This window comes from Apodemus sylvaticus, chromosome X, assembly GCF_947179515.1.
Source record: "Apodemus sylvaticus chromosome X, mApoSyl1.1, whole genome shotgun sequence".
NCBI classification, from domain to species: Eukaryota; Metazoa; Chordata; class Mammalia; order Rodentia; family Muridae; genus Apodemus; species Apodemus sylvaticus.
Genome location: NC_067495.1, coordinates 71,720,168 through 71,864,346, shown reverse-complemented (window position 1 = coordinate 71,864,346; position 144,179 = coordinate 71,720,168). Strand labels below are relative to the sequence as shown.

The following is a 144,179-nucleotide window of genomic DNA, read 5'->3' as shown; positions in this document are numbered from 1 at the left end:
AAAACTGTATGGTATTGGTACAGTGACAGGCAGGTAGATCAATGGAATGGAATTGAAGACCCAGAAATGAACCCACACACCTATGGTCACTTGATCTTCAACAAAGGAGTTAAAACCATCCAGTGGGGGAAAAAAGACAGAGTTTTCAACAAATGGTGCTGGTTAAACGTGAGGTCAGCGTGCAGAAAAATGCAAATCAATCCATTATTATCTACTTGTACTAAGCTCAACCCCAAATAGATCACAGACCTCCACATAAAACCAGAGACTCTGAAACTCATAGAAAAGAATCTGGAGAAGACCCATGAGCACATGGGCACAGGGGAAAATTTCCTGAACAGACCATCAATAGCTTATGCTCTAAGATCAAGAATTGACATATGGGACCTCATAAAATTACAAAGTTTCTGTAAGGCAAAGGACACAGTCAAAAGTACAAAACAGCAACCAAAAACTTGGGAAAAGATCTTCACCAACCCTACACCCGACAGAGGGCTAATATCCAATATGGACAAAGAACTCAAGAAGTTAGACTCCAGAGAGACAATATTTTTAAATAATCCTATTTAAAAAATGGGGAAAAGAGCTAAACAAATAATTTTCACCTGAGGAATATCGAATGGCTGAGAAGCACCTAAAAAAATGTTCAACATCATTAATCATTAGGGAAATGCAAATCAAAACAACCCTGAGATTTCACCTCACATCAGTCAGAATGGCTAAGATTAAAAACTCAGGAGACAGCAGGTGCTGGCAAAGATGTGGAGAAAGAGAAACACTCCTCCACTGCTGGTGGGATTGCAAGCTGGCACAACCACTCTGGAAATCAGTCTGCCTCAGAAAACTGGGCGTGACACTTCCGGAGGACCCCACTATACCACTCATGGGCATATACCCAGAGGATTCCCCAGCATGTAATAAGGACACATGCTCCATTATGTTCATAGCAGCCTTATTTATAATAGCCAGAAGCTGGAAAGAACCCAGAAGTCCCTCAGTGGAGGAATGGATACAGAAAATGTGGTATATTTACACAATAGAATACTACTCAACAATTAAAAACAACGAATTCATGAAATTCTTAGGCAAATGGTTGGAACTGGAAAATATCATCCTCAGTGAGGTAACCTAATCACAAAAGAACACACATGGAATACAGTCACTGATAAGTGGATATTAGCTCAGAAGCTCTGAATACCTAAGACACAATTCACATATCAAATGATTCCTAAGAAGAAGGAAGGAGAGGGCCCTGGTCCTGGAAAGGCTTGATGCAGCAATGTAGGGGATTACCAGGCCAGAGAAGTTGGAGGGGGTTGATTGGGGAGCTGGCAGAGGGAAGGGGGCTTATGGGACTTATGGTTAGGGGGGAACTGAGAAAGGGGAAATCATTTGAAGTGTAAATGAAGACTATAGAAAATAAAATAAACAGAATTTATACTTTCACCATTCCTATTCCAAATAATACTTGAAGTCTTCTAGCAATAAGACAAGAAAAACAAAGGTAACATAAATCTTAAAGGAAATGATCAAAAGATCCTTATCTGCAGTTTATAGAATTGTTTTCATAGGGAACCCTACAGAAAACAAGCAAACATTTAGAACTGATAAACGTTTTCATCAAAGTCATAGGTACAGAATTAGTCTACAAAGTCTTCCCGTGTATCAATAACAAGGTTGCCACAAAAATATGAAATAATCTTGGAATAATCCTAACCATGGAAATGAAAAACTTCTATAATGGGAATTTGAAAACAATCAAGAAAGAAATTGAAGAGGATACTGGAAAATGGGAAAAAAATCCAACATTTATGGATTGGAAGAATTGACATTGTAAAAATAGCTGTCCTATCTAATGCAATCTACAGATTCAACACAATCTCAACCAAATGTCAGGACCTTTCTTCTCATAAATACCAAAAGATCTTAAAATCTATGTAGAAGCACACAAAAGACTTGGATATCCAAATTAATAGTATTAGTATAGTTATAACAATAATACTTGAAGGTATCATCATCCCAGGTTTTACATTATATTAGGAAGGCATACTCAAAAAAAACAGTATGATACCATCATAAAACAGACATGTAGATATGTGGGACAGAGTTCAAGATCCAGTTCAGCTGTAGATGCATGCAGTTACAGTCACCTGACTTTTGAAAAACACAAACATGTCAAAAAACATTCAATGGAGAAAAAGATCAAAAACATTCAATAGAGAAAAAGGCAACCTCTTTAATAAACAATGGTAGAAAAACTAGATAAGTACACAGAATTGGATGAAACTAGATTATTATCTTTCAGTTTGTGTAAATAATTAACTCCAAATAGAGCAAAGACCTTAATATAAGACCTAAAACTCAGAAACTGTTCAGTTAAAAAGAGGAACACCGCTTCATGACATAAGCATAAATAAGGACTTTCTAATCAGGATAGGACTCTGTTCACTCAGGAATTAAGGTTAATAATTGACAAGTGGTGTCATGAAATTTAAAGAGTTTTTGTAAAGCAAAGTATGTTGTCAGTTGAGTGAGGAGGAGGCCTTGGGAAATGGCAGAACATCTTTGCCAGCTATATACTCTGATTTAAAATATATACACATTGCAGAGTAGCTAAATTGAAGTTATTAACATAAGTTTAATCTCATGCAATTTTTTGTGCTAGAAACACATTTTGCTTCTACTCTCCTGACTATTCTTTAGAATACAATATATTATTAAATGATAAAGATAGTTACTTTGGCACCAATTTAATTTAAAATTCTGTCTATTCAAAAAAAGAAATAAAAGAATAGCCATTTAAATATAAAGAGTAGTTATGTCTAGACAATATTCTAAACATTTTTTTTCATTTTTATTCTATTCATTCTTGGCTAATCCTTTCAGGAAAAAAAGACTTGCATCCCCACCCCAGGTAACAGTACAACTTGTTCTCCTTATCTACTCCTTTTTCTTGGGGAATCGCTTTTCTAGATTTTAGTTCATGGACCAACTCCAGGTACAGTCCAAGTGCTATTGTACTTCACAGGATTGACAACCAAGTAAGACTGATTTGAGAAGCTTTTGGTAGTTAATTGATAGCAGCTCTTAGAGAAAGAGTTCGTTTTCTTTCTCTCTCTTTTTTATGCACCTTCTTTTCTTTTGTTTTTTTGAAAGAGCATTGCCCCCTGTTAAGTTGACCCACTCCAGGAGAAGGCCATATCTAAAAAATATCTTTCTATCACGAAATGAATTGATCGGTGACAAAAAAAGGAGATGCAAAATTGAGTGGCGACAGAAGGGAAGCATGGGCCTAGAAAGCGTTGAGAAAGGTGATGGATATAATCAAAATATGTCATAGGAAACTCCCAAAGCATTCATAAAGATTAAACTTGGAGGCTGGAGAGATGGATCTGCTATTTTAAGCACTTGATATTCTTGCCGAAGACCTAAGTTTGATCACCGGCACACATATGATAGCTCACAGCCATGCATAAGTCCAGTTCCAGGGGATCTCAATTCTCTTCTGACATTTGTGGATACCATCACTCAATGGTACACAGAAATACATGTCAGAAAAATATACACATAAAAATAAATGTACCTTTTTAAAATTAAAATGTAAAAGAAATTTCTAAAGTATGAGAAATATTTTGTTAATCTTAATGTATTTTGTACATCCTATTTATTAGGCTAATAAAAAATGGTTACAATTAATTTTAAAGTCTAAATATAAAACAAGAGCTCAAACTTTAACCATGTAAGATGCAAGCTTACAGCATTTAACTATAGATTTCTGATTCTTAAACTGGACAATACTGTCACCTTGTGGCAGAGACTGGCTATGGAAGCTTTTGTTTAAGCACACTCAAAACTGTTTTTCACCTGATTGTTTATCCCTAACAGAGGGTTTTTGAATGACTGAAAGATATCATTCAATATTTATAAGGTGGCATAAATTGCACTAAGTAACCTTGTGTGAGAGCATCTGTCTATGTCCCTTTCAATTGCATTCAGTTGCATAGAGGAGGGAGATAAGTAAAATGTCTTCAAATTATGTAAACACTTATGATCCAATAAACTGTCAACTACTTCTCTAACCAAATTGCATTTTTAATCTTACCCATAAATTTATCAACTAGAAACATCATATAATTCGCCTAACAAGGAAAATCCATGTCATTTCTGTATAAAATAAGTTGCATAAATGTTTTCAATTTGTAAAACAAACAACAAAACCACTTATAACATTCCGGTAATTTTAAGAAAAAATAACTAAGCTAACTGGATATCTCTTATTTTATTTGCACTTTTAATGGTGTGATGTATGTCAAGTTCTTTAATATTTCTGAATCTTAACTTTGTTACGCTAACAATGCATATACTAATATTGGCTACATATTGCATTGTGATAACATAGTGAAGCTGTGCCAGGAAGCACAAGAAACATGTTTCATTTGAATTCTTATTTATAATTTTTTTGTAATCTCTTTTTTTCTCTTTTTTTATTCGATATATTTTTATTTACATTTCAAATGGTTTCCCCTTTTCTAGCCCCCCCACTCCCGAAAGTCCTGTAAGCCCCCTTCCCTCCCCCTGTCCTCCCCCCCCACCCCTTCCCACGTCCCTGTTCTGGTTTTGCCGAATACTGTTTCACTGAGTCTTTCCAGAACCAGGGGCCACTCCTCCTTTCTTCTTGTACCTCATTTGATGTGTGGATTATGTTTTGGGTATTCCAGTATTCTAGGTTAATATCCACTTATTAGTGAGTGCATACCATGATTCACCTTTTGAGTCAGGGTTACCTCACTTAGTATGATGTTCTCTAGCTCCATCCATTTGCCTAAGAATTTCATGAATTCATTGTTTCTAATGGCTGAATAGTACTCCATTGTGTAGATATACCACATGTTTTGCATCCACTCTTCTGTTGAGGGATACCTGGGTTCTTTCCAGCATCTGGAAATTATAAATAGGGCTGCTATGAACATAGTAGAGTATGTATCCTTATTACATGGTGGGGAATCCTCTGGGTATATGTCCAGGAGTGGTATAGCAGGATCTTCTGGAAGTGAGGTGCCCAGTTTTCAGAGGAACCTCCAGACTGCTTTCCAGAGTGGTTGTACCAATTTGCAACCCCACCAGCAGTGGAGGAGTGTTCCTCTTTCTCCACATCCTCTCCAACACCTGTTCTTGTCATACAGATCTTTCACATGTTTGGTAAGAGTCACCCCAAGATACTTTATACTGTTTGTGGCTATTGTGAAGGGGGTCATTTCCCTAATTTCTTTCTCAGCCTGCTTATCCTTTGAGTATAGGAAGGCCACTGATTTGCTTGAGTTGATTTTATAACCTGCCACTTACCTGAAGTTGTTTATCAGCTGTAGGAGTTCTCTAGTGTTTTTTGGGTCACTTAGGTAAACTATCATGTCATCTGCAAATAATGATAGTTTGACTTCTTCCTTTCCAATTTGTATCCCTTTGACCTCCTTATGTTGTCGAATTGCCCGAGCTAGTACCTCAAGTACAATATTGAAAAGATAAGGAGAAAGGGGGCAGCCCTGTCTAGTCCCTGATTTTAGTGGGATTGCTTCAAGTTTCTCTCCATTTGGTTTGATGCTGGCTACCGGTTTGATGTATATTGCATTTCCTATGTTTAGGTATGGGCCTTGAATTCCTGTTCTTGCCAAGACTTTAAGCATGAAAGGATGCTGAATTTTGTCAAATGCTTTTTCAGCATCCAATGAAATGACCATGTGGATTTTTTCTTTGAGTTTCTTTATGTAGTGGATTGCATTGATGGATTTCCGTATATTGAACGAACCCTGCATTCCCGGGATAAAGCCTACTTGATCATGGTGGCTGATCATTTTGATGTGTTCTTGGATTCGGTTGGCAAGAATTGTATTGAGTATTTTTGCATCGATGTTCATAAGGGAAATTGGTCTGAAGTTCTCTTTCTTTGTTGGATCTTTGTGTGGTTTTGGTATCAGCGTAATTGTGGCTTCGTAGAAGGAATTGGGTAGTGTTCCTTCTGTTTCTATTTTGTGGAATAGTTTGAAGAGTATTGGTGTTAACTCTTCTTTGAAAGTCTGATAGAATTCTGCACTGAAACCATCTGGTCCTGTGCTTTTTTTTTGGTTGGAAGACTTTCTATGACTCCTTCTATTACTTTAGGCGTTATGGGACTGTTTAGATGATCTATTTGGTCCTGATTTAATTTTGGTATTTGGTATCTGTCAAGGAAATTGTCCATTTCCTCCAGATTCTCCAGTTGTGTTGAGTACAGGCTCTTGTAGTAGGATCTGATGATTTTTTGGATTTCCTCAGTTTCCGTTGTTATATCTCCCTTTTCATTTCTAAGTTTGTTAATTTGGATACTTTCTCTGTGCCCTTTGGTCAGTCTGGCTAAGGGTTTATCTATCTTGTTGATTTTCTCAAAGAACCAGCTCCTGGTTTTGTTGATTCTTTGTATGGTTCTCTTTGTTTCTACTTGATTGATTTCAACCCTGAGTTTGATGATTTCCTGCCTTCTACTCCTCCTGGGTGAAATAGCTTCCTTTTGTTCCAGGGCTTTCAGGTGTGTCATTAAGCTGGTAGTGTATGCTCTCTCCATTTTCTTTTTGGAGGCACTCAGGACTATGAGTTTTCCTCTTAGCACTGCTGTCATTTTTTCCCATAGATTTGGGTATGTTGTGTCTTCATTTTCATTGTGTTCTAAAAAGTCTTTAATTTCTTTCTTTATTTCTGCCTTGACCAAGGTGTCATTGAGTAGAGTATTGTTCAGCCTCCACATGTATGTGGGCTTTCTGTTGTTTTTGTTGCATTGAAGACCACTCTTACTCTTCTCCATAATGATCTGATAGGAGGCATGGGATTAGTTCGATCTTCTTATATTTGTTGAGGTCTGTCTTGTGACCAATTATATGGTCAATTTTGGAGAAGGTACCATGAGGTGCTGAGAAAAAGGTATATTCTTTTGTTTTAGGATAGAATGTTTTATATATATATATATATATATATATATATATATATATATATATATATATATATATATATATATATGTTAAATCTAATTGGTCCAAAGCTTCAATTAGTTTCATTGTGTCCCTGTTTAGTTTATATTTTCCTGATCGGTCCATTGAGGAAAGTGCAGTGTTGAAGTCACCCACAATTATTGTGTTAGTTGCAATGTGTGCTTTGAGCTTTAATAAAGTTTCTTTTATGAAAGAGGGTGCCCTTGCATTTGGAGCATAGATGTTCAGGATTGAGAGTTCTTCTTGTTGTATTTTTCCTTTGATCAGCAAAAAGTGTCCCTCAGAGTCTCTTTTGATGACTTTGGGTTAAAAATCAACTTTATCTGATATTAAAATGGCTACTCCAGCTTGTTTCCTGAGACCATTTGCTTGTAAAATTGTCTTCCAGCCTTTTACTCTAAGGTAGTGTTTGTCTTTGACCCTGAGGTGTGTTTCCTGTAAGCAGCAAAATGTAGGGTCCTGTTTACGTATCCAGTCAGTTAGTCTGTGTCTTTTTATTGGGGCATTGAGTCCATTGATGTTAAGAGATATTAAGGAACAGTGATTATTACTTCCTGTCATTTTTGATGTTGTTTTTTAAATTTGATTGGTTAACTTCATTTGGGTTTGATGAAAGGTTACTATCTTGCTTTTTCCAGGGTGAAGTTACCCTCCTTGTATTGGTGTTGTCCTCCTATTATCCTTTGTAGGGCTGGGTTTGTGGATAGATATTGGGTAAACTTGGTTTTGTCATGGAATATCTTAGTTTCTCCATCTTGGTGATTGAGAGTTTTGCTAGATATAGTAGTTTTGGCTGGCATTTGTGTTCTCTTAGAGTCTGCATGAGATCTGCCCAGGATCTTCTAGCCTTCATAGTCTCAGGTGAAAAGTCTGCTGTGATTCTGATAGGTCTTCCTTTATATGTTACTTGGCCTTTTTCTCTTACTGCCTTTAATATTCTTTCTTCCTTTAGTGCATTTGGTGTTTTGATTATTATGTGATGAGAAGTATTTCTGTTCTGGTCCAGTCTGTTTGGAGTTCTGTAGGCTTCTTGTATATTCATGGGCATCTCTCTCTTTAGGTTAGGGAAGTTTTCTTCCATAATTTTATTGAAGATATTTGCTGGCCCTTTAAGTTGTAAATCTTCCCTCTCATCTATGCCTATAATCCTTAGGTTTGGTCTTCTCATTGTGTCCTGGATTTCCTGGATATTTTGGGTTACAAGCTTTTTGCATTTTGCATTTTCTTTAACTGTTGAGTCCATGGTTTCTATGGTATCTTCAGCATCTGAGATTCTTTCTTCTATCTCTTGTATTCTGTTGTTGATATTTGCATCTCTGTCCCCTGATTTCTTCCCAAGGCTTTCTATCTCCAAAGTTGTCTCCCTTTGAGTTTTCTTAGTTGTTTCTACTTCTGATTTTAGATCCTGGATGGTTTTTCTTAGCTCCTTCACTTGGTTGTTTGTGCTTTCCTGTAATTCTTTAAGAGATTTTTGTGTTTCCTCTTTCATGACCTCAGCCTGTTGACCAAAGTTCTCCTGTATTTCTTTAAGTGTTTTTTGTGTTTCCTCATTATTGGCTTTTGTATTCTCCTGGATTTCTTTCAATGATTTTTTTGTTTCCCTTGTAAGGGCTTCTAACTTTTGATCCATTTTCTCCTGAATTTATTTAAGTATGTCCTTCATGTGTTCCTGTACCAGCATCATGACCAGTGATTTTAAATCCAAATCTTGTTTTACTGGTGTGATGGTGTATCCAGGACATGCTGGTAAAGGAGAATTGGGTTCAGATGTTGCCATATTGCCTTGATTTCTGTTAGTGACATTCCTGCGTTTGCCTTTTGCCATCTAGTTCTCACTGGTGTTAGTTGGTCTTGTCAATGCTGGACTCACCACTGCAAGCTGCCCCTTCCCAGGTGGCCTCTGGTGCACAGCTTACCTCCTGCACTGCCTGGAAAAATATGGAACGCTTCACGAATTTGCGTGTCATCCTTGTGCAGGGGCCATGCTAATCTTCTCTGTATCGTTCCAATTTTAGTATATGTGCTGCCAAAGCGAGCACTCTTATTTATATTTTAAAGATAGGAATTTACAAAGTAGATGGAGAACACTAATGTACTTATATCTAATGTGTGTTGGGCTTCACATGGCTCTGTACTGTGACTTGACTAACTTCCCAGACTACCAGCAGATGCTTAATGATGACTGGACTTTTAGTTTTATTTGAACTTTCCCATTATTAAAATGAGCCTTGACCCCTAGCCTCATTGTAACATATACTAGTCTTGTAAAAAGCAGTTAATATTCCGAAGTTTTAGATTATGAAGAACATAAAAACAGTACATCTAACAAATGCTTGCTATAATGATTGATATAATGCACATATAATTTTTAGCACAGTGTGAGGCTTAAAATTATGTGAAGTAAATTTCTGTGGTATATGAAAAAATAAGTCCCATCTATAATGGAATTAATACCTGTTATATAATAAGCATGGTTGAAGTAGTAATCCAGTGTACTATGTGATAATAGAGAGACTACTGTGGAGATTTACGGTGATAGGACATGTTTGGCCTCACAGATATTAATATTAAGAATGGACATTGTACATGAATAGGGAAAGTGTGATTGCAAAGAACCTGTAAAAAGGAATAAAATCAGACCTATGCTTGATTTCATCTTTTTCACAGCTTCCATGAGCCCTAATAGCGGTTACCAAATCCCTTGGTAAATTTCCTCAGAATCAAAGATAAAAGGAGCACTTTAGGGATCAGAAAATATAAAGTGGTTCCTACTAAGTATATCATAAAAGAAATCAAATATTAGCTGTGATAATTTGAATGAGAAAGGCCCACATAGGCTCAGAAATGAATGTTTTGTTTTGCAGCCTGTGAACTATTTTGGAATGATTAGAAGGTATCATGGTTTGAATAGGTATGGCTTCCCATAGACTTGTGTGTTTGAATGCTTAGCCCATAGTATAATTAGTAGATGTGGCCTTGTTAGAGTAGGTATGGTCTTGTTGAAGGAAGTGTGCCACTGTGGGGGCAGACTTAAGGCCCTATGCTCAAGCTATGACACAATATCCTGCTGCCTACAAATCAATATGTAGAACTCTTTCTTCCAGCACTATGTCCACCTGCATGCCACCATGTTTCTTGCCATGATAATAATGGACTAAAACTCTAAAACTCTAAGCCAGCCCCAATTAAATGTTTTCCTTTAAAAGAGTTTCCTTGGCATGGTGTGTTTTCATAGCAATAGAAACCCTAAATAAGACAGAAGGTGTGGCTTTGTTGTTGGAGGTGTGTTACTGAGGGTAGACTTTGAGGTTTCAAAAGTTCATGCTAGCTAGGCCCAGTCTCTGACTCTATCTCTAACCTGCAGATATGATGAAAGATCTCAGGCACCATTCCAGCACCATGTTTACTTGCCTGCTGCTGTGCTTCCCACCATAATGGTCATGGGCTCATCCTCTGAAACTGTAAATGAACCCCCAATTTTATTTATACTTTATTTTATAAGTTGTCTAGTCAAGTTGTTAAGAGTCATGGTATCACTTTATAACCACAGAAAAGTATCTAAGACATTGCCTGAAGTTATCATTATTTTTAAAGTGATGGTTATTTTCTGCATTTAAGATCTGATTATCTAATTAGGGCAAGCCTTTAAAGTGTTCTAGTTTTTTATGTGAAAAACACACAAAAGAAATATGAAATAAATTATTCACTTGGAAAAGTTAGCCAATTGGGACAAATGTCTTTGAACTAATTAGTAAACTCAAGAGGAACACTCAGGGTTATAAGCTTTGAGAACCTTCCTAGCGTTTTTGTCTCTTTTTCTCTGTTTGTTTCTTTCTTCTTTCTTTCTTGTTTAAGTAAATTTATTTATTTATTTATTTATTTATTTATTTATTTATTTATGTTTTATGTATGTATGTATGTATGTATGTATGTATGTATGTATGTATTTATTTATTTCCCAATTGCTGTTTCCACTCCTGGTCCACCACGTAAAGAATCCCTTTCCTTTCCCTTCTCCCAATGTGAGAGGGTAGAGCACCCCACCCATTCTCCTACCTTGGTACATTAAGTCTCTGGCAGATTTCTTTCATGTGTGCATGTGTTTTAAGAAGCTTCTAAAATATAAGGTTTTCATATGATCTCTAAAATGGCCCTTGGTGGGCTGGAGAGATGGCTCAGTGGTTAAGAGCAATGACTGTTCTTCCAGAGGTACTGAGTTCAATTCCTAGCAACCACATGGTGGCTCACAACCATCTGTAATGGGATCTGATGCCCTCTTCTGGTGTGTCTGAAAGTGTACTCAGATACATAAATAAATCTTTAAGGAAAAAAATGGCCCTTAGTGCTAAGTACCCTCTCCCATATCTCCTCCCTTACCTCCTTTCTATCCCTCTCCCTATGTAATCCTGTTCCTATCTCCCTTCTGTTTGTCTATAATTACATATTTGATTCCCCTTCTGTGGATGTTCCTCCACTCTTCACTAGTCCTATATTCTATGCTTATCCTCTGTGATTATATGGATTTTAGTATGCCTGTTTGTGTGTGCTGAGGTCCCTGGGTAGGGCCTTGTAGATGGTGAGGGAGGCTTCCATACCACTCTAATAGCACAAGTGCCCATGTGCACTGGCACATTGCATGACACAAGATAAGAGGATCCTAGCAAGCTAGTGAGCCTCAAATTGGGCCTGGAACAGGGTGGTGACTGCTTTCTCTGCCTTTACAGAAGCCCACTGACAGCCTGGCACCATCCCATAATGACTATGGGATGGTGAGTTATCTGAGAACTCATGTCAATACCCCATTGATCCAAAGGCTTTATAAAAATACCAGCTACTGCTCAATACATTAGATCTTCACCTTGATGATGATCTCCAGAGTCTATTTCCCAGATTGGTGACTCCACCTACTTCATCCCCTCCTAGATCCTGGTTTCTATGCCTACTGAAGGCTTAAAAGCTGGCTTCCATATATAAGAGATTAACTACCATATTTGTCTTTCTGGGTCTGGGGTCCCTCATTCAGGAATATATATATATATATATATATATATATATATATATATATATATATATATATATACCAGTTTTTCCGCAAATTTCATGTTTTAACAGGTGAATATTATTCTATTATGTGAGTGCCCCACAGTTTCCTTATTAAATCATTTGTTATTGGACATCTAAGATATTTTCAATTTTCATCTATTATGTAGAAAGCAACAATAAGCATGGATGAGCCAGTGCCTGTGTAGTAGGAAATACATGTCCTTTGAGTTCATGCTGAACATGGTATAGCTGGATCTTGAGGTAGATCTATTTTCAGCTTCCCAACGAACCACCACACAGATTTGTATAGTGGATGAGTGTTTCTCTTACCCCATATCCTTGCCAGGATGAGGTGTCATTTGCTTTACTGATCTTTGTCATACTTATTGGTATAAGATAAAAATCTCAAAGTAGCTTTAATTTCCATTTCCTTAATTACTAAGTATGTTTAACGCTTTGTTAAATGTTTCTCATCTACTTGTGTTTCCTTTCTTGAGAATTCCATTTAGCTTTTTATCCAATTCCTAAATTGCGTTGTTTTCTTGATGTTCAGGGGTTTTTTTTGTTTGTTTTTTTGTTTGTTTTTTTTGTTTTTTGTTTTTTTTTTTAGTTCTCTTTATATATCATCCCTCTCTCAGTTGTGTAGTTGGGAACATTTTTTTCTTATTTTGTAGCCTTCTGCTTTGGTGTCCTTTGTTATAATGCAGCTTTTCAGTTTCATGAGGTTCCTGTTATTAATTGATGTTCTTTAGTGCCTGTGCTATCAGTAATCTGTTCTGAAAGTCTATTCCTGTGTCAATGAGTTCAAGGCTATTCCCCACTTTCTCTTTTATCAGATTCAGGGTATCTGGTCTTATGTTCAGGTCCTTGATAGAGTTAAAATTGAGTTTGTGCAGGGCGATAGGTATGGTTCTATGTGGATTCTTCTACATGCAGCCATCAAGTTTGATCAGCATCATTTGTTGGGGATCCTATCTTTATTTCCGGTCTATAATTTTGGATTTTTCATCAAAAATCAGGTATCCATAGGTGTGTAGACTAATATCTGGGTCTGCATTCAATTTCATTGATCAATGTGTCCATTTTTATGCCGATACCTTACTTCTTTTATTGCTATAGCTCTGTAGTATAATTAGAGATTGGGGATTGTTGAGGAATTTTAATCCAGAAACATTGCTACTCTGGCTGGAGTACAGACACACCCTTAGTACAGATACTTAATCCCAAACAGTGTTGAAGCAAAGTTATTTCATAGAAGGAAGCATCCATTCTTGAAAGTGACTTCTGAGCCGTAAAGTAATGATTCAGATAAAAAATTGACAAAATTAGTCAGAGATAGGATATGCCCAATTCTCATGAGACAGACCAGAAAAAGTCTTGTCTACTTAAGAGCAGGCAGAGAGAGAGAAGGCAGCTTTACTGGGAGAGTTTAACACACAGGTTGCAAAGAGAACAATCTAAACACAAGTGAAGATTGAATGAGATCATGAATGAGGAGGAGCCAAAAGATTAGAACAGACTACTAGAGTTAGTTTGAGTACAAGAAGAACAATTCAGTAAGAAGCTAGAGAAGCCAAATTGAATCAGTTCATTTGGAGAGGAGTTTGAGCCAGAACAGCTGAGTCAAACTAGCCAGCCAGAGTTCAGAAATAGCTAAAAAAATAAAAAGATGAGCTTATTCAGCAGTAAGGCTCCATCAAGACAATGATTACATCAGGCAAATAAAAGTACTTTTACAGGAGATGGTGACCCCTCCAGCAGACTCAGGATCATTTTTGCTATCCTGTTTTGGTGGATAGGTGTTTTCATATGAAGACTAAAATTGCACTCTTATGTTCTGTGAAGAATAGTGTTGGGAGTTTGATAGGTATTGCATTTCATCTGCATATTGCATTTTGTAGGATGACATGTACACAGTTCTAATACTACCAACCCATGAATCTGAGAGATCTTTCCATCCTCTGATTCTTTCATTCCTCAATGTCTTTTTTTATTCAGTGTGTTCTTTATTTACATTTCAAGTGATTTTCCCTTTCCTGGATTCCCCACTCCCCAAAAGTCCCATATGCTGGAGAATCCTCTGGGTATATGCCCAGGAGTGGTATAGCAGGGTCCTCCAGAAGTGTCATGCCCAGTTTTCTGAGGAACCGCCAGACTGATTTCCAGAGTGGTTGCACCATCTTACAACTCCACCAGCAGTGGAGGAGTGTTCCTCTTTCTCCACATCCTCGCCAACATCTGCTGTCTCCTGAATTATTGATCTTAGCCATTCTGACTGGTGTGAGGTGATATCTCAGGGTTGTTTTGATTTGCATTTCCCTGATGATTAAGGATGTTGAACATTTCTTTTTTCATTTTAATATTTTTATTTTCTATATTCTTTGTTTACATTCCAAATGATTTCACCTTTCCTGGATCCCCCCTCCCCATATGTCCCATAAACCTTCTTCTCTCCACCCATTCTCCAATCACCTCCCTCCTTTTTCTCTGTCCATATATTCCCTTCCAATGCTAGATCAATCCTTTCCAGGATCAGGACCCTCTCCATACTTCTTCATGGGAGTCATTTGTTATGCAATTTGTGCCTTGGGAATTCAGGGCTTCTGGGCTAATTAATATCCACTTATCAGAGATTGCATTCCATGTGTATCCTTTTGTGATTGGGTTACCTCAATTAGGATGATATTTTCCAGATCAAACTATTTGCCTAAAAATTTTGTGAATTCATTGTTTCTAATAGCTGAGTAGTATTCCATTGTGTAAACATACCACGTATCCATTCCTCCTTTGAGGGATACCTGGGTTCTTCCCAGCTTCTGGCTATTATAAATAAGGCTGCTATGAACATAGTGAAACATGTATCCTTATTACATGCTGGGGAATCCTCTGGGTATATGCCCAGGAGTGGTATAGTAGGGTCCTCTGGAAGTGTCATGTCCAGTTTTCTGAGGAACCACCAGACTGATTTCCAAAGTGGTTGTACTTTAGGTGCTTCTCAGCCATTCGATATTCCTCAGGTGAAAATTCTTTGTTTACTTCTGTACCCCATTTTTAAGGGGGATATTTGGTTCTCTGGGGTCTAACTTCTTGAGTTCTTTGTATTTATTGAATATTAGCCCTCTGTCAGATGTAGTGTTGGTAAAGATCTTTTCCCAATTTGTTGGTTGCTGTTTTGTCCTTTTGACAATATCCTTTGCCTTACAGAAACTTTGTAGTTTTATGAGGTCCCAATTGTCAATTCTTGATCTTAGAGAATAAGCTATTGGTGTTCTGTTGAGGAAAATTTCCCATGTGCCCATGTCCTCAAGGGTCTTCCCCAGTTTCTTTTCTGTTAGTTTCAGTGTGTCTGGGTTTTTTTGTGGAGATTCTTGATCCACCTGGAGTTGAGCTCAGTACAAGGAGATAAGAATGGATCAATTTGCACTCTTTTACATGCTAACCTCCAGTAGAACCAGCACCAGTTGTTGAAAAGGCTATCTTTTTTCCACTGGATGGTTGTAGCTCCTTTATCAAAAATCAAGTGACCGTAATTCTGTGGGTTCATTTCCGGATCTTCAATTCTATTCCATTGATCTACTTGCCTGTCACTGTACCAATACCATACAATTTTTAACACAATGGCTCTGCAGTACTTGAGCTTGAGGTCTGGGATACTGATTCCCCCAGTTCTTTTACTGTTGAGAACAGTTTTAGCTATTCTGGGTTTTTTTGTTATTCCAGATGAATTTGAGAATTGCTCTAAGTCTATGAAGAATTGAGTTGGGATTTTGATGGGGATTGCATTGAATCTGTAGCTTGCTTTTGGCAAGATGGCCATTTTTTTTTCCTATATTAATCCTGCCAATCCAAGAGCATGGAAGATTTTTCCATCTTCTGAGGTCTTCTTTGATTTCTTTCATCAAAGACTTGAAGTTCTTTTCATACAGATCTTTCACTTGTTTGGTTAGAGTCACACCAAGATGCTTTATATTGTTTGTGGCTATTGTAAAGGGTGTCATTTCCCTAATTGCTTTCTTAGTCTGTTTATCCTTTGAGTATAGGAAGGCTTGAGTTAATTTTAAATTGAGCCTCTTTGCTGAAGTTGTTTATCAGCTGTGGGAGTTCTCTGGTGGAGTTTTTTTTGGGTCGCTTAAGTATACTATCATATCATCTGCAAATAGTGATAGTTTGATTTCTTCCGTTCCAATTTGTATCCCTTTGACTTCGTTATGTTGTCTAATTGTTCTAGCTAGAACTTCGAGTGCCATATTGAATAAATATGGAGAGAGAGAGAAAGAGCAGCCTTGTCTAGTCTCTGATTTTAGTGGGGTTGCTTCAAGTTTCTCTCCATTTAGTTTGATGTTGGCTACTGGTTTGCTGTATATTGCTTTTACTATGTTTAGGTATGGGCTTTGAATTCCTGTTCTTTCCAAGACCTTTATCATAAAAGGATGCTAAATTTTATCAAATGTTTTTTCAGCATCTAATGAAAGGACCATGTGGTTTTTTTCTTTGAGTTTGTTTATGTAGTGGATTACTTTCATGGATTTCCGTATATTGAACCACCCCTGCATCCCTGGGATAAAGCCTACTTGATCATGGTGGATGATCGTTTTGATGTGTTCTTGGATTAGGTTGGCAAGAATTTTATTGATTATTTTTGCATCGATATTCATAAGGGAAATTGGTCTAAGGTTCTCTTTTTCTGTTGGATCTTTGTGTGGTTTTGGTATCAGCGAAATTGTGGCTTCAAAGAATGAGTTGGGTAATGGTCCTTCTGTTTCTATTTTATGGAATAGTTTGAAAAGTATTGGCATCAGGTCTCCTTTGAATGTCTGATAGAATTCTGCACTAAAGCCATCTGGTCCTGTGCTTTTTTTGGTTGGGAGACTGTCAATGCCCACTTCTATTTCTTTAGTGGTTATGGGACCATTTAGAAAATCTATCTGATCCTGATTAAACTTTGGTAGTTGGTATCTGTCTAGGAAATTGTCTGTTTCATCCAGATGTGTTGAGTATAGGCTTTTGTAGTAGGATATGATAATTCTTTGGATTTCCTCAGTTTCTGCTGTTATTTCACTCTTCTCATTTCTGATTTTGTTAATTTGCGTACTGTCTCTGTGCCCTCTGGTTAGTCTGGCTAAAGGTTTATCCATCATGTTGATTTTCTCAAAGAAACAGCTCCTACTTTTGTTGGTTCTTGGTATAGTTCTTTTTGTTTCAAATCAACTTGGTTGATTTCAGCCCTGAGTTTCATGATTTCCTGCCTTCTACTCGTCTTGGGTGTATTAGCTTCTTTTTGTTCTAAAGCTTTCAGGTGTTCTGTTAAACTGCTAGTATATGCTCTCTCCAGATTCTTTTTGTAGGCACTCAGAGCTATGAGTTTCCCTCTTAGCACTGCTTTCATTGTGTCCCATAAATTTGGGTATGTTGTGCCTTCATTTCCATTAAATTCTAAAAAGTCTTTGATTCCTTTCCTTATTTCTTCCTTGACAAAGTTATCGTTGAGTAGAGAATTGTTCAGCTTCCTTGTATATGTGGGCTTTTGTTGTTTTTGTTGCTATTGAAGTCCACCCTTATTCCATAATCTAATTGGAGGCATGGAATTAGTTCGATCATCTTATATCTGTTGAGGTCTGTTTTGGGTCCAATTATATGGTCAATTTTGGAGAAGTACCTCAGTACCATGAGGTGCTGAGAAGAAGGTATATTCTTTTGATTTAGGATGAAATGTTCTATAGATATCTATCAAGTCCATTTGGTCCAAAACTTCGTTAGTTTTACTGTGACTATGTTTAGTTTGTGTTTCCCTGATCTGTCCATTGAAGAGAGTGGGGTGTTTAAGTCCTCCACAATTATTGTGTGGGGGTGCGATGTTTGCTTTAAGCTTTAGTAATGTTTCCTTTATGAATGTAGGTGTCCTTGTATTTGGGGCATAGATGTTCAAAATTGAGAATTCTTCCTGGTAGATTTTTCCTTTGATGAGTATAAAGTGGACTTCTGTATCTTTTTTAATGACATTTGGTTGAAAGTCTATTTTATCTGATATTAAAATGGCTACTCCAGCTTGTTTCCTGGGACCATTTGTTTGGTCCCAGGAACTGTTTTCGGCCTTTTACTCTTAGGCAGTGTTTGTCTTTGACACTGAGATGCATTTCCTGTATGAAGCAAAATGTTGGGTCTTGTTTACAAATCCAGTTTGCTAGTTTAAGTCTTTTTGTTGGGGAATTAAGTCCATTGATGTTAATAGATATTAAGGAACAGTGATTGCTGCTTCCTGCTCTTTTTGATGTAATTTTTATGTTTGTGTGGTTATCTTCTTTTGTGTTTGTTTCTTGCTTTTTCTCGTATGTAGTTTCCCTCCCTTTGTTGGTGTTTTCCATTCATTATCCTTTGAAGGGCTGGATTTGTGGAAAGAAACTGTGTAAATTTGTTTTTGTCAGGAAAAACCTTGGTTTCTCCATTTATGGTAATTGAGAGATTTGCTGGATATAGCAGTTTGGGTTAGCATTTGTGTTCCCTTAGAGTCTGCATGATATCTGCCCAGGCTCTTCTGGCTTTCATAGTCTCTCGTGAGAAGTCTGGTGAAATTCTGATAGGTCTACCTTTATATGTTACTTGACCTTTTCCCCTTACTGCTATTAATATTCTTTGTTTAGTACATTTGGTGTTTTAATGATTATGTGATGGGATGAATTTCTTTTCTGGTCACATCTATTTGGAGTTCTGTAGGCTTCTTGTATGTTCATCGGCATCTCTTTCTTTAGGTTAGGGAAGTTTTCTTCTATAATTTTGTTGAAGACATTTACTGGCCATTTAAGTTGGTAATCTTCAGTCTCCTTTACACATATAATCCTTAGGTTTGGTCTTCTCATTTTGTCCTGAATTTCCTGGATGTTTTGGGTCAGGAGCTTTTCGAATTTTTCATTTTCTTTGACTGTTTTATCAATGCTTTCTATGGTATCTTCTCCATCTGAGATTCTCTCTTCTATCTCTTGTATTCTGTTGTTGATGCTTGGATCCATGGCTCCTGATTGCTTTCCTAGGTTTTCTATGTCCCGAGTTGTATCCCTTTGTGATTTCTTTATTGATTCTACCTCCTTCTTTAGATCCTGGATGGCTTTGTTTAATTCCTTCACCTGTTTTGTTGTGTTTTCCCTTAGTTCTTCAAGGGCTTCTCCCTGTTTACTTGTGTTCTCCTGTATTTCTTTAAGGGAGTTATTTATGTCCTTCTTGAAGCCTTCCATGATGCCCTCCATCAGCCTCATGACCTGTGATTTTAAATCCAAATCTTGCTTTCCTGGTGTGTTGGGGTATCCAGGACTTGCTGTTGTGGGAGAATCAGGTTTGGATGGTGCCATATTGCTTTAATTTCTGTTAGCAACGTTCCCACATTTGCCTTTTGCCATCTGGTTATCTCTGGTGTTAGTTGGGCCTGCTGTCACTGGCTGGAGCTTGCCCCTCCTGTGTGTGTGTCTGCAGGTCTATCTCAGCAACCCTGGGTGAGCTGCTTTCCCCTGGCACAAATTGCAGTGGTGCTGCAGAGTTCCTGGGTGCAGGTGGAGCCCTGGTGCAGCGTGCCCCAAATGATCCTCTACTCTGGTGAAATCTGCCTACCAATCTGTTGCACAGTCACAGAAGCAAAGATGGCAGCGGAGACCCACTCTCTTGTAGTTGTATTTGGGTATGTACCTCTGTGGCCCAGATCAGCTCTGGATGCGGGCTGTGCTGACTGTTTCCTCCTCACTGGCTGCTGGGTTTATAGCTGGATTCCTGCACTGCTTGGAAATGGTGCTGTGTGGTCAAGGGTGATCCTGTTCTGGAGGCAGAAACAGTAAGGCTCTTGCCAAAGGCCTCTGAACTGGATCTTCTGCTGTGCATGGCCAGTCTCACCTGTGCAGGCTGCCTCTTCCTCACTGGCTACTGGGTGTATCCTTTCCTAAATGTCTTAAAGGTCGTTTTTGACATTATTATTATACAAGGCTCATATTTGCTTGGAAAGGGTTATTGCAAGATATTTTTGAGGTTACTGCAAAAAGTATTGTTTCCCTGATTTCATTCTCAGTATGTTTGTCATTTGTATATAGAAAGGGTACTCCGTTTTTTAGTGTTAAGTTTGTACCTTGCTATGTTACTGAAAATGTTTATTTGCTGTAGAAGTTTTCTGATAGAGTTTTGAGGGTCTTCTATGTAGAAAATCCTATTATCTGAAAATCAAAATACTTTGACTTTTTTCTTTCCAATTTGCAGCCTCTTGATCTCATTTAGTTTTCATATTGCTCTAGCCAATACAATTAATTACTCTGTTGAATAAATATGGAGAGAGTGGTCAGCTTTGTCTTGCTCCTGATTTTAGTAGAATTTTTTTGTGTTTTTCCCCATTTAATTTGATGTTGGCTATAGGCTTGCTATAAAATGCCTTTATTGTGTTTAGGAATGTCCCTTGTATCCCTGATCTATCCAGAACTTTTTTTCATGAAAGGATGTTGGATTTTGTCAAAGACATTTTCTGCATCTAATGAGATGATCATGTAGTTCTTGTCCTTTAATGTGTGTATGTGGCATATTAAAATTATTGATTTACATATATTGAACCATCCTTTATCTCTGTGACAAAGCCCACTTGATCATGGTAGATGATATTTCTGATGTGTTTTCAGATTTGTTTGGCAAGTATTTTATTGAGAAATTTTGCATCTACATCCATAAGAGAAATTGGTCTGTAATTTTTTTCATCTTTTGGGTCTCTGTGAATTTGATATTACAGTAACTGTAGCCTCATAAAAAATTAGACAATGTTTCTTCTTTTTCTATTTTGTGGAATAATTTGAGTTTTGATGGCACTAATTTTTCTTTGACAATTTGGTCTAATTCTGAACTGAACCTATGAGGCCCTAAGCTGATTTTTGTTGGGAGATTTTGAATTACTATTTCTGTTTTACTCGGAATCATATGTCTCAGTTACTTATCTTATCTTGACTTAACTGGGGTAAGTCATGTATTTCAAGAAATTTCCCCATTTGTTTTAGGTTTTCTGTCTTGATAGAATACAGATGGTTAAAATATGTCCTATTTATTGTCTGGATTTCCTTGGTTATAAAGGGACTAAGCTCAAGCTAAGCTGACTCCATGACAGGCTACAACTTAGTAATTCAGGAGAGTAGGCTTAAGTTGTTCTTTCCTAGAAATGAGAACCCAGATCCAGGAATTTGTGGTCTTCCAACCATGGCCTCAGGCTGCCTCTGAGGATGTGTTGTCATCTGGCCTGGAGCAAAAATAGGTAGCTAGAATGAACAAACAACCAGCCTGAAAAATCCTCAGAGCCCTAACCAATGAAAAGAAAATCAGTCAGATCCCTAGAGATAAAGTTAACCAATCAAGGTAAAGGGGACATATCCCTCTCTTCCCTGGTATTCTCCTGACAGTAAAAGCTGGGCCTGCAACTCCACTAGGTGTCTCCATTCCTCAATGGAAAGATCCCTGCATACAGAAAATTCTGCAGAATAGATGCTCTTTGCTTTTGCATACTATTCTATTCTGAGGTATTATTGTTTGGTGATTCTGAAATCCTTACATGCTTGGATTTATCCAGGATTTGATGGAAACTCCCTACTCAAATAGTTGAGCTTTTGGGGGAAATTTCTCTCCCCACTTATTTTTCTGAGTACCCCATCTGTGTCTTTATCTGTATCTGTTCTCAGTCAGGACACCAAGAGGGGCAATGCAGATGCATATTTTGTTACTAGGCCAGGAACTATGGGCCATGCCCCTGAATTCCTACCAGAATCCTGAGAACCCAACCATTCTCATTTGATTTTTAAACCAGTTGTAAGTCTCCTTTTCTCTCACAGATCAAGAGGGAGAACACAGTCTGCTGTTATGGTTGGTTGTATGTATTCTGTGCCTTCTGTTCTGCACAATATTTCTCCTTCATCTATTAGGTATGTTTTAAGATCAGCCAGATGCAGTCTACTCCTTTATGTCATTTTTAGGACTGTTGTAGAGCCTTGAAAGTCTCAGGTTTTGTTGTTGTCCCAGCAAACTAATTACCTTCTGCAAGAATGAGAAGGACCAGCAGTCTCAATTAATCTGGACCCCCAAGATCTCTCAAACACTGGACCACCAAACAGGCAGCACACACCAGCTGATGTGAGGTCCCTAGCACACAAACCATAGAGGACTGCAGGGTCTGTGTTCATTCAGAGATGAGGCACCTAACCCTCAAGAGACTGGAGGAGGCCCCAGGGAGTTTAGAGGTCAGGTGGGGTGGGGGCTGGGGACATCCACTTGGAGACAGGAGAGGGGAGGAGGTATGGGATGTGGAACAGTCAGAGGGTGGACAGGGTTTGGCAGGGTAGGGAATAAAATATGAAACGTATAAAAATAATTTTAAAAAGACAAATGGCCCATTTTTGATATGGGCTGGCCCCAAGTGGGACTTCTAGTCTCACCACTGTCTACTTGCTTAAACACATTGCATATGGGACCAAGTACCCCCAGGAAGCCAGTAGACATGCAGAAGCCAGTAGATCAGATATATGACTGATATGTCATATATCACCACATATCAGTGGTTGTTAGAGAGACTCCCTACTTGAATGAGGCCCTTTTTACTTCTGCTCATGTTGTCCCTGTTCTCCCTCCTGTCTGCCCTTGTCGTTCAGGTTTGCACCTGTGGCATAATGCATATCTGCCTCCTCCTGAATCTCATAGTCTTCCTGTGTCCCAGGAGGTATGCCCTAACCAGGGATACTAGTGAGACCCTGCCCTAATACCCACACCAGCTGGGATCCCCCACAGAACCCAACAAAATTAGGATATATCCTGCCCTTCCTGAGCCCCATCACCCTGACAGTCTGTATCTCCACATGCTCCTGTGGCAGAGCAGGGTGCCTTCCCCCACCCCTGAACACTGATACCCCACAGCCGGATTATCTTTCAGGATGTCTGCCCTAACCCGGACCAGCAATGACTGCCTCCTAGGAGGCTGGCTCTAACTCAAGTCACACAGTTCTATCTGCCTCCAAAGAGGCCTATTTTAATCCAAGACACCCAGGCCACTTAACACCAGAGATAACCAGATGGTGGAAGGCAAGCAGAAGGATATAAGCAACAGAAGCCAATGTAATTTGGCATCATTAGAATCCAGTTCTACCACAATAAGCCCTGGATACCCAACACACATGAAAAGCAAGATTCTGACCAAAAATCCCATCTCATGAAAATGATAGAGGCCATTCATTTTAATATCAGATAAAATTGACTTTCAACCCAAAGTCATCAAAAGAGACTCTGAGGGACACTTCTTGCTGGTCAAAGGAAAAATACAACAAGAAGAACTCTCAATCCTGAACATCTATGCTCCAAATGCAAGGGCACCCTCTTTCATAAAAGAAACTTTATTAAAACTCAAAGCACACATTGCACCTAACACAATAATTGTGGGTGACTTCAACACTGCACTTTCCTCAATGGACCGATCAGGAAAACAGAAACTAAACAAGGACACAATGAAACTAATTGAAGCTTTGGACCAATTAGATTTAACTGATATATATAGAACATTCTATCCTAAAACAAAAGAATATACCTTTTTTTCAGCACCTCATGGTACCTTCTCCAAAATCGACCATATAATTGGTCACAAGACAGACCTCAACAAATATAAGAAGATAGAACTAATCCCATGCCTCCTATCTGATCACTATGGAATAAAAGTGGTCTTCAATAGCAACAGAAACAACAGAAAACCCACATACACGTGGAAATTGAACAATACTCTACTCAATGATACCTTGGTCAAGGAAGAAATAAAGAAAGAAATTAAAGACTTTTTAGAACACAATGAAAATGAAAACACAACATACCCAAATCTATGGGACACAATGAAAGCAGTGCTAAGAGGAAAACTCATAGCCCTGAGTGCCTCCAAAAAGAAAATGGAGAGAGCATACATTACCAACTTAATGACACACCTGAAAGCCCTAGAACAAAAAGAAGCTATTTCACCCAGGAGGAGTAGAAGGCAGGAAATCATCAAACTCAGGGCCGAAATCAATCAAGTAGAAACAAAGAGAACCATACAAAAAATCAACAAAACCAGGAGCTGGTTCTTTGAGAAAATCAACAAGATAGATAAACCCTTAACCAGACTGACCAAAGGGCACAGAGAAAGTATCCAAATTAACAAACTTAGAAATGAAAAGGGAGACATAACAACGGAAACTGAGGAAATCCAAAAAATCATCAGATCCTACTACAAGAGCCTGTACTCAACACAACTGGAGAATCTGGAGGAAATGGACAATTTCCTTGACAGATACCAAATACCAAAATTAAATCAGGACCAACTAGACCATCTGAACAGTCCCATAAAGCCTAAAGAAATAGAAGGAGTCATAGAAAGTCTTCCAACCAAAAAAAGCACAGGACCAGATGGTTTCAGTGCAGAATTCTACCAGACCTTCAAAGAAGAGTTAACACCAATACTCTTCAAACTATTCCACAAAATAGAAACAGAAGGAACACTACCCAATTCCTTCTACGAAGCCACAATTACGCTGATACCAAAGCCACACAAAGATCCAACAAAGAAAGAGAACTTCAGACCAATTTCCCTTATGAACATCGATGCAAAAATACTCAATAAAATTCTTGCCAACCGAATCCAAGAACACATCAAAACGATCATCCACCATGATCAAGTAGGCTTTATCCCGGGAATGCAGGGTTGGTTCAATATACGGAAATCCATCAATACAATCCACTACATAAACAAACTCAAAGAACAAAACCACATGGTCATTTCATTGGATGCTGAAAAAGCATTTGACAAAATTCAGCATCCTTTCATGCTTAAAGTCTTGGAGAGAACAGGAATTCAAGGCCCATACCTAAACATAGTAAAAGCAATATACAGCAAACCGGTAGCCAGCATCAAACTAAACGGAGAGAAACTTGAAGCAATCCCACTGAAATCAGGGACCAGACAAGGCTGCCCCCTTTCTCCTTATCTTTTCAATATTGTACTTGAGGTACTAGCTCGGGCAATTCGACAACATAAGGAGGTCAAAGGGATACAAATTGGAAAGGAGGAAGTCAAACTATCATTATTTGCAGACGACATGATCGTCTACCTAAGTGACCCAAAGAACTCCACTAGAGAGCTCCTACAGCTGATAAACAACTTCAGCAAAGTGGCAGGTTATAAAATCAACTCAAGCAAATCAGTGGCCTTCCTATACTCAAAGGATAAGCAGGCTGAGAAAGAAATTAGGGAAATGACCCCCTTCACAATAGCCACAAACAGTATAAAGTATCTTGGGGTGACTCTTACCAAACATGTGAAAGATCTGTATGACAAGAACTTCAAGACTCTGAAGAAGGAAATGGAAGAAGACCTCAAAAAATGGGAAAACCTCCCATGCTCATGGATCGGTAGAATCAATATAGTTAAAATGGCCATTTTGCCTAAAGCACTATACAGATTCAATGCAATACCCAACAAAATCCCAACTCAATTCTTCACAGAGTTAGAAAGAGCAATTATCAAATTCATCTGGAATAACAAAAAACCCAGGATAGCTAAAACTATTCTCAGCAACAAAAGAAAATCTGGGGGAATCAGTATCCCTGACCTGAAGCAATACTACAGAGCAATAGTGTTAAAAACTGCATGGTATTGGTACAGTGACAGGCAGGAGGATCAATGGAACAGGATTGAAGATCCAGAAATGAACCCACACACCTATGGCCACTTGATCCTCGACAAAGAGGCTGAAAACATCCAATGGAAAAAAGATAGCCTTTTCAACAAATGGTGCTGGTTCAACTGGAGGTCAGCATGCAGAAGAATGCGAATTGATCCATCCTTGTCTCCTTGTACTAAGCTCAAATCCAAATGGATCAAGGACCTCCACATAAAGCCAGACACTCTGAAGCTAATAGAAAAGAAACTGGGGAAGACTCTTGAGGACATCGGTACAGGGAGAAAGTTTCTGAACAGAACACCAATAGCGTATGCTCTAAGAGCAAGAATTGACAAATGGGACCTCATAAGGTTACAGAGTTTCTGTAAGGCAAAGGACACCATCAAGAGGACAGATCGGCAACCAACAAATTGGGAAAAGATCTTCACCAATCCTACATCAGATAGAGGGCTAATATCCAATATATATAAAGAACTCAAGAAGTTAGACTCCAGAAAACCGAACAACCCTATTAAAAAATGGGGTACAGAGTTAAACAAAGAATTCTCACCTGAAGAACTTCGGATGGCGGAGAAGCATCTTAAAAAATGCTCAACTTCATTAGTCATTAGGGAAATGCAAATCAAAACAACCCTAAGATTTCATCTTACACCAGTCAGAATGGCTAAGATTAAAAATTCAGGAGACAGCAGGTGTTGGAGAGGGTGCAGAGAAAGAGGAACACTCCTCCACTGCTGGTGGGGTTGCAAATTGGTACAACCACTCTGGAAAGCAGTCTGGCGGTTCCTCCGAAAACTGGGCACCTCACTTCCAGAAGATCCTGCTATACCACTCCTGGGCATATACCCAGAGGATTCCCTACCATGTAATAAGGATACATGCTCTACTATGTTCATAGCAGCCCTATTTATAATTGCCAGATGCTGGAAAGAACCCAGGTATCCCTCAACAGAAGAGTGGATACAAAAAATGTGGTATATCTACACAATGGAGTACTATTCAGCCATTAGAAACAATGAATTCATGAAATTCTTAGGCAAATGGATGGAGCTAGAGAACATCATACTAAGTGAGGTAACCCAGGCTCAAAAGGTGAATCATGGTATGCACTCACTAATAAGTGGTTATTAACCTAGAAAACTGGAATACCCAAAACATAATCCACACATCAAATGAGATACAAGAAGAAAGCAGGAGTGGTCCCTGGTTCTGGAAAGACTCAGTGAAACAGTATTTGGCAAAACCAGAACGGGGAACTGGGAAGGGGTGGGAGGGAGGACAGGGGAAGAGAAGGGGGCTTACGGGACTTTCGGGGAGTGGGGGGGGGCTAGAAAAGGGGAAATCATTTGAAATGTAAATAAATTATATCAAATAAAAAAAGAATGAAAAAAAATAAATAAATAAAAAAAGAAAAAAGAAAATGATAGAGGCCTTTAAGGAGGATATAAAAAAAACATCCTTAAAGAAATACAGGAAGTCAGTCAGAGCCTTTAAAGAGAAAACAAATAAATCCCTTAATCAAATAGGTGATGGAATTGAACAATGGTCCAAGACTTAAAAATGGAAATAGAAAATTAAATAAATCACAAATAGCACAATCCTGGGAATGGAAAACCTATGAAAGAGAACAGGAACTACAGATGCAAACATCATCAACAGAACACAAGAGATGGAAAAGATAATCTCTGGCATAGAAGATACTGACACATTGGTCAAAGAAAATGCAAAGTGTATAAAGTTCCTAACACAACATATCCAGGAAATTTGGGATAGATATCGATAGAACATGTTATCCCCAAACAAAAGACTATACCTCCTTCTCAGCACCTCATGGGATTTTTCTCCAAAACTGACCATAAATAGGACACAAAACGAGCCTCAACAGATGCAAAAAGATTGAAATAATACCATGTATTCTATCAGGTCACCACGGACTAAAGCTGGATGTCAATAACAACAAAAACAACAGAAAGTGCACATAAACATGTAAACTGAACAACTCTCTGCTCAATGAAAACTGTGTCAGGGAAGAAATAAGAAAGACTCTAAAGACTTAATGGAATTAGATTAAAATGAAGGTACGACATACCCAAACTTATGAGACACAACAAAATCAGTATTAATAGGAAAATTAATATTGCTAAGTATCTTCATAAAGAAATTGGTGAGTCTCTAAATGGCTTTTCCTTCTGTTACTGCTCCACATTTTGTCTCTGTATCTCCTCCCATGGGTATTTTGTTCCCCCTTCTGAGAAGGACCAAAGTATCCACCCTTTGGTCTTCTTCTTGAGTTTCATGTGGTCTGTGAATTGTATTTTTGGGTATTCTGAGCTTCTGGGCTAATATCTACTTATCAGTGAGTGCATACCATGTGTGTTCTTTTGTGATTGGGTTACCTCACGTAGGATGGCATTGTCCAGTTCCAACAACTTGCCTAAGAATTTCATGAATTCATTATTTTAATAGCTGACCAGTATTCTATTGTGTAAATACACCACATTTTCTGTATCCATTCTTCTGTTGAGGGACATCTGAGTTATTTCTAGCCTCTGGCTATCATAAATAAGGCTTCTATGAACATAGTGGAGCATGTGTCCTTATTACATGTTCTAGCATTTTCTGGGTATATGCCCAGGAGTGGTATAGCTGGGTCCTCAGGTAGTACTATGTCTGATTTTCTGAGGAACTGCCAAACTGATTTCCTGAGTGGTTTTACCAGATTGCAATCCCACCAGCAATGGAGGAGTGTCCCTCTTTTTCCACATCCTTGCCAGAGTCTGTTGTCCCCTGAATTTTTTACCTTAGCCATTCTGACCAGTGTGAGGTGGAATCTCAGGGTTGTTTTGATTTGCATTTCCCTGATGACTAAGGATGTTGCCCCACCTGGAGATCCATCCCACATACAGTTACTAAACCCAGACACTATTGTGGATGCCAACAAGTGCTAGCTGGCAGGAGCCTGATATAGCTGTCTCCTGAGAGGCTCTGCCAATGCCTGAAAAATACAGAAGTTGATGCTCACAGCCAACAAATGGACTGAGCATAGGGTCCCCAATGGAGGATCTAGAGCAAGTACCCAAGGAGGTGAAGGGGTTTGCAGTCCCATAGGAAGAACAACAATATGAACCAACCAGTACCCCTAGAGCTCCTAGGGAACAACCAAAGAGTACACATTGAGGAACCTATGGCTCCAGCTACATATGTAGCAGAGGATGGGCTTTTCAGACATCAGTGAGCGGAGACCCCTTGGTCCTGTGAAAACTCGATGCCCCAGTGTAGGGAAATGCCAGGACAAGAAAGTGGGATTGGGTGGGTTGGTGAGCAGAGGAAGGCTGGATGGATAGGGGGTTTTCAGAGGGGAAACAAGGAAAGTGGATAACATTTGAAATGTAAATGACATGAAGCAAATATCTAATAAAAATGAAAAAAAAGAAATTGCTGAGATCCTACAATAGTGACTTAACAGCACACCTGAGAGCTCAAGAACCAAAAGAACACACACACACACACACACACACACACACACACACACAAAGAGAATGACATAAAATAGTCCAAATCAGGGCTGAAATTAACCAAGTAGAAACAAAGATAACAATGGAAAGAATCAGCAAAACCAAGATTTGGTTCTTTGAGAAAATCAACAAAATAGTTTAACTCTTAGCCAAACTAAATAATGGCACAGAGACAGTATACAAGTTAACAAAATCAGAAATGAAAAGAGAGACATAACAATAGCAACTGAGGAAATTTTTAAAAATATCATATCTTACTACAAACGACTTTACTCAACAAAACTGAAAAATCTAGATGAAATGGATGATTTTCTAGACAGATACCATGGCCCAAAGTTAAATAGGATGCAGTAAACTATAAAAACAGTTCCATAATGCCTAAAAAAAATGGGAGAACTCATTCATACCTCCCAAACAAACAAACAAACAAACAAACAAAAAGCAAGCTCAGGGCCAGATGGCTTTAACACAGAATTCTGCCTGACCTTCAAAGAAGACCTAATACTAACACTCTCTATTTCATTAAATAGAAACATAAGGAATACTACCTGATTTATTCTGTGAATCCACAATTACTATGATACCTAAACCACACAAAGACCCAACAAAGAAAGAGAACTTCAGACCAATTCCACTTATGAATATCAATGCAAAAATACTCAATAGAATTCTCTCACAAACTGAATCCAAGAATGCATAAAAATACCAACATTTACCATGATCAAGTAGGCTTCATCATAGGGATTCAGGGCTTGTTCAATGTACAAAAATCCATCAATGTAATCCATTATATAAAAAAAATAACAAAGGAAAAAGTTACATGGTCATCTCATTAAATGCTGAAATAGCCTTTGATAAAAACCAAGACCCCACTTCATATTAAAAGTCTTGGAAAGATCAGGAATTCATGGCACATACCTAAAAATAATAAAGGCAATATACAGCAAACATCAAGTTAATGGAGAGAAACTTGAAGCAATCATACTAAAACCAAGGGGACAAAGCAAGGATGTCCACTCTCTTCCTATCTATTCAATACTGTACTTGAAGTTCTAGCTAGAAAAATTAGACAATAAAAGGAGATCAAAGGAATACAAATTGGAAAGGAAGAAGTCAAGTATCACTATTTGTGAATGACATGATGTATACATAAGCAATCCGCAAAATTCTACCAGAGAATTCCTACAGCTGATAACTTCAGCAAAGTGCTTAAATATAAAATTAACTCAAACAAATAATCATCCTCCCTTTATACAAATGATAAACTGAGAAAGAAATTAGGGAAACAAAACCATTCACAATAGCCACAAATAACATAAAATATCTTGGTGTAACTCTAACCAAGTAAATGAAAGATCTGTATGAGAAGACCTTCAAGTCCCTGAAGAAATAAACTGAAGAAGACCTCAGAAGATGGAAAGATTTCCCATGCTCATGGATTGGTAGGATTAAAATAGTGAAACTTATCTTACCAAAATAAATCTACAGATTCAAGGAAATTGCCACCAAAATTCCAACTCAATTCTTTACTGGTATCGAAGAGAAAGTCTCAAACTCATGTAGAAAAACAACCCAGGATAGCCACTACAATTCTCAATAATAAAAGAATTTCTGGGGGAATCACCATTCCTGACCTCAATCTGCACTACAGAGCAAGAGTGATAACAACTACATGATATTGGTAAAGAGACAGGTCTACCAATGGAATATAATCTAAGACCCAGAAATAAACCCACACACTTATGGACACTTGATCTTTGACAAGGAAGCTAAAATCATACAATGAAAAAACAAAAGCATCTTCAACAACTGGTGCTAGGTTCAGTTAATTTCACTGATAATACTGAAATAGAAGAGAAAATGGGAAAGAGCCTCAAACACATGGGTATAGGGGAGAATTTCCTGAACAGAAAGAACACTAATGGCTCAGGCTCTAAGATCAACAATTGACAATTAATATCTCATAAAACAGAAAAGCTTCTGTAAGTCAAAGGACACTTTCCATAGGACAAAATTGCATTCTACAGATTTTGAAAAAAGTCTTCATTAACTCAAGATCTGATAGAGGGCTAATATCCAAAATATATAGAGAACTCTGGACTTCAAAGAATTTAGACTAAAAAAAAAAAATCAAATAACTCAATTGAAAATGGGGTACAGAGTTAAACAGATAATTCTCAATGGAGGAATGTCGAATGGCTGAGAAGCACTTTAAAAAAGTGGGAGTCTAGAAAAGGGGAAATCATTTGAAATGTAAATAAAAAATATATCGAATAAAAAAATAAATAAAAAAGAAAAGAAATGTTCAACATCCTTAGTCATCAGGGAAATGCAACTCAAAATGACTTTGAGATTCTACCTTACACCAGTCAGAATGGCTAATATCAAAAAATCAGGTGCCAGCAGATGCTGATGAGGATGTGAAGAGGAACACTCCTCTACTACTGGTGGGATTGCAAGCAGGTACAACCACTTTGGAAATCAATTCTGGCAGTTCCTTAGAAAATTGGAACTAGTCCCTAAGGGGAATGGCAACCCCTTAGGTCCTACCTGAAGACCCAGGTATACCAGTCTTAGACATGTACCCAAAAGATGCCTCACCATACCTCAAGGACATGTGCTGCTCCGTGTTCATAGCAGCCTTATTTCTAATAGTCAGACACTGGAAATAACCAAGATATTTCTCCACCTAAGAATGGATACCAAAAATATGGTTATTTACAAAATGGAATACTACTCAGCTTTTAAAAATGGAAAAATAATGAATTTTGCAGGCAAATTAGTGGAACTAGAAAATATCCTGAGTGTGGTAATGCAGACCTAAAAAGACATGGATTCATCTCACTGATAAGTGGATATTAACTAAAAAGTACAGAGTACCCATGATACACCCCATAGACTGCAAGAAATTTGACAAGAAAGAAGGCCCCAAATGAGGATGCTTCAATCCCACTTAGAAGGGAAAACAAAATAATATTGGGAGGCAGTGGGAGGGAGAGACCTAGGTGGGAGAGGGGAGAGGTAAAGTAGGACAGGATCATGTATGGAGGGAGACAAGAGAGGCTTCCAGGACTCAGTGGGGGTGACCTTAGCCAAAATGCTCAACAATAAGGAGATTGAACCTAAAGAGAACACCATCCCTAGTGGAGGGATGGTGTCACCAACCTAACTTCAATTTATTTGACCCAGAAAATGTTCCTGACTAAAAAAAAATCCAGGGGCAAACGTGGAGCAGAGATGGAAGGAAAGAATGTCCAGTTACTGGCCCAACTTGGGATTCATTGCATGGGTATGCACCAAACCCTGGACACTACTACTGATGCTATGTTATGCTTTCAGATAGGAAACTAGCATGGCTGTTCTCTGAAAGCCTTGACAAGCAGATGATTGCAATAGATGCAGATACTTACAGTCAAGCATTGGACTGAGTTCAAGGACCCCTATCGAAGAGTTCAGAGAATTCAAGGAGCCAAGAGAATGACAACCCCTTAGAAAGACCAACAGTCAACTAACCCAGAGACAAAACCACCAACCAAAGAGCATACATGGGCTGGTCTGAGGCCCCTGGCACATATGTATCAGAAGACTGCCTGGTCTGGCCTCAGTAGGAGAGGATGAGCCTAATTCTGTAGAGACGATGCCCCAGGGCAAGGGGTTTCCTAGGCATGGAGTACCTTCTAAGAGGAGAAGGGGATGTGGAATGGGGTGAAGAACTCTGGGAGCAAGGAGCAGGGACAGAATGAGGCAACATTTGGGATGTAATTAAATAAGATAATTATAAATATTGAGAATTATCAATGAGCAGTGTTTGTTGATACCTATTTTTTTGTTGTTATGCTCTGGGTTTTTTCCCTTTCTTTTGATTTATTGGTCTAGATGAGTTTATGTTATCTTGGTGACATTAACCTTTTCAATTTAAGATTGAAGTCTTTCTTCTAGTGTCTTCTGGATTAGTAGATAGATATTTTTTTAAATTTGGTTCTATCAACATTTTATCTCTTTTTCTGTCTACTGTGATTGATAGTTTTGTTGGGCATACTATTCTGAGCTGGCATATGTGGTCTCTTAGATTTTATAAAACATCTATCCAGGTCCTTATGGCTTTAAGAGTCTCCATTGAGAAGTTGAGTGTTATTCGTGGCCTTTATATGTTACTGTGTCTTCTTCCCTTGTACTTTCTAATTTTTGTTCTATACAGATAATGATTTGATTACTATGTGCTGTGAGAAATTTTATTTTCTGGTCCAGTCTATTTGGTGTTTTCTTTATGTCTTATATCTTGATGAATACTTCCTTTTGGAGGGTTAGGAAATATTGCTTCTATGGTTCTGTTAAAAAATATTTTCTGTGACCTTGGTTTCTTCTATGTCCTATCTTCCTATTATTTGTAGATTTGGTCTTTTCATAGTGTCTCAGCTTTTCTGGATGTTTTGTGTCTGGATATTTTTATACTCATCATTTTCTTTGACATAGGTATATATTTCTTCTACTTTCTTCAATATCTGAGATTGTCTCTTTCATGTTTTTTACTCTGTTGGTTAGGCTCACTTCAGGATTTTGTTTGACTTCTTAATTTTTTTCATTTACACTTTTATCTCTGTTTGGGTTTTACTTAATGATTTTATTTCTGTTTTTATGTCTTGAACTGTTTCTTCATTTCATTCTACTGATTATGCTTTCAGAGACTATGAGAAGACCAAATCTATTAATCAATTATTAAATGATTCATTCATATCTCTTTAAGGTCATTGAATATATTCATAATTGATATTTTGCTGTCCATGTCTTGTGTTTTAGCTAAATAACATTTATTTGGGTCTATTGTAGTAGGGTAACTGTGTTCTTGAGACATATCATCTTGGCTGTTAATGTTCAGTTTTATCCTCATGTCTAGGCATCTGGAGTTAAGATGATTGAGATGATTCTAGGTGTGGATATCTTTATTATCTTTGTTCTGTGGGTGCTACATTCCATAGTTTCTTTTGCTCTCTCTCTCTAAATCTTAGGAAAGTGTGGTGTCTGTGTGTTGTCTGTGGTGTCTGTTTGCAGGTTGGTGGGTGGCAAAGAATAATAGAGATGAAGTTGGAAAAAAGACTGAAAGGGCTTGGAGGAAAGAACTAATGGTAGTGTGGAGTAGCTTCTTCCAATAGGTTTCAATAAGACAGGAATGACAGGGATTAAAGGCTAAGGGGATCCTGGATTTGTATTCAGAGATTTTCCAGTGGATTTAATTGAGGTAGGAAGCACCATACCTGCAAGAAGACTGAGGCTGCAAAGATCATAATGGAAGAAATAAGGCAGAGTGAAAATCCCTAGTCCTGAGTCCATGCCTGATGATTCAGGTCTAGTGTGATCTAGATCTAGAATACATGGGATCACTGGAGGTCCCATGTACAGAATGTTTCTAGGTATCTGGCTAATGGAAATGAATGGAAATGGAGTAGAACAGTGTTAAGAGAGTCCACAGGAATGAGGAAAACTAGCTCCACACCTAGGTTCAGCAAAGTTCAGAGAATGGTGATAGGGTTGAGTAGAGTTCCTCAACAATGCTGGGGTAAGACTGGAGAGCCAGCCACTCGCTTTTCAAAATGAGCAATTAATCTTTAGTCATACAGCCACTGCCCTGCTCCTGGAAGATCAGCATATAGGCAAAGAGAATCTTACATTGTGACTTCATCATTGTGATGCAATTCTGTGTGGTAGGGGAGGGGTAAGGTGGTAACACTCCCAGAATCATTTTGTTCTTCTTCTTCTGGCCTGTTGGCAGGGAAAGACCAGATGGCAGGCTAAAATCCAGCCAAGCTTGTAGCTGTGGTATCTGGTGAAGTCACCTCAAGGGAATCAGAGGCTTTAATCACCTTCTTCAGGTAGTCATCTTTGTTTCCCATTCCCACCATGACAGAGGACTATCTCCAAGTCTGAGTTAAGACAAACTGGAAACAGCTGACAACTTTTCATCACAGCGTTGTAGTCAAAATATCCTGTTCTATCAAGACTCTTACAAGCCAGTCAGTTGTTTACCAACCCATCATCTGCCAGTCAGTCATGGATCAACCAGGAATGAATCAATCAGGTATGACACAGCCAAGTGTAAGCCAACCAGTTATGAGTCCACCAGGCCTGATCCCACACAACATGCAAGAACCAGGACCAAGTCAACCATACATGAACCAACCAAGCACAGATCAACCAGGCATGAACAAACCAGATGTGACAAGATCAGACTCAAGCCAACCAGATATAAATCAACCAGGCCAGGGCCAACTCAATATGAAACAATCATGGTCAAGCACGAACCAACCAGGCATGTACAAAACAGACCTGAGCCAACAAAGTATGAGGGAGTCAGACTCAAGAAATGGTATGAAACAACCAAGCGCAAGTCAATCAGGTATGAGTCAAGCAGGAATATGGCAGCCAGGCCCACCCACTCCCAGTATGAAGCCAATAAACACATGGCAATGGGATCCAGAGTATTCAGGCAGGGGACCACAAGACATGTGGCAAATAACCCAAAGTAATCAAGGAACAAGGGAATCAGATACAGTGCAACAGGACCCATGCTATGCAGGACAGAAACAGACAGATACCTGGAAACAGGACCCACGTTATCCAGGAATGAAAGAAATAGAACCATGGCAATGGGGACCAAGCCCTCCAAGCGTGAGATCAGATACATGGCAGTGGGGCTCAGACCATCCAGGCAGCAAACAATCAAATGCATGGCAACCACAACTAAGTCACTCACTCACCAGACAATTCGACTTGGGACAAGCGGGTCCTATTGAATTAGGGATGAAGCAATCTGATACATGGCAACCAGTCCCTAGTCAACAAAGCAAGAGACAATCAAGCATAGGGCACCAGGGCCCTGGCCAACAAACGATGAGACATTCGGTCACATGGCAAGCAGGTCCTTGCCCACTAGGAAAGAAACTGTCAGGTACATGGCAAGTGGGCCTCAACCAATCAGGTACGGAGCAGTTCAACATTTGTCCAACAGGCTTTGGCCAACAGTTCAGCATGTGCCAATCAGGCCACAGCCAATCAAGCATGAAAGAGGTGGACACCTGGCAATCAGGCACCAGTCAGCCAGACATGAAAGATCTGGATGTATGGCAATCAGGCACCAGCCAACCAGGCATGCAACACATGGATCCATGGCAATGGGGTTCCAATTACTCAAGCAAGACACAATCAGACAAATGGTCACCAGACCCCAACCCTCTGGATATGAGAAAATTGGATTCATGGCAACCAGACCAACCTGTCATAAAATATTCAGACTCAGGGCCATGGGGTCCAAGCCACTCAGATATGAGACAATCAGATTTATGGCAACCAAGCCCCAGTCAATTAGGCACAAGACAATTTGATGCATGGCAGCAAAATCCCAGCATGCCTGGTGTGAGACAATTGTACACATGGCAACCAACCCCAAGTTTCTCAGGCACAAGACAATCAGAAAAATGGCAACCCTGTCATAGCAACTTAAGCATGGAACATTCAGATACTTGGGAACCATTGTCAAGGCAATCAGGAGCCACTCAATTAGATATAAACCAATTAGATATAAACCAACCTGATGACACCCAATCAAGCCAAGAAGGAAAAACACAATCAGATAAATCACAACCAAATCCAAGTAATCCAGAGATAAAAGATGATTCATTAGACACTACCCAATCAGACTCAAGTCAACTAGGCATAAGCCAACCAGGTGCAAGTCATTTTGAGCCAGGTGAATCAAGCACGAGTGATTTAAATGAAGGTCAACAAAGAATGGCACAATTGGCCATGAAAAACGAAAATACTTGTTCTTTCTACATAAGACCTGCTGAGCCTCAAGACTGCCCAGACATCCTGAGATTGATTAAAGTAAGCCTCTATCTCCTTATTACTTGGAAGTTAGTGAAAAGCTGAAAGAACAAAAGGCATGCATAGTCTATCTTTGAATAATTAATAATAATAATAATAATAGCAACTCTGTTCATTATGATGCATAAACATAATGTCATCGAATTCACTAAACCTCTTTAATCATCATTTTCAATATAAATCCAGATTATAGTAATTGCTACACCAAAAGATGGTAGCAGTGCTTTCTTTGATATGCAGAATATAATTTTTAAAAAAAGAAAAGAAATGTCGACAAGGGAGATAACACAGTTAGCAAAGCTTATCTAGCAGTCTGTTAACATACGCATGCCATGAGTCTAAGGAACTACCAGTGCAATAAAGGTAACAATGTAATAACTATAGTTATCATGATGAAATTTTGATGCATTTATGGCAGTCATTCATACAGATATATATGTAGTGGTTCTCTTTGTGTTTTATGTTCATTTTCCCAACACACGATTATTTCCAAGTTTGGAAAAATACTCTTTGAAAATTAATTTATTAGCATGCCATCAAAATTCCTTAGCTAAAAGACAACACCTAAGAAACATTGTATGCTGTGTGTAAACATCATTATAGCAGAGTATAAACCTTTTCCTATACCTGAAAATTGTAAAGTTTTCACTATTAAAATGTTTTGCAGATACATACCAGACTAAATGACAGCACCCTCATGGGAAATGTATGATCTTTCAAAGTTTGTACACATATGTTTACATTATAAATCCATAATATACTAGTATTGAAGTAGGTGAAGCAAAGCAATTAGTTTCTCAAAATTAATTCTGCAAAATAAAGTGCTGCAACCAGAGTATTTAAATGTAATCTAAAAATTACTAGTATACTCACTGAAAATTTATTCTTTTCAGGACTAAGCAAACAATTAAGATGTAAGGGACTTGCTAATGCTATGAAACTATTATAAGTTTAATCCATAATTCCTTAATCACAATATAGTGTCTGCGTTTTTACATAAGTATTCATAAATATATGGCCATTGTATTACATAAGAGACCTCTAATTTTTTCTCCTCTTTCTTGAGTTTTTATAGCAAAACAAATACTGTGTCTGTACATAAAAACCTGTCAATATATATCATAATTTGACATTCTGAATCACAGACCTATGGTATTTCAAATCTAACTAATTTCAAAAGAAAACAAACATTACTTAAGCTTACATATTTCAAATAACTATATCTTAGTCCAAATTTACACTGTTTCAGAATCTTCTATCCTGGGCAAAATTCTGTGGTTTTGGAATCTTAAATAAAATTTTGGCAAGTTCAGAAATACTAAAGATTGGTTTTAAAATGTAAGGTTTGCTTGTTTGTTTGTTTCTTTGTTTGTTTGAGACAGGGTATCACTTCTAGTCTTAGTTGTCTTAAAACTCACTATAGACAAGATTGACCTTGAACTTTTAGAAATCCACCTGCTTCTGCCTCCAGAGTGCTAAGATTAAAGGTGTATATCCCTACACCTGGTGTTAAAATATAATTTTTAAAACAAACCTTACAGTAGAGTTTAAATTTATACTTTCTGTGCATGTGTTTGCTTGAAGCCAAATAGTATATGAGAACAAGTTAGAAACTTTTTTGTCTAACAAATGAATTTGAGATTATTTATGTTAAATTTTTCAAAAATTAGTATTCTTTGCAGACATTAAATAGTAATAATTTGATTTTAAAAATGTCAACATATCCCAAATACTAGTTAAAATTATTAACATGGATTTATGGATAATATATGTTTATTAGAACTCTTATACATTTAGTGGTGATACATGTAACATAATTACCACATAGTTGAATATGTTGCAAAAGTATGGTTATTCATGAACTGTTGCTTTTCTTGCTGAATTCCAACTGACCAATACCATATGAAGAACACACCTTTATAAATGAGTGCTAACTGATATGGAAATAATATAATATGGACGGGCTAGGATGTTAATAATGAAGACATGCTTATGTGTGGATTTTCTTTAATGAGCAGTTATTTGTCTTAGTTTTGGTTACTATTGCTGTGATGAAATACCATGACCAAAAGCAACTTGGGAAGAAAGAGTTTATTTGGTTTACATAACCCAATAATCCATTGAAGAAAGTCATGCCAGAAACTCTAATAGGGCAGGAATTGAAAGCATGCAGAGGCCGTGAAGCAGAGCTGATTGCTCCTCCTGGCTTGCTCAGCCTGCTTTTTTTTTTTATTATTCGATATATTTTTATTTACATTTCAAATGATTTCCCTTTTTCTAGACCCCCACTCCCCGAAAGTCACATAAGCCCCCTTCCCTCCCCCTGTTCTCCAACCCACCACTTCCCACTTCCCCGTTCTGGTTTTGCCGAATACTGTTTCACTGAGTCTTTCCAGAACAAGGGGCCACTCCTCCGTTCTTCTTGTACCTCATTTGATGTGTGGATTATGTTTTGGGTATTCCAGTTTTCTAGGTTAATATCCACTTATTAGTGAGTGCATACCATGATTGATCTTTAGAGACTGGGTTACCTCACTTAGTATGATGTTCTCCAGCTCCATCCATTTGCCTAAGAATTTCATGAATTCATTGTCTCTTTTTTTTTAAGATTTTTATTTTCTATATTCTTTGTTTACATTCCAAATGCTTTCCCCTTTCCTGGATCTCCCCTCCCCATATGTCTCATAAACCTTCTTCTCTCCATCCCTTCTCCAATCACCTCCCTCCTTTTTCTCTGTCCTAATATTCCCTTCCAATGCTACATCGATCCTTTCCAGGATCAGGACCCTCTCCATACTTCTTCATAGGTGTCATTTGTTATGAAATTTGTGCCTTGGGTATTCAGGGCTTCTGGGCTAATTAATATCCACTTATCAGAGATTGCATTCCATGTGTATTCTTTTGTGATTGGGTTACCTCGCTTAGGATGATATTTTCCAGATCAAACCATTTGCCTAAAAATTTTGTGAATTCATTGTTTCTAATTGCTGAGTAGTATTCCATTGTGTAAATATACCACATTTGCTGTATCCATTCCTCCTTTGAGGGGCATCTGGGTTCTTTCCAGCTTCTGGCTATTATAAATAAGGCTGCTATGAACATAATTATTGCATGCCGGGGAATCCTTTGGGTATATGCCCAGGAGAGGTATAGCAGGGTCCTCTGGAATTGTCATGTCCAGTTTTCTGAGGAACCTCCAGACTGATTTCCACAGTGGCTGTACCATCTTACAGCCCCACCAGCAGTGGAGGAGTGTTCCGCTTTCTCCACATCCTCACCAACACCTGCTGTCTCCTGAGTTTTTAACTTTAGCCATTCTGACTGGTGTAAGGTGAAATCTCAGGGTTGTTTTGATCTGCATTTCCCTAATGACTAATGATGTTGAGCACTTCTTAAGGTGCCTCTCGGGCCGTCCGAATTTCTTCAGGTGAAAATTCTTTGTTTAGATCTGTACCCCATTTCTAATAGGGCTATTTGGTTCCCTGGGCTCTAACTTCTTGAGTTCTTTGTATATATTGGATATTAGCCCTCTATCAGATGTAGGGTTGGTGAATATCCTTTCCCAATTTGATGGTTGCCATTTTGCCCTTTTAACAGTGTCCTTTGCCTTACAGAAACTTTGTAATTTTATGAGGTCCCATTTGTCAATTCTTGATCTTAAAGCATAAGCTATTGGTGATCTGTTCAGGAACTTTTCCCCCGTGCCCATGTCCTCAAGGGTCTTCCCCAGTTTCTTTTCTATTAGTTTCAGTGTGTCTGGTTTTACATGGAGGTCCTTGATCCACTTGGAGTGAAGTTTAGTACATGGAGATAAGAATGGATCAATTCGCATTCTTCTGCATGCTGACCTCCAATTGAACCAGCACCATTTGTTGAAAAGGCTATCTTTTTTCCACTGGATGTTTTTGACTCCTTTGTTGAAGATCAAGTGACCATAGGTGGGTGGATTCATTTCTGGATCTTCAATTCTATTCCATTGGTCCACTTGTCTGTCACTGTGCCATGGCTGAATAGTACTCCATTGTGTAAATATACCACATTTTTTGCATCCACTCTTCTGTTGAGGGATACCTGGGTTCTTTCCAGCATCTGGCTATTATAAATAGGGCTGCTATGAACATAGTAGAGCATGTATCCTTATTACATGGTGGGGAATCCTCTGGGTATATGCCCAGGAGTGGTATAGCAGGATCTTCTGGAAGTGAGGTGCCCAGTTTTCGGAGGAGCCGCCAGACTGATTTCCAGAGTGGTTGTACCAATTTGCAACCCCACCAGCAGTGGAGGAGTGTTCCTCCTTCTCCACATCCTCGCCAACATCTTCAGCCTGCTTTCTTATAGAAGTTAGAACATGCAGCCCAGTAGTGGTACTACCACAATGGTCACTACCCCAAACTCCCTGCCCCAATCAGTTAATAATTAAGAAAATTTCTGAGAGGCTTGCCTATAGTTTGATTTAATGAATGTATTGTCTCAATTGAGGTTCTGTCCTCTCAAATAACTCTATTCTGTGTAAAATTGACATAAAATGAGCCAACATGTTGCTTTACTTTTAAGAATTTAAATTTATTATGATTATATACACCAGTAAGTTTTTATTTAGGAGTAAGAAATATTCTGTTGAATTCTTGTGCTACAATGTGGGGAAATGTAATTTTTTCACACTTTCTATCAATGTGAGATAATTTTTTTTTAAAAAAATCATTGCTTATTTTCTTTATTTACATTTCAAATGTTATCCCCTTTCCTGGACCCTCCCCCCGCCCCCAGAAATCACCCATCCCTTCCCCTTCCCACTGCTTCTATGAGGGTCACCCATCCAACTCTCACCTCCCCCCCACACCCGCCTTGATTTCCCCTACACTGGGGCATCTATCCAACTTCACAAGACCAAGAACCTCTCCTCCATTTGATGCCAGAAAAGGCCATCCTCTGCTACATATGCAGTTGAAGCCATGGGTCCTTCCATGTGTACTCTTTGGTTGGTGATTTAGTCCCTGGGAGCTCTGGGGGGTCCGGTTGGTTGACATTATTGTTCTTCATATGGTGTTGCAAAGCTCCTTCAGTCCTTCCCCTAATTCCTCCATTGGGGTCCCCATGCTTAGATGGTTGGCTGCAATCATCCACCTCTCTATTAGACAGGCTCTGGCAGAGCCTCTCAGGAGACAGCCATATCAGGCTCCTGCCACCAAGCACTTCTTAGCATCCACAATAGTATCTAGGTTTGGTGACTGTTTATGGGATGGGTCCCCAGGTGGAACAGTCTCTGGATGACCTTTCCTTCAGTCTCTGCTCCATTCTTTGCCCCTGTATTTCCTTCAGACAGGAACATTTCTGGGTTAAATTTTTTGAGATTGGTAGATGGCCCCATCTCTTAACCTGGGCCATGCCTAACCTCTGGATATGGTCTCTACAGGTTCTCCCTCCCCTTTGTTGGGTATTTCAGCTAATATCATCCCTGTTGGGTCCTGGGAGCCTCTTGTTTCCTGTCATCTGGAACTTTCTGCTGGCTACCCTAAGTTCCCTATCCGCCATTGCTTCACACCTGTTCAATTCCCTTAACCCCTCTGTACATCTCCCCAACACTTAATCCTACCCCCAGTTTTTCACTTCCCCTTCCTCTTTTCCTTCACAGTCCCTCCCATCTTCTAACTCCTGTGATTATTTTGTTCTGTATTTAGTACTGAAGTTAACTCTTTTTCTGGAAAAAAAATATAAAATGTTTGAATACAACGAGGATGTGGAGAAAGAGGAACACTCCTCCACTGCTGGTGGGGCTGTAAGATGGTACAACCAGTTTGGAAATCAGCCTGGCGGTTCCTCAGAAAACTGGACATGACATTTCTGGAGGACCCTGCTATACCTCTCCTGGGCATATACCCAAAGGATTCCCCAGCATGCAATAAGGATACATGCTCCATTATGTTCATAGCAGCCTTATTTATAATAACTAGAAGCTGGAAAGAACCCAGATGTCCCTCAGTGGAGGAATGGATACAGAAAATGTGGTATATTTACACAATGGTGTACTATTCAACCATTAGAAACAATGAATTCATGACATTTTTAGGCAAATGGTTTGATCTGGAAAATATCATCCTAAGTGAGGTAACCCAATCACAAAAGAATCCACATGGAATACCATCTCTGATAAGTGGATATTAATTAGCCCAGAAGCTCCGAATACCCAAGGCACAAATCGCATAACAAATGACTCCCATGAAGAAGTATGGAGAGGGTCCTGATCCCGGAAAGGATTGATCTAGCATTGGAGGGGAATATAAGGACAGAGAAAAAGGAGGGAGGTGATTGGAGAATGAGTGGAGAGGTTTATGGGACTTATGGGGAAGGGGGATCTGGAAAAGGGGAAATCATTTGGAATGTAAGCAAAGAATATAGAAAATAAAAATATTTTTAAAAAAGAATATAACAAAATGTTAGAAGAAAAGTTTTTGAAGTATGCAATATATAAGAAATAGTATTTTATGTGAATGATATGATTGCCTTTTGCATAGTAGATAGGAAATGATTCATAAATATTAACATTTGATTGTTTTCTTTGTTCAGCTCATGTTTAGGCAGTCATTTTGGTGAGATTTCATGGGTGTAACTTCTGACTTTGCAAGAGACAAGCAGTATATGGGAGGGTTTGGAGGGAGAAGTGATAGAGTTATATTTTAATCTCAAAATTAAATTATTTTTAATAGCTAAGTACTCCATTATGTAAATGTACCACATTTTCTGTATCCATTCTTCTCTTGAATGATATCTCAGTTCTTTTCAGCTTCTGGCTGTTATAAATAAGGCTGCTATGTACATAGGGTAACATGTGTCCTTGTTATATTTTGGAGCATTTTTGGATATATGCCCGAGGTTGATATAGATGGGTTCTTGGGTAATATGTCCAAATTTCTGAGGAACCACCAGAATGCTTTCCAGAGTGGTTTTACTAGCTTGCAATCCCACCAGCAGTGGAATTTTTCCTCTTTCTCTACATTCTCTCCAGCATCTGCTGTCACCTGAGTTTTTGATCTTAGCCTTTGATTCTGACTGGTATGAGGTGGAATCTCGGGGTTATTTTGATTTGCATTTTCCTGATGACTAAGGATGATGCTGAACATTTCTTTAGGTGCTTATCAAATATTTGGGTTTCCTCAGTTGAGAATTCTTTATTTAGCTCTGTACACCATTTTTAATAGGGTGATTTGATTGTCTGGAATCTCATTTCTTGAGTTCTTTGTATATATTTGATATTAGCCCTTTATCGGATGTAGGGTTGGTAAAGATCTTTTTGCAATTTGTTGGTTGCCATTCTGACCTATTGACAGTATCCTTTGCCTTACAGAAGCTTTGTAATTTTATGAGGTCCCATTTGTCAATTCTTGATCTTAGAGCTTAAGCTATTGGTGATCTGTTCAGGAAAATTTCCCATGAGCCCATGTCCTCAAGGTTCTTCCCCAGTTTCTTTTCTATTAAGTTTCAGTGTGTCTGGTTTTTTTGTGGAGATCCTTGATCCACTTGGACTTAAGCTTAGTACAAGGAGATAAGAATGGATCAATTTGCATTCTTCTACATGCTGACCTCCAGTTGAGCCTGCACCATTTGTTGAAATTGCTGTCTTTTTCCCACTGGATGGTGTTACCTCCTTTGTGAAAGATAAAGAGACCATACTTATTTGGGTTCTTTTCTGAGTCTTCAGTTTGATCTTTCTGCTTGTCTCTGTAGCAATACCGTGCAATTTTTATCACTATTGCTCTGTAGTGCAGCTTTGGTCAGAGATTGTGATTACCCCAGATGTTCTTTATTGTTGAGAATGGTTTTCCCTATTCTGTAATTTTTGTTATTCCAGATGAAATTGAGAATAAATTTTTCTAACTCTATGAAGAATTGAGTTGGAATTTTGATGGGGATTGCATTGAATCTGTAGATTGCTTTCAGCGAGTTGGCCATTTTTACTACATTAATCCGGCCAATCCATGGGCATGGAAGATTTTTCTAAGATCTTCGTCTATTTCTTTTGTCAGAGACTTGAAGTATTTGTAATACAGATCATTAAATTGCTTAGTTAGAGTCACAATGAGGTATTTTATATTATTTGTGACTGTTGTGAAGGGCATCATTTCCCAAATTCTTTCTCAGCCTGTTTATCCTTTGAGTAGAGGAATGCTTTGTTTGAGTTAATTTTATATCCAGCTTCTTTGCTGAACTTATTTATCAGGTTTAGGAGTTCTGTGGTAGAATTTTTATGGTCACCTAAGTATACTATCATCTCATCTGCAAATAGTAATATTTTGACGTCTTCCTTTCCCATTTGTATACATTTGACCTCCTTTTGTTGTCTAATTGCTCTGGCTAGGATTTTGAGTACAGTATGGAATAGGTCAGGGGAGAGTGAGCAGCCTTATCTAGTCCCTGATTTTGGTGGAATTGCTTCAAGTTTCTTTCCATTTAGTTTGATGTTGGCTACAGGTTTGCTGTATATTGCTTTTACTATGTTTAGGTACATAACTTGAATTCCTGTTCTTTCCAAGACTTTTACCATGAAGGGGTGTTGAATTTTGTGAAATGTTTCTCAGCATCTAATGAGATGATCAAGTGGGGTTTTTTTTTTAGTTTGTTTATATAGTGTATTATTGATGGATTTCCATTTATTGAACCGTCCTGCATTCCTGGAATAAAGCCTACTTGATCATGATGGACAATCATTTTTATGTGTTCTTGAATTCAGTTTGTGAGAATTTTATTGAGTATTTTTGTGTTGATATTCATAAGGGAAATTGGTCTGAAATTCTCTTTCTTTGTTGGGTCTTTGTGTGGTTTAGGTATAAGCATAATTGTGGCTTCATAAAATGAATTGGGTAGTGTTCCTTCTGTTTCTATTTTGTTGAATAGTTTAAAGGGAATTGGTATTAGGTCTCCTTTGAAGGTCTGATAGAATTCTGCACTGAAACCATATGATCCTGGGATTTATTTTTTTGGTTGGGGGACTTTTATTGACTGTTGCTATTTCTTTAGGGGTTATGAGACTAGATGGTTTATCTAATACTGATTTAATTTTAGTAGCTGATATGTGTCTAGAAAACTGTCAGTTTCATCCAGATTTTCTAGTTTTGTTGAGTATAGGCTTTTGTAGTAGGATATAATAATTTTTTGGATTTGCTCAGTTTCTGTTGTTATATCTCTCTTTTCAGTTCTGATTTTGTTAATTTGAATAAGGTCTTTATGCCTACTGGTTAGTCTGGCTAAGGGTTTATCTATCTTGTTGATTTTCTCAAAGAACCAGCTCCTGCTTTGGTTGATTCTTTGTATAGTTCTTTTTGTTTCTACTTGATTGATTTCAGCCCTGAGTTTGATTATTTCCCGCTATCTAATCCTCTTGGGTGTATTTGCTTCTTTTTCTTCTAGAGCTTTCAGGTGTGCTGTTAAGCTGCTGGTTTATGCTTTCTCCAGTTTCTCTTTGGAGGCACTCAGAGCTATGAATTTTCCTCTTAGTACTGCTTTCATTTTGTCCCATAAATTTGGGTGTGTTGTGCCTTCACTTTCATTAAATTCTAAAAAGTCTCTGATTTCTTTCTTTCTTTGTTCCTTGACCAAGTTATAATTGAGTAGAGTGTTGTTCAGTTTCCACGTGTATGAGGGCTTTCCATTGTTTTTGTTGTTATTGAAGACCAGCCTTAGTCTGTGGTGATCTGATAGGATGCATGGAATTATTTCAATCTTCTTGTATCTCTTGAGGCCTGATATATGACCAATTATGTGGTCATAAAAGATACCATGAGGTACTGAAAAGAAGTTATATTCTTTTGTTTTAGGATGAAATGTTCTGCAGATATCTGTTAAATCCATTTGGTTCATAACTTGTTAGTTTCACTGTGTCTCTGTTTAGTTTCTGTTTCCATGATATATCCATTGCTGGCAGTGGGGTGTTGAAGTATCCCATTATTATTGTGTGAGGTGCAATGTGTGCTTTGAGCTTTAGTAACATTTCTTTTATGAATGTGAGTGTACTTGTATTTGGAGCATTGATGTTCAAAATTGAGAGTTCATCTTTGTAGATTTTTCCATGACAAGAATAAAGTGTCCTTCCTTATCTTTTTTGATAACTTTTGGTTGAAAGTCAATTTTATTAGATATTAGAATGACTACTCCAGCTTGTTTCTTGAGACTATTTGCTTGGAAAATTTTTTTCCAGTCTTTTACTCTGAGACAGTGTTTGCCTTTGACACTGAGGTATGTTTCCTGTATGCAGCAAAATGTTGGGTCCTCTTTATGTATCCAGTCTGTTAGTCTATGTCTTTTTATTGGAGAATTGAGTCCATTGATGTTGAAATATTAAGGAAAAGTCATTGTTGCTTCCTGTTATTTTTTTTATTAAAAGTGGAATTATATTTGTGTGGCTATCTTCTTTGAGGTTTATTGGAAGAATACTTTCTTTCTTTTTCTAGGGTGAAGATTAATTTCTTTCTTTTTCTAGGGTGTAGTTTCCCTTCTTGTATTGGTGTTTTCCATCTATTATCTTTTGTAGGGGTGGATTTGTAGAAAGATATTGTGTAAATTTCTTTTTATCATGGAATATCTTAGTTTCTCCATTTATTTTAATTGAATGTTTTGCTGGGTATAGTAGCCTAGGCTGGCATTTGTGTTCTCTTAGGGTCTGTATGACATCTGTTCAGGATCTTCTGGCTTTCATGGTCTCTGGTGAAAAGTCTGGTATAATTCTGATAGGTCTGCCTTTATATGTTACTTGACCTTTTTCCCTTACTGCTTTTAATATTCTTTCTTTGTTTAGTACATTTGGTGTTTAATTATTATGTGATGGGAGGAATTTCTTTTCTGGTCTAGTCTATTTGAATTTCTAGAGGCTTCTTTTATGTTCATGGGCATCTCTTTGTTTAGGTTAGGGAAGTTTTCTTCTATAATTTTGTTGAAGATATTTACTGGCCCTTTAAGTTGGGAATCTTGGCTCTCTTCTATACCTCTTATCCTTAGGTTTCATCTTCTTATTGTGTCCTGGATTTCCTGGATGTTTGGAGTCAGGAGCTTTTTGCTTTTTGCATTTTCTTTGACTGCTGTGTCACTGTTTTCTATGGTATCTTCTGCACCTGAGATTCTCTCTTTTATCTCTTGTATTCTGTTGTTGGTGATTGCATCTATGACTCCTGACCTCTTTTCTACATTTTCTATCTCCAGGGTAGTCTCCCTTTGTAATTTTTGTGTATGTGTGTGTATGTTTCTACTTCCATTTTTAGATCCTGGATGGTTTTGTTACATTCCTTCACCTGTTTGGTTGTATCTTCTTGTAATTCTTTTCAGGTTTTTTTTTTTTTTTGTGTTTCCTCTTTAAGGACTTCTACCCTGTGTTCTGTATTTCCTTAAGGGAGTTATTTATGTCCTTCATAAGATCCTCTATCATCATCATGAGGAGTGATTTTAAATCTGACTATTGCTTTTCCAGTGTGATGGTGTATCCAGGACTTGCTATGGTTGGAGAACAGGGTTCTGATGATGCCAAGTAACCTTGGTTTCTGTTGCTTATGTTCTTGTGCTTGCTTCTCACCATTTGATCATCTTTAGTTCTACCTGTACTCACTGTCTCTGACTGGAGCCTGTCCCTCCTGTTATCTTGGCTGTGTCAGAACTCCTCAGAGTCTAGCTGTGTCTGTGATCCTTTGACTCTGATATCCTGGGTGTAAGAGCTTCTGGAAGTCAAGCTGCCTCTGGGATCCTGAAATCTTTGTGGGACCAAGCTCCTGAGAACTTGTGATCCTATGATTCTGGGTGTGTTAGAGCACCTGGGAGTTGAGCTTCCTTTGGGTGTTGTGAGACTTAGTGGGTAGCTAGTGCCCAAGGTCTGCTGGGGACACTGGTCAGACCAGAAGGTACTAGTGACACTCATTGGGCAAGGGTTCCTGAGTCCCTGAGTCCCTGGGGATCCCATTTACTCCAGGTGTTGGGGCAGATGTTGTGGCCTCCTCACCTATGATCCTGGGCATGTTAGAACACCTGGGGGTCCAGCTTTCTCTGGGTGTTGGAGGATTGGGTGCAGAGCTTGTGCCCAAAGACTGCTCAGGGTACCGGCTCAGACCACAAGGCCACAATTTTAAAAACATTTAAAGTTATACTAGCAAATCCCAAGCAAACACATTTCACAAATTTTTCTGTAAAGTCATAATAAATAAACACTGTGAATGACCAGAAACAATTTTTTTTTATTTTTAATTTTCAGGTTTGTGCTGAATTCAGAGCTACTAATCCAGAAAGTTCACATTCACATGACTGTGATATCAAATCTATTATCTATCTATTGTCTCCCTATAATACATGTATCTATCATCTAGCAACCAACTACTCATCTACCTATTTTATTTTACATTGTTGTTATAGATTTCAAATTTCTATATAATAGGAATCAAATCTGACTTCTTTTTTTTTAGCACAACCTAGCATTCCTGTGTCATAAATATTCAATAAATACTTCAATGATTATATTTGCCAAATCAGCTGAAACTTTTTTTTCACTTTGACAGGAACTGGCTTCCTATGAAGGTGTGCAAGAAAAAGTGTCAGTAACAGAAATGGGTAAGATGTTTTGTGGTTATCTTCGTGCAGGTAAAAACATTGTGAATACATGCACACAAGATGAATACCTAGACATGCAGAAGCAGCTGTCCTCATTACAAAAAGTGTTCCTATTATTAATATGGACATATACAAGACAAAATTCCATAGCCTCAGTGTTCCAATATTTTTCATTTTAAAACTTTTTAATATGAAACAGTGCGTGCCTTTTACACATGCAGTAGACTGCAAATGCATTTCAAAATAGGGGAAAAGAGGTTCAGCATGTTTGAAGTGTTCCTTACATGCAATATGTTGGTAGGATCTTTGAAAAAGTTATTTACATTTAGTAGCCAAAAATATTAATGGAGAATGTAGAAATTATTATGAATTATAATTTTTACATAGTAATATGGCTAAAAGATAGTGAAAATCATAATTGGCAAACACCAAATAAAGAGGTTTATTAATTAAAACTTAGAAGAATTAGTGAAGGATAACCATTTAAAGTTGACTACTTAAGAATGTATGTAATCAATTAAGAACATTCCACAAAATAATTTCTTATACTCTGTGGATACTTTTTTTTATCTGTTTCATAGTGGGATATTTTGTTGGAGTTTAGTTTTTCTATTTTCTTCTTTACTACATGTGCCTTTGTTGTCGGCTATTCCTATCAAATCACTGCCACATATAATGTCTTGAAGAATTTTTTTTTGCATTTTCTTCTAAGAGTTTTCTACTTTTAATATCTACCTTGACGTCTTGATCTCTTTGAAACTATGTTTTGAATATGGGAAAAAGTGAGAGTTCAACTTCGTTATTTTATATATGGAAATAACGTTTTCACAAGAGAGTTTATTGGAAAGTCAATCTTAATGGTTTTGGTGCCCTGATAATAAATCAGTTAGCCATATAAGTGTTTGAGTATTTATTTTACATCCCTGTTTATTTTTGGTTTGTCTACATATCAGGCCTCTTTCCAGTATTATACTGTTTTCATTACTGTAACATTATAGTAAATCTCAAAATGAAGCAACAGCATCTATCCTATGATTTTTTTCTTCTGTTTTAAATTTGTTTGTGGTATTTGGAGTTCTTTGCAATCTGTATGAATTTAAGAAAAAGGATGGTGGGCGTGGTAGTTGGAATGAGAATGGCCTCCAATTTGTGCCCTACTAAGGAAGGATTTGGAGGTGTGGTCTTATTGGAGGAAGTATGTCACTGGTGGTAGGCTTTGAGGTTTCAAAGCCCATGTCAGGCCCAGTGACACACAGAGACACACACAGAGTCAGTGTCTCTCCTCTCTGTCTCTGTCTGTCTCTGTCTCTGTCTCTGTCTCTCTCTCTCTCTCTCTGTCTCCCCACTCTCTCTCTCTGCATTAGAAGCAGGATGTAGCTCTCAGCTACTGCTCCAATGCCATCCATGTCATGAACCATGCTCCCTACCATGATGATAATCGACTAAACTTCTGAAGCTGTAAATAAGGCACAATTAAACATTTTCTTTTGTAAGAGTTGCCTTGGTCATTGTGTCTTTTCACACCAATGGAACAATTACTAAGACAGGAGAAAAATAGTAGGAAGAGTGTGCTGCAGAGGGTGATTTGAACTATGCAAGCCAAGATTAAGAGGTTTCAGAGGGAAAGAATATTAGTAAGTGGCCTAGAAACTATTCTTGGGCTATTTTGACAAAGAATATGGGTGTTTTTTGCCTTTGTACTAAGAATCTGCCTAAGGCTAAATTGAGGAGTTGTGGATTAATAGCCTTGGAGATTTCAAAACAGCCTAATATTGACTGTGTCACATGGTTATTGGTGATCACTTTTATGTAGACCTGCAATGAAAAAAGTTAAGTGAGGCAAAGAGAAATACAAAATGTGCAGTTTGAGAAGAAAAGGCTCACCAAGAAATATAATGTTTGAGCCATGTTTTGTGCTCAAAGAGATGTGAAATTTAAAGAAAGGTGTGATTTGAAATTGAATAAAGGGAGTAGTATCCCCACAGGTTAAGCTTCTAACTTTTTCACAGAAATTAAAGAAAAACTGCAATTTAAGCAGTAAAATAATCCATCAATTGCAGAAAGCTTGTGATGATGTAATTGAATGAGGTGGCGTAGGTTTCAGCATTGTAAGCAGAAATTAGAAACTTTGCCCACAAGGTTCTTAATTTAGAGTCAAGAAGAATATAGGAATACTGGCCATGGAGGCACATGCTTTTAATCCCAGCATTTGGGAGGTAGATATATGTAGATCTCTCTGAGTTCACGGCCAGCCTGTCTACATAGTGAGTTCCAGGCAGCCAGGGTTACACAGGAGACTCCATCTCTAAAAGAAACAAAACTCACAAAGAATATAGGAAAAAGATTATGTGAAATCTACTGAAAGTCGAGGTATGTGGTGGGGGTAGAGGGTCAGGGCAGGGGGTGTCCTGCATGGAGGCCTGGAGAGTCCACTGTATGAGGCTGTTAAAGTGAAGCCTGAAATTTGCTAAAGACACCAAGATGCTGGAAATCCCAGAGACCTACCAAAGTGAGCTGCAAACATAATGTAGAACCAGCCCCAAAAGAGGAAAAGATGCTACAGTTAACAAATCTGAAAGGAGTTGGAGATCTGAACAGTGCACATCCATCATGGAAATGCAGAATTTTAAGTCAGCCCTGCTAGTTTTCAGTCTTGCTTTGGTCCATCGGATCCTCAGTATTTTTTCCTTTTCTCCCTCTTCAAATGATAGTGTTTGTCCTGTGCCATTATATGTTCAAAGTATGTGATCTGCCTTTTTATTTTGATTTTACAGTGGGTTTTTGTTAAGGGATTGCTTGGAGTCTCAAGCCAGATTTTGTACTTTTAAACAGACTTAACTGAAAGACAACGGGGACTTTTGAAGTTAGACAAAATGCATTTTGAATTATAATATGGCTACAGTCCTACAAGGACCAGAGAGTAGAGACTGATAGTTGGAATCAGAATGGTCCCCACAGGATCACATGCTTGAATGCTTGATCCCTAGTTGGTTGGTGTTTGTGAAGAAATAGGTCTTATGGACTTATTGGAGGAGGTGTTTAACTGTGGGGTAGTCCTTGAGGTTTCAAAAGTCCATGCCAGGTCTGTCTCTCTGTCTGTCTCTGTCAGTCTCTCTGTCTCTTTCTCTCTCTCTCTCTCTCTCTCTCTCTCTCTCTCTCTCTCTCTCTCTCTCTCTCTCTCTCTCTCTCTCTCTCCCCCCCATCTTTCTCTGCCTGCATGGATTAGGATGTAAGCTCTCAGCCCCATACTTGCCTGAATGCTGCCATACTTCTGCAATGGCAATAAAGGACCAGTCCTCTGAATCTTTATGTCTGCAATTAAATGCTTTCTTTTTATAAGAGTTACCTTTGCCCATGAGGTTTCTTCACAGCAATAGAACAATAATTAAGACTGGTACTTTTGGTGGCGCACGTCTTTAATCCCAGCACTTGGGAGGCAGAAGCAGGCAGATTTCTGTGTTCGAGGCCAGCCTGGTCTACAGAGTGAGTTCCAGGACAGCCAGGGCTACACAGAGAAACCCTGTCTTGGGGGGAAAAAAGACTGTGTACTTTTAATGGGGCTGCATTGAATATGTAAATAAATTATGTTAATATGAACATTATAACAATGCTGAATCTTACTATTCACAACAGTCCCTCAACTAACTTAAGTCTACTGAATTTTATTTTAGTGATACTTTATAGTTTTTAATAGATAATATCACCCCTTCATCCAAAGTGATAGGTTCCAAGGACCTGGATGCCTGACATGTAGATAGTAGGTGGATTTAAAGGAAAATTTAATGAAAATTAGACATAGAAAACAATAATGGTATGTAATAGGACAAACATAACTGACTAGTAGGTCAGTATCACTTACACCATGGATATATTCTGTCTTTCAGATAATAAAAGCCCCATTTTCATTTCTGATCTTAATATTTGTTCCCTTGTTCTTCTTCAGTCTAGCGATCAGTTCTGCTGGCTTATTCAAATAATCAACTTTGGGGGTCCTTAAGTTTTCTCTATTTTTCATCTTATTTATATCTGTTAAACTTTATTGCCTTCCACAGGAGATATCAGGGCTTACTTTGTTTTATATCCCTTGTTCATTTTGGAGATATTTTCTTTCTACGGTTTAGGAATTTGCAATTATTAATTTCTGTAAGTACTACTATCACTGCATTCAATAAGCTTTTGTTTGTGATGGTTTCATTTTCAATTATTTCTAATTATTTCAGCATGCCTTTTTATGATTTACATTTTCTTCCTGCAGGCATACTATACCACATCAATAGTTTCAACAAAATTGCATCTTGACTATTTTTAAATTAACTGCAGCAATATTTATTTGTATTTATTCATAACTGATTGTCATGCTAGGAACAGAACCTAGGATCTCTTGTATGTTAGGAACGTGCTCCATGATTGAGTCACATTCTAAGCCCTTCAACTTTTTTCTTCAGTTTGTTTAAATGTAAGCATTGTTTAACTTTCACATATTTCTGAATATGTCTATTTTTTTTAACCTATTGACTTCCAGTTTCATGATTTTGTGACTGGAAAACATACTGTGCATTATTTTACTCTTTAAACTTCTATAAAGATTTGATATAAAGACTTACATGTTCTATCCTAGAGACTTGGGAAAAAGTTTGTCTTCATGCACATTGTTTTGCACATGTGCATGGTAGTTTGAATGTGAATGGTCTCCATAGGCCCATATGTTTAAATAGTTGGTCCCCAGTTGGTAGAACTCTTTTGGAAGGATTAGGAGGTATGGCCCCATTGGAGGAACTGTGCCACTAGGGGCAAGCTTTGAGGTTTCAAAAGACTCATGCCATTTCCGGGGTGTTGTCTTTGTCTCTTGCTTACAGAGCAAGATGTGAGCTCTAATCTCTCCCTGCCACTATGCCTTTTGTTTTGTCATTGACTCCAACCCTCTGTAAATTTTAGGCTGAATTAAATGCTTTCCTTTTTAAGTTGTTTAGTAGTGGTTTTTTTTTTTTTAATACAGCAATAGAAAAGTAATTAAGACACAAGTCCAGTTGGTCTCTAATATCCAGTAATCCAAGACCTTACTTTTTATCTTATTGCTCTATACATTATTAAAAGTAGAATATTTAAGTCTTATACTATTATGATACTGCTATGTATTTCTCCCTTCAAATATATCAGAGATATCAAATATCTCTTTGATATCAGAATTGTGAATTGTGCTATACATATATATGCTCTATCTTCTTAGTGACTAGATATTTTTATAATTGCACAATGTCATTCTTTTCTCTAGTAATCTGTGATCTTATAATAATATAGCTACCCAGCTGCTTTTACCTACATGCTATCTTTTTCCATCGTTACTTACAGAAAAATGTTGAAATCTGTCTGTCTCTTTCTGTCTCTCTCTATGTCTCTATGTCTCTGTCTGTCTATCTCTGTCTCTGTCTCTCTCTCTATCTGACTGGGGGTTAGGAATATGGCTCTGTGTGTAAAGATCTAATAACTTGATGTTGATCCCTAAGACCTAGCATGGTGGAAGGAAAGAACTTAGTCTTAGAACTTGTCCTATGACTACCACCACCCCTAACACACACACACACACACACACACACACACACACACACACACACACACCTGTAAAAATGTAATATCCATTATGATTGTCCTTGTATTTAAACTGAGTAATTATTTATTTTTTTGTTTTGTGTGGAGGTTTTTCAACTGAGTATTTAGTTTTTTGTTTTTTGTGTGGGTTTTTTTCATTAGATATTTTCTTTATTTACATTTAAAATGTTATCCCCTTTCCTGGTTTCCCTACTGAAAACCCCCTAACCCATCCCCCCTACTCTGCTCACCAACCCACCCACTCCTGCTTCCCTGTCCTGGCATTCCCTTATACTGGGGCATGGAGTGTTCTCAGGACAAAGGGTCTCTCCTCCCTTTGATGTCCAACAAGGCCATCCTCTGCGACATAGATGCAGTTGGTGCCATGGGTCCCTACATGTGTACTCTTTGGTTGGTAGGTGGATACCCAAGATACAATTTACAGACCAAAGCATGCTCAAGAAGAAGACCAAAGTATGGATGCTTCAGTCTTTTTTAGAGGAGCAGAGACTGAAGGAAAGACCATTCAGAGACTGCCCCACCTGGGGATCCATCCCATATACAGTCACCAAACCCAGACACTATTGTGGATGCCAACAAGTGCATGCTTACAGGAGCCTGATATAGCTGTCTCCTGAGCTGAGCCTGAGAGGCTCTGCCAAAGCCTGACAAATACAGAGGGGGATGCTCTCAGCCAACCATTGGACTGAGCACAAGGTCTCCACTGGAGGAGATAAAGGGCCCAAGGAGCTGAAGGAGTTTGCAGCCCCAATGGAATATCAACCCACCAGACCACCCCCCCCAGAACTCCCAGGGAATAAACCACCAACCAAAGAGTACACAGAGCGAGTAATCTTTTATATTTAGTTATTCAAGAGTCACTTCTGACATTTTTTAATCATATTATTCATTTATATTTAAAATGATATCACCCTTCCCAGTTTTCCCTCCACAAACCCCCATCCCACCCCCCCCTCTGCTTTCCCTCTATGAAGGTGCTCCTCCACCCACTCCCCCACTTCTGCCTCACCCCTCTAGCACTCCCTTATGCTAGGGCATCAAGCCTCCATAGGACCAAGGGCCTGCCCTCCCAATGATGTCAGACAAAGCAATCCTCTGCTACATATATATCTGGAGCCATGGATCCTTCTTAATATACTCTTTGGTTCATGGTCTAGTCTCTGAAAGTTCTGGGTGGTCCAGTTAGTTGTTATTGTTCTCCTATAGGGTTGCAATCCCGTTCAGTTCCTTCAGTCCTTCCCCTAGCTCTTCCACTGGGGTACCTGGGCTTAGTCCAATGGTTGGCTGTATCTGTATCTGTGTTGGTCAGGTGCTGGTAAAGCCTATCAGGGAACAGCCATATAAGGCTCCTGTTAGCAAGCATTTCTTGGCATCAGCTATAGTGTCAAGGTTTAGTGGCTGTATATGGGATGGATCCCTGAGTGGAGTGGTCTATGGATGGCCTTTCCTTGAGTTTCTGTGCCATGTTTTGTCCCTGTCATCCCTTTGGACAGGGACATTTCTGGGTTAACAATTTTGAGATGGGTGGGTGGCCCCATCACTCAACTTCTGATGGAATCACCATCACTGATCACAAGCTGTAATACAGAGTAATAGTGTTAAAAACTGCATGGTATTGGTTTGTACAGAGACAGTCAGGTATATCAAAGGAATAGATCTGAAGACCCATAAATAAACCCACACACCTATGGTCACTTGATCTTTGACAAAGAAGCCAAAACCAACCAGTGGAAAAGAGACAGCACTTCTGACATTTTTGTATGGTCTTTTTTTATCCTTTATTTCCTCCATTAATACCTCATTTTCCACTTTAATTATTTTATTTAAATACTTAGTGTTTATTATCATTACATTCTCTCATGTGTATTGCAATAGAAACACAAAGTGGGCATAGAGTGAGTATGTGTGTTATTCAGCTGGAACACCTGCTTATCATCTATGCAAGCTGGGAAACACTGTCTGCCCTCTTTCCTTCTGCCCCACCCACACAGAGAAAACTCTGGACTAATATATCATCACTCCTTGTCTCTGTTTCCAGTAACACACAGAGAATGCCCAACTAGGGGCTCAGTTTTTGACCATGTACGGATGCAATCCCAGCTCCTAGATGGCATGTCATCACTCCTTGCCTAAGCTCTATAAAACCCCCTTGCTTTAAATCCAGGTTGTGTGATTTCACTGACCTCTATCTATGAGATCAGTAAACCCACCCAAGAGCTGCCTCCTAATAAACACGCCTTTGTCTACTTTTAATCTGGTCTAATCTGACCTATATCTGTGTTACCGAGGGAGAGAAAATGTCTATTATGTGCATTCCCATAGAAACACAAAATAGGGATAGCATGTGTATATCTTCCCATAGAACACAAAGAGGGGTTGGGGAGGGAGAGAGGGAGGGAAGGAGGGAAGGAGGAGAAAGGGACAAAGGGAAGAAGAGAGGAGGGAGAGAAAAAAATCCCATATAAGTATACTCAGGGGTAAATGCATTTAATCTCCTGGATGTCACTTCAGTTTGTAGGGGTTGAAATAAAAATCTGAATTGAAGTCTAGTTAGAACATAAAACCTAGTAACACTAAGGACAAGATCATTAGTGATCACCCAGATTACATAACAGATTACTCCAGAAATACAAGCTGCCATACATAGAGATACCCGCTAGAAAACTCAAGGGGAGATAGGTAGGCACATGATATAACACTTATGCAAACATTTAGCCAAAAGTAACTGCAGATACCAGTCAGACTCTCCTAAAAGTTGTAAATGTCAAGATACTCCAGACAGTTGCTACTAGCATAGCTGTTGTACACGTGGGAAGAAGGGATCCTGCTCCTTCCTATTTTGTTATCTTTGCTCACTTATAAACTTTGACATATTGTATGTCAATTGATATTTCAGATTTATTCAGGGATGGTTTTGGGGAAAAACCACTTTTCTACTGCCTGATTGCTGAAGCGCCCAGTAAACAAACAGAATCAGGTAAAGTAAATCTTTTGTCTCTAATTTAGTCTATAAGATATTTTCTGTATCTGAGAACAGAGTTAACAGTTAACAAATACACATCATGTAAATAGTATTAAGCCAAAGACTACAATGTACAAAACCTAGAGTACTTTTAAATAACACTACTATGTCACTGATAATAAAAGTATTAAAAATTATGAGAATGTGTAGCAAAGTATATACTTTCTTTTAAAGGATTTATTATAAGAAAAGTGAACTTTCTGTATTATATATTTATGTACTGAATTTGTCACTTATTGCTTTAATTTTTAAAACAGCAAATATGCCCTTTTGTATTCTATTTGGAAACATATACCTTCTATGACTGAAAACATCAGCCTCTTTCTCTACTCTCTTCCCTCTTCCCAGGAGTCAAAACTATTGGATTTGCTATGTACTACTTCACGTATGACCCACGGATTGGCAAACTGCTTCACCTAGAGGATTTTTACATCACTGAAGACTATCAAGGTAAAACTACAATCATGATATTACTTGTAAACATGTAAATTTTTCTAAGTTATATTCTAATGCAAGGGCTACAGATAAGCCTTTTACTAGAGTTATGAGCTTTAACTTATTTAGATAACTCTTTCATTTCTTGAGCCTGATCAGGATCCTAGAAAAGACCCAACCATTAGTTAGGAAATATTTCAACAGTATTCATCAACACACTCAAGGAAGTTATACAGTTCCAACTAATATTTTTTAGATAATTTTTTATGTATGTGACCACACTGTAGCTGTCTTCAGACATACCAGAAGAGGGGGATGCTCTCATCCAACCATTGGACTGAGCACAAGGTCCCCAATGGAGGAGATAAAGGACCCAAGGAGCTGAAGGAGTTTGCAGCCCCAATGGAAGAACAAAAATATCAACCCACCAGACACCCCAGAGCTCCCAGGGACTAAGCCACCAACCAAAGAGTACACAGAGCGAGTAATCTTTTATATTTGGTTATTCAAGAGTCACTTCTGACATTTTTAATCATATTATTCATTTATATTTCAAATGATATCACCCTTCCCAGTTTTTCCTCCACAAAACCCCCATCCCACCACCCCCTCCCCCTCTGCTTTCCCTCTATGAAGGTGCTCCTCCACCCAACTAATATTTTTTAGATAATTTTTTTTTATGTATGTGAGCACACTGAAGCTGTCTTCACACACAAGAAGAGGGCATCAGATCTCATTACAGATGGTGAGCCACCATGTGGTTGCTGGGAATTGAACTCAAGACCTTCAGAAGAGCAGTCAGTGCTCTTAACTGCTGAGCCATATCTCCAGTCCAACTAATGTTTTTATCTGTAAAATAATTTTATGTTTTAGGTGTGTTTTTAGTAGAAATGGATAAGAAATATTCCTTGTTGTAAGACAACAGTGAAAGCCAGCATGGTGACACACATGTTTAATTCCAGTACTTGGGATGCAGAGGCAGGGGGATCTCAGTGAGTTTACTTTCCAAGCCATCCAATAAAAGATAGTAAGACCGTTTCTCAAGAAAAAGAATACAGTGACACTCATTTACTCAGCATGGACTTTTAACATGAAATGAATCTCTTTTATATTAGCATTATTCCCAGGCTCTAATTAGATAAAAGACAATGTAAAGCATTCATGAGTGAGTTTTAACACATGCTATTTAAAATACATGACAACCATAAACAGAGTTTGTTCTTATATTGCTTTAAAATCAAAATGAATAGTTAAGTGAAAGTTCTCAACTTACAGACTTTTTTTGACATATCTATTTAATAGGTCTAGGTATTGGGGCTAACATGCTGAAGAAGCTAAGTCAGGTATGTGTTATAGTTAGTATTGATAGTCTGTATATTACACTTTTCTTCATCAAGAATTTTTAATGGGGCATAGATTAGGTGATTAATCTTATTAATTAAATATACCAAGACTAATTCTGTTGGTAAAGTGTTTGCCTTGCAAACACCAGGAGTTAAATTTAATCCCCAAACCCCACATAAAAAAACAAGAGTGGTTTTATGCCAGCAACAGGAAGGTGAGAGGTACAGATTGCTGATCTCTCATGGTCACTGGCTGCTACCCTAACATACATGGTGAAATTTCAGGCCAGTGAAAGACTTTTTGTCAGAGATAACATACAAAGTTGTTCTCTGACCACCACTGCAGGCAGACATATAGGCTCCAAATCCACATCAATATGTGCATTCATATACACAAAACATTTTCGTAACATGTACTTCCAATATTTATTAATGTGAATTTTCATGCTGAAAGCTCAGATTCTATGTTATAATTAAATTTTATTCCTATATAATGTATAAACACACTATGTACATATGTTTTTATCATCAAGAATAAGGTAATTTTATTCAAAAACAGACCTATAGTGTAACCTGCAATAATACAAAAAATTCTTTTTTGTCCCAAAATACCAATTTCAAAATTGTTTATATATATGTATATATATACATGTGTGTGTGTGTGTGTGTGTGTGTGTGTGTGTGTGTGTAAAACAATCTAGAGCTCTTTGGTTGAAGATACCACATTCAATAATAGTACTTGTATTTGTGTTCATCCTTTCTGGTACAGTCACTTTATAGAAGTATAACTGAAATACAGAATCATCTAGAACTATCATAAGAAGGTGATATATATATATATATATATATATATATATATATATATATATATATATATTATATATATATGATACATACATACACACACACACACACACACACATATATATATATATATATGTCTATCTATATATCTGTCTATCTATCTATCTATCTATCTATCTATCTATCTATCTATCTATGGATCTAACTATACCAGCTGTACCCACCAAGGATATTTATCTGTGAGAAAATACTAATAGAAATTGGGTGGGTTATAATATTTATAGATACTAAGAACAAGTGAATATAGTAAATTAATAAATCTTATTTTGGAGAATTGGAAAAATGTGATGCTCAAATTATATTCAAATATATATACTCAAATGTATATATTCAAATGTATAATACTATGTATATAGTATTATACATAATAGTCCTTCAGTAAAATGTGAATGGTTATACTGTCAAATAAGGGCAATGTCTACTTGTTTGTTTTTAAACAGATAGCCATCAACACCGAATGTTGTGGCATGCAGTTTCTTGTCATCATTTGGAATCAGGATTCTGTTGAGTACTACACTCGCCTAGGGGCTTTAGACCTTTCTTGTGAGGAAGGCTGGCATTTGTTCAGATTTAACATGGAAGATCTCCTGGAACTTGCAGAGGAAGAATGAAAACAAAAAAATAGAAAATAAAAAAAAAAGCAACAAAAAAAAACCAGTAACAACTCATCCCAACATAGGCCTCAACATTTGAATGTTACCTGATAAACATCAATTTGACATCAAATGTTGTAAAATAAAGCAAGTGAACAAAATATTCTTGTAGATATTTTCTTTCAAACAGATTTTTTTCAAGATACAGTCAATTCTTCACCATCCAAACTAAACACTAATGGCTATTAAACGTTCTAACAATCATGTAATTACATCCTTCAAAACCCACTTACACTGGGCTTGAAGATTTTGTAACTGTATGTTATCAAATGTATAATGGTGATATTTTCAAATTTCACAATGATCAAATGACATTTTCTTAAGGATTTATATTTTATATATAATGAAGTATGGGTATTTAAATAGAATGAGCAAGCTATGTGGTTTAAAAATCATTTCCTATGGTGAGGCTTAGTTCTGAAGATTTTACTGGTGAAAAACTAGAGATTGCTTATCTAACATGTTCAATCCCATTGCCTCTTCACTACTGTACCCTAAGTACATGCCATCCCTGAACATTTAGAGCTCTTTGGTTGAAGATACTACATTCAACACTACTACTTGTATTTGTGTCCATCCTTTCTGGTACAGTCACGTTATAGAAGTATAATTATTTTGAAAATATAGAATCATTTAGAACCATCAAAAGAAGGTGATATATATATATATATATATACACACATACATACATGTATATATATATATACACACATATATATGTATGTGTGTATGTATATATGTCTATCCATATATCTATCTATACAAGCTGTACCCATCAAGGATATTTATCTGTGAGAAAATACTTATTAATAGAAATTTTGTGGGTTAAAATATTTATAGATACTAAGAACAAGGGAACATAATAAATTAATAAATCTTATGTTGGAGAATTGGAAAAAGGTAACGCTTAAATTATATTCAAAGGTTGGGTAGGACACAAGGATGTTGAGTAAAACCAAGCAAGGGGGCAGCACAGGCCCTGAAGAGCAAACATGTTCATTAAGCAAGTGGGATGCCATAAATATACATTTGAATGAAGGTACTTCACTGTTTTCTTATCAGATACACTCATTTTAGAACAATCTCTCCTTTTAAGGGTTTAATTATATTTGTCATAATCTCTATGTATTAAAAGGCTCACTATAAATAAGTGGCTTTAATTTGCTATTAAATAAGCTGTCACAGAACTAGCTATTGCAATGTAACAATTCATATGAGTTATAATTTAAACCCTGAGTTTGTTGAAAATACAGACTTTTTGGTTCTTCTGTTTTGTTCTTACTAAACAACACTTAATATGCAACCAAATTTTCAGCATGGTTTGTATATATGGCCCTTTAAGATTATAGTCTTTCAAAGCTCGCACAAATTCCCTACAAATTATTCAGACTGCCTTACTATTTATCGCAACAAAAATGTTCTATTTTTCATTAAACAATCTTCCTTCACTTGTACTTTTTCTATTTGTATTATGTTTTCTTTTGAGATATTGTAGAAACCATGATAGAATTAAGGGACTATGTTCACCTAAAAATGATCATGTGTGTACATGTTTGTGTGTATGCACAGAAGCATGTCATTGCCTTCGCATGCAGGCCATGGGATAACCTGCAAGCTTCAGCTCTCTCATGTGACTCTGAGGGCTTTAACTTGGGTCATCAGGCTTTGAGGAAAACACTTTTAACCTGTGGAGCCATCTCTCCAGCTTTTCATTTATCTGGTTATGAAATGTAAATTATGAAATGTGACAATAAAGTAGAAAACAAGGTCTGAGCTCTCAACATGTCAGAAGATAATGCAGTAGAAAATGGCAGGGAAGGGGCATTGAAAAAGATTCCAGGCAGTGATGGGACTTGTGGGGAGTGGGGATCCAGAAAAGGGGAAATCATTTGAAATGTAAATAAATATATCAATAAATTAAAAAAATAGAAAAAAAATAGAGATAGGAAGACCTGACTACTGTGGGAAGCACTATTCCCTATATAGAGGATCCTGGACTGTGTAAGAATAAAGAAAGCAAGCTGAGTAAAAAAAAATAAAAAGTTTGAAATATCCTTAATAATCTAACAAAACTTACCTGTGTCCTAGATAAATGACATCTATTGGTTGTAATGCATGTTAAAATATTATTGATAATCAATTACTTCACTTATACATAATGCCTTCTTAAGGATGTCCAGAAATCTTAGGAAGAAGCTGAAGAGAAAAGTCCACTCGAGGGAAAAGCTGGGCTATGCCTCATCTTTCTACACTTTGTCATTGTTTGAAGATAAATGTATTTACTAGTTGAGGAAGAGAACTGAGTGAAAAGAGAAACCAAAGACTGAAGGTTAAACAGGACAAAATACAGTCCTGAAAAGATGGGAATAGGAACCTGAGAAGAAACACTAGTCTTAGGAAAGGTGCAAAGGATGACTGCAAAGAGTGACCTAAAAGCTAGATGCCTAGCAGCAATGGCTGTATCTAAGAATTGGACATTTTTTGCTCTATGAAATAGAAAACAGGCAAGTTTGATGGGTTTAAAGATCCCAGTGGAGTGAAACAGAAAAACACAACACCCAGGAAGCAGTAACAAAATTGCTATTAAGTACTAGGATCACATAGTATATGGTCCACTTAAACAGATATTTTCAAGCATTTAACAATAGCTAAAATAAATAAAATAAAGCTCATGTGCCATAAAATATGGATAATTTATTCCAGCTCTAAAAATATAGTCAAGTTAAAAACACATTCTTCTAGCCCCATCTAAGTTAACTGACAATAATTGGGAAAACTAAAGCAGATACATACACGCATACATACATGCATACATACATACATACATACATACATACATACATACATACATGCATATACACATATATATGCATGTTTTTAAAATTCAGTCTTACTGACATATCTTCACTTCATTTTGTTTTCTAAATTCTATTACAAGTCATGAAATGTACTCCTAGTAGTTCTACCTCAGTTTCCGCATCAATCACTTAATATTATTTGTGTTGCATTCATAAATTTATGATTTTAACACGTGTATCATTGACCAAACTGTTTATTTGAAAATGTCATGGAAAAATTTCAAGTCACATTCTGACAATTACCCATTCATTATGTGATCTTTCCCCATTGTTTGCAACTTGGTACACCTTGCAGTTCTTTATGCAGGCTCCTTCTGCAAAATAATTCAGCTTCTAGTGCTGTACATATCTCTATCGTCTGGATGAGACTGCCCGTGATCCATGAGCTTGGGGTCAGGTATAAACTGTGTAGTACCTATAAAGTATTAAAGTGAAAAAGAAGGTATTTATACAGCATTTAAAACCATGAAGCAAGGTAGCATTATCTAAAGCCCAGTACGAACAAGAAGGGAACTCTTCAAAATACCATAACCTTTTCAGGTTAAGATTAAGACAGAGATATGAACAACAAGAACCAAGAGTAAGTGATACCTTACAGGTCAAGGGTTACTGATAAATTTCATGTACTTGAGATTGAAAACTGATTCCTAGATTTGGCAATACGACTTGAGTTAGCTTGACAAGTTAATTATGTGCCAGAAAATATGTAGCTCAATGTACCATACATGCTTGAGATTAGGTTGATGAAATAAGCCACACTGCATACTGACCTATGCTAACCGGTTTGTGTACACTAGTGCTGTTACCACAAAGGTGAAATCATCTAATGGCACATTCATTACAATTTATCCCTGTCATTAAGCAATGCATGCCTGCATTATTCACATTTGACAGATGAGATTGATTTGACTAATATCACTCAAATGCTAAGTAGGGGAGCCAGACTGGGGCTCCCCTACTTAGCCCAATTCCTACAGAGATCTGGATTTTCTGAAAATGGAAGTATGTGATAGTAACAATATCACATACTTTCTTTTAGCATTAGGTAAGATAATGGGTTAAGTATGATGCATATACTACTTTGTGTATGATAAGTAGGCAAAGAACAGCCAAATAGTAAAAACACTTTTTTATTGTTTAGAAAAAGGAAGCTTACTTACAAAAAGTCAGGGGTTAGGCTACATTGTCTTAAGATATCAAAAACAGTCATTTAGTCAAAAATTACAGGTTAAATTTTCTAGTCTCTGTAGAGTACATATACCAATAGTTTTTATTTTAAATTTTTTTCAATGTCTGAATTATTTTTAAATGATTTTATAATTTTGTAGAGCTATACATTTTCCCCACAGAACAATTTATTTTCAGTTTTATTGTTAAAGGAGAAAATTTGAACATAATGATTTATAATGTTTAGAATATTTTCTACTTTATAAAGTGTGACACACTTACATATGGTATCAGGACCAAAGTCTTAATCAGGCCATAAACACTATCCATTATATTAATACTGTTATCCATACAACAGGAATTTTTAATCTGAGGTCCCTTCAGAGGTTTATGATAGAATTCATGATCTATCAAGTAAGGTCAAGAAAAGTCGTCTATACTTTTACTAATCTCTAAAAATGGAAATTTTACTCAGTCATAAATCTAGGTGACAAACCTCCAGAGTATTATGTTTACATTTTTATTGCCAACAGAAATCACAGGTGTTTTCATATCATCTGATAGATTATCTTAAGATATTTTCAACTGGCACTACTTGAAAATTATAGTAGATATTAAATCTATTCTAACACATATAATAATGTAATAGTATGCATTTAGTTTTTAATTAGAAAACACTCTGAAAGTGGTCTCAAAAACAGGGAAAGAAATGCGAGGAGTCTTGTGCTTGTCAGTGTTTCTCAAATGCAGCTTCACTGCCACCTGGTGGCAGCCACTGTTCAACACCATAAAAAGGGTTTCTGAACTGGCTTTTAATTCTTTGAAAATTTCTTTAAAGTTTTCTTTATTTTTATGTATTTTGTTTACTCAAATTTTTATCTTTTGAGAATTTCATACATAAGTACCACATTTACATTATTTCCACTCCTTCCCCTCTAATGCCTTCTATGTAAACCCCACTCTCAATTCATGACTTCTGTATTGTTACACACACACACACACACACACACACACACACACACACAAATTTTCTGTCTTCTTTGGGTGAAAACTGTGGCTATATAAATGCTGGCTCCTGCTGTAAGCACATCATAGCAACAGTAATAGTGTCAGGCCTTGGTGCCCATCCCCTACCCCCATGAGATGGATCCCAAGTTGGGCCTGTCACTGGACCTTTCACTCAGTTTCTTCTCCACTTTTGTCCCTGCAGTTCTTTTAAACAGGAACAATTCTAGGTCAGACATTTTGACTATGTGTTAGTAATCTCACCCCTCCACTTGAGACCAGCAGTCTTAATTAAATACCCGGGACTCCAGGGAAATCCCAGAGACTGAGCCAGCAACCAGGCAGCATATATGGGCTGATCCAAGGCCTCCAGCATACACACACACACACACACACACAAACACACACACACACACACACAATCAGAGGACTGCTTGGTATGGCCTTAGTGGGAGAAGATGCTCTTAATTTTCAAGTGACTTGATGCCCCAGGGAAGGGGGAGGGCTGGTGGGGCTAGGGAAAGCACCTTCTCGGGCGCAAGAGGGAGTGGAAATGGGATGAGGAACTGTAGAAGAGGGTACCGGGAAGGGTGAGCAATGGCTGGAATGTAAATTAAAAAGAAAGTCTGGCTTAAATAGACATGGAAATCTAAAGAGACTCGAGAAAGGCAATTACTCTTATTACATTTCAGAAATATATACATACATACATACACACACACACATACACACACAAAGTATAATCCATTATTGCTCATATGCCCATGCTTAGTGTTGACTCAAAGGGATTAAATAACTTGTCATGAGGTTTGTCCCAGGAGAAAATAGATTTTATCCTTCTCAGTTGCCACTGATTGGCTATTGCTCTCCATCTAGTGGTGGGGAGAATTTCATTTATATGCACAATGATGTATGATCATATCTACCTCCATATCTTCCCAAATACGTCCTTTCCCAAGTTATTTTTATTGTTATTATTATTATTGTTATAAATGTTATAAAAGTGCATGTTTTACTGCATGTATATCTGTGTATCACATACATGCCTGGTATTCACAAAAGCCAGAAGAGGGCATGAGATGCCATTTGGTGATGGGGAATCAAACCTGGATACATTGGAAGATTAACCAAGTGCTCCTAACTGCTGGGCCATCCTCCTTCCTTTCTTTCTTTCTTTCTTTCTTTCTTTCTTTCTTTCTTTCTTTCTTTCTTTCTTTCTTTCTTTCTTTCTTTCTTTCTTTCTTTCTTTGTATAGAGTAGAGTTTATTCAGGGAAGAGGATGGGGGTTAATGGGGTAGTGGAGGCAGAGAAAGGCAGAGAGAGGGAGAGAGTAGAGAAGTGAGGCCAGCCATGACCACATGGAGAGAGGGGGAGGAGAGAAGAGCCCAAGGAGAGGGGCAAGAGGGGAGTAAGAGAAAGAGAGAGAAAGAGAGGAAGAGAGGAAGAGCCCTTTTATTTTTGATAAAACACTATTATGTCCTGTTACTGCTGCCCATATGTGCATGTGTTTGGGGCTATCTACTGGAAAATAAGAAACCATCAGTAACCTTCATCAATATGAACGACGGATCCTAAACATATCCACTCCCCACTCCCTCACTTCACCTTCTCCTGACCCTGCTGCTATTACTTCCATCCCACTTGAGTCTTCTCTCCGTCTGGCTCCTTTAAATAATACAATCAACCCAGTTAATGCTGCCCATATAGGCATGGCTGTGGGTTTATCCACTGTGAAAAGGGCAATCTCTGGCCATTCCTCTAAGTGTATTAAGCAGAACTATTAGTATGGATATGAGAAATAATTTTATGTTTTTTGCTTTCAGATTTGTTTAACAGTTTACATAAATTTCCTAAGTCCTCTAACATCTCTACTTACTCCCTGGATTTATATTCTTGTCCACTGTCTGATTAAAGACATGCCTCACTCCAATTTCCTAGATTGGAAAGGTCCTATCTTTAGAAATCCAATCCTCTGAAATTCTTAAAATGTGGAATACTCAGAATTTTCTGTGGAACTTTTCTGATAATCTATTGAGTTCAAGGCCTAACTCAGCACTCAAGACACCTTATTATAAGGCAAGAGGACTGGCAGCAGTTCAAGGATGGTGTAGAATGCATATTAAGACTCTGTGTCATGGGATATGTAAGTTTGCCTGCATGTATCTGGTGGGGAAAGAGAGGGAGAGAGGGACAGAGACAAAGATAGAGAGACAGAGAAAGAGAGACTGAAGATTGAGACTTAACTCTAAGAGAAAACATGTGAGAACTTTTATTTTCTTTCTTGTGGAGGGCAAACAAACCTACGGTGATGGGCATCTTGCCCCAGATAATAGAACTATTCCAATACTGGGTGTGGTATTCAGCTTCAGGTCTTCTCCTAAAACCTGTGGTCATAATCACTACGTTTTCCCATGTCATACAACTTGTGATTACATGTGAAATGAAACAATGCTAAGTTCTAAGGATGAGAAAATTAACCCTCAAAACTACATTCTTCAACTGAAACCCCAACCACCAATGTTATGATGGTATTCTGAGGCCAGGGAGGGTAATCAGGATTAGATGAGGTGATGAAGGTAGAGTCCTTGTGAATGGAACTGGTACCCTATAAAGTGTCCTGACAATGTTGTTCTCTTCTTTACTATGCAAGAATACAAGATCTCAACTGGTTAAGAGACAAAAGAATGAGATCACCCTATGCTCAATTACTCTTTAGTTAGCTGTATCAATCAAGATGGTACCTAAAATACCCTTAAGGCTCTCAATTCAATTAATGTACCTTAGCCATCATGCCCAACTTAAGAAAAATGTTCTGAATACCACAGACTGTTTTGCTTTCATTTAAGAGAAGGAAAGACTGAACATAGTCAGGTTCTTATAAAGGCATTCTTCTGTGTCCTATGACTCTACCTTTATCTCCTCATCTAATTGTGATCATCTTCTTTGATTCCTGAGGTTTTGCTATTTGGTGACAGCTTTTCTTGGACTAATATTACTGCTATTACTATCTTTCTCTTTTGAGACAAGGTCTTAGTATGTATTAATTTTTTTTTCTTTTTTTTTATTCGATATATTTTTTATTTACATTTCAAATGATTTCCCCTTCTCCAGATCCCCACTCCCCAAAGTCCCATCAGCCCCCTTCCCTCCCCCTGTTTTCCCACCCAACCCTTCCCACTTCCCTGTTCTGGTATTGCCCTATACTGCTTCACTGAATCTTCCCAGAACAAGGGGCCACTCCCCGGTTCTTCTGGTACCTCATTTGATGTGTGGATTATGTTTTGGGAATTCCAGTTTTCTAGGTTAATATCCACTTATTAGTGAGTGCATACCATGATTCATCTTTTGAGTCTGGGTTACCTCACTTAGTATGATGTTCTCCAGCTCCATCCATTTGCCTAAGAATTTCAAGAATTCATTGTTTCTAATGGCTGAATAGTACTCCATTGTGTAGATATACCACATTTTTTGCATCCACTCTTCTGTTGAGGGATACCTGGGTTCTTTCCAGCATCTGGCAATTATAAATAGGGCTGCTATGAACATAGTGGAACATGTATCCTTATTACATGCTGGGGAATCTTCTGGGTATATGCCCAGGAGTGGTATAGCAGGATCTTCTGGAAGTGAGGTGCCCAGTTTTCAGAGGAACCGCCAGACTGATTGCCATAGTGGTTGTACCAATTTGCAACCCCACCAGCAGTGGAGGAGTGTTCCTCTTTCTCCACATCCTCGCCAACATCTGCTGTCTCCTGAATTTTTAATCTTAGCCATTCTGACTGGTGTAAGGCGAAATCTCAGGGTTGTTTTAATTTGCATTTCCCTAATGACTAATGAAATTGAGCATTTTTTAAAATGCTTCTCCGCCATCCGAAGTTCTTCAGGTGAAAATTCTTTGTTTAACTCTGTACCCCATTTTTTAATAGGGTTGTTTGGTTTTCTGGAGTCTAACTTCTTGAGTTCTTTATATATATTGGATATTAGCCCTCTATCTGATGTAGGGTTGGTGAAGATCTTTTCCCAATTTGTTGGTTGCCGATCTGTCCTTTTGATGGTGTCCTTTGCCTTACAGAAACTTTGTAATTGTATGAGGTCCCATTTGTCAATTCTTGATCTTAGAGCATATGCTATTGGTGATCTGTTTAGAAACTTTCCCCCTGTACCGATGTCCTCAAGGGCCTTGCCAAGTTTCTTTTCTATTAGCTTCAGAGTGTCTGGCTTTATGTGTAGGTCCTTGATCCATTTGGAGTTGAGCTTAGTACAAGGAGACAAGGATGGATCAACTCGCATTCTTCTGCATGCTGACCTCCAGTTGAACCAGCACCATTTGTTGAAAAGGCTATCTTTTTTCCATTGGATGTTTTCAGCCCCTTTGTCGAGGATCAAGTGGCCATAGGTGTGTGGGTTCATTTCTGGATCTTCAATCCTGTTCCACTGATCTGCCTGCCTGTCACTGTACCAATACCATGTAGTTTTTAACACTATTGCTCTGTAGTATTGCTTAAGGTCAGGGATACTGATACCCCCAGAATTTCTTTTGTTGCTGAGAATAGTTTTAGCTATCCTGGGTTTTTTGTTATTCCAGATGAATTTGAGGATTGCTCTTTCTAACTCTGTGAAGAATTGAGTTGGGATTTTGATGGGTATTGGCGTTGAATCTGTATATTGCTTTTGGCAAAATGGCCATTTTAACTCTATTAATCCTGCAGATCTATGAGCATGGGAGGTTTTTCCATTTTTTGAGGTCTTCTTCCATTTCCTTCTTCAGAGTCTTGAAGTTATTGTCATAAAGATCTTTCACATGTTTGGTAAGAGTCACCCCAAGATACTTTATACTGTTTGTGGCTATTGTGAAGGGGGTCATTTCCCTAATTTCTTTCTCAGCCTGCTTATCCTTTGAGTATAGGAAGGCCACTGATTTGCTTGAGTTGATTTTATAACCTGCCACTTTGCTGAAATAGTTTATCAGCTGTAGGAGTTCTCTAGTGGAGTTTTTTGGGGTCACATAGGTAGACTATCATATCATCTGCAAATAAAGATAGTTTGACTTCTTCCTTTCCAATTTGTATCCCTTTGACCTCCTTATGTTGTCTAATTGCCTGAACTAGTACCTCTAGTACTATATTGAAAAGATAAGGAGAAGCCGAGGGTGGGGGTGGGGTGGGGTGGGGGTGGGTCGCACGCCTGTAATCCCAGCACTCTGGGAGGCAGAGGCAGGTGGATTTCTGAGTTCGAGGCCAGCCTGGTCTACAGAGTGAGTTCTAGGACAGCCAGGGCTATACAGAGAAACCCTGTCTAGGAAAAAAAAAAGAAAGAAAGAAAGAAAGAAAAGATAAGGAGAAAGGGGGCAGCCCTGTCTAGTCCCTGATTTTAGTGGGATTGCTTCAAGTTTCTCTCCATTTAGTTTGATGCTGGCTACCTGTTTGCTGTATATTGCTTTTACTATGTTTACGTATGGGCTTGAATTCCTGTTCTTTCCAAGACTTTAAGCATCAAAGGATGCTGAATTTTGTCAAATGCTTTTTCATCATCCAATGAATTGACCATGTGGTTTTTTTTCTTTGAGTTTGTTTATGTATTGGATTGCATTGATGGATTTCCGTATATTGAACCAACCCTGCATCCCTGGGATAAAGCGTACTTGATCATGGTGGATGATCGTTTTGATGTGTTCTTGGATTCGGTTGGCAAGAATTTTATTGAGTATTTTTGCATCGATGTTCATAAGGGAAATTGGTCTGAAGTTCTCTTTCTTTGTTGGATCTTTGTGTGGTTTTGGTATTCTAAGCTACTCTAGGAACTCACTAAGTAAGAGCCCACACTGGCCTTCAATACACAAGCCTTCTCTTTCAGCTTCCCAACTGCTTGAATTACAGGCATGGCCACTGTGCCCTAACACCAGATGGAGATTGAGAGGGGAGTAGGAGGAAGAGGAAATTAGAGATAAACTTCTGGTTTTCAATTAGAACTATATACATTGGGAAGAGGTTAGACTGTGGCTTTAGGAAGATGATCTAGAAATACAACTGCTACTCATAAGTTCTATGATTTGAAAGAAGCTATTTAATCTGGAGTATTTCATTTTGAAGTGGGAATCATCAGCAATACATCAGAGGTGGGATTTTGTTTTGCTTTGTATTGCTGGTTGAATAACAATACTTAAGTAATCTATTATTACAGTGCATGCTTTATAAAGGTTAGATAAGAGGACCGTTTCCACCTTCCCACTTCTGAAAGCAGTGTACTTGCTTTGCAATGAGGAAGCTATGCAAATCTGAGACAGATGGCTTTATGTGACTAGACTGCTAAAGTGGTTTTAAACATTTGGCTCCATTCTTTTTGATCATGGTAGGATTTCTTTAGAAAGCATGAGTCTCACTTGGGGGTCCCACAAAGTATTGATTGCCAATACTGAATTCCTAGCAAAGTTGTAATAGTGTTACATGTACTACTTAAAGCTGCAATTTCTCCTGGTACCTGAATTTAATAAAAGCACAGATAGTAGAAACTAAGCCTGACAGGAGACTGACAGATAAATAGCATGAGAAATGGAAGCTGAGATGCTTTATGCAGGTGTGGCTCATACCTGCCAGCTGACAGAATCCTGAAAGGTACACTTTCCTCCTTCTGATAAAATAACTTACATTTATAAAGTGATATTAAATGTTTCACTCAATCATACTGACAGTACTGTACCTGCACGCATGAAGACATGGATTATAGTTATGTGGTGATTTAAAAAGAAAAATTCAAGAATCTAGGTACCTCATAAACAAAGATGAAATTCAAAGCATACATATGAGAGGAAAAAAAAAAACATTTGGAAAACCATGTAAGTTCAAAGCATCAACTATAATGCTTTAAAAATTATTTAATAAAAGTAAAACAAAATTAAAAGTTCCAAACAAACCTGAGGTGGATTCTGATTTAATCTTTGTTGCAGAGGCAATGTCTTTTGGCAAAGATACTGAATGTTTCCTGTCAGGCATTTTGGCAGGGATTTCATCAGACCTTCCTTCCTGTTTATTAAAAACATATATTTTTTTAGAGGTCAATCATTTCACTAAAAGAATGTAAGCTTATGCTATACCAAGTTACTGCGAGTCTTTTGTTGTTTGCATTTTATCTCTGACCTCTCTGAAGCATCTGTATGAGCCAGTGCTTACTCAAACAAAGCTTCAGTGACCCTCTTCTTGTTTACTTAAATTCTACCTTGGTTTCTTCCTTTGGTTCAGGGAGTGATTCGTTTTCACTGTTTTTTGTCCACAATGACTTAATGGCTTGAAAAATTTGCTGGCTTGTAGCATATGCCTTTTTCCCAGTTATCTAAAAAAGAAAAAGTGAGTCAAATAACATGTTCTTAAAAGCTAAAATAAAACCTTTTAAATTCAGATAAAGTATTTCACATGAACTTTTCAGTCACAATCAACAATAGAAATATAAATGTCTAGTTCACATAAAACAGTATTTTCAAAATCTTATATGAAAAATATATATGACTAGCTCCATGTAAGTAGCTAATAAATATATAATTTCATTCACAATATAACATCTATTTAAAAGTTTACCTGTTACTTGAACATAATTTTTATAGTGTTAGGGACAAAACTCCAGGCCATGGACACAGCACTCTGCCAGGGAACCAAACCTCAGCTCTTAGATTATTATTTTCAAATTCGGATTTTAAGCATTAGAGAGGCATTGTTACTCAAAGGCATTGTTTTATCTGTTTAAGATGAACAACACAAGGAAGGCTTTAACCTAAGTGTACATTTTGTATTAATTCCTGTATTCAAGCTTACCAACTTAGATATGAATTCATGTAGTTTCCTTCCTGCCATATGCCCAGGAGGAAAACACTTAAGAGCAACTCCCTCTCAAATTTCAAGTACTCAGTATAAGCTTATTTACTATGAATGACTTGGTATAGAGAGACCTCATTAACTTTTTTGTCTCCGAACATTTGTCTCATATCTTTCAGCATATACGAACAGTTCTCCTCCCCATTTCCTTCCATCACCAGCTCCTACCAATCGCTACTCTCCAATTTGCTTCTCTGGGTTTTAATCTCACTCCACATAAGTGACATCACTCAAAATTGGTCATTCTGTATCAAGCCATTACTGATCTGGCCAGGTAGCTTATATTAGAAGACTTCAAACTAAGTGAAATTTACATCCACAAAAATCAAAGGAGAAATATTTTGAGAATCTATATCACTGAGAAAAAATGAGGTTTTTAAGACGCTATGAGTGTTTTTTCTTAAAACTTTGTGAATATTTCTTCATTCACCAAGAAACAAAGATTTCAATTAATTTCTCAAGAGAATAATATTTGTTTTGGGTAGAAAGATAATGTTAGGAGTGATGGCATATGTCTGTGATATCCCACCGAGGATTTCCTGAGTTCCACATTAGTCTGGGTTAACTTCTACTAATAGCACTTTCCCTTTGAATATCTTCTGGTTCCTTCATATTCTTTCTCAATCCTTCCTCATGGTTACAGTATACAACTATTAAGGCTTAATAAAGAACTTTACAAGATTACAGTTTTGATAAACTTGTTTCTTAAGTAATATTTTATAAAATTCTTCAACTTATTTTTTTTATTTTACTATATACCTACACTTAAAAAGTGACATAACATGGGGCTCTACATCACTGCCCAGTATAGAAGAAAGAAAGGAAGAAAGAGCGAGGGAGGGAGGGAGGGAGGGAGGGATGGAGGGAAGGAGGGAGGGAAGGATGGGGAGAGAATGAGAGAAAGAAAGAGAAGAAGGAAAAGAAGGAAAAGAAAGAAAAGAAAGAAAAGAAAGAAAAGAAAGAAAAGAAGAAAAGAAAGAAAGAAAGAAAGAAAGAAAGAAAGAAAGAAAGAAAGAAAGAAAGAAAGAAAGAAAGGAGAGAAAGGGAAAAAGAAAGAAAGAAAAGAAAGAAAAGAAAGAAAGAAAGAAAGAAAGAAAGAAAGAAAGAAAGAAAGAAAGAAAGGAGAGAAAGGGAAAAGAAAGAAAGAAAGAAAGAAAGAAAGAAAGAAAGAAAGAAAGAAAGAAAGAAAGGAGAGAAAGGGAAAAGAAAGAAGAAAGAAAGAAAGAAAGAAAGAAAGAAAGAAAGAAAGAAAGAAAGAAAGAAAGAAAGGAGAGAAAGGGAAAAGAAAGAAAGAAAGAAAGAAAGAAAAGAAAGAAAGAAAGAAAGAAAGGAAAAAAAGAAAGAAAGAAAGAAAGAAAGAAAGGAAGGAGAAAGAAAGAAAGAAAGAAAGAAAAAAAAGAAAGAAAGAAAGAAAGAAAGAAAGAAAGAAAGAAAGAAAGAAAGGAAAAAAGAAAGAAAGAAAGAAAGAAAGAAAGAAAGAAAGAAAGAAAGAAAGAAAGAAAGAAAGAAAGAAAAAGAAAGAAAGGAAAGAAAGAAAGAAAGGAAGGAAGGAAGGAAGGAAGGAAGGAAGGAAGGAAGGAAGGAAGAAAGAAAGAAAGAAAGAAAGAAAGAAAGAAAGAAAGAAAGAAAGAAAGAAAGAAAGAAAGAAAGAAAGAAAGAATTCAGCATGGAAGCAGGTATCATCCTGAGTGAGTCAGGGACCTAGCATAACTGTCCTCTGAGAGTCTCCACCCAGCAGTCAATGGAAACAGATGCAGAGACTCACACTCAAACATTAGATGGAGCTTGGAGAGTCTTATGAAAGAGTTGAGAGGATTGAAGGCCCTGAAGAGGACAGGGATACCACAGGAAGACCAAGGGTCAACTAACCTGGATGCTTGGGGGCTCCCAGAGAACGAATCACCAACCCAAGAATATACACAGGCTGGACCTAGGCCCCATGCACATATGTAGCAGATGGAGCAGGGGCTGTCCCTGAGCCTGCTGTCTGCCTGCCTGTGGATCGCACTCCTCTAAATTAGGCCAAACCTTGCTTGCCTAGTCTCAGCAAACTGATATGTGTGGGGATGGGGTGGGGGTGGGGGTCTAGGGGAATGGTGGGGTTGAGGAGTGGGTAAGGGAGTAGTGTTAGTATAGGGGTGGGGTAATATCCAGAGGGAGGCATTCCCTTGGAATGGGGGGAGGACTTACATGAGGGGATACTGGGAGGAAAGGAAAGGCTGATATAGTGTTGTAAAGTGAATACATAAATTTAAAAATTATACAACATGGAGCCCTATACTCACCCAGTAGAGAAAAATTAAGAAGTAATAGACCATGGAACTAGGCATAAACAACTATAAAATCAGCATCCCATTTCTTATACATACAACTGAAGTTATGCACAGTTGTGGTGTTTCCTCAGAATATATTCCTAAAAGTAAAATTTCTGGATTAATAATCACACTAAATTTTGATTTAAAAAAAAATCATATTGCTCTTCAAAAACCTAGCAATGTACTTCAACAATTTACACTTCCACCAAAAGCATACTTCTGTTTTCCTACCCTTTTTACCAACAGAAGAATTATGATTCCTTTGTAAAGTCTTTATGAAGCTGGAAGGTAAAAAATGACTGCTTCCCTGAAAATTTTTAATTTGCTGAATTAATTATTGACTCTTGAAAATAAAATGTGAAACTTAAGGTATAATTAGAGCATCTATAGGCATGCATGCTCAGTTGTAGGAGTGCTTATCGAAGTTACATGAGGCACTGAGTTTGATCCCTAACTAAAAAAAAAAAAAATCACAAATTCCCCAATATTCAAATATAGATGGTCTATTAAATTGACATTTATGTAATTGCTGATAATATATCTTATTCTGTGCACTGTCTCTCAGTATACCTTTTCTACTTTTCTGACTAGTACTCATCTCTATTATTTAATTATGCTCTTAATACATTAAGGATGTTAACTTTTGTTGTATATATTATAGTTTCCTAAGTTTTTCATGTATCTTTTAACCTTTGTACAGTCTTGTACTTATTTGTGTTTTTTTTTTTTACTCATTAACTTTATATCCTGCCCACTCCCCACCTCCTGGTCACCCCCTTCCACAATCTTTCTTCCCACCCCCTCCTATTCTCCTCTGAGTTGGTGGACCCCTTCTGGGTTTACCCCACCCTGACACTTCAAGTCTCTTCAGGGCAAGGAACATATTCTCACACTGAAGCCAGATAAGATAGCCCAGCTGGAGGAACATATCCCATAGACAGGCAAAAGCCTTTGGGGTTACACCCTCTCCAGTTGTTCAGGACACTCATGAAGACCAAGCTGTACAACTGTTACATATATATGTGGGGCTTAAGTCTAGCCTGTGTATGTTCTTTGGTTGGTGGTTCAGTCTCTGAGACCCCAAGGGTCCGGGTTAGTTGACTGTATTGGTCTTCCTGTGGAGTTCCTATCCCCTTCGATGCCAGCAAACCTTGTCCCCTACTCTTCAAAAAGAGTCCCCAAGCTCCATCCACTATTTGGTTGTGGGTGTCTGTATCCATCTGAGACAGCTGCTGGGTTTAGCCTTTCAAAGGACAACATGCTCCTGTCTGCAAACATAACAGAGGATCAGTGTTAGAAACTGGTGTTTCCCCATGGGATGGGTCTCAAGTTGGGCTGGTTATTGGTTGCCCATTCCCTCAACCTCTGTTCCATCCATTGTGCCTGCATTTCTTATAGACAGGATACATTTGGGGTTGAGAATTTTGATGGTGGATTGGTGTCCCAATCACTGCACTGGGGTTCCTGCCTGGCTACAGGAGGTGGCCTCTTCATGTTCCATATCCCCAATGCTGTGAGTCACAGCCAAGGTCACCCCCATTGATCCTTGGGTGCCTCCCTTATCCCAGGTCTCTGTCTCATCCTGGAGATGCCTCCACCTCTGCACCCTGGTCAGTTCCAGATTTCCATTTATTGTCATGGCCATCTTTATATAGTCAAATGCATCATTTTTCCTCTGATGGGTTCAAGATTGTGGTCCACTTAACATCTAATTTATTTCAAAATAATAAAAAAAAAACTCTCTTTTTCCTCTTACATTTTAAATAGCATTTAATTTTATAAGTAGATCTTTATTCCAGCTAGAATTTATTTATACTTGGTACCTTGTAAAGCTCTTTAGTATCCTCCCACATTTTTTTTAAGTTTTCCTTTGCATACTAATATGAAGTACAACCATTATCATAGAGCAATTGTTAATCACGTGTATATGATATGCATTTAACAGAATTTGAGGGCATTTTCTCTTATCTTTTGATCTATTTTATTATCTGTGCTGTAGCTTAAAATAGTGACCAATACATGGTAGGTGGACAAAAACAAACAAAAAAGGGAGTGTTGAATGAACTTCACATTCACTACCTACACCTAAGACTTCTGAAAGAATTAAAATTCTAGATTTTGGAATGCCTGCCACCAGCCAATAATCTTTTCATCTCAAAACAGTCTATCTCTGTAAATATGTTAAAGGTTTTTCCAAGGTCCATTCACACAAAATTGAGATCAGGTAGCTGATTTCACTTATCTCAGTGTCTGCTGGTCGCATCTATGTTATAACAAATACTTTATAGCTAGATAACATTCATTGCATTTTTATACCACTATTTCTTTAAAGTCATGTACTAATGGTCACTGACTATTTTTTCCAATTTGTGATATTATGAATACTGCTACAATGGTAAAAATATCATGAATACCTTAATTTCCTTTAAGTATAAACTATTATAAAAGAAAAGAGAAATGATTTTAAAAGGGTGGAAGAAATAAAGGAAATACTAGTCAAAGGGAATGAACATTCAACTATAAGATGAAGCAATTGAGGGAGCCTAGTGTACAGGATAAGCACTAACAGATGTGCTAGTTTGATTTACTTATAACAGAATTAGTGAGGCTCTAAGTTTATATATACACATATGTATTTATCTCTGTGTGTGTATGTGTATGTCTGTGTGTGTATGTCTGTGTGTGTGTATTACACACACATGCTTTGAACGTTCCATGGGCTTATTCCTAGATGTATAACAGTATACAAAGATAGGCTACTTGGTTAATATTTATATACATTAGTGATAAAATGCTATAAGGAAAATTACTTAAAAAAAGAATAGACTCATATTAAGTATTTCATTATTCTGCAATTATCAGTTTGTTTTTGGAAATCTGTCAGCTCTCTTCTTCTTTAAAAAATACTTATAAGCAGCGGCAGTGGTGGCAGTGGCAGCTGGTCCAGAGGAAGGGCTATCAGCAGTGGAAGCAAGGTGACAGGGGACCTTTGCTAGGGCCTTAGCCTGCCAGGCTTTTGCCTAGACTCAGGGCCTGAGCAGCTAGGCTAGCCTTGTGTGCACCAACCGGGTTGGGAGATCGTCTGCCCAGCAGAGTGATCAACACGCAGAAAAGGTCCCGCAGCATAGACCATCAGCACTCACTGAAGGAGCAAATGAGCACCTCCTGGTTCACACAGACAACCTGGGGCAAGGCACACTAGGGCTGCCAGGGCACTCAAGAGGAGGACAGCACATTAGCAATCTGTAACTGGGGAAACCCAGCCATCCAGTGTTGCAGAAATAGCCATATAGCCTCACAGGAGGCACAAATACCAGCCAGAGACAAGACCAACTAACATCAGAAATAACAAGTTGGCAAAGGGCAAACACAGGAACCCTACTGTCAGAAACCTAGGCAATATGGCAGCATCTGAACCAAACTCTCCAACATCAGGAAGTCCTGATTACACAAACACACCAGAAAAACTGGATTTAAAAACACTGTTCATGATGCTGCTAGAAGAACACAAAAAGGACATAAATGAATCTCTTAACCCAGGTATCCCTCAACAGAAGAGTGGATGCAAAAAAATGTGGTATATCTACACAATGGAGTACTATTCAGCCATTAGAAACAATGAATTCATGAAATTCTTAGGCAAATGGATGGAGCTAGAGAACATCATACTAAGTGAGGTAACCCAGACTAAAAAGGTGAACTCGAATCCCCAAAACATAATCCACACATCAAATGAGGTACAAGAAGAAAGGAGGAGTGGCCCCTTGTTCTGGAAAGACTCAGTGAAGCAGTATTCGGCAAAACCAGAACGGGGAAGTGGGAAGGGGTGGGTGGGAGGACAGGGGAAGAGGAAGGGGCTTATGGGACTTTCGGGAAGTGGGGGGCTAGAAAAGGTGAAATCATTTGAAATGTAAATAAAAAATTATATCGAATAAAAAAAAGAAAGAAAAATAGAAATACAGGGGAACATGAATAAGCTAGAAACCCATATAATGGAAACACAAAAATCACTTAAAGAAATGCAGGAGAATAAGGCTCAAGAGATAGAAGCCAATAAAGAAGAAACACAAAAAAAAAAAAAAAAAAAAAAAAAACCTTAAAGAAATGCAGGAGAAAATGAGTCAAACAGCAGAAGTCATGAAAGAGGAAACACAAAAATCTCTTAAAGAATTACAGGAAAACACAAACAAGCAAGTGAAGGAGGTAAGCAAAACCATCCAGGATCTAAAATCAGTAGAAACAACTAAGAAATCACAAAGGGAGACAACTTTGGAGACAGAAAACCTTGAGAAGAAATCAGGGGCCATAGATGCAAATATCAACAACAGAATACAAGAAATGGAAGAAAGAATATCAGATGCCGAAGATACCATAGAAACCATTGACTCAACAGTCAAAGAAAATGCTAAATGCAAAAAGCTTGTATCCCAGAACATCCAGGAAATCCAGGACACAATGAGAAGACCAAACCTAAGGATTATAGGTATAGATGAGAGTGAATTTTTTCTTTTTTTTTAAAATATTTTTATTTTCTATATTCTCTGTTTACATTCCAAATGATTTCCCCTTTCCCAGATCTCCCCTCCCCATATGTCCCATAAATCTTCTTCTCTCCATCCATTCTCCAATCACCTCCCTCCTTTTTTTCTCTGTCCTTATATTCCCCTCCAATGCTAGATCAATCCATTACAGGATCAGAACCTTCTCCATATTTCTTCATGGGAGTTATTTGTTATGCAGTTTATGCCTTGGGTATTCAGGGCTTCTGGGCTAATTAATATCCACTTATCAGACAGCTGAAAGGGCCAGCAAATATCTTCAACAAAATTATGGAAAAAAACTTTCCCAACTTAAAGAGAGAGATGCCCATGAATATACAAGAAGCCTACAGAACTCCAAACAGACTGGACCTGAGCAGAAATACCTCTCGTCACATAATAATCAAAACCCCAAATGTACAAAACAAAGAAAGAATATAAAAGGCAGTAAGAGAAGGGAAACGACACCCTGAAAAAAGCAAGACAGTAACATTCCTTCATCAAACCCAAAAGAAGATAACAACTCAAATATAAAAATAACATTGAAAATGACAGGAAGTAATAATCACTATTCCTTAATATCTCTTAATGTCAATGGACTCAACTCCCCAATAAAAAGACATAGACTAACAGACTGGATAAGGAAACAGGACCCTACATTTTGCTGCATACAGGAAACACACCTCAATGTCAAAGACAAACACTACCTTAGAGTAAAAGGCTGGAAGACAATTTTACAAGCAAATGGTCTCAGGAAATGAGCCTGAGTAGCCATACTAATATCAGATAAAATTGACTTTCAATCTAAAGTCATCAAAAGAGACACAGAAGGACACTTCTTGCTGGTCAAAGGAAAAATCCACCAAGAAGAACTTTCAATTCTGAACATCTATGCACCAAATGCAAGGGCACCCTCATTTGTAAAAGAAACTTTACTAAAGCTCAAAGCACACATTGCACCTAACACAATAATTGTGGGTGACTTCAACACTGCAATATTCCTCAATGGACTGATCAGGAAAACAGAAAACAAACAGGGACACAATAAAACTAATTGAAGCTCTGGACTTATTGGACTTGACTGATATTTATAGATCACTTCACCCTAAAACAAAAGAATATACCTTTTTCTCAGCACCTCATGGTACCTTCTCCAAAATCGACCATATATTTGGTCACAAGACAGACCTCAACAAATATAAGAAGATCGAACTAATCCCATGCCTCCTATCAGATCACTATGGTGTAAGAGTGGTCTTCAATGGCAACAAAAACAACAGAAAGCCCAAATACACATGGAGGTTGAACAATAATCTACTCAATGCCACCTTGGCCAAAGAAGAAATAAAGAAAGAAATCAGAGCCTTTTTAGAATTTAATGAAAATGAAGGCACAACATACCCAAATATTTGGGATACAATGAAAGCAGTGTTAAGAGGAAAACTCATAGCCCTGAGTGCCTCCAAAAAGAAAATGGAGAGAGCATACACTAGCAGCTTAAGGACACACCTTAAAGCCCTGGAACAAAAAGAAGCCAATTCACCCAGGAGGAGTAGAAGACAGGAAATCATCAAACTCAGGGCTGAAATCAGTTAAGTGGAAACAAAGAGAACCATACAAAGAATCAACGAATCCAGGAGCAGTTTTTTTGAGAAAATCAACAAGATAGATAGACCCTTAGCCAGACTGACCAAAGGACACAGAGAAAGTATCCAAATTAACAAAATTAGAAATGAAAAGGGGGATATAACAACAGAAACTTAAGAAATTCAAAAAAATCATCAGATCCTACTACAAAAACCTATACTCGAAACAACTGGAGAATCTGGAGGAAATGGACAATTTCCTAGACAGATACCAAAGACCAAAATTAAATCAGTACCAAATCGATCATCTAAACAGTCCCATAACCCCTAAAGAAATAGAAGTGGTCATAGAAAGCCTTCCAACCAAAAAAGCACAGGACCAGATAGCTTCAGTGCAGAATTCTATGAGACCTTCAAAGAAGACCTAACACCAATACTCTTCAAACTATTCCACAAAATAGAAACAGAAGGAACACTAATCAATTCCTTCTATGAAGCCACAATTACGCTGATACCAAAATCACACAAAGATCCAGCAAAGAAAGAGAACTTCAGACCAATTTCCCTTATGAACATAAATGCAAAAATACTCAATAAAATTCTTGCCAACCGAATTCAAGAACACATCAAAATGATCATTCACCATGATCAAGTAGGCTTTATTCCAGGGATTCAGGGTTGGCTCAATATATGGAAATCCATCAATGCAATCCACTACATAAACAAACTCAAAGAAAAAAACCACATGGTCATTTCATTGGATGCTGAAAAAGCATTTGAGAAAATTCAGCATCCTTTCATGCTTAAAGTCTTGGAAAGAACAGGAATTCAAGGTCCATACATAAACATAGTAAAAGCAATATACAGCAAACCGGTGACCAGCATCAAACTAAATGGAGACAAACTTGAAGCAATCCCACTAAAATCAGGGACTAGACAGGGCTGCCCCCTTTCTCCTTATCTTTTCAATATTGTTCTGGAGGTACTAGCTCGGGCAATTCGACAACATAAGGAGGTCAAAGGGATACAAATTGGAAAGGAAGAAGTCAAACTATCTTTATTTGCAGATGATATGATAGTCTACCTAAGTGACCCAAAAAACTCCACTAGAGAACTCCTACATCTGATAAACAACTTCAGCAAAGTGGCAGGTTATAAAATCAACTCAAGCAAATCAGTAGCCTTTCTATACTCAAAGGATAAGCAGGCTGAAAAAGAAATTAGGGAACTGACACCCTTCACAATAGCCACAAACAGTATAAAGTACCTTAGGTTGACTCTTTTCAAACATGTAAAAGATCTGTATGACAAGAACTTCAAGACTATGAAGAAGGAAATGGAAGAAGACCTCAAAAAAAAAATGGAAAAATCTCCCATGTCCATGGATCTGCAGGATTTATATAGTTAAAAATGGCCATTTTGCCAAAAGCAATATACAAATTCAATGCAATACCCATCAAAATCCCAACTCAATTCTTCATAGAGTTAGAAAGAGCAATTCTCAAATTCATCTGGAATAACAAAAAACCCAGGATAGCTAAAACTATTCTCAACAACAAAAGATATTCTGGGGGAATCAGTATCCCTGACCTCAAGCAATACTACTGAGCAATAGTGTTAAAAACTGCATGGTATTGGTACAGTGACAGGCAGGCAGATCAATGGAACAGGATTGAAGATCCAGAAATGAACCCACACACCTATGGCCACCTGATCCTCGAAAAAGGGGCTGAAAATATCCAATGGAAAAAAGATAGCCTTTTCAAAAAATGGTGCTGTTTCAACTGGAGGTCAGCATGCAGAAGAATGCGAATTGATCCATCCTTGTCTCCTTGTACTAAGCTCAACTCCAAATGGATCAAGGACCTACACATAAAGCCAGACACTCTGAAGCTAATAGAAAAGAAACTTGGCAAGGCCCTTGAGGACATCGGTACAGGGGGAAAGTTTCTAAACAGATCACCAATAGCATATGCTCTAAGATCAAGAATTGACAAATGGGACCTCATACAATTACAAAGTTTCTGTAAGGCAAAGGATACCATTAAAAGGACAGATCGGCAACCAACAAATTGGGAAAAGATCTTCACCAACCCTACATCAGATAGAGGGCTAATATCCAATATATATAAAGAACTCAAGAAGTTAGACTCCAGAAAACCAAATAACCCTATTAAAAAGTGGAGTACAGAGTTAAACAAAGAATTCTCATCTGAAGAACTTGGGATGGTGAAGAAGCATCTTTAAAAAAATTCTGAATTTCATTAGTCATCAGGGAAATGCAAATCAAAACAACCCTGAGATTTCACCTCACACATCAGTCAGAATGGCTAAGATTAAAAACTTAGGAGACTACAGGTGTTGGCGAGGATGTGGAGAAAGAGGGACACTCCTCCACTGCTGGTGGGGTTGCAAATTGGTACAACCACTCTGGAAATCAGTCTGGCAGTTCCTCAGAAAACTGGGCACCTCACTTCTGAAAGATCCTGCTATACCACTCCTGGGCATATACCCAGAGGATTCCCCAGCATGTAATATGGATATATGCTCCACTATGTTCATAGCAGCCCTATTTATAATAGCCAGAAGCTAGAAAGAACCCAGGTATCCTTCACCAGAAGAATGGATGCAAAAAATGTGGTATATCTACACAATGGAGTACTATTCAGCCATTAGAAACAATAAATTCATGAAATTCTTAGGGAAATGGATGGATCTGGAGAACATCATACCAAGTGAGGTAACACAGTCTCAAAAGATCAATCTTGGTATGCACTCACTAATAAGTGGATATTAGCCTGGAAAACTGGAATACCCAAAACATAATCCACACATCAAATGAGGTACAAGAAGAATGGAGGAGTGGCCCCTGGTTCTGGAAAGACTCAGTGAAGCAGTATAGGGCAAAACCAGAACAGGGAAGTGGGAAGGGGTGGGTGGGAAAACAGGGGGAGGGAAGGGGGCTTAAGGGACTTTCGGGGAGTGGGGGACCAGAAAAGGGGAAATCGTTGAAATGTAAATAAAAAATATATCGAATGAAATAAAAAAAATTTATAAAAAAAAGAAATGCAAATTAGTGTAGTCACTGTGAAAATCAGAATAAAGTTTCTTCAGTAGGTGGATAGATAGACAAAATGTGGTAGATATGCACAATGGAGTATTATTCATCTCTAAAGAATAGCTAAATTATGTCATTTACAAGAAAATTGATATAACTAGGGATCATAATGTTAAGTAAAATAAGCAAGACTCAGACAAACATTCAATGTTTTCTGTAATATGCATAACCAGAAGGGAAAGCAATCAGAGTATCAGGAGGATATTACAGACAAAAGAAGGGATGTGGGTAGGAAGGGATAAACTAGTAATGGACAGTAATTATAATCAAAGTATATTGTATTCATTATAAAAATGTCACAATAAATCATGTTATTTTATACAGTTAATATATAATTTAAAGAGTTTTCAGAAATAAAACCGTATGAGAGCTCCTTTATAATGGACCAAGACTGTCATGAACTATTAGATCATGTGAGAGGAAGACAGCATGGAGCAGGATAGGAGGAAGCCATAGGAAAGATTAGAGGCAACCTAGAGATATGAAGTTTTCCACTGGAGAATCTAAAAGCAGACAAGCCTATATGACTGATAATTTGGTCTTATAAGATACATATGCACATTTTGAAATATATGATATACCAGCACCACTGGGAAGCCAACTTTTCAACTTGAAGTCTGCGGCTGTCATCCAGAGTCATTTAATGCAGATTTGCATTCTTATTAATGGATGAATCCTGTGTTATAATAAGGATGAGTCATATTTATTTGTCTCCTTATGGATGGACATTGAAACTTCTTTCTTTGCCAATATCACAAACCAGAATATAATTATCACTAAGTAACATGTGTGCTTCCACTTTGTGTGTTATTACTTACTTTAGACTATTTCATGAGAGTTGTACATCTTGGTTCTCGGACTCCAGAGAGATCAGACAGACTGAGGTACACAAACATAACCCGAGGCCAACATCACGGAGGTCTAAGCACGACGGGCGTTGGCCTGCACCCAGGCCCTGGGCTGTTCTGGGGGCATTGGTATGCCAACTCAGCCAGGAGGTTTTTTGCCCAGGCCAGGCGCGCGCTGCCATTTTGCCTACAGGATGCCAGAGAGCTCTAGCAGGCAAAGCTGGCTAACAGGCATAGCCCGAGGCTAACATGGGGGGGTGTCTAGGCCCCAACAGGCCCTGGACTGACCCCAAGAACTGGGCTGCTCTATGGGCCATCTGTGTATTAACCCGGCTAGGAGGTTGTTAGCCCAGCAGACTCTCCCGGCACTTTCAGGGAGCATGTGCAAGTCCTGGCCACCTGACAGACCCAATTAACAGTCATAGCCCGAGGGGAACTTTGCTTGGACATTGGCCTCCCAGGCTTTTGCCTAGACTCAGGGCCTGAGCAGCTAGGCTAGCCTTGTGTGCACCAACCTGGTTGGGAGATCGGCTGCCCAGCAGAGTGACCAGCACTCAGAAAAGGTCCCCGCAGCATACACCCTTTAGCACTCCCCGAAGGAGCAAACGGGCACCATCTGGTCCACAGACACAATCTGGGGCAAAGCACACTAGGGCTGCAAGGGCACCCAAGAGGACGACAGCACATCAGCAATCTGCAACAGGGGAAACCCAGCCATCCAGTGTTGCAGAAATAGCCCCAGAGCCTCTCAGGAGGCTGAAACACCAGCCAGGGACAAGACCAACTAACACCAGAGAACAAGATGGCAAAGGGCAAATGCAGGAACGCTACTAACAGAAATCAAGGCAATATGGCAGCATCTGAACCAAACTCTCCAACATCAGCAAGTCCTGGTTATGCCAACACACCAGAGAAACAAGATTTGAATTTAAAATCACTGGTCATGATGCTGCTAGAAGAACACAAAAAGGACTTAAATGAATCTCTTAAAGAAATACAGGGGAACATGAATAAGCTAAAAACCCGTATAATGGAAATGCAAAAATCACTTAAAGAAAGGCAGGAAAATAAGGCTCAAGAGATAGAAGCCAATAAAGAAGAAACGCAAAAAAAAATTAAAGAAATGCAGGAGAACTTGAGTCAAGAGGCAGAAGTTATGAAAGAGGAAACACAAAAATCTCTTAAAGAATTACAGGAAAACAAAAACAAACAAATGATGGAACTGAGCAAACCATTCAAGATCTAAAAACAGAAGTAGAAACAACTAAGAAATCACAAACTGAGAAAATTTGGAGATAGAAAACCTTGAGAAGAAATCAGAGGCCATACATGCAAATATCAACAACAGAATACAAGAGATGGAAGAAAGAATCTCAGATGCTGAAGATACCATAGAAACCATTGACTCAACTGTCAAAGAAAATGCAAAATGCAAAAAGCTTGTATCCCAGAACATCCAGGAAATCCAGGATACAATGAGAAGACCAAACCTAAGGATTATAGGTACAGATGAGAGTGAAGATTTACAACTGAAAGGGCCAGCAAATATCTTCAATAAAATTATGGAAGAAAACTTTCCCAACTTAAAGAGAGAGATGCCTATGAATATACAAGAAGCATACAGAACTCCAAACAGACTGGACCTGAGCATAAATACCTCTTGCCACATAATAATTAAAACCCCAAATGCACTAAACAAAGAAAGAATATTAAAGGCAGTAAGAGAAAAAAGGCCAAGTAACATATAAAGGAAGACCTATCAGAATCACACAAGACTTCTCACCAGAGACCATGAAAGCTAGAAGATCCTGGGCAGATCTCATGCAGACTCTAAGAGAACACAAATGTCAGCCAAGACTACTATACTCAGCAAAACTCTCAATCACAATAGATGGAGAAACCAAGACATTCCATGACAAAACCAAATTTACACAATATCTTTCCACAAACCCAGCTCTACAAAGACTAATAGGAGGAAAACTCCAATACAAGGAGGGAAACTTCACCCTGGAAAAAGCAAGATAGTAACCTTCCTTCATCAAACCCAAAAGAAGATAACCACTCAAATATAAAAAGAACATCAAAAATGACAAGAAGTAATAATCACTATTCCTTAATATCTCTTAACATCAATGGACTCAATTCCCCAATAAAAAGACATAGACTAACAGACTGGATAAGGAAACAGGACCCTACAATTTGCTGCATATAGGAGACACACCTCAGTGTCAAAGATAAAAAATACCTTAGAGTAAAAGGCTGGAAGACAATCTTACAAGCCAATGGTCACAGGAAACGAGCAGGAGTAGCCATTCTAAAATCAGATAAAATTGACTTTCAACCTAAAATCATCAAAAAAGACACTGAGGGACACTTCTTGCTGGTCAAAGGAAAAATCCACCAAGAAGAACTTTCAATTCTGAACATCTATGCGCCAAATGCAAGGGCACCCTCATTCGTAAAAGAAACTTTACTAAAGCTCAAAGCACAGATTTCATCTAACACAATAGTTGTGGGGGACTTCAACACTCCACTCTCCTCAATGGACCGATCAGGAAAACAGAAACTAAACAGGGACACAGTAAAACTAATTGAAGCTTTGGACCAATTGGATTTGACTGATATTTATAGAACATTTCACCCTAAAGCAAAAGAATATACCTTTTTCTCAGTACCTCATGGTACCTTCTCCAAAATCGACCATATAATTGGTCACAAGACAGACCTAACCAATACAAGAAGACCGAACTAATCCCATGCCTCCTATCAGATCACTATGGTGTAAGAGTGGTTTTCAATAGCAACAAAAAACAACAGAAAGCCCACATACACATGGAGGCTGAACAATACTCTAATTAATGACACCTTGGCCAAAGAAGAAATAAAGAAAGAAATCAGAGACTTTTTAGAATTTAATGAAAATGAAGAAACAACATACCCAAATCTTTGGGACACAATGAAAGCAGTGCTAAGAGGAAAACTCATAGCCCTGAGTGCCTCCAAAAAGAAAATGGAGAGAACATACACTAGCAGCTTAAGGACACACCTTAAAGCCCTGGAACAAAAAGAAGCCAATTCCGCCAGTAGGAGTAGAAGACAGGAAATCATCAAACTCAGGGCTGAAATCAATCAAGTGGAAACAAAGACAACCATACAAAGAATCAACGAATTCAGGAGCTGGTTCTTTGAGAAAATCAACAAGATAGATAAACCCTTAGCCAGACTGACCAAAGGGCACAGAGAAAGTATCCAAATTAACAAAATTAGAAATGAAAAGGGGGATATAACAACAGAAACTGAGGAAATTCAAAGAAATCATCAGATCCTACTACAAAAGCCTATATTCAACACAACTGAAGAATCTGGAGGAAATGGACAATTTCCTTGACAGATACCAAATACCAAAATTAAATCAGGACCAAATCGATCATCTAAACAGTCCCATAACCCCTAAAGAAATAGAAGGAGTCATAGAAAGTCTTCCAACCAAAAAAAGCACAGGACCAGATGGTTTCAGTGCAGAGTTCTATCAGACCTTCAAAGAAGACCTAACACCAATACTCTTCAAACTATTCCACAAAATAGAAACAGAAGGAACCCTACCCAATTCCTTCTATGAAGCCACAATTATGCTGATACCAAAACCACACAAAGATCCAACAAAGAGAGTTGTAATTGCTGGATTAAAGAAAGGATTTATACTTCCTTTTTGGTGTCATCTCTGAGCCTGTGGCAAGGGATATACTAATTTGTACCCTCGTGTCAGGGAATGAGAGCGCCCCTGGCCATGTGTTTTATTTACAAATGTTTTTGATTGTATATTTTATGCAAGTCTTGCAAATAAAGAGTCTATTAAAAACAAAAAAAAATACTTATAATAGTAGATTTCTTATCTGACATCCCTTTAAGAGACTTGTCTGATTAAACAAAGATTTTTTTAAATTTATTTTTATTACTTGCTTCTTTTATTATTATTACTAATGTGTTTGAGTGTTTTGCCTACATATACTTATATGCAGTGTGTGCATGTCTGATTCTTATGAAAAAGAGGACATCAGTTCCCCTAGAACCAGAAATATAGATGACTATGAGCTATCTCCATGTGGATACTGAGCCTGGGTCCTCTGTAAAAGCATTCTTAACCACCAAGGCATTTCTCTAGCTAGAATGAAATAGGTTTATAGTAAAAGATACTCATAGAATTTTGAATACCAATCACTAGTAGTTACTCTTTAATATAAGACACATCTTTTCAAAGTTTTATTGTAAAATTTCTTCCATGATAAGTTTCATAAAGACAATTTCTTTCTAGTTTATTATATACTGTTACTATATGCATTCTTATTTCTTTCCCTTTCCCTCAACCCTTCTTTGAGTCTTTTCCCCTTAGCCTCTCTTCTGCTATCATGTCCTATGTGTGCATATAGCCATTTACATGTCATATATTTGCATATGTGTGCATGTGTGTGTTTATGCATCAATATACAATTAGCATCCAGAAATGAGGGAAAACATTCAATATTTGTCTTTCTTGTGTGTTTGTATTTTGATTTGTTTGTTTGCTTTTGAGACATGGTTTCTCTGTGTAGCTCTGGCTATCCTTGAACTTAACTTTGCAGACAAGGCTGGCCTTGAACTCAGAGTCCTGCTTTCCTCTGCCTCCCAAATCCTGGGATTAAAACTGTGTACTACTACCACCTGGACAATATTTGTCTTTCTGAGTCTAGTTTATTTCACCTAACATGATGACTTCCTTTGTCAACTGATTCATAGCTTTAAGTTTGCTTTTTCTCTGCAAGACTGTACATCAGTTTCATTTAAAACTAAACAATTTAAATACAACAAAATGTATGATAAAATAAATGCTAAAATTCTTTCTAGAAAACTGGGTTAAAACGCATTATAATATTTTGAAGCTGAATGTTTAAAATACAACCTTTTTGAGATTAGCAGTTAAAAAGCTGGGAGACAGATTAAAAAATCTAGGTGAATTCTGCAACCATGTTTTTTTAATGATTTAAATTATTTCCCCTATTAGAAAGAAACATAGAAAATTGAAATGTAATTTTAAGAAAGATGTCAAAAATCTTATCAAAAAGCTAATACTCGGTGAACAATCTTTCTTTAAAATAGAGAAAAGGGAGTGGGGCTAGGCGAAGTGGTTCAGCTAGTAAAGCGCTTGCCTTGCAAGCATGAGAACCTTAGTTCGATGCCCAGAAACAACATAAAATGTCAGGTGTGATAGGGTCTCCTTGTAACCCCAGTTATGGAGAAGCAGAAACATGAAAATCCCTGGAACTAACTGGCAAGCCCATCTAGCCTAATTGGTGAGCTTCAGGGCAATGAGAAACCATGCCTCCAAGGAGGTGGAAAGTGTTCATGAGGATGGTACTCAAGGTTGTCTTCTGGTCTCCACATCGATATGATTACATATGCATTTTAGATGTATATACTGCTTTCAATTTTTCAGGTAATTGCTACGTACCAGTCCTAGAAATATGAAAATATGAAATAAGCATACACTTTTATATAGTGTAGGGGCCAGAGAGTTTCTGAATCCTATCATGGATCTCATGAAAAAGCCATGTTGTACATATTTATCTACCTATATATGTGTGTATATACATATATATATATATATATATACTAATCCAACAAAATTATATACAATATTATTAAGAGTCAAAAAGCAAGGAATTCAATGCTAGAAATTTTAGAGATTTATTATATGTTAAATTTAGAATTTAATATTAAAATTCAATAATTATTTTCCTTAAAGTAAAGATGTAAAGATTTTCCTTTGTTAAAGTAAAATTAAATTTAATACTTTTTAATTTAAAATTATAATATACTATGCCATTTAAGCATCTTCTCCCATTGAGACTTATTCTTATCTATATATTTACTCATATATTTTTCTAACTCTATGTAATCATGTAAAAATAGCTAGAAGAATATTACAATAGATTTGACACTGATATTTTTTATGGATGGAAGTATAAGTTACTGGTTATATTTCTTATAGCCTAAAGTTTTCTGTAATGCTTTTACTTAAGGATGAGTCCTTCCTCTCTCCCTCCCTCCTCCCTCTCTCTTTCTCTCTCTTCCCTGACACCCCCCCCCGCCACATACACACACAGAGAAATTATTATAAATTATTGTAGAAAGAAAAAGCATAGAATCAGTGGCTGCCGTATCCAGTGGGAACAGGAACAGAAAGGTAGGACACCTAAAGCTGAGTGTGACTAGATAAAGCAGTCTCCAGGAAGCCCCATAGGGCCACTACTTGCTTATCAGGAAATGAGAACAATATAAAGGTTAAGTAAAATGAGCTCAAGTTTTCTTTCAGTATCAACATTAATTTGAGTGGCTAATTCTCATGTAAATTCATAGAAAGGAGTCTTTTAAAACAAATTCATCACTTTATTCAGCAATTTTCTCAAGTATAACTAGATTTAATGAATAATGTTCTTTTCCTATTATAAGCTTTTATAGCTTCATCACATTACAAACTGTGGAGTTCATAATATCCTTGACATTCTCAAAATATTGAATAAAGCAGTTTTATCTACATCAACAATTAAAGAGATGTAGTAGTGAGAATACAAGTACAGAAGGTCCTTCTCGCAATATTTAAGTATGAATGGGAATATTAAATGTTGATAACTAAGGACAGAAAAGAAGATAAACTGGCTTGCTACAAATCTGTGCTTCTGAATCTTACTATGTTAAAAATACAAGGCCTAAAGACCTAGTTATGGCTTGATAGCATTGTGCCTGGGGCTCTGGGACTATCACTGCAAAAAAAAAATCAATAAAAATTGTTTAAATTATTAGGAAAATTTTAAATTTGCAGCAATCATAATGACCTGGTAGTTGTTTTTTGTAGGAAGCTGCTAAGTGCTGCACCTTAAAGTTTCTGCCTTCTGTCCCCTCGCTGGCAGAAGGCCCCTGAGTATTTAGAAAGCCTGCTGCTTCTTGCCCCTTCCACATAGAGACAGCCTACCAGCAGGTCCCACGGGGTTTAACCTGATTTGATCTTGGGACAGCATAAAAAGGGTTGGTGGGCACTCCCCGGAAGAAGAAGAAGCTTTGTTTAAGGTTCCCGAATAAACTGCTTGAGGAAGAAAACTCCCTGGTGTTGCATTATCTCTTGCTGGACAAGGGGGGTCGAGACAGTTTTTTGGTTCCAGTGGTTACAACATTCGCTTTTTGTGTGTACTTTTTTTATAGGACATGCATGGTATGTACTCACTAATAAGTGGATATTAGCCAAAAAAAAAAAAAAAAGTACAGAAAACCCAAAATACAGTCCACAGAACTCAAAAAGGTCAACAAGCAGAAGAATCCAAGTAAGGACTCCTCAGTCCCACTTAGGAGGGAAAGAAAAGCAATCACAAGTGGGGAGGGAAGGAGGTACCTAGGAGGGAAAGTGGATGGGGTGGGGGGTGGGGTACCTGATCTTGAATTGGGGTAGGGAAAAGGACTGAAGCCCTGAAGGTCAGCAGAAAGAATGGAAACAGGCAATCTCGGGAGTGGGGAGTAGGAGGTTGGGGGACCCTCCAGAATGCACCAGAGACCTGGGAGGTGAGAGACTCACAGAACTCAAACTTAGATGAAATGTCCTACAGTACAGAGAGGGAACTTAGTAGAGCCCACCTCCAGCAGGAAGACAGAATATCAAATGAGGGAGAGGGTTAGCATCTCACAGTCAAAATTCTCACCCATAATTGTTCCTGTCTGAAAGATCTACAGGGAAATGGAGAGAAGCCTGAGGAAAAGAAGATCCAGTGACAGGCCCAAAGTGGGATCCAGCTCAAGGGAGGCCCCAAGACCTGACACTATTATACAGGCTATGGAGTGCTCACAGAAAGGCCTAGCATGACCATACTACAGAACACCCAACAAGCAGCTGAAAGAGACAAATGCAGATATTTGCACCCAACCATTGGACAGAAGCAGCTAACCCCTGTGGTTGAATTAGAGAAGGCTGCAAGAAGCTGGGGGCAACCCTGTAGGAGGACCAGCAGTCTCAATTAATCTGGACTTCGAGATCTCTCAAACACTGGACCACCAAACAGGCAGCATATACCAGCTGATATGAGGCCCCCAGCACATATACAGTAGAGGACTGCAGGGTCTGTGTTCATTCAGAGAAGATGCACCTAACCCTCAAGAGACTGGAGGCCCCAGGCCCAGGGAGGTTAGAGGTCAGGTGGGGAGGAGGTATGGCGTGTGGAACAGTCAGAGGATAGACCGGGGGAGGGAATGAAATCCATAGAGAAAATAATAATAATAATAATAAACAAAAGATGTTGAAAAAAGAAGTCTCTACAATGTGTTATTTGGATGTTTGTTGATTGTGTTAATCTTCTAAACTGAGCAGCTGCCAGCAGATATAATTTTCTGCTATTAAAAAACAAAAAGTTCTTGAATTTTATACAGTTCAACTATGGAGCAGTATTTCTCCCAATAAATTCTACTTCTGTCACTAAACTTGATCCATCAACCTACTTTTATATTGCTGAACGACAGCTAAACAATTTCAACCTATTTGTGATGATCATGAAATTAAGAATGGCATTTTCCTTGATCCACTTGGACTTGAGCTTTGTACAGGGAGATAAGAATGGATCGATTTGCATTCTTCTACTTGTTGACAATCAGTTGAACCAACACCATTTGTTAAAAACGCTGTCTTTTTTTTTTTCCCCCCACTGGATGGTTTTAGCTCCTTTGTCAAAGATCAAGTGACCATAGGTGTGTGGGTTCATTTCTGGGTCTTCAACTCAATTCCATTGATCTAATTGCCTGTCACTATACCAATACCATGCTGTTTTTATCACTATTGCTCTGTAGTATTGCTTGAGGTCAGGGATGGTCATTCCCCCAGAAGTTCTTTTATTGTTGGGAATAGTTTTCACTATCCTGGGGTGGGTTTTTTTGTTGTAATTCCAGATGAATTTGCAAATTGCTCTTTCTAACTCTATGATGAATTGAGTTGGAATTTTGATGGGGATGGCACTGAATCTGTATATTGCTTTCAGCAAGATGGAGATTTTTACTATATTAATCCTGCCAATACTTGAGCATGGGAGATTTTTCCATATTCTGAGATCTTCCATTTCTTTCTTCAAAGACTTGAAGCACTTGTTATACAGATCATTCAGTTGCTTGGTTAGTCACACCAAGGTATTTCATATGATTTGTGGCTGTTATGAAGGGTGTCATTTCCTCAGCCTGTTTATCCTTTGAGTAGAGGAAGGTTAATGGATTGTTTTAGTTAATTTTTTTTTATCCAGCCACTCTGCTGAAGTTGATTTTCAGGTTTGGGGTTCTCTGATGAATTTTTGAGGTCACTTAAGTGATTATATAATTATATAAGATTATCATATAATCTGCAAATAGAGATATTTTGACTTCTTCCTTTCCCATTTGTACCCCTTTGACCTCTTTTTTGTCTAATTACTCTTGCTAGGACTTGGAATACTATATTGAATAGGTAGGGAGAGAGTGGGAAGCCTTGTCTAGTCCCTGATTTTAGTGGGATTGCATCAAGTCTCTCTCCATTTAGCTTGATATTGGCTACTGGTTTGCTGTATATTACTTTTACTATATTTAGGTATATGCCTTTAATTCCTGATCTTACCAAGACTTTTATCATGAAGGAGTGTTATTTTTGTTAAATGCTTTCTCAGCATCTAATGAAATAATCATGTGATTTTTATCTTTGAGATTCTTTATATAGTGGATTACATTGATGGATTTCCATATCCCAGCATCCCTGGGATGAAGCCTACTTGATCATGATGGACTATGGTTTTGATGTGTTCTTGGATTTAGTTTGTGAGAATGTTGAGTATTTTCCATAGAAATCATAAGGAAAAATTCTCTGAAGTTCTCTTTCTTTGTTGGATCTTTGTGTGATTTAGGTATCAGTATAACTGTGGCTTCATAGAACAAACTGGGTAGTGCTCCTTCTGTTTCTATTTTGTGGAATAGTTTGAAGAGTATTGGCATTAGGTCTTCTTTGAAGGTCTGATAGAACTCTGCACTAAACCCATCTGATCCTAAACCAGATACAATGAAACTAATAAAAAAGAAAGTGGGGAAGAGCCTCAAGCACATTAGCACAGAGGAAAATTTCCTGACATCAATAGCTTATGCTCTAAGAATTGCCAAATGGGACCTCATAAAATTTCAAAGCTTCTGTAAGGCAAAGGACACTGTTAATAGGACAAAACGGCAATCAACAGATTGGCAAAAGATCCTTACCAACCCTATATCCAATATAGGGCTTATATCCAATATAGGGCTAATATCCAATATATGCAAAGAACTCAAGAAGCTAGACTTCAGAGAACCAAATAATCCAATTAAAAAGTGAAGTACAGAGCTAAACAAAGAATTCTCAACTGAGGAATACCAAATGGCTGAGAAGCACCTAAGGAAATATTCAGCATCCATAGTCATCAGGGAAATGCAAATCAAAAAAACCCTGAGATTTGACCTCACACCAGTCAGAATGGCTAAGATCAAAAACTCAGGTTAGAGCAGATGCTGGTGAGGATGTGGAGAAAGAGGAACACGCCTCCACTGCTGGTGGGGTTGCTAGCTGGTATAACCATTCTGGAAATCAGTTTTGCAATTCCTCAGAAAATTGGACATAATACTACCTGAGGACCCAGCTATACTACTCCTGGGCATATACCCAGAATATTCTCCAACATGTAATAATGACACATGCTCCACTATGTTCATAGCAGCCTTATTTATAATAGCTAGAAGCTGGAAAGAACCCAGATGTCCTTCAACAGAGGAATGGATACAGAAAATGTGGTATATTTACACAATGGAATACTACTCAGCTATTAAAAAAATGAATTCATGAAAGTGTTAAGCAAATGGATGGAACTAGAAAATAACATCCTGAGTGAGAGTGAGGTAACCCAATCACAAAAGAGCACACATGGTAGGTACTCACTGATAAGTAGATATTAGCCCAGAAGCTCAGAATACCCAAGATACAATTCACAGACCACATGAAGCTCAAGTAGAAGGAAAACCAAAGTGTGGATACTTTGGTCCTTCTTAGAAGGGGTAACAAAATACTCATGGGAGGAGATACAAAGTGTGGAGCAGAGACTGAAGGAAAAGCCACCCAGAGACTGACCCACCTGGGGATACATCCCATATATAATTACCAATCCAAAACACTATTGTGGATGCCAACAAGTGCTTGATGACAGGAGGCCCGATATAGCTGTCTCCTAAAAGCCTCTGCCAGAGCCTGACAAATACAGAGGGGGATGCTCACAGCCAACCACTGAAGTGAGCACAGGGTCCCCAATGGAGGAGCTAGAGAAAGGACTGAAGAAGCTGAAGGGGGGTTTGCAGCCACATAGAAGGAACATCAATATAAACCAACCAGACCCCCCAGATCTCCCAGGGACTAAACACCAACCAAAAAGTACACATGAAGGGACCCATGGCTCCAGCTACATATGCAGCAGAGGATGGCTTTGTCTGTCATCAATGGGAGGAGAAGCCCTTGGTCCTGAGAAGGCTCAATGCCCCAGTATAGGGGAATCCCAGGACAGGGAAGCAGAAGTGGTTGGTGAGCAGGAGGAGGGTGGATAGGATAGGGTTTTTTTTTTTTTTTTGGGAGGGGGGGAACCAGGAAAGGGGATAACATTTGAAATGCAAATAAACCTAAAAAATGGCATTTTCCATATCAAAACGCTAATATTTTTTAACCCAAGATTTGTTTCCAACTACATGTCTCTGAAAAATCATATGTTTAATGTTTTGTATGACATTTAAATATTGTCACACTGGGAATTGAAATACTGTTCTCATTTAAAAGGAACTTACCTTTGCAATTATTACTGACTGAGCTGGGTAACAAACAGTTGCTCCTAATGTGGCCAGTCCTAGTGGATAAGCAATCTTCTTAAACCTAGAACCTATGAAATTCAAACAAATTATTCACTTCAAATACATGCCACCAGAGATTTGGTATTTTTATACTGTAATCTTTTTCTTTGCTCCTCTTTAAGTTATAACCCTCTGTTAAATTGCTCTTTAGTTAGCAGTATCAATCAAGATGGTTACTACAATGCCCTTAAGGCTCTCAATTCAATTAATGTCCCTTAGCCATCACGTCCAATTTAAGAAAAATATTCTAAATCTAATACTAATAATTATCTACACAAAGGCATTGGTAATTATCTTCTTTTTTAAAAGACTGATTTTTTTTCATGACCTAAGTAACTTAAAATTATAATTATATTTTTTTCAAATATCTAACAAAGCATGATATCAGAGAATTAATCAGATACTGTGTTCGTCAAAGCAGGTTAAAGTGACATGGACTCTCTTCTATATGCCCTTTCCGATTAACACTTAGAAAGGTGAAGGACCCAACTAACCAATCAGCTAAGGACCTCAGAAGGTACATAACTCCTTCATGTCACTGATTCAGAAGACTGAAGTAATACTAATTGCAATTAGCTTGACATAATTAATTCATTTTCAAAAGCGCCTTGACTAAGCATCTAAGAGTCATTTTCATATCATTTTTTGACAGCGAAATCTCTTTTAAAAAATTTCCAAAGAGACTCTTACTAGGAACTTCCTAGGTTCTCACTAGGAGCCTGTCAACTTGAAATTGCTCTGATTAACCTGGGTATAAGGAGTTCTGTATCAAGACCTGTCACACAGCTTTCTCCTCACATCCACTCCCCCTAAACACTTCCACAGAGCCAGAGCAATGCTCAATAGCAGTAGGGAGCAAAGTACTCTCACCCAGCACTTAGGCCGACAAGACGACTGATTCAAAATGATATGCATCTTAAATCTGTCTGGCATGCTGGACTTTGAATGAGACTAAGAAATCAGATATATTTTTCTGCCAACAGGAGTAAGAACTGTTAACTCTTTCAAACAGCTTGTTGACCCCTAGTTTAAAAAAGAAATAGTAATATATTCAAGTGGAAAAAATACCTGATGTTTGCTGGTGACTGCAGTTTGTGATATGTTACAAACCTTGTACTTTTTTTCTGTCCAGTTTAATTATTCGTAAAGGAGCCTGCTAAAGTCAAGTCTACAATAGACTGAACTTGGAGAAAGTAGGTAAGAAGGCTACTTTATGTGGTATGGAGAAAGTCTGGGCTAATTAAAGTATAGCTAAACTTGAATCTCAGCTCTGTTCCTTCCTCCTCACTATTTTTGTTTAGTTCTTTTTGTTTATTTGTTTTTTTTAAAGCAGGGTTTCTTTTCTCTGTGTAGTCCTGGCTATCTTGGAACTCACTCTGTTGACCAGGCTGGCCTCAAATTCACAGAGATCCAACTGCCTTTGTCTCTTGGGTGCTGTGATTAAAGGTGTGCGGTGTACACCATTATTGCCTGGCTGTTTATTTAGTTCTTGATTTAACAATCCCAATATGTAAGGATTAGAGTCTCTTAACTCATCAAAAATTCCCTGAATTATGGTGATATATGGCATTTTTCTTTAATGAAGTATTAAAGAAAGAATAATATTCACCCTTTCTTTAACTGTATATAAAAACTTGTTCTGAAAACTCCATTCCTATCTTATAAATGTTGATTTCAACTACTTTGGTCAGGTTGAAACCAAAAGTTAACCAGATTTTATCTGAGATACAGCATGTCTTCTTCAAATCCTTAATATTAAATACAGTGTTAGAGCAGCATGATTAAGCAAAACAGTTTTACATAGTTAATTATACTAACATACAATTCTCAAGATTCTTTTGGGAGCATGAATTTCACCACCAATGTTGCATGTGCCAATACCTCAAAATACTCAGTATTCAGGGCACTGAATACTGTGTCTTTGTGGGGCTGTGCCACTGAGTCCTTTATTCATTTACCAGCTTGGAGAAATACTTAGCTTGTTTCCAGCTTTTTATGATTATTTACAATTGCTATAAGCATTTGTGTATCGGTGTTTCATTTCTCTATTCTCTTAGGGTTTCAATTGCTGCAACAAAACACCAGGACCAAGCAAGTTGGGGAGGAAAGGGTTTATTTGGCTTACACTTCCAGATCACTATTTATCATTGAAGGAAGTCATGGCAGGAACTCAAAGAGGGCAGGACCTGGAAGCAGGAGCTGATGTCATTGGGGGGGGTGGTGCTTATTCTTGTTCTACATGGCTTGTTTGGCCTGCTTTCTTACAGAACCCAGGGCCACCAGCACAGGGGATGGCACCACCAACAATGTGCTGTGCCCGAACCTATCAATCACTAGTTAAGAAAATGACTTACAGTTGGATCTTAAATGGAGGCATTTTCTCAACTGAAGTTCCCTCCCTTCAGATAAATCTAGCTTTTGTCAAGTTAACACAAGATTATCCAGCACATCTAGGATAAGTAAATACTTTGGAATGTCACTCCTAAGTTGCTTGATATGTGTATGGTTAAACTCTTTTCCATAATTCTTATATCACTTTGCATTTTTACCAACAGAATACAAGAATTTCAGTAGTTCCCCATTCTTTACTATAATTAGTATAGTCAAGCTCAAACTTTAAATATAAATATGGTACAGTCAAGAATCAAAACATTTTTACACTAATTTAGTATCCACTAAATATCATGAAGGTAAACTGTAGAATATAAGATAACAGCATTGAAAGAGAAAATATCTTAAAAACATACCTTTCCTTGCTGAAACCAAACCTGCCAATCCCGAAGCTGTAATCAATCCCATTTTGGGAAGAAAATCTTGAGGAGGATTCTTCAGATAGACATATGCATCTGAAGAGACCAGTTAAGAATGAATAAGAATGACTCCAACTGGATGTTCCAAGCTAGAGATTAGTATATAATAGCAAACAATATGATAATAGTGGTAGTTTAAATATACTTCAAATAAGTTATACAAAAAATGATATGGGCAGCAACTTAAAACGTTTGTTATAATACTAACTACAAAATCAAATCTACCTTCCATAGATCATTTAATATAAACTTCTTTATGATATATACTATTATTATTCGTTATAATCTTGTTAAAAGAGCTATGGGGCTAGAAATTACAGCTTAAATATGATTTCCATAAAATAAAGTCCTAATTGTGTATGTTTTACATTCCTACCATGAGCAGGCTTCTGCTGTTACCTGTTTAAACATTGGTAAAACTCCAGCAAGAATTAAGGATATAAAGGAATTTTGAAACTAGACATTTCTTGTCACTGTCTCCCCAAAACCTCACATTAGGCACTGGTTAAAAGCAAAGATCAAGATGAGAGGTAAAAATAGTCAGTACAGATGCTTCAGTGTTCTATACATTTGTTTCCAGCTCTAAAAATATACTTTTTATCATAGTTATTGATGAAAATCACATACATAATTATGGTTCTCAAGATTGATGAGGGATAGCTGGGTATATTGGTGCACATGTTAACCCAGCACTTGGGATAAGACCAGAAGATAAAGACAGAAATCAGAGTTCCAGGTTCAACAAAGCTACAAAATATTAATACACATGTTGAATCTTTATATATATTAAATAATAATATTTCAACTAAACTACATTAAGTTTATGAAGAAACCTAAAATATTAGCTTATTTTTCTTTCTGTTCTCCATACATGCTTATTTTACCAACTGCTCTAGGCAAGGAATATCAGGAAGCTATGTCTGCTGCCAAATATCATTAAGAAACTAAAGTGCAATTACTTTCCAACATTAGCTGAGACAGTTCAAGATGTGTGATTCTATGTCATTTCCCAGCAATTGATAGAAAGGCATAATGTATTTTAACTGATAATAACACTTATTTAAACCAATTAGCAAAAGACGGGATAAATCTTTATACTTTTTAAATATACAATGTGGACTTTCAGTTAAAAAGTGGCTTGAGTTTGAATCTGGGCATTCCCTCCTAGTAACCTTGGGAACCTACTTAAAGTTTCTAAACTTTAGTTTCCTAATCTGTAAGAGATAAATCTACAGTTATAATAGCAATACTCAGCAATGTAACAGAGCCTTAGCATATAATAAATTGTTAAAGAAACAGTATATACTATTGCTTTGTTATTATTAAAAATAAAGTACACCATCTATCTTCTACATCAGTATAACCATAATAATGGGTAATATACTATGTTTATATTCTTAAATTTTAAACAAAACAATTTAAAACCATAATATATTTCTAATTATAGATGGTTTACTCACCTACCTTTTCCAAATTGTACTGTATCCATAACCCCATTCTTCATAAAGAGATAAATGCTCTATGCAAAAAGGGGGTACAAAAAAGATGTGAATTTTTGAGAGGTTAATCAGTACAGCTCTGAGATTATATTTAGCTGTTGATTTAGTAGTACATTAAACTCTAAGTCCAGATTTTTCTGCTTATTCCCTGGGCGTATACTTGCTTACTGTATTGTTCCTTCATCTCTTGTTTTCCATTTCACATACCATAGTAATTATCATGTATTATTTTCCTCATAGAACTGGGCAATGTAATACCTTTAAAATAATCAGTGATTTTACAGAAAAGATACTTAAAATTTTATAAAATTTTATCATCTTTCTTTATAATAGCCTAGAAAAAGAGGAAATGGATTGTCAATAAATCATGAAGGGAGGTAGATCTCAGCACACACACAAACCATCTGACTAATAAGAATGTAATAGCAATGGCATAATGATTTGTAGAGAAAAAACTAAATCAGGAAAGCCTAATGAAAAGCACTTTATCTCTTCCCTTTATCTTAGTGTGCAATTAGAAGGAGAAAAAATAAATGAGCCATTTATTTTTAAATAGTAACATAAATTCTCCATAAATCAAGATTATATTAACCTACTGAAGGGATTAAAGCTTTAAAGCAATGTTGTTTTTCTGTTTACCTATTTCTAACATACTTAGATGCCAAGATACTATTATATTAATTGAGTGGTGGGTGTTATCTCACTTATATTAGAGGAAATATGAGTGATTTTTCTCAGAATCTTACTGATTATCCCATGCTGAATTCCATTGTACAAACTAGAAAACACAATCTAAACATACAACCTCCTTATGTATGAAACCATGGGATGGAAACAAAGTAACAGATATTTTCAATGCAGAAAAACAGAAACAATTATATTAGATGGGAATGAAAGTAAATTATTGAGATGTCTTGGTTTACGAATACATTCTCAGTTTAAGAGAAGATGTTTACCATGGCTTAAAGCTCTATAAACTGGCATAAAACAAAGTGCCACTGGGACATTTCTCTTGGGGAACTGTCTTAGAAAACATCACATGTAACTGAGTTGTTTAAACCATTTGGTCTTTGGGCAAAATTTTCCCTAACTATATTGACGAATTCCTTTCCACCACATGGGGGCACTGCTACATCAATTTCAACCGCAACAGCAAACCATAAGCTTGTATTGAATTCACACTCCATGAAACTACTTTTCACAAAGAAGTCATTTAAATCAGGCTTTTTTGAGGAATAGATTGCGTATTTAGGAGAAAATTAGAGAGGAAAAGTTGTTTACATTGAAGATGAAATGCATTGGAAAGTGCCCTTCATCAACCTATTTGCTTCAGCATATTAACAGAATAAAATGTTCTTTCAGTCTTAAATTGGGTGATAGTTACAATAGCAATTTAAAGATCTCTCAGGAACAATTACCTCACTGTAGACACATCTGAGTACACTATAGAAAATGAGGTCTCAAGAGACCTAAGTCTGAATCATCTAGCTCTTGCCATGTAGCTTGAGGGGCATGACTCAGACCATAATTAAGATATTTCCCACAGAGATCACATTAAGGGTGACTAGCACAACCTGTACCCTGGAAATGTATGACAAACACAAACTTTCAAAAATAACCTCACATCACATGCTTGAAATATCACATGGATTGATCAGAGTTCACTGATTAGATACCTCACCTAAGGATGCTATTTTTTTATACATTTATTGGGAATTTTCTTGATGATAATAATTACTGTGTGTGTGTGTGTGTGTGTGTGTGTGTGTGTGTGTGTGTGTCACCAGGCATGCTTTTCAAGCATTTCACTGAGCCATCTCACCAGGCTCAGCAATTTCTTTTTAAATGAATAGATTAGAATTACATATGATAGGGAATCTGCATCTCTAAATCTTAACAACATGGTCGCTTAAACAAGACCTTCACAATGACACCACCAGGTGACATTCCAACTAGGATTAGGAAATCTCACAAAGCCCAAGCCTAGAGCTACAGGCAATTAATTAATGGTTTGTAAGAAAAGGGGAATCTGTGACCTCTAGAAACAAACTCCCTGATAGGTTAGTCAGTGCCAAGTAGTCAACCCTGAACACATACACATATGAACAACATTAGATGGACTCAGCAGTGTGTGTGTGTGTGTGTGTGTGTGTGTGTGTGTGTGTGTATCAATAAATAAGAAGTCATGTAATTGAGAGGCAACGATGGGAACACAGGAGGAGGTGGAGGATGGGAGAGGTTGAGGTGGAAATGATGTCAATACAACATTCATGCAGTGAATATGGTGCTCATGAATAAAATCAACGAAAAATAATAAAATAAATGTTAAAATTACACAAAGGTTTATAATCAGAATGCATTTGTTGGTGCAGTAAAACTGATTATTAGTTCAGTATTAGAAAAATATTGGTACCATTATTACTAAGACCCTCACAGTGGAGATGTTGACTACACACAGCTAAATTTATACAGTGCTGCTAATAAAACATCAGTGTGTTATCAGCTTCCACCTCAGTCAAGAATTTCAGCTGAGTCCAGTCATCCCGCCACCCTTGACAAGATACAAATTAAGCTGTTTTGACCTCTCTAGCACAGCTCATTTGCCTGATGAATGCCACAGAGTAGCCTCAGACACATGAACAGAAGAATCACCTATTTAAATTCTCATCACATTCCTAGCCTCAAAATAATTGGAATATACAATGCTTGGTATTGTAAGCATTTAAGGTAGTTTCCTCTCTTTTCAAAAAAATGCACCTATGAATCAAGTCTTACCCCAAATGTCATCATAAGAGCATCATCCAGCAAACAGGGGAACAGATGCAGAGACCCACATCCAGGCACTGTAGGTGCCTGGGTCAAGGACACTGTAAGAACAGGGCCCATAGAATCAACTAACCAGGGCTCATAGGGGCTCATAGAGACTGAACTGACAACCAGGGAACCTGTATGGGTCTGATATAGGTTCTCTGCATTTTTGTTATGGTTGTATAGCTTAGTGTTCTAGTGGGGCTCCTAACACTGAGAGCTAGGGTTATGTCTGATTCTTTGGCCTGGTCTTAGCACCCTTTTCCTCCTACTTTATTGCCTAATCCGGCCTGAATATGAGGGTGTGTGCCCAGTCTTACAGTATCTTGTTAGGACATGTTCACTGGCTATCCGTGGGAGGCCTGCTGTTATTTTGTTTGTTTGTTTGTTTTGGGAGGAAACAGAGAAGTTGATCTCGGGGAGAGGGGATGCAGGGAGAGGAGGGACTAGGAGAAGTAGAGGGAAGGGGAACTGTGGTAAGAGACGAATAAAAGTGTTCTTTTAAACCCACAACTATGAATACCTGAAACAATAAAAAACACTGATATCTAACTACTATCAAAATAGACTTACCTTGCACCAGCCAATATAATAAACAGTTGTAGTGCGGACAGATGCAAAGCCCCTTTGTAAATTACCAGGCTGTTCTTCAACATATTTAGAATGGAGAGGTGGCGCAGTGTATATGGGGAGCTGAGGATAAAAGAAAAGTTCATGTAAAAAACCAGGTTACCTCTTCCACCAGGGTCAAAATAGGAATCATCATTGACTCTGCTTCTAAAAACAGCTAAAACTGTCTATAGAATATAAACTATAGATATATGATAAACTGAACATAGAAACCTTTAGGAGGACAGAATCAAGTGATGTAACATACAGTATGACCCAGTGGGTTGTTTCACATTTTGTTTATATGGCATGGCTTCATTATATAGTCCAAGCAACTATAGCTCAAGATATTAAAATGGCCTCAAACTCATGATCTTGTACCTCTTCCTGAGTACTAGGATTGCAGATGTAGATCTGTACACATTAGTTTTAATCCTAGAAACTTTTAATTAAATTTTGTTATATTCACAATTATGCACATGTATGCCACAGTGTGCATGTGGAGGTCAGAGGATAACTTGTAGGGTTGGTTTTCTCTATTTACCATGTAGCTACTTGTCATTGGCTTGGCGGTAAGGACCTTTTCTTAGCATTTTTATTACTGGGATGAAACACCATGACCAAAAGCAAGTCAGGAAAGGATTTATTTGGCTTAAGCTTCCAGACTGTAGTCTATCACTAAAGGAAGTCAGGACAGGAAATCAACCAGGGCAGGAACCTGGAGGCAGAAGATGATACATAGGCCTTGGAAAGATGCTGCTTACTGGCTTGTGTCTCATGCTTCAGTCAGGCTGCTTTCTTACAGAACACAAGACCACCAGCCCAGAGATGGCACCATCCACAATGGGCTAGTCCAGCCCCCAACAATCGCTAATTAAGAAAATGCCTTACAGACTGATCTTATGAAGACTTTTTTTTTTTAAATTGAGGTTCCCCCTTTTCAAATAACTCTAGCTTGTATCAAGTTGACATAAAACTAGTTACTATAGGCCTTTAGCTGCTAAGCCATCTCACCAGTCCTTAATCCTATGAAAAATTTAACTGTAAAAATCTGCAAACAATTCAAATATTTATCAAGGGAAGAGTAGACAATTAAACTGGGTTATCCAGATGCAACAAAATATAAATTAGTGCTAAATACAAAAAATTATAATCACATTGCTGGAAATGATAGTATATTATATGCCTTTAATCCCACCATTCCGGAGGCAGAGGCAGGCAGACCTCTGCTAGTCTGAAGCCAATGTAATCTACACAGTGAGTTCCAAGCCAACTGGAAGTACACAGTGAGACCTTGCCTCAATAAAAAAAAAATAAATTATAGTTACATACAAAATTCAGATAAATTTAAAAAAAAAAAACTACTACTAAGCCAAAAGGCTAAGAAGTAGAAAATTACATACAGGTATATTTCATAAATATGCAATTCAAATGTGTATAAACACCAAAATTGCTTAACAAAAGTTTTTGTTTATTTTGTTTTTTAAGTAGTTAATTAATTTCATCCCAAATATTGCCCTCTCCTGATCCCCCCTGCAGAGTTCCTCCCCCTTCCCCTTTACCTCTGAGAAGATATACCTACACCTGCTCCCAGTATTCCCTTACCCTGGGTCATCAAGTCTCTGCAGGATTAGGCATATCTTCTCCCACTGAGGCCAAAAGTGGTATCCCACTGCTACATATGTGACAGGGGCCTAGGATCAACCTGGGAGCTCTCAGGGATCCAGGTGAGTTGACAGACCTGGGGATTTTTTTGTTGTTTTTTTTTGTTTGTTTGTTTGTTTTGTCTTGTAAGGAAATTATGGAACTGGAGAAATGACTCATCAGGTAAGAACACTGGCAGAGCAGCCAAGTTCAATTGCCAGCAGCCACATGGTAGCTCACAATTGTTGGAATGTAACTCCAGTTCCAGGGAGGATCCAACACCTTCTCTGGCCTCTGTGCGCAAAAGGCACACATCTGGTTCACATACATACATACTGGCAAAATATCCATATTTACATTAAATAAAATTCAAAGATAAGAATCAAAAGGGAATGATACAAAGACTAAGAATAAAAAGGGAAATGATACTCAGTGGTGGTATGGTTATATCTCATACAAATTGATAAAAGATATAATTTATATGAAAGGAGATCTAGATCTAGATTATAGACAGGTATAAATATAGATATCAGATATATTATAGAAAGTCCACCCACACAAAAGAAACCTAGATGTGGTAAAATAAGTAAAATTATTAATTTAAACATTTGCCCATTATAAAGGCATTGTTGTTGTTGTTGTTGTTGTAGTTATGGGAAATAATGGAGCTGGAGATGTGGCTCTGCAGTTAGAAGCAGTAGCTGTTCTTCCAGGGCATCCAAGTTCAATTCCTAGCTGCCACACAGAAGCTTACAAACACCTCTCCCTCCTGTTCTGACCCCTACAATAAATTAAGTCAAATTTATGACATCAACAAATTTAGAAAGTTCCACAGATATTTAGGCTTAACCAGGCTGTCTGCTCATTATACTCCCCAATGTCCAATTTTATTAAATGTTGGTTTTAGTTTTGTGAGTTAGGAGATGAAACTTAGGTTTCTACAAATTCTCTACCCCTGAGGAATATCCCCAGCACTATTGAAGGGTCTCACCTTGTGGGCCAGGCTAGCTTAGGAATCAGGATCTTCCTTTCTCTGCCTTGCAGGTCAGTTCATTAAATATTCTATTTATGTCCACCAGCCACACTAAAATTTGTTGATTATAATTTTATACACCAGTATATTTTAAACTAACAGTTTAAAAAATGAATTCATTTGTAATCTACTGTAAGCAAAATTTTATGTCTAAAGTTTCTTGGGAAAGGGGTCAGAATGGTTTAAAATTATTTACCTTCTTAGGCACAGATATTCAAGAACTGAAAAACTGCAATAGAATTGCAACTCTGTTGCAAAAAAATTTAAAGACCAGCAAATAGGATATCAATGTATATCTTATGGCGAGAACATTCTCACTCTGCATTGGAGGCTTTGGACTTAAACACCACTTATTATATTCAATGTACTTGTATCTAGTTAGAAATTGTAGTTAAGGGTACTAGAGAAATGGCTCAGTGGTTAGGAGCACTGACTGCTCTTCCAGAGGTCCTGAGTTCAATTCCCAGCAACCACATGGTGGGTCACAACCATCTATAATAGGGCCCGATGCCCTCTTCTGGTGTGTGTCTGAAAAAAGCCATAGTGTACTCATATACATAAAATAAAATGTGGTTAGATTAAACTTTAAAATCACTTTTAAAATAGAATTAAAGAAACTAGAACTCTCAAATGTGTATTTTTTTTCTTGTTATTTCTTGGTTAAAGAATAAGCAAATGGCAAAAAATCAGTCAAATTCATGATAAATTCAGGATTTAAAAAAGAAATTTCCAGGGACATTTATGGTTTGGACAGTCATTATAGTGGTCCACAAATTTCTTGCTTAAAGACAGTATCTCATGGCCCTGAAAAGTTTTCTATTCAAGAAGACTTTATGTTCACTAAATGGCACTCAATAAAGCAAGAGCATATTGATCCTTTTGAAACAAATGTTTAACAAGAAAAAGTTGAACCAAGGATTTTTATTCAGCTAGAAACTTAACAAAATTAAATTGACCAAAATACTTCATTCACAAAGTATTCTGATATGGTAGAGATTATATTAATAAATACATTTAAGCAGAGGTATTGTTCGCATTACACAATAAAGGTACATTGACATTCTGCATGTACATTATATTCTAGTTCTTTTGACATTTGAAATTCCCCAAAAGTAGATGCTGAGTTTTTTTAAATATTTCCTATCATATAGCTAGCAAGATGACTTGTTTAACAAATAAATGGATTAATTCTAATTAAAATGTATTTGAGAATTCTGTATGCTCTATAACATAGTAAAATATAGTAATTAATTTCAAAATTCAAAAGTATGAGTACTTCTAGATAAGGCAACACACTAGAAAATGCTGCTCTATGACCTTGTGAAGGACAAGAGTCACAATAAGAAAAGGCAGATTAAAATTCCAAACAAATAAAGGAAGGAAAAGCATTAGAAATTCTCAAAGTCATATGCTGCTTAGTTTTCTCAACTTGACATATACTAGTGTCATCTGGAATGTGGTGGTTTAAATATGTTTGGCCCAGGGAGTGGCACTATCTGGAGGTATAGCCTTGGAGTAGGTGTGTCATTGTGAGCTGGGCTTTAATAGCCTCTTCCTACCTGCCTGGAAGCTAGTGTTTTCCTATCTGCCTTCAGATGAAGATGTAGAACTCTCAGATCCTGCTGCACCATGCCTGCCTGGACACTGCCATGCTCCTGCCTTGATGATAATGGACTGAACTTCTGAATCTGTAAGCCAGCCCCAATGAAATACTGGCCTTGTAAGACTTGCCTTGGTCACGGTGACTGTTCACAGCAGTAAAACCCAAACTAAAACAGAAGTTGGTACCAGAGCCTAGGGTACTGCTGAGATAGGCTTGACCATGCTTCTGTTTGGAGGAATGTGGATTTTGAGACTTTGGACTTGGAAAGCAGTGGAATCCTTTATGTGGGGTTTAATGGACTACCCTAGTAAGAATATGGAAGACTTGTAAGAGGCCAAACCTACTCCATCTTGGGACCAGCCTCTATCTTGAACAACAAAAACCTAAGAACTTGATCTACAGCAGAACCCAAGCTGCAGCCAAGTACCAGGAAGAGCCCTACATTTTGTCCTTGACCCATACCCCAGTGTTACTCCCTAGCTACTTCCTAGCAACAGTTAATCAAAGATTAGTCTGGTTGTTTCAAATGTACTTTCAGACAGTTTGTGATTGCATACAGTGTTGCTTCAGAGTACCCACCTGTAGGCTTATTAGATGCTTGCCAGACTGGACATCCCTTCCCTCACCCTCTCACTTGAGATTATTTTCCTATAAAACTTGTCCTGCTGAGGGTTCAAGTCTGCTTGGGCTTCCCTTCCTGTTCTGCTGTGTCAGGGTTAGGTTGGAGGGATGCCCAAGGCCAAGCTTGTAATAAAGAGACCCTAATGCTATTACATCAGAAATGGATCTTTTGTGGTCTTTTGGAGTTCACAAACACTTCCTGGCACAACATTTTGGTACACTGCCTAGGAATTCCAAGACCACCAGGACCCAACTAGGATGGTCTTAGTATCAGGAATGTCTGAGTCTGTGAATATCTGTCCACGTGTTTATGTAGTCTGTGTCTGTCTATGTGTTTGTGCAGTACCACAGTAATTCTATTCTGAATAATTCTCTAATTGTGTAATGAAAAGGCCTAAAAATCTGTATTTCCTGGCAAGAAACAACAAAAGCAGATGTGGAATCCTCCTGAAGTGGATGTGCTGGTACATTGTAGGCACAGGAGCTTGGGAGACATTTCAAACTCCCTGGGGGAGGGAGTGCCCCTGGAGTTAATTCCTGGGAAAGATGGAGCAGACATGGAACCCCACTAGGGGATGTGGAACCCTGCTGTATATAGTCCTGGTTATTTTTGCTGCTGGCTAGCCGTCTGCTCTGTGTGTGTCACTTTAAAGAAATGCTGTCCATTCTGTTTTCTGTTTCTTGTTACAAGGTTAATTTGATGTTAGGTCTACAGGACAGACAACAGGCATGAGTTTTTGCCTTGGCTAACAAAATGTCCAAGGGTACAAAGGAGGAGACAGCAGATCACCTCTCTCCTGCACTATCCCTTTCCTGGTCCCCCAAGAAGAAGCAGAGGAAGATATTATTTTTCCACCCCCATATTATTCAACCCCTTAAGTAGAATGGCAGTGGCCCCAAGCAGCCCTGCCTTCTGAGCCTGAGTCTGTCATCCTGGCCTAGCGTACAGTAGGCCCAGTTGGTGATCAAGGAAACCAACCTCAGCTTTATTGGCCCTTTGCCACTAGTGACCTTTTTTTTACTGGAGAACACAGAACTCCCCCCTTTTCAGATAACCCTCAAGATTTAACTAATCTTCTAGAGGAAGTCCTTTTCACCCACCAATGCACTTGAGATGATTGTGAAGAGCTCTTGCAGGTCAACCACAGACAAAGGCTAGAAAACTGGTTCCTGGCCCCACAAGGGAATCTACCCAGATTAGGACTTTAACAATGCTAAAGGTAAGGAGAGGCTAAGTCCTACTGCCAGGCTCCAATTGGCAAGTCTCAAAGCAGCTGAGACAGCCACTAATTTGCCCAAAGATAAGCAAAAACTCTAGTCTTTATTAACCAGGTAGCACCAGATACTAGGAAACTCTAAAGGGTTCAATGACTAAGAAAAAAGAGTTGAAAAGATAATGGCAGAAAAAGTGTTTAATAAAGATAGAAAAATAGGAGAAAAAGACATGGAAAAGACCAGAAGAAACAGACTATTGATCTGGTGATGATCCTGTTGGCAGCTATGACCAAACCAGAAGACTGTAAGAGACAGTCTGAAACGAATGGCTTCTAGAAACCAATGTGCTTACTCAGGCCCTGGCAAAGGGCCAGTGGACAACCTATGTAAAGAGACGTCTAAAACAAATGACTTCACATACACATACACACACACACACACACACAAAGGTAAGTGGGGCCCTAAGGACTGAGAATAGCTCCTCTTAGAAAAGAACCAATGCACTTATTGTAAAGTGGAGGGCCACCTGGCCAGGGAATTTCCCCCCCCCCCAAAAAAAGGCTATTCTGGAGGAGCTGAAGAGGTTTACAGCCCCATGGGAAGAACAATGACTTCAGACACCCAGACACCCCAAGACTCCCAGGGACGGAACCATCAACCAAGGGGAACACATGGTTCCAGCCAAAAATGTGTCAGAGGAATGCCTTGTTGGGCATCAGTGGGAGGAATGGCCCTTGTCAGGTAAAGGCTTAACAGAGGCCACAACAGAGGGAAAGGCGGGGAGGGAGTGGGTCAGGGGGAGGGGCATTTACATGGAGGCAGGGAGAGGGAGCAGGGGGAGGAGTTGGGGATCTTAGGGGAGGGGGAATATAGGGAAAGGTTTTACCATTGGCAATGTAAATGAAGACGATATTCAATAAAAAATAAAAAATAAATAAAAAACAAAAAGCCTATTCAAACCATGGCCTTAAAAGATGCCCAGAGTAACCCAAAAAAGAAACCTACCAGCTTCCTTGTTGGTAATAGAGCTTAACACTTTGTCTTGATAAAACCTAAAAGATAACGTCTCTTCAAAACAGTTTATAAATGACCTCCTCGTGACAGCAGAAACCAAAGAAGAATGTCTAAAAGACCAATAACCTCTTGGAAGACCTGAGAAATTTAGACTAATGAGCCTCCACTAAGAAGGCCCTAGTCTGCCAACCACAGCAAAAGGAGTATTGCCTCAGATTCTGGGCACTGGTGCCAGGCAGTAGCCTACCTGTCAAAGAAATTAGACCCAGGTGCCAGAAGCTGCCCCCCCTTACACATCACCACAGTGACCACCTCCTGATTAAGGATGCTGACAAACTGTCACTGGGCCAAAGCCCGACCATCACCAATGCCAGAATGACTCAATACCCAGGATAAACTTTCAGGCCCCAAGTGCACTAAGCTTAGCCACCCTGTTGCCTGACCCAGTGACCACAACAGGTCACTGTATGACTGCTCAGACATTTGGCCCACAGCCATGGAACCAGACCAGATCTTCAGATAATTTCATTCAGGATTGACAGAGATATGCTGGAGCAGCAGTGGTCTCAGACACCAAGATCTGATGGGCAAAGCCCAGAAAGCTAAACTGGTGGCTCTAATCAAGGTGTTAGAGCTGAGAAAAGACAAGACACAGCTGTGCCTTTGCTACCACTCACATTCATGGGGCTATTTATAGGGAGAGATGCCTTCTAAAGGCAGAAGAAGAAACTATCAAAAATAAAAACGAAATCCTCTCCCTACTAAGGGCTCTATGGGGCCCTAAAAAAGCTGGCCCATCCATTGCTTGGGACACCAGAGAGGAAAGGACCCAGTTTCAGAGGGCAACAATAGGGCAGATCAGGCAGCCCATCATGCTGCCCTAGAAATCGGACTTCTCTTGCCCTTGACTTCCCTGGATCTGGGGGATCCTATACTCCCTGACTACCCTAAGTATTCAAAAGATGACATAATCTGGGATAGGAATTTGCTCATGTTCTGTTATGGCAATGGTAGAGAACAGCAGATTATAAGCCCATTGTGCCAGAAGAAATGGGGCTATGCATACTTCACCATTCTTCACACGTGGGCATTCAGAGAATACAGGATTTGCTAATTTCAGGATTAGAATCTCAAATATAGCTTAGATTGTCAAGAACTATAAAGCTTGCCAGCTAACTAATGTGATGACTAACGAGAAGAACCCCAGTAATAGGTTCAGGGGCACAAAACCCAGAGTCTATTGAGAGACAGACTTCACATAGGTAAAACCAGAAAATTTAGATATAAGTATTTACTGATGCTTATAGATATGTTTTCAGGTTGGAGTGAAGCTTTCCCCACCAAACATGAAATTGTATCCACAGTGGCAAAGAAGATCTTAGAGGACAAACTGCCAAGGTAGGGACTTCCTCAGATGACAGGGTCAGACAGTGGACCAGCTTTTGTCTCCCAAGTAATTCAAGGACTAGCCAATATGCTTGTGATTGATTGGAAACTTTATTGTGCATACAGACTCCAGAGGTCAGGACAGGTAGAGAGAATAAACAAAACCCTAAAAGAGACCTTAACTAAATCATGCAGAGGTCATGCAGAGGAGCTAAGGTTTGGCAATGTGAGAGGCCATGTGCAGTTGATGTCCCAGGACTGAAGAAGCTGAGGTTTGGCACCATGTAGAGAGCCTATGAGAGGCCTAGTTGCAGAGGAAGATCCCAGTGTATTAGAAATGCTAATACCATGGGATGATCACCAAGAACAGAAGCAGTGGAGTGAGGTCAACCAGAACCTAGAGTGCTACAGAGGGCAGAGCTGGATAAGTGACCCAAGCTCTTTGGAGGAGCCCAGATCATGTGTGGATCCCAGACATTGGAACAAGAGTCTGTGAAGTTGAAGTTCACATGGAGACCACAAGATGTTAAAAATGCCAGAGCCATGGGATACCCACCAAAGAAAGCTGCTAACAGGAAGTAGAACCAGCCCAGGAGGAAGAAATTTGTTGCAGTCAACAAAGATTAAAAAGGAGTTGGAAATCTGAAGACCGCAGTTTGGAGTTTGCCCAGATGGCTTCCTGCCTTGCTTTGGGGATTACAGTTAAGTGACTAGATGAATCTCAGAAGAGACTTTGAACTTTAGACTTTTAACATTGTTGAGACTGCTATAGACTATGGAGACTTTTGCAGTTGGATTAAATGTATTTTGTATTATGCTATGGCCAGGTATGGCCCCCATAGACTCATGTATTTGAACAAGTCTATGGGGGTCAGGGAGTGGAATTTAGTGGTTTGAGTGTGTTTGACCCAGGGAGTGGCACTATTTGGAGATATAGCCTTAGAGTAGGTATGTCTCTGTAGGCATGGGCTTTAAGACCCTCCTCCTACATGCCTCCTGTCTGCCTTTGGATAAAGATGTAGAACTCTTAGCTCCTGCTGTACCATGCCTGCCTGGACACTGCCATGCTCCTGCCTTGATGAAAATACACTGAACCTCTGAATCTGTAAGCCAGTCCCAATAAAATGCTGATCTTTCAACAGTTGCCTTGGTCATGATGTCTGTTCACAGCAGTAAAACCCTAACTAAAACATGGGAAGGGTTGAAAGAAAGCCTTCGTCAGAATGGACTGTAGACAAATCTGTGAGTATTATCTTGAGTAATGATTGATGTAGAAGGGTCCAGCCCACTATGTGAGGAACCACCACTGGGCAGGTGGTCCTGCGTGGTATAAGAAAGCAACCTGAGCTCAGATGCAGGCCAAACCTGTCTGAAGAACAGGCAAGGTGCCTGTCTGCATATAGAACTCTCTCACTCCCTCAATTCCATTCCCAAAGACCCACTGCCCCCTCTTCTTGCCCCAAGACCTGTCTCCACTACTATCCTCCTGCCCCCAACTCAAACAGACATCCCCTGCTCAAGTGAAGGCCATAAAAATTCAGTAAATGATACCTAGTAATATTCTATACTTGTAGATCAGAGCCTAGTATAATAACCATCAGAGAGGCTCCATTCAGCAACTGATAGGAACAGATGTAGAGACCACAGCCAAACTTTAGGTGAACTCAGGAAACCTTCAAGGAAGATGGAGAAGGATGGTAGTAGCCAGAGGCTTAAGGAAGAACATGGCCCATGGAATCAACCAAGCAGGGCTAACAATGACTAACTGAAACTGAAACAACAAATACAGACCCTATAGATCTGAACTAGGTCCTCTACATATATATTATTGTTCTGTAGCTTGGTGTTCTTGTGGGACGCGTAATAGTGGCAGTGGGGGCTAAGTCTGATTCTTTCGCCTATTCTTAGGACCCTTTTTCTCCTCATGTGTTGTCTCATACATTCTCGATATGAGGGTTTTCTCCTAGTCCTATTGCATATTGTTACGTATATTGTATATTGTTATTGTATATTGTATATTGTATATTGCTGTGTTTAACTGATATCCCTGAGTGGCTTGCTCTTTCTGAAGGGAAACAGTAGGAATGGATCTGAGAGAGAGGGGAGGTGTTGGTGGTGGGGGTGCTGGGAGGAGTGGATGGTAGTGAAAATGCAGTCAAGATGTAATGCATGAAGGAAGGAAGGAAGGAAGGAAGGAAGGAAGGAAGGAAGGAAGGAAGGAAGGAAGGAAGGAAGGAAGGAAGGAAGGAAGGAAACTGAACAACACAGGAGGAGCAGGCCAGTATCATTCCTCCACCACCTCTGCTTCAGTTCCTGCCTTGGGTTTCTGCCCTGACTTTTCTTCATGATAGTAAGTTGTAAGAATGAAATACACCGTTTCCTTCCTATGTTGTTTTGGTCATTGTGTTTATCACAGCAAGCCAGGAGTGAGATGATACCTGAAATTGGGGGGGGGGGGGGAAAGGACTCATGTGAATATAGCTCCATGTGCATGGCTTACTGGAACTGCATGAGAAGCAAAGGGTGCTTCCAAAAAGTAAGCCAGGCAATCTGCTGAAAGAGAAGGAATGCTCTGCTTCTAGCATAATCCTGAAAACCTCACAAGTCTTTAATTCCAGAGAATTTGATGAGAAAGCTGACTCCTCCAGAAGACTAGGTAGCAGTGGAGAAGAATCCCATATGCCACCCTAAGAGCAGGAGTCAGCCACTCTGAAGATAAAGAATTCATTGTTTAAAACTGAGATACCTTAGAGCCTGAGAAAAGGGAACAACCATAAGTCAGGGAGCTTAGATCTCATCTGCCACAGTCCTGGGATGAGAGATTGCCCTGGAAAGCAGTTGTAGAGAGAAGGTGTGGTATGACCAGACACTAGCAATCAGAACAGTGAAGGTGAGAGGAGACCCAGCTCAGGCTGTAAAGTTCACAAAGAGAGTGAAAACCAACTGTCAGCTGCTGGGAACAGATCTCTTCAACTGGGAATAACACTGGAGTTTGATAACTCTGGGCGTAAGCTCAGCAGGTGAATCCATCTCTGGAGTCACCACCCATCAGTCATGCCCTGCTATAGCGGTGAAGAACTGTGAAGCTCCAGTGGTTTACTTGATACTCTAACCTGCATCCCTCCAGCACAGTAACTAATACTCAGATCTTGAATGTAGAAAAACAGGCCCTCTGTACAAATCAAAGTGCTATGGTTGCTTCTCATATGTAACTGGGAGATACTACCTAACTATAAAATGAACTACAGAGGGTACAAGCTGAGTATTTATTATGGGTCAGGCAAAAACCTGTCAGGCACACAGATTGCAAAGGTAAATGTGGACAGCAGAGCCCCTGTAATGGGAATACGGACAACTATTACAATGAAAGCAGATCTGGCAGACAGCAGACTCTTGTCCAATTAAAGCTCAAAGCAGCATAAATCATAGAAAAGACAAGAGTGTGCTTGTGCAAGAGCTTCCCCCACCTAATGCATATAACCAGGAGCATACAATTAAGAGGGTCCTAGAAAAAAAAGCTGTTCCCACATTTAAATGCTATTTTTCCATGTGCTTCTCATTTTAATGCCCCATTCTTAATGATTTCCCATTTAAAAAAAACCACCAATTTGAAGTAAAAATTCTGTATTTTTACTACATATTGTGTAATTTAAATACCTCACCACTATTTCTTTAAACAAATAAAATAATTAAGTGACTTCAAAGATATTTATGATAGATGAAGCAAAAATACCTACATAGTTTTTCCATTAAGTTTATATCATGCAAAATTCAGAAACATTTGTAGGCCAATTACCTTGTCTGGTCTCATTAGCTGCTTTTTGGGTTCCTCTTCTTTGGCTAGATGCACATTTATAGATGCATATATCAGACCTGCAGGCATGGATGTCAACTTTCCCATCTGAAAAAGACATATCAAAAAGACCACTTTAAGTGAAAAGATTCTGTTTCCAATTCCTGATTAGTATGGTGAGAATCTTGGGAAATACATTAAATATTCAACTATTCCAAATGTATACATTTACATAAAGCCCATGTGTTCCTCCAACTACTATAGAGGGCAAAAACTTCATGGTCTTCAAAGTCTGATTTTAAATGAATATATATGAACTCTTATCTTTATTACAATTTCCTAAAAGTGGGAACATCACTTGCCTCATGTGTGCAAAGCCCTGGAATCTATTTCCATACTTCATAAACTTAATGCAGTAGGTAGCACATGCTTGTTATAGTAGCACTCAGAAGTTAGAAAAGAAAAATCCAGAGCTTGAGGTCATCCTTGGTTATATAGCAAGTTCAAGGCCAGCATGGGTAACATAAAACTCTGTGTCTATCTTACACACACACACACACACACACACACACACACACACAGACAACTGAGAGGGCAGTGAGATGGCTCAGCAGCTAAAATCATGTACAATCTGATTACCTGAATTCAATTCTTGTTACTCATATAATAAAAAGCCAAACGCAGCAGTGCACACCTCAAATCCATTCTGTGCAGAAATGGAAGGTGGAGACAGGAACATATGGTAGAAGTTCTTAGGCCAGGTAACTCAGAGTATGCCATGCCTCAGAAACAAGAGAAACCCTGCCTGGAAAAGTCAAAGAAGCATACCAGCTCCCACCAGTTGTCATCCTCTGACCTCCAAAATTATACCATGACATGTGCATGTCATGGCACACAAATGCCTGCATTAACACATACATATCACACAAGCACACATACAATCTAAAAGGGCAGGTGAAATGGCTCATGCCTGCCACCAATCCCTAGGACCCAGACTGTAAAAACCCACTTCCTACAGGTTGTCCTCTGTCCTCCACATGAACACAGTGACACATGTAAACTCTGACACATGCAAAAGAGAGAAATAAAATCTAACTTAAGAAATGGAAAATTTTGGGCTACCTTGTTAGTATGCTTTCTAGAAACTTGTACTTTCTTTCAAATTTCGTATGACTATAACTGTGAACAAAGCCTACAAAACTAGAAAGAAGACAACCAAGGTAAAAACAGACACCAGGGAAGGCAGAGGGTGGGCAAAGGCGCATATGTGACTTAGGAAAAGAAACTGGCTACAGACAAGGATTGGAAGTCAGGGTATGGGAGTGGAAAAAATGAAAGGAGCAGAAAATCTACTAAAACACATACTGTTTGAAAATGTCATGCTATCTAACTAAAACTTAAAAGAAATATTGGGTCTAGAAAGATGGCTCAGCATCAACAGTACTCTCACAGAGGATCTGAGTTCAGTTCTCAACTCCCTGTACCTCAGCTCCAAGGGGCCCAGTGCCTCTAGCCTCCTTGAAGACCTACACTGGCACCCACACCACACCCCAGTCCACCCCTGCATACACACAATCTAAATTTTACTCAATTGAATTTTTAAATGAATCAAAATGTCACTTACTTCGGGGAGGCTGTAAAACTAGCTTTTACTTCAAAGCACAGCAGCAAATAAGATATAATTTAAGATAACATATTAAGTATAATTTTGAAGAAAAGAAAAAGAATATTAGTTAATATGAAAGAAAATTAACAAATGTAATTCATTGATTTCTTTCTTTTTAGCATATGTTTTGTAAATAACAAAATATTTTTTAGTAAAAAGCTTAACGGCTGGCAGGCTGGCAGGAAATTGGCTCAGTAGATAAAGAAGTTTAAGTACAAATATGAAGACTTCTATCACACACATAAAGTAGCTTCAAGACTCTAAGAGCCAGCATATAACCCCAGTAATCACAACATACAGTCAGGACTCCCTAATAGTCAAGCTACCTAAATAGATTAGGCAAAGAAGCTCTGGACCACTAAGTTCAGTTAGAGATCCTACCTCAGTGAATTAAACATGGAAAGTGATCAAGGAAGATACTTGATGTCAACCTCTGGCCTATACACACACAATGGTTAGTCCCACAACTTCTCAATAGCAAACTGTTCTATTCCCAGCACTAGGGAAGCCAAGACAGGAAGCTAAGTGCTAGGTCAGGTCTGGCTGCATAACAAGAACCTTCAGACTCATGCCTCTTGCTAATTCTGCTGTTGTTCCTAGATGTACAATGTACTTCATGATCAACAAGATCATTAAAAATTACATCACAAAGATTCAGCTTTATTAAAGTTGATGCCATAGAGCATGTTTACCTATGAACCTATTGAATTTTGTTATTAAAAAGATAAGATGATTATTTGAAATAGGTCAAGTCTTATACTATCTAGAAACTATTTTTAAATACCTACTTAGATGCATTTTTCTAAGACACTAATCACTAGATATATAGAAAAAGTTTTGAAGCATTATAATACATGAACACTTTTCTACAACCTAATATTCTTAGAGTAGGTTAATTCATACAATACAATAATATCATCTAGAATTTAAAATAAATTCGCATGAATGGGTAATTATGATCTAACACAAAAAACAGATCACCATACTTCATCCCTTTTGACAACAAGTTAAAACAGTGAAATAGCAGTTACTCTATAAAAAGGAGTGGCTGATGGCATAGCCTCGAACACTGAAGCATTGACCGAGGGTTGGCAAACTCCAATACTGAGCCAATTCTGGACTGTGCTTAGATAAAAATGCCTGTAAAGCATACTGGAAGGTTTGTAAAGGGAAGAGTAAAGAAGCAGATGTGACTAGAGACCTTATATTTCCACAAAGCCAAAAGTATCTGACCCTTAACAGAAATACTGCTATAACAACAAACACTGCCAATCCCTAATTTTAAAAAAGACTAGATTTTAAGTGCCAGAGGAATTTAAGCATACTATTATATTTTATAAGGGAAGGCTGTCATTAATCAAATAGCATTCAAATTAAGAAGAGGTGCTCTGGATTTCACAAGAGTGAAAGAACTTGAGTTAAAAACTATTTGTATCTACAAAAATAACAATTTGTCAGGTGCAAATTATAAATGATTTTTTAAAAGCTAATGAGAATTAAAACCAGCTTTTCCCAAAAGATAATAGGCCTTAGGAAGAGCATTCTGTAACATAAAGATTATAAATAGCAAAGATAAACAGCACTTAACTCTCTCATTCTGGCACAACTCGTCCCTTGCTAGAATTTTTATAATGAAAATAATTGATTCTTGGTATTTGTGATTGCTCTGTTTTATAATGCAGCTAGAAACAATTGCTTCTAGGGAAATTCCAGGGTTATCTTCCCATGATTCACCAGTTTTATTTTCATCAATATATAACCTTGTTTCACATTCATTTGTAACTCTAGGCGTTTTATTAATATATTTTATCGACTCATTAACACTGCCCTCATGGCCAACCGCACTGTAACTTGATCTTGGATAAAGCTGATCAACATATGTGGAGGAGGAGGAAGAGGCAAACATTTTCAAGTAGACATGGTAAAGAAAGTGTACTGAAGCTAAAAGTGTGATCTGTAATCTCAGTCTAAGTTTAATAATAAGAGACAGTATGTAATACAGCAGCTTATGCTAATGAGTATTATAATATAGGTATACACAAGTGACATAGGAATCACCAACCTAGACAAGACCCTTATCATATATTTGGTAAAGTAGTGCACAGAGGACAGACTTTAGAGTAAAATTTGAATGTAAATTATGGCTCTACTCTTTATTCATAATGTGACTCTAAGAAAGTAAACCCCTGTGACAGTGTCCACATGTCTAATGTTACCTATCACAAAGGAACTAACAGAGAAAAGGTTCAGTATTTATTATATGTTGCCATCATCATCATCATCATCACCATCATCATCATCATCATCATCATTGCTGCCATCCTTAGTCTCCCAGCTCATGGCCATGACTCTATAGTCTCATCTAACTCCAGCCAAGTGTAATTGCCTCTGTCAAGTCAAGATAATTTTATTGTCAATCAGATCACTATCCTGCTTCAAGAAAATAAATTGGCTTCCTCTTTCCTAACTCACTGCTTAAAACCATTTTTTTACCTTTCATGTTCTCTGTGATCCATTTCCAATCTATACAGGTGTCTCCTTTCTCCCTAACTCTTAACGTGAGCTTTTTATTTCATGTGTCACTGCTATGACCATTTACTCTCCAAGTAGACTAATAATTCCTTAGGGAGTGATGACAGCTTTAGCTAGACATCTATGAAAATTCAAGTACAAAAGGTGTGGGCACAAGTGGGAAATCTGTGAGTTAATTGTTTATCATCTACTTTTGAATGCTTCTCAGCCTTTTGGCTGAAATCAAGTGTATCTTTCACTTCTGAAGAATTTTGCTCATGAAATCCACCGTGACATTTTAAAATGTCAGATCTAATAGCAGCAGCAAATGCTGTGGGCAGGTTAGAATAGTTTCACTGCTGGAGAAAACTAAAGCTAGGCTGCATTATAATCCGTCCTCACAGAATTACAACTGCAATATTTAGCCTTTTGATCAATACAATTCAGAAAAGTAATGGTGCCTTCCCCTCCTTGTGCAAAGAAAGAGAAATCATATTTTCGACACCTGAGGTAACATGCCTCACTAACTGCTGATACCCTAGAATATAGTTATGCAACAAGTACCTCATGCAAACAGCCAGCTGGACCTTCAAATTGAGATTTGTAAAATTCAATTGTGCTTGCAAGATTGCAGGTATAAAATGTTTTTAAATATTTGGCTCAGGAACTTAGTGAGTCTATTTCCAGTACCTAATGAGCTGTGACAAGTTGAGATTAGTCATCAAAATACAGGACAGCCATTAGCAGCTTAATAGAATTTTGTACTTTACAGTGCCCTGGGGCTGGTTCACTTGTGAAGGTCTAAAAGGCAAAGGTAAAAATCGTATCATTGAAGGAACATACTGCTGTGAAATAGAAAGATTGTGCTCTAGCCTCAGCTCAGCTACTAATTTGCCATGAGACCTTTTGTGTCTCAGATTCCCCACTTTTGAAAGGAGGTTGCACTACAAAATATACAGTTTCTTCTAATTATGACAATACATGATGGTAAATGACAGTGATAATTTTCAAGTATATAATTTTGCAGCAAATAAGCTATTGTCGCCTTTCCTCAAAAAATAGAAGTCACCAGAATGTAATTACTTTTAGTGATGTTGTACTAATTATATCATAAATTTTACTCAAACAAACATTGTGAATACAGAAGCTACAGGGTAATTTTAATAATTTAGGAATAAAGGTTACTATTAAAAGAGATGCCCTGGGAGCAGGGGTGGGGGGAACACAAAAAGTGTGGGGGAGAACACACAGGAACAGCAGGCAAAGAAAGGCAAATGGAAAAACTGGAGAGGAACCAACTATAACACACTTTACTTTAAAAGGCACTATAATGCTTAACACTTGTATACTAACTTAAAATTTATATTAAGGGCTGGAGAGATGGCTCAGAGGTTAAAAGCATGGGCTGCTCTTCCTGAGGACCAAGGTTCAATTCCCAACACTAACACCCCAGCTCACAACTACCTGTTAATTCCACTTCCATGTTTTCTATTGGCCTCTGTGGGCACCCAACACACAAATAGTATACATACATACACACAAGCAAAATATCCATGTATAAAAATAAAGATGCTAATGTTAAATACACACACCAATTAAGAACTATTCCCCCAACTTAATTAGAAAACTTCATTCTGAAGTCCTATTTCTTTTAAGATTACACATATTTATTTTGGGTGTGTTCTGGAAATGGGTACGTGACATGCATATATGTGAAGGTATAAATTATACCTTATGGAAGACATACAGTTCTCCTCTACCTTGTAAGCCCTGGAGATTGAACTTAGAAGGCCCAAGTATGAGAGGCAAGTGCTTGGAGCCACTGAGGCACCTTGCTGGACCTTCTATGGTCTGTTTTGATAAGGACAGTAGCATTTGTATGGCAAGAACTGAAGCAATACAAAGTATTACTAAGCTTGACGGATATAGTAGAAATACTGATCATGATTTGATCAGCAACTTACAAGTTTTGAAGCGTTTAGATCTAGAAGTAGCAATAGCTACTACTCAGAGCATAACTATTTTAGTTCCAGAACTGTGTCTAAGCAAGTATGAGAAAACTTGTTATTCATATCTTATACGTAAAAGGAAGTTACAAGAGCAGATACTTAGGGCCCTCTTCACATGTGCTATTTATATTATAATCAGATAAAATTAAAATTACTTTAAAACCCAGCTCCTCCATCCCACTAAGCATCATTTTAAAACCACAGTGGATTAAAATATTTCTCTGGTGCTATTCTACTGATTACCATGGCTTTGGATAGTTTTTGTTATTGAAAACAATTAATTATATTAAACAGTGCAGCTTTAGAGCTGCAACATTTAATAACTTACGATTCTTTCAAAAAGAAATTAAACTATTCTCATATCAATTTTAACTCTACGTCCATCCATTTAGAACATGTGTGTGCATATATATGTATACATAATACACACATTATGTATGTATATTATTATGTACACACACATTAAAAAAGCCAACAGAGCTAGTCATGGCCATTGTAAAGAAATACAATGGTGGGATTCTTCTAAAAAGGATAATGGCAAATATTAAAGATGAGATATTTTATCCTTATATGGAAGGGCCTTTCCTGAAAGATGATATATATTTCAGACAATGGTGAACACAACAAAAGCAAACATGTATTTTATTTACATCTTCTCAGCCTTAAACAACACTTGGATGCTGTTCTGAGCTATAAAAATAAAAACAAACTGTCTCTTCCTCCCTCTGCCCATGTCTGAGGACTCATACCATCCATTATTTTCCCAGCTTTGTGTTTCCTTTACTGCTTTCCTTCAGGATTCTTCTGACTAAACTCTGCATCATTGCCCCCCAAAATATCATTCTTAGCACAGATCACTCTTTGTTTTTATTTTAAATTGAGAGAGAGAGAGAAGGTTAGTACAGGTGCCACAGTGCACACATTGTGGCCAGGGGACAAGTCTGCAATCTGTTCTCTCCTTCCACCTACGTGGGTTCTGGGATGAAACTTAGGTCAGCAGACTTGCTCTACAAGATCTTTTACCAGATAACTCAATCAACAGACCCCAGAACTGCCAGATAAGGGCTCACAGTGAAGCTTTCCATAGCCCTTTAATTAGATTTGGTTTCGCATGCTACTTTGAACCTCATCATTTTCATCTTACATTGAAGCAAATAAATCTTAGAGGCTTATTGACAGTTTATCCCTGGTCTTGTATCAAGGACATGTTTTAGCATAAATTAATGAAAGCAAATCATTAATTTATTTTATACAAATGTTAAGAACCAATATCTAAAATATAAAGCAATTATATATTTTTTATCTAGACTTTTGACATTTAAAAATAAATGTTTTCTATGGTAATTATTCACTACTACCTAGTATGTTCTAAAGTGTATTTTAGAAGATATATGAATACCAATTTTGTATTTCTAGCCAAACAATGGCTCAGGGACACATAAACTATTACAATCCCAATCATCTAAAATAAGGAAGGAGAAAATGTGATTCTTCAAGAAAACATATTTTCCTATACTGATATAAAACTTGACCAATAAATTTGTTGGCTTTTTAGAAAAAAATCAAATAGGATGATTACAAAGGAGATTTATTTCCCTGTTCAGACACCTTGGAAAATGTCTTCTTTATAAATAATATGTGTGGAAGTAACATATTTGGAAGTCAGCAGCCATCTAGAACTTTTAGGCATCAGAGAAATCCTAAAACCACAATGAGAAAGGAAACACGACTACTTAATGTAAAATATGCTGGACAAAAAGCTTTCTCTGAACATCCAATAACTAACTGAAAGGGTCAAAGGGCTCGGGCAAGGGTATTCCAGTGGTTATCTTTATAAAAAACTACATTAAATAATGTATTAATCAAGACGTGAAAGAAATAACAAGAAATAGAAGAACAGATACAGAGCAAATAATGGTTGTAGAGGCAAACAGCAGTGAAAAAAAATAAAAAACAACTGCAATGAGTTACAATTGAATATGGATTGGCTCTGCTCTCTGGTACAAGTACTGTATTCTGCCATACCTTACTATGACGCCTCTAGCTACATAAAGGTTCTCTGAAGACACTATATTCTGTGTTTAAGGAAAACTTAGCAAGTTATAGGAAGTTTGCATATACTGAGTTTATAAATCTTCATGATAATCCAATATAGTTAATATCATTTAAGGTGCTGCTGGTAAAAGGTTTGGAGCTAAACTGACTTAACAATAACAATGGAAACTTACTATAGATAATACCTGGAACTACAGAAATATTAGGTTTTATAATTCATTGATTCAGTTGCTTATCGAGAACTCAGATTCTGGGATACGAACTTTGGTGAGTTCACTGGATCTCTTTGTCCCCCTTCCCGATGTGGCCACATTGAGTAAATCTCCCATTTAATGTAACTCTTCTAGTTTACAGAGGACAGAGAGCTAAACCTGGAGACAGAATATAACTTCCCAAGTTCAATAACGAAACAAAAACTCAAGTGGAATTATGACACGCTTTGGGGATGTCTGCCACTCACAGTGCACTGATCCTAAGTGGAGAGGAAATGCCTAACAGTTGCTGGAATCATTTTCCTCCAGGGACATTTCCCTGTCTGTTACTTCAGCCAGCACCAGTTGCTTTTTATCTCTAATTGGTGCAGGAGAAAATCATGTGTGTGCTGGAGCCACGGCACAGTGGTTTAAAGTTAAGTCCTGCTCCTCTTCCAGGGGACTAGAGTTAAGTTCTTAACACTCGCATCACTTCTAGCTCCAAGGAATCTGATGCTGCCTTCTAGTTCCACAGACAAGCCACACACATATGGTATATACAAATACATATTTTTTAACTGCTGACAATTTAAAAACTTTGAATAATGTTGGATATTTGTATTTATTTTTGACACATTTATGTCAAAGCTAAAATTATAAATAAAAATTGATATCTCACTACAATTATAAAATCCAGTTTAAGAATTAATAAAATTCATATATTTCAAAATTGTTAATGTTTTCATATAAAGGCACTAATATAGAACTAGAATCTAATTGCTTGTGTCAAAATAAAACGTTGGTAAACAGATTGTTTTGCTCTTTGGAATAAACTTAAGGCAATATTTTATGTTTTGTTAAAATTGTTTTATGTTTTCTGCTCTTTGTGTTTCAGACTTGTGACTACTTAGAAAAGTGTCTTAAGAAAGTCAACGTTCATTTCAGGATCAATTGTCTTTTAAAATGACTAATTTGAACTGACTCTACTACAAATGATGTGTAATGTTAGCTGTGACTAGAAGCACATATACTGTGTGCTTCTAGTTTTATAGTACATAAAATATGCCAAGTTAAAAGCATATAACATAAATACCCGCAAAATAACCAACCAACAAGTGTTATTGCTCAGCACAGTGCCTTCTAGCCAGCCAAGTAAGGGAAGAGAGACAGTAACAGGCTGCGGCCAGTCAGAGACATTCTCAGCAATGGGCCTTGCAGGTCAGAACATGCACAGCTTTTCCCTGGCCACAAGTCAGACATTATCCTGGATAAGAATGAGAGACAACACATAAAGATTATAGATTATGGAGGAGTAACAAGGATAGTCTTCCCAACTCTTTCATTTATCCTAAAAGACTCCCCTGACTGGATAACACAACCCTAAAATGTGTCCTCTACACACCCTGCACTTTTAAACTTAGAAAAACATCTTTTCTTTCTCTCCAATGTCTAATAACTAATAAAGCTTATACTTGTCTTGGTCGCTGGCACATACAGCAACAAGCATGATGTATGTATTTAATAAACATGAATCAATTACTTGATTGGTAGGTGAATGGGTGGTTCCAATGCCAAAAATCTCTTCCTATCCACATAGCTTCGCTTGTGTTCTTTCAAAGAAACAATCTATACAAACATTGGAATCTTTTTATGCTGAATTGGTCCTTGCTAACATTTTTGTCTTCAGTCCCTTTAGTTGCTGAGTCTTGAAACCAACTGACATCTCTTTAAAAGAGATAATGGCGGGCCTTCAGAGATCCTCCCACTCTGGACACAATGGTTTCCTTATATGTATGGTATAATGCTGACCTCTTAGTGTCTTACAAACTTAAAACGACATTAAAATAGCCATCTGGACAATCTTTAATTATAAGGCATGGAAAAATTATATAGACACTCTGATAATTGGTATTTTGCTATTGGATGTGAGATATACATGTATATAACCTATTTGTAATAATTAGCAGCACTGCTTCCAAAATTTGTAAAAGGTTCTGCTTGATTGTCAGTGCTATATATTTACTCTAGTAAACCAAAGATTCTATATTTTGGCTTAGAAATAGCTTCCATATAGTACTTCTGTATAATTATGCTAGTTACTGCTAACTGTTTTAAATATATAGATGCCTCAAACTATGTAAACCTTATAAAGCTTAACATGTATTGGATATTTGTAAATCTATTTAAATTAATTTTCAAAATAGTTTTACTCTTGATGGTTGTGTTTTCATAAAGCCTTACAGTTAATTGGGGATGTTTACTAGGTAGTTGTTTTTCTGGAAAGCCATATTAAACTAACAACATATTAAACTATCTACAGAAGTATGGCTGTGACAAACAATCCTGAGCAGTTTTGAAATGCTAGGATATTACTTGCAAGATAAGGAGAATGAACTTCAGGTATTCCAAAAAGGAGAACTTCCTCCTCTACTTCAGGTACTTAAAACTGAGCTGAAAGTGTTATCGGCATTAATTCTTTGACATCTGTCACTGATAACTGATGTAGGTGGCATCAATTCAGACAAACCAGAACAATTTTTTTCTCTGACTTCATGGGGGTAATGGAGAACAAACAACCAGAAGGATAACCAGTAAAGTCTTGTGAGAATACTATTCAGAGATAAAGGGAAGCTGTAAATACTGTAATAAAGTCATAATGGTGGTGGCAGCACTTTCCCATAATCCCACCATTTGGGAAAGTGAAACTGGAGGACCTAAGTTTGAGGCCAGTCTAAGCTTCATGATGATACCCTTATCTTAAATGAACAAAATGAAGTTACTCTGTCAGCCTTCTGAAAGTAACTAAAAGCCAACATTTATTTAAAAATGGTTTTCATGTACTGCTACCCTCCTGACACTAAGTGTGTTTTAAAGCTGGTCCTTACTTGCATTCTTTTATTACACTTGTTCCAAAGAGACAAATTCCAAAGATGTTAAAACAGAGAGTGAGCAATTGCAACTGGCATGGCAGAAAATGAAGATATTCTAGAGCCACTTGTATTTCTCAATCTGACTTTCAGTAAACTGAAGCAATGGACCCCAAAGAAATGGGAATTTCCCCCAAGAATCTCATGCTAGAAGAAATAAGCCCCAGTTAGAGGGAGAACTTATGTCTTGGAAAATGATTCCAAACCTTGTTAGACTACTTTAAATGATAAGACTGAAGCCCACGCAAGGGTAGGTCACTGGTGAGCAGGACCACACCTTCTCTGGAATTGCTTAGGTGTGCAAGTCCTTGGCCTTCTATTTAAACTTTAATCTCACTTCAGGTCCCCAACACAGACCTCGGGATTTCTGAGAATGAACATGCAGAGTTTCCCTGGATTTATTTGTCCTTCTTCTTGATGTAACCACACTGAATAAATCCTTTTTCTGTTTTCCACTATTATACAGAGAGAGAGAGAGAGAGAGAGAAAGAGAGAGAGAGAGAGAGAGAGAGAGAGAGAAAGAGAGAGAGAGTAAAAGCGAGTTTAGATTCTTATATCTCTCTGCTTTGTTACCTACATTTAAATGCCATTTAAAATGTGCACAGAAGCTGGTTATTTTCTTGAGGTCTAAATAGCAGAGGGCATTAACAGCAAGTAGTAATGTTTGGCACATCTTAGGATGAACGTGCTTACAAAATAGTAACTGTGGTCTAATAAAATACTTTGTGAGGGAAAAGTAGTAGATAATTAATGTGTTTGAATGGCCACTATGCATAATAAAGTATGTTAATGCAGAAAGTATGCATACTATTCTGAAAGGATCAGATAAGTAAATAGATATAAGCATTATGTAAGATCCTTTAAGGACTGAAAAATCACTGCTGAAAAGCCTGTCTTTTTTTTCATTAATTTATTTACTCACTTTACATCCCAATCACAACCCCCTCCCCTTCTCTCCTCCCAGTCCCACTATCACAACCCCCCTTTCTTCCTTTACTCCTTCCTCTTCTCAAAGAAGGAGAAGCCCCCCCCCCATGGGTACCAATCCAGAAAATGCTGTCTTTTTTCCACTAAACTCATCACTCAGCCAGCCCGTAAAGCCAACAAGTTGTATACATTCAAAAAGGCAAACAACATCAAAACACTCTTCAAGACAGCAATTCTAAGGTTCTTTCTGAGCTCAATTATCCATTCGAGTCTACTTCATTTAAATAAATATTCTAACAGCCACAACATAGTTCAATTAGCAAAACTGAAAAACAGAAGAGAGTGAATGATGAAGAATGGATTTAACTCCCTAGTCTAAGATGGATGGGAATTACATGGTACATGTGAGATGTAATTTGCATAAAAATTAAAGCTCTAGCACTTAAGGCCAATCATAAGATAACCAGAACAAACAGCCCAGCTTAATGTGGCTGTATAATTCAATAACAGGACCAGAATAACATATTTTAAACACTGAATATTTTAATTAAAATATTACATAAAAGTTCTAAATTATTTTGGAATTTCTAAACATGTTTATGACTGCAAATGGTGGTACAGTAATTACTGAATGGCACTTGAAAATTTATCTTAGATAAATAAAAATCCAAGAAGTACAAAAATAAAAATAACAACATACGTATTTGATATACTTGGAATCCTTCAGAAATGGCACAAGATTGGCATAACTCAACTTTATTCAGTTTATTGTTATTAAGGTCAGACAAATAATATATATACTGTCAAAACCAGCAATTTTATTTTTAAAGTCCTGAAGGCCACATTTTGCACATATATGTAAACGATATGCAGGAAAAAAGTTAGCTCTGCACAGCTCATAGAGATTAAGCAAATGAACACTGAAAACATCCTATTTGAATAGACAGAAACACTCAGATTACTTTCAAGTTGTTTTCAGTTTAGGGTTGATATGTTACAAAATTTCAAAGCAATTAAAAAGTGGTTTAAGATTGCTAAATTAGTCTTTCTAAATTACTTCTTTCTCCTATCTCAACAACTATCTTTATTCATCTCTACCCATATTCCCCTTTGACTCTAGATATGAATCTTTTCAGGCCTCAAAGACATAAAGCATACTCTTCTGTCAGTGTACAGACTCCCTTCATCTTCCCTATTAGAGTGACCTCCCAAATACTACAGCTACTCAACAGAAAATAGATGGCATGCATTTTAAAAAGAATAATATAACATATTTGTAAGTACCATATTTATTGCTGCACACAAGTAAGAGATGTTTTTCAGTGAGCCAGTGGAATATGGGCTAGTCTATCAGAGCAGGATAGAGTTTAGTAAGTGTATTAACAATGGTGCCTTTAGAGTACCTGCTAGTGCCAACAGACAATGACTATTTATGAAAGAGAAGTGAATACCTTTGCATATAACATGAAAGAGTTCTTGGTAAAATTAATATTGTATCAAATACATACTTTAATAGACAGTATTTTCCATTCAGGTCAATGTACTTTTAGCTACAATCACCAATAATGTTTTCATTAGTGAGTTTCCTAGGGAAAGTACACTTATAGTATAACTGCTTAAATATTGTTTAAATAGATCACATTTTGTGTAAGCCAAAAGAACACTAGTAAAAAGAGACTCTCTAGAAGAAATGAAGATACTCTAAAGGGATGCCTCTCAATTTGAATATAGAACTATTGAAACAACAGACCCCAGAAAATCTAATGCTTGGAGAAGAAAAAGGCCTTAGTCAGGTGGGAACCTTGTCTCCTAGAAAAAGATTTCACACAGTTTTAACAGCTTACTGAGACCACCTTACATAAGACTGAAGCCCAGACAATAATGAATGGGTCAGTGTTGGACAGGACCACACCTTGTCTGAGCCTGCTTAAGTGTAAAAGCCCTATGTTTAAACTTCACATCACTTTAGGATCTTGAAAAAGGACTTGTGGGGATAACTGGGTGGATTTGTCCTTCTTAATGTGGCTTGTGGAGACACTGAATGAATCTCCTTTATCTGCTTTCCATTTTTAATTTCACTAATTTTTATGTTTCCATTTACTCCTTGGGAAATATATTACCACAAAGCTACATATAAACTCTGGATCACTAGATTTGAGTAGTGCATAATGCGGAGTTATATTTCACCAACCTAGCTCAAAGAAAAGACAAACTACCCGCCTCTTCTTAATTGTTATTGTTCTTTTTTATAATCAATTACTTCCTCCACTCTTTATTTTTCTACTATCATTTGTTCCAACCTGTACTTTTTTCAATTCTTTCTTTAAATCTCTATTTACTAGTTCTTTTGTCCCAGTATCTGTCTTTTCAGTAGAGAAGGGAGAACTGTGACTACATATATCAATAGTATTCCTTCTGGGTGATTTCTCTACAGAAGTAGTGTGTATGCTCCAGACAGAAACAAAAACAGAGGCATGTAGGACTGATGCAATAGCAGGGAGGAGGTAGAACAGAAGTTAACTTGAAAGATCAAGAGCTTCTCCAGGAAAACTAATGATTATTAGATACAATATGAAATGGTAAGTGATTAGCCTTACAAGCAAGAGACATGTAACAGACATATCAGCGTTTTAAGTACGAGAATTATATCTCAGAATATAAGATCTCTACAATATATCTTCTGGTCTAGTCACTCCTATAGCTAAAATCCTTTCTAAAACACATTACCAAGCAACCCCAAGCAGTGTATTTAAGACCTGCAGTAAAATGAAATGAGCCAAATACAGTATCGTTCCCACAAAGCTTTTTTTGTTTTGTTTTGTTTTCTTAAATAATATCTTTGTGAGAAAGTTCTTCAGTAGACTGGGCTAATGGTCATATCATTTTCACTGGTCTATGTATGCTCATTTGGGTCATAAAGAAGAGGCTCAGCCTATTTTTCCTATCCATGAAAGTGCATCTTACTTCCTTTTTCTGAATTCTGGACTACATCCCTATGTATGCTAGACTATTTTCCAGGGATAATGAAGTCTGTGATAATATCAAGTGCCACTAAACTCATCTTCCAGTTTAACAGATATACTACTATTTTCTCTAGCTGAAACTGACACGGAAAAAAAAAAAAAAGGTAGTAATGCTTCATCTTGGAGATACAGCCTAGGAGCTATTTCTTGGCAGCAACATAAAAGTCTCAGACAAGAGTACCCTGTTTTGGAGTAATCACCAATGAGTCACTAACAGAGGACAGAGGACCTATATATATATCAGGGTGCTTATTTTCTTCTGGAAATAGTAAGTCAATCATCTCTAAAAGAATAAAATATCATTAAATCTCCTAAAAAGAAAAAGAAAGACTTTCAGCCATGGTATCATTTATTATACTAGAAAATGAAAAGCACATACTTTACTGAAAAAGGAAATCACACACACACACACACACACGTAAACACACATACACACACAGACACACACTTGTATTTTCATGCAAAACTCAAACTCTTTGGAAAAACTGTGATAACTAAACAACAAACCAAAAAACCCAAGTACAATAAACAGCAAAAATGTATTTGAACAATCTGGTCCTTGCTCATTGGCATTTCAAATAGTCAACTTCAAAGGGTTAGAATTAAAAATAAAAACCAGTAGAGAAATTATGGGAATATGCTCTGGCCTGAAGGGGGAAATGCAGTGTTGGTTTTTATACTGCATTTATACTATCTTCCCAACAAGACGTGGGCAGCTGGAGTTAAGAGTGTTGTGACTTTTGATGTGTGTATTTTACCTACTGGGCCAATGTACATGTAAACTGTGGACTGAATCACTTCTGGGAGTCTGGAATATACATATAATCCAACTTAACCAATTTAAAATATGACCTATGGAACTGAGCAGAGAGTTCTGAAAAGAATTACAGATGGTCAGAAAAAGTCTAATTAACTGTTAAGCACCCCTAGCCATCAGGTCAATGCAGATCTAACCCACTCTGTGATTTCACTTCACTCCAGTCAGAGTGGCCATCATCCAGGGGTGATAAATACTCCTGTGGATATAAAGGGGAAAGAATCTTTATACAGTGCCAGTGTGAGTATGAACTACTTCAGCCTCTTTAAAAATTGGTTTGATGTTCCTCAAAAAACTACAAATACATCTACCAGATGAGAAATCCAAGTAGCTACAAAGTGTTCAGCCCCAAAAGAGATATCTACATCACACCCACTGTCCCCTATGGCTCAAAAACTAGGTAGGACTGAATAAAACACAGAAGACAACCAAACACTAGGAACCATCTTCTGGATTCGTGTCATAGTACTCATGAATTCAAAAATTATGTTTGCCTACCTAAGATCAAGGCAGTCAAACTTCCAGCAAGGATCAGAGAGGTCCTCCTCAGCCCTAAGGAGGAGCCATGGCGAGTTTATGACTGCAGGGAACAGGAGAGTCAGCTCTCCTCACTGGTCTAACCCCAAGTATGGAGACGCCACACCTATACCCACACTTAATTGAATGGCCCTTCTTTCAGTGAGTTAAAAAGAAAAGGAGGAAGGCAAGAGAACACAGAAGAGAAGGAAGAGGCGATGAAGGTGACAATGACAGTTCCTAGCACATGGCATGGATGGAACAGAGGTTGAAGGACAGCTTTTCTTTTCTTTTTTCTCTAAATAGATGAGCTCCCTCTGTATATCAGGCAGGCCTTGAACTCAGCAACCTACCTCTGCTTCCTGAGTGCTGGGATAAAAGACATGAGACATCATGTGTGGCTAGGGCAGCTTTTGTTAATCCACAATAACTATTTTATACTTGAAAGGGAATTTTCTACAAAAGACATCTACATTCATATTTCTAGCCTCCTGCCTGAAGGATAATGTGAGAAAGATAACATATGAAAGCTGACAAGGGGTTTCTACAGAGGGACTTTTTCTTAAAAAAAGGAAAAGAGCAAAAGATTCATGTCTTAGCCAAAAGTCACTGCTAGAGAAGCCTTCCATTTCCTGCTACTGCACAGTAGCTAAATACCACCACCACCACCCCCTCATCACCCCCCACCCCACCCACCCCCGTGTGCTGCAACACCACCTAACTGCTGCATACCAAAAGCACCAGAGCAGGTTAACACAGTGTACCACAGTCCACCAGTCCACCACTGGGGGGGGGGGGCGCACCAAACCAACACAGACCACCAAGGGTGAGGGGATAAGCAAGAGACAGACATCTTTTGACTAGTGGTCAACACTTCAACTCACAATGACTCTGAACCTCTGGTGACTTAGACCAATATTGGACTCTGGTTGGTGCTGACCTTCTCTGGATATTTCACATGACTGCTGCTGGTGCTCCAAGGCACAAGTGATAGTTTGCAGGAGCTACTGCAGAAGCAACTCAGAGCCAGGACTTGGCACTAACACTACAAAATATTTACTCTTCAAACAGCTGGTGAAAGTACGATGGATACCAGGCAATACAGAAAACAGCAGCTTAAGGTAATAAGCCTTTCGGAGGTCAATAAGCAAATTTTAAGATGCTGGGTTCAGGGTGCTTTGAGAACTGACCCGGGATCAAAACCAGAACTGATAATGCTCAGTCATCAAGGGTGGCCCAGTGTCAGAAATCTGAAATACACTTTAACCCTAAAGTCAATGTCCTTGTGAAATTAGGAAACAATTTCTAAACAATTAATTGGAAAAATCACCTAGAACATGCATCTCACCTTGCTAATAGTACTTGAACAGCCATTGTCATCTCCTCAGCCATAAGCACTATTGGAAATATATGCCAACCAGAGGCACAGGGGAGCTGCCCCTCTCCATTTTCCAATGATGATAGATACTACTACCTTGTACTCTATGGCTCTAATCAGAATAAAGAGAAAGCCTACAACAGATAATCTGTCAAACACATAGACATCAGGCACCTTCAGGTTCTCCTTTGATACACACCATGAACACATAGAGTCTCTGACAGAAATAGTTCTCCAAAACAGTAGAGGTTGTGTGACAGCAAGAGAGACTTGTTGCTTCTGTGCTAAGAAATCAAACATTAACATCTAAGAAAAAAACTTCAAAAAGTTAAAATAAATTATATCAAAAATATTAATGAAATAATTTTTGGTACCAGAAAACTATTAAAACCCACAATACTTTGGCTCACAATACTTTTCATTGTCTTGCCTGGTCCCCCTTATTATCAGACTTGCTATAGGGTCTTATATAATAAATTGTTTTTTAAAGTTCATCAGATAGAAAATTACCTCAGGCTAATGATACTCAGGAACTAGTATTTAACCCTTAGCCAAGATTAAAAATTTAACAATAACTTTTTAAAATTGGGGAATGAAATGACTAAGGTGACACCATCCTGTTCTGACTCCATTTTATGTTTGCTTAAATAATTCTTACCCCTATACCTGATTCCCCCAGTGGTCACATATGCCTTGGCAACACATGTTAGACTTCCATGGCCTTGATCATAGTCCAGATGTATTAGCCAAAATAATTGGCAAGTTATGGCTAAAATAACTACTATGATCTGCCAGGAATAAATGTTTCAAGGTTACTCTGACCTTTATGTAACTTTGATGTATCTTTCTGGGTTTTGCTTTTAAAAATGTGTATTCCTGAACTTGGGAACCAAGAAACTTTTCAGAACCACAGCCTGCTCATGGTTTGGCCACCAAGAAAAGACTTAAAAGTTTTAATTAACTTATCAATATGGTTGTCAATAATTATCTCATGTGGATCATTACAGTTGTCAAGGAGGCACTCTGTGTTTACCAAAGGGAGCAAGCATCTCCTACCTATGGCCTACACATCACACCCTACCCAATACAAAATCATAAACATTGTAAAATTATTATTTTGGGCCTTTTTTGCGATTTTTTTTTTTTTGGTAACTTAATTGTGATTCTCCAGGATACATTTTGTAGAGGACAGCATGGGGTTGCATTATCAAAAGGTTGGTCAGACATGCCTGCTAGAAATTAAGTAAGAATGGGCAAGGGCACTTTAGGAATTGCAGAAAGAGCAGGTAAATGGGGCACCGAGAGATAAAGTAGGAAGCTAAGTACAGAGGAGAGGGTTCTTGGGTGACAGGAGAGGAAGCTGGAGAGCAGAGGCTAGGTGAAGTGTTGTTATCTAGAAGGGTAACCTGACCCCTGAGAGCTGATAATGGAGTGCCTATAAAGGCTTTAAAGTAGTGGGGCAGAGTCTCATTTTGATATAAGTACTATGGCAGCACAGGAGAAAATGGATTCCATCAGAGCAACGGAGGGAGTAGAGTCCAGTTAAGAGAGTGGTCCACGGTTCAAAAGAAAGTATGAGGTCCCAAGCTAGGGAAATGCAGTTAAGAATGGGAAATATTAAAAATCAATGTCCGCTGATTAAATTGATAACACTTATTGCCTTCAAGCCCAACAGAGTCATTATACACTTAAAAAAAAAAAAATACGTGCGTTAAGTATTTGTAAACTGACGTCGAAACCCGAGTCTGCTGGCTTAGTTCCTTTACCCTGATTTCTAAACAAAACCACCTTTATTCATTAAACTCCAAAGAAACTGGTTATTCGACAGGGAATAACACTATGTATAATCCAACTCACAACACAGACTCTGGGACATCTGTACTTTTGTCTGTTTTGCCCACAGGTAATCTTTGAAGGAAGTCTTACATTCCGGTCTTGGAGCCCCGCCCGGCGCACCAAGACAAATACCAAAGTTTTGTTTTGTTTTGTTTTGTTTTGTTTTGTTTTCCTTTGTCAGAGCGGCTAGTTGTCCCGGCCTTCTCCGCACTCACTCAGCGGGTTACAGGACTAAAGCCACCGCGGTATAAACAATTAACTGCAGGGGATTAAGGAGGAGGCTAGGGAGGTTTGTTGAGACTGCAAAGATTAAAGATTCCGATTCTCATAGTCTCACCTCCAGGCCGCCACTTGCTGAGGGGCTCCGTCCATGAGTTAAGATAGATGGTCCCTTCTACAATTATAGTAATGCTTTGGGCTCAAAGCTAGCGGGAAGTGGGAAACTAAGTTTCTTTTCACTTACCCTAAAGGCCGCCATACCTATGACCCTCTCGGCTCGAGTTTTCGGACGGAGAGCGCAGAGGGACAAAGCAGTTCACTTTGCCTTGCGTCACCATAGCCCCGCCCCTTTAAGCTGTGAGCCGGCTGGCTCCTGCCCTTTCCCCCCGCCCTCCTGCTGCTGCTTTGTAGGAGCCAAAGTCAATTGGTTAGCAGATCTTCAGAGAAAAGGGCCTATCTTTGTGGATGACATTCCAATCCTCCATACATCTAACCTCTCAGAATAGTCTCCACACTCCAACTAGAAACTGTTTTCTTAGGTGAATGACTGTTTATGGGATTTGTCTAGATAAGAACTCAAAACTCAAGTTAACTGCCTTAATAAACAACCATATAGTCAGTCACAAGAGTGTGTCACCATTGCAATCTCTGGGGCAATTCAATTACATTCATTCTACAACTGTCACTAAGCACCAATTCAGTCAGGAAGTTGTTCAGAGTACACTACAAAACCTAGTGTCATATCATATAACGCCAGAAGAAAAATGACAAATTTTAGAAAGGCCTAAATGCTATTCAAGAAAATAGAACATGGACTGGCAAGAAAGTTCAATGTCTAATGCCAAGCCTGATGACCTAAATTTGGCACATAAACACACACATAGTAAATAAAATGTTTTAAAAGTTTTTAAATAGAAGGTATCTGTTGAGAAGGACTGGAGTTTACTAGTTCATACAGACTGAAGGTGCTGATAGGGTGATTTGAGAAAAGTCATAAGGAATGTAGGCAAGTGGTCTATGCAAAAGTAATATCAGGAACAGAAAGTGGTAGATCCCAACAATGAAAAAACAAACATACTACAAAAGGGGATTTGTGTGTCACTAAAACTAATTTGGATTGTTCGTTTTGTTTCTTTTTATTCTGTTTTTATAGTTGCCTGTTTGTATTCCAGAGAGAGTCAATGAAGGCATGGAGTAGGGGGCAGAGGTGGCAGAACCTGGGAGAACATGAAGGAATGGAAACTGTAATCAGAATATATTAAATGAAAATTCTTAATTAAAAAGAATAAAAAGAAAAGTAATTGGAACGGTTTTAAGCAGTGGTGTGATTTGATCTAAAATACATTATAAAATGACGATTATGATGTTCTCAGGATGCTATATTGTGAGGAGGTATATTATTCTTTATAATGGCAGAGGCTCCCTGAGGCCACTGTGAATAATTCAGAGAAAAAGAGTGTCCATAATGTTCCCATTAACTTCACAGAATTAGGTAACTACATTCACTCATTCATTCAATAAATATTTAAGTATAATAATATATACTAAGCATTAATGCTATACTAAACATATTTGATACTTAAGGCAGTTTCATTTTTAATGAATATACAATGAAATATATTATTAAATGATTAAATAAATAATAATGGTCATGAATAAAAGACTAAAAGTTTTTTATTATTTTTATACTTAAAGTACAGCATACATATTTATACTAAAATATAAAAATGAAAGCATAGGCAGCAGAGGATGGTCTTGTTGGACATCAAAGGAAGGAAAGGCCCCTGGTCCTGGAAAGGCTCCATGCAGCAGTGTAGGGAAATACCAGGACAGGGAAGCAGGAGGGAGTTGATTGGGGAACAGGGGTGGGGGAGATGGTCTATGGGACTTTCAGGGAGGGGGAAAACCAGGAAAGGGAACAGCATTTGAAATGTAAATAAAGAATATATCTAATAAAAAGAAAATATAATATTAAATCAAGTAAATTCTATTACAAAACTATAAATAAAAATAGTGAGCAATACTTTAAATTTTCATGAATTTATTTCCCTGATAAAAATAAAACTATTTTCATACTGGCCAACCACAATGAGGATTAGCAAATATTTCAGTTTTTGGTTTTGAGGTTTAACATATTGTTAATTACATTATCAGAATCTAATATTTATAAATATTAAATGGGTGCTTTGGGGAGGTTTTAAGTGATTCTCTTTGTTCATAGTTAATTGAGGTGCACTTGTCAATAAATTTTAATATTATTAAATTTTTCACAACTAACAGTAAAGATGAAATTTGGAAACATTGTGAATAAACATGTATATAATCAGAGAAATTCTTTTTGTTCAAAAGTTCAGGAATAAAGATATGATACATGTCTCTGTTTCTTTAGAATCAACTATTAAGTTGTTAAAAGTTTCCACAACTGATCATTTTAATTTTAAATTTCTATTACTGTTGGTAATAACTTTGGAATATTTTTTTCTTTTTTAAAAATGGGTGAGAGAATCAGGTGATCTTAGTTCTGCGAGTGTATTTCTGGGTCTTCAATTCTATTCCATTGATCAACCTCTCTGTCTCTGTACCAATACCACACAATTTTTATCACTATTGCACTATAGTACAGTTTGAGATTTGAGATGGTGATTGTGCCAGAGGTTCTTTTATTATTCAGGATTGTTTTGGCTATCCTGGGTTTTTTGTTTGTCCATATGAAGTTGAGAATTGCTATCCCAATGTCTGTAAAGAATTGTGTTGGAACTTTCATGGGGATTGCATTAAATCTGTAGATTGCTGTAGTAAGAGCCATTTTTACAATGTTAATCCTACTGACGCAGGAGCATGGGAGGTCTCTCCATCTTCTGATATCTTCAATTTCTTCATACAGATCTTTCACTTGCTTAGAATCACACCAAGATATTTTATGTCATTTGTGGTTATTTCCAGAATTCATTCAGTTTGATTTTTCATTATAGATTTTATTTCCATTTTCAGGTCTTCGAAAGTTTTATCCATTTTCTTACACTGTTTGTAGATTTTTGTGGATTTCTTTAAGGGACTTATTCTTTTCCTCTTTAACAACCTCTATTATCTTCATAATACTGCTTTAAGGTTCTATTCTTGTGCTTCAGCTATGTTGGAATATGCAGGGCTTGCTGTAGTAGGGTTGCTGAAGTCTACTAGAAACATTGTCTTGTTAATTGTGTTTGTATGCTGGTGTCTAAGCCTCTGGAATTGGGATGATTATAGGCCTAGCTGCTGATACCTGGTTTTGTCTTTGTTCTGTGGGTGTTTACTCTTTTCTTGGTTTCTGCTTGCTTCTTCTCTGTATTTAGAAATGTGTGATGGTTGTCTGTTGTCTGGTAGTAAATTTCCTGTGGATGAGTTTGGGATGGGGTGTGGATCTGGAGGTGATGATCTGCTGTCACTCTACCCACTTTCCAGGCAAGAGTGGCCTTAGTTGGCAGGGAGTACCTTCCTGGCATTAGGGACTTGGGTAAAGCAATGAGTAGGGGGAAAGAGGTTAGAAGGTTAGCTATGGGATCCACAGGAGATGGGGGTAGAGGGAATGGAAGTCTGGAGCAGATGTTCTATTGCAGGACTGGAGGGTTGAGTCTGGAGCAACAGAGGTAAAGGTGACAATATGCAGTGAAATGGGATGGGGGAGGCTCCCATAGGTTTTCTGCTACAGAATTGTGGGTGAAACCACCTAAGTACTGGATCTGGAGGAACAGACAGAGAGGTGAAGATCTGCAGTCAGCACCTACCTGATTCCCTGGCAAGATTGTGCCACTAATTATTTTCTGTGCCTCCTAAAATGCAGCATGCTGCTTCTGAGGTCATATAGTGTGTGATAGTAGCTTGTTCCCTGAAGTACACCTGGCATGATATGAAGTCCATATTTAAACAGATTTCATTAGGCAAGTATTAGGTGGGCCTGTTTGCCAATATCTACCTTTTCAATCACAAGTGAACTTGCTTTGTAAAATTTGGAGTACTATAAAGTTATGCAAAAATCTGCTCAGAGTATGGCCAGTACCATGTATGGCTGAAGTAAAGGTGGAATAAAATGTCACTGGAGATAAGGATTAGGACAACCAACTACAAATATTTTATTTTATTGTTTTACTTATTTATGTATTTATTTATTTATTTGATATATTTATTTATTTATTTGATATATTTTTATTTACATTTCAAATGATTTCCCCTTTTCTAACCCCCACTCCCCGAAAGTCCCGCAAGCCCCCTTCTCTCCCCCTGTCCTCCCACCCACCCCTTCCCACTTCCCCTTTCTGGTTTTGCCAAATACTGCTTCACTGAGTCTTTCCAGAACAAGGGGCCACTCCTCCTTTCTTCTTGTACCTCATTTGGTGTGTGGATTATGTTTTGGGTATTCCAGTTTTCTAGGTTAATATCCACTTATTAGTGAGTGCATACCATGATTCACCTTTTGAGTCTGGGTTACCTCACTTAGTATGATGTTCTCCAGCTCCATCCATTTGCCTAAGAATTTCATGAGTTCATTGTATCAAATGGCTGAATAGTACTCCATTGTGTATATATACCACATTTTTTGCATCCACTCTTCTGTTGAGGGATACCTGGGTTCTTTCCAGCTTCTGGCTATTATAAATAGGGCTGCTATGAACATAGTAGAGCATGTATCCTTATTACATGGTGGGGAATCCTCTGGGTATATGCCCAGGAGTGGTATAGCAGGATCTTCTGGAAGTGAGGTGCCCAGTTTTCAGAGGAACCGCCAGACTGATTTCCAGAGTGGTTGTACCAATTTGCAACCCCACCAGCAGTGGAGGAGTGTTCCTCTTTCTCCACATCCTCTCCAACATCTGCTGTCTCCTGAGTTTTTAATCTTAGCCATTCTGACTGGTGTAAGGTGAAATCTCAGGGTTGTTTTGATTTGCATTTCCCTAATGACTAATGAAGTTGAGCATTTTTTAAGATGCTTCTCCGCCATCCAAAGTTCTTCAGGTGAGAATTCTTTGTTTAACTCTGTACCCCATTTTTTAATAGGGTTGTTTGGTTTTCTGGAGTCTAACTTCTTGAGTTCTTTATATATATTGGATATTAGCCCTCTATCTGATGTAGGATTGGTGAAGATCTTTTCCCAATTTGTTGGCTGCTGATTTGGCCTTCCTATCTATACTCAAAGGATAAGCAGGCTGAGAAAGAAATTA

The 144,179-nt window shown here is 37.9% G+C and overlaps 2 protein-coding genes and 1 non-coding gene across 4 annotated transcripts; 1 reads left to right on the top strand and 2 right to left on the bottom strand.

Annotated features, from left to right (window-relative positions):
• Positions 1-8,948: 8,948 nt before the first annotated feature.
• Positions 8,949-9,055, bottom strand: LOC127675995 (U6 spliceosomal RNA). Its single transcript, XR_007975637.1, has one exon. It is a non-coding gene; the product is annotated as a U6 spliceosomal RNA (small nuclear RNA).
• A 26,252-nt stretch (positions 9,056-35,307) lies between these two features.
• Satl1 (spermidine/spermine N1-acetyl transferase like 1) lies at positions 35,308-61,598 on the top strand. Its single transcript, XM_052170823.1, has 6 exons — positions 35,308-37,140; positions 49,665-49,716; positions 58,220-58,300; positions 58,694-58,795; positions 60,083-60,123; positions 61,428-61,598. Exons 1-6 carry the CDS (start codon positions 35,308-35,310, stop codon positions 61,596-61,598), a joined length of 2,280 nt encoding a protein of 759 aa, XP_052026783.1.
• A 3,078-nt stretch (positions 61,599-64,676) lies between these two features.
• On the bottom strand, positions 64,677-139,319 carry Apool (apolipoprotein O like). 2 transcript variants are annotated; one of them, XM_052171524.1, is made up of 9 exons: positions 139,229-139,319; positions 118,913-119,017; positions 106,565-106,684; positions 103,149-103,203; positions 101,622-101,720; positions 98,812-98,903; positions 73,883-73,996; positions 73,581-73,689; positions 64,677-64,913 (listed from the first exon to the last, which is right to left on the bottom strand). In XM_052171524.1, exons 1-9 carry the CDS (start codon positions 139,241-139,243, stop codon positions 64,825-64,827), a joined length of 798 nt encoding a protein of 265 aa, XP_052027484.1. In that variant the 5' UTR covers positions 139,244-139,319; the 3' UTR covers positions 64,677-64,824. The 2 variants fall into 2 exon arrangements, with proteins under 2 accessions (XP_052027484.1, XP_052027485.1); XM_052171525.1 differs by lacking the exon at positions 139,229-139,319 and adding an exon at positions 139,103-139,212.
• Positions 139,320-144,179: the final 4,860 nt, after the last annotated feature.

What these genes read in the sequence shown, in the direction of transcription:
- Satl1 (XM_052170823.1), top strand. Translation starts at nt 35,308, where the DNA reads ATGGATCAACCAGGAATGAATCAATCAGGTATGACACAGCCAAGTGTA. An exon ending in CATCACTGAAGACTATCAAG is followed by an intron (nt 58,796 to 60,082) that starts GTAAAACTACAA and finishes TCTATTTAATAG; the next exon opens with GTCTAGGTATTGGGGCTAAC. An exon ending in TGCTGAAGAAGCTAAGTCAG is followed by an intron (nt 60,124 to 61,427) that starts GTATGTGTTATA and finishes GTTTTTAAACAG; the next exon opens with ATAGCCATCAACACCGAATG.
- Apool (XM_052171524.1), bottom strand. An exon ending in AGCTAATGAGACCAGACAAG is followed by an intron (nt 106,685 to 118,912) that starts GTAATTGGCCTA and finishes TTTTATCCTCAG; the next exon opens with CTCCCCATATACACTGCGCC. An exon ending in ATTATATTGGCTGGTGCAAG is followed by an intron (nt 103,204 to 106,564) that starts GTAAGTCTATTT and finishes CTTTTTGCATAG; the next exon opens with AGCATTTATCTCTTTATGAA.